Source organism: Phocoena sinus, chromosome 1 (genome assembly GCF_008692025.1).
Source record: "Phocoena sinus isolate mPhoSin1 chromosome 1, mPhoSin1.pri, whole genome shotgun sequence".
Lineage (NCBI taxonomy): Eukaryota > Metazoa > Chordata > Mammalia > Artiodactyla > Phocoenidae > Phocoena > Phocoena sinus.
Genome location: NC_045763.1, coordinates 22,216,783 through 22,341,003, shown reverse-complemented (window position 1 = coordinate 22,341,003; position 124,221 = coordinate 22,216,783). Strand labels below are relative to the sequence as shown.

At 43.9% G+C, this 124,221-nt stretch overlaps 4 protein-coding genes, 1 non-coding gene and 1 pseudogene across 5 annotated transcripts; 2 read left to right on the top strand and 4 right to left on the bottom strand.

Moving 5' to 3' along the window:
• Window positions 1-18,869: 18,869 nt before the first annotated feature.
• Window positions 18,870-20,611, bottom strand: LOC116754907 (annotated as a pseudogene).
• A 4,178-nt stretch (window positions 20,612-24,789) lies between these two features.
• On the top strand, window positions 24,790-24,915 carry LOC116745553. Its single transcript, XR_004347466.1, has one exon. It is a non-coding gene; the product is annotated as a small nucleolar RNA SNORA40 (small nucleolar RNA).
• Window positions 24,916-29,306: 4,391 nt separating this feature from the next.
• Window positions 29,307-36,499, bottom strand: MED18 (mediator complex subunit 18). The gene is made up of 3 exons (XM_032613672.1): window positions 36,303-36,499; window positions 35,000-35,141; window positions 29,307-30,224 (listed from the first exon to the last, which is right to left on the bottom strand). The coding sequence occupies exons 2-3, from the start codon at window positions 35,070-35,072 to the stop codon at window positions 29,671-29,673; spliced, it is 627 nt and encodes a 208-aa protein (XP_032469563.1). The 5' UTR covers window positions 35,073-35,141; window positions 36,303-36,499; the 3' UTR covers window positions 29,307-29,670.
• A 27,968-nt stretch (window positions 36,500-64,467) lies between these two features.
• Window positions 64,468-81,973, bottom strand: SESN2 (sestrin 2). Its single transcript, XM_032645402.1, has 10 exons — window positions 81,527-81,973; window positions 74,758-74,823; window positions 72,708-72,905; window positions 72,139-72,321; window positions 71,815-72,027; window positions 71,081-71,231; window positions 70,664-70,782; window positions 70,120-70,310; window positions 67,071-67,215; window positions 64,468-66,289 (listed from the first exon to the last, which is right to left on the bottom strand). Exons 1-10 carry the CDS (start codon window positions 81,587-81,589, stop codon window positions 66,203-66,205), a joined length of 1,416 nt encoding a protein of 471 aa, XP_032501293.1. The 5' UTR covers window positions 81,590-81,973; the 3' UTR covers window positions 64,468-66,202.
• A 13,159-nt stretch (window positions 81,974-95,132) lies between these two features.
• ATP5IF1 (ATP synthase inhibitory factor subunit 1) lies at window positions 95,133-97,213 on the bottom strand. Its single transcript, XM_032650498.1, has 3 exons — window positions 97,052-97,213; window positions 96,866-96,957; window positions 95,133-95,400 (listed from the first exon to the last, which is right to left on the bottom strand). The coding sequence occupies exons 1-3, from the start codon at window positions 97,136-97,138 to the stop codon at window positions 95,256-95,258; spliced, it is 324 nt and encodes a 107-aa protein (XP_032506389.1). The 5' UTR covers window positions 97,139-97,213; the 3' UTR covers window positions 95,133-95,255.
• A 2,000-nt stretch (window positions 97,214-99,213) lies between these two features.
• Window positions 99,214-121,728, top strand: DNAJC8 (DnaJ heat shock protein family (Hsp40) member C8). Its single transcript, XM_032650482.1, has 9 exons — window positions 99,214-99,328; window positions 101,648-101,749; window positions 111,182-111,238; window positions 113,805-113,871; window positions 114,390-114,484; window positions 116,055-116,126; window positions 118,820-118,911; window positions 119,784-119,859; window positions 120,908-121,728. Exons 1-9 carry the CDS (start codon window positions 99,251-99,253, stop codon window positions 121,028-121,030), a joined length of 762 nt encoding a protein of 253 aa, XP_032506373.1. The 5' UTR covers window positions 99,214-99,250; the 3' UTR covers window positions 121,031-121,728.
• The last annotated feature ends 2,493 nt before the right edge of the window (window positions 121,729-124,221 follow it).

Here is a 124,221-nt window from a genome sequence, read left to right as displayed (position 1 = left end):
CTTTAAAACACGGTTATGAAAATGAAAAGACAAGCTGCAGACCTGGATGAAAGAGCAGCAAAACCTATAGCCAACAAAGGACTAGCATCTAGAACACACAAAGAACTCTTTCAACTCAAGACAAACAACCTAGTTAAAAAAAAAAAAAATGAACAGAGACACTTTACCAAAGACGATAAATGTACGGCAAATAAACACATAAAAGATGTTAAGGAGGGCTTCCCTGGTGGCGCAGTGGTTAAGAATCCGCCTGCCAATGCAGGGGACATGGGTTCGAGCCCTGGCCCTGGAAGATCCCACGTGCCACGGAGCAGCTAGGCCCATGCACCACAACTACTGAGCCTGCGCTCTAGAGCCCACGAGCCACAACTACTGAAGCCTGTGCACCTAGAGCCTGTGCTCCACGACAAGAGAAGCCACCGCAATGAGAAGCCCACGCACTGCAACGAAGAGTAGCCCCCGTTCGCCCCAACTAGAGAAAGCCCGCGTGCAGCAACAAAGACCCAACGCAGCCAAAAATAAAATAAATGAATTTATTAAAAAAAAAAGATGTTAAGGAAATACAAATTAAAACCACAGCAAGATAACATTACACACCCACTGGATTGGCTAACATAAAATAGACTGGCAGTATCAAGTGTTAGTGAGAATATAGAGCAATGGGAATTCTTACTCACTGCTGGCTGGATTGTTAAGACGCTACAAGCACTCTGGGAAAGTTTGTCAGTTTCTTTAAAAATTAAATATATACCTACCATATGGCCCAACCATTTACTGACTATAGGTATTTACCCAAGACAAATGAAAGCATACATCTGCACAAAGACTTGAACATGAATGTTCATAGCAGCTTTGTTACTAGCCAAAGACTGGAAACAACTCAAATGTTCTTCACAATGCAAATGGATATTTCCACAATGGAATACTCTTCGGTAATAAAAAGGAATGAGCTACTAATACATGTAACATCATGATGAATCTTAAAATAATTATACCGAGTGAAAGAAGTCAGACAGGGACCTCCCTGGTGGCACGGTGGTTAAGAATGAGCTTGCCGATGCAGGGGACATGGGTTCGAGCCCTGGTCCGGGAAGATCCAACATGCCGTGGAGCAACTAAGCCCATGTGCCACAACTACTGAGCCTGCGCTCTAGAGCCCGCGTGTCACAACTACTAAAGCCCGTACACCACCACAGTGAGAAGCCCGAGCACCAGGACAAAGAGTAGCCCCTGCTCGCTGCAACTAGAGAAAACCCGTGCGCAGCAACGTAGACCCAATGCAGCCAAAAATAAATAAATAAATAGATATTAAAAAAAAAAGAAAGAAAGAAGTCAGACATAAAAGAGTATATTCTCTATGATTGCACTTACATAAATTCTAGGAATTATCATGACAAAAGCAGATCGAGTGGTTGCCTGGGGACCAACGAGGCAGAAGCATGACAGGGAGGGATAATAAAGGGGATGAGGAGGAACTTCCCTGGCGGTCCAGTGGTTAAGACTCTGCGCTTCCACTACAGGGGGTGTGGGTTCCATTCCCAGCTGGGGAACTAAGATCCCCCAAAGTAAAAATAATAATAATAAATAAAAGGGATGAGGAAACTTTTGGGGTGACAGATGTCAACTGAAAAAAGAAATACACAACCTAAAAGTTGAGAGTTATGTTTTATTTGGTGTACAAAACTGAGGACTTAAGCCCGGGACACAACATCTCAGATAACTCTGAGAGGCTGCTCTGAAGAGGTAAGGGGAGACCCAGGATATATAGGAGTTTTTGCAACAAAGACCAGGTAGTAGGAACATCAAAAGATTATGGTTAATTAAAGAAAACCAGATGTCTCAAGTTAAGGAATTTAGCATTTTTCTATATATGGGGAGATGAAAGAGTCTGGGCTCACTGAAATCATTCCTTTGGTATGCACCTCAGGTATCTGGGGCCAGCACCCTGTGCTTTCTCATCCTGAGTTTCCTCAGCATGCTAGATGGTGGGCATCCTGTTTCTATCCTGAGTTCCCTTGGGGCTCACCATCCAGGAGGCTGTAATGTGATGGTTTGATGGCTGCAACATCCTTTGTTTACTGATATGGCAAGTAATATTTTTAATTCACACAATAACACAGTAATTAATTGTGTTAATTATCTTGATTGTGCTTATGGTTTCAAGGTTTGTGCTTATGGTTTTTGCCACAGCACGGCAAAAACAAAAAAAAATCAAAACTCATCAAACTACACACTTTAAATATATGCTGTTTATTGTTTGCCATTTATACTCCACTAAACCTGAAAAATAATATAGTCAAAAAATTGTCTAGTGATTAAGACTCCGAGCTCCCAATGCAAGGGGCCTGGGTTCCATCCCTGGTCAGGGAACTAGATCCTGCATGCCACAACTAAGAGTTCGCCTGCTGCAGCTAAAAGATCCCGCATGCTGCAACAAAGATCCAGTGTGCTGAAACTAAGACCTGGTGCAGCCAAAATAAATATTTTTTAAAATTTGTTTTAAAAAAAGAAAGAGGGCTTCCCTGGTGGCGCAGTGGTTGAGAGTCCGCCTGCCGATGCAGGGGACGCGGGTTCGTGCCCCGGTCCGGGAGGATCCCACATGCCGCGGAGCGGCTGGGCCCGTGAGCCATGGCCGCTGAGCCTGCACGTCCGGAGCCTGTGCTCCGCAACGGGAGAGGCCACAACAGTGAGAGGCCCGCGTACAGCATAAAAAAAGAAAAAAATAAATAAATAAAAAAAAAAAGAAAGAAAATTCTTCAATGGCTTCCTAGTACCCTAGGAAAAAAGCAAAACTCACTGCATAGAAGCTCTAACTGTGAAGCTTCAGTATCATCCATGAGGAAGGGGACTAATAGGGATGGCAATTGTGAAATTCCAGGTAACTAATAATGGTGGTAACAGTAGTAGTAGCAGTAAAGTAGTAATAATAAAACTGCTGGGACTTCCCCGGTGGTCCAGTGGTTAAGAGTCCGCCTTCCAATGCAGGGGAAGCGGGTTCGAGCTCTGGTCTGGGAACTAAGATCTCACATACCATGGGGCAACTAAGCCCGTGCTGTGCAACTACTGAGCCCTTGCACTCTGGAGACTGCCTGCCACAACTAGTGAGAAGCCCACATGCTGCAATGAAAGATCCCACGTGCCGCAGTTAAGACCCAATGCATCCCAAAAAACCCCAAACAAACAAACAAAAAACAAACAACTGCTACTTTTTCTTGAACATCTGCCATGAACCAGGTATTTTACATATGTCTTAATTAGGACTCCCGCCAGAAAACAGAACCAAGACAACTACTAGTTGCAGGTAATTTACTTGGAATGTGATCCCAGGGATTTAATGTGAAAGTACAGGGTAAAATAGGGAAGGAAGAAAGGCCAACACAAAAGATGCATTACCAAGGTGTTCGCTGCTGTGGGTACCTGGGGCTAGATCCTACCAAAGCCATCTGAGGATTTCCTAGAATGCTTCTCAGCATGGTCCACCTAAGGACTGCCATGAAGAAGCATTTATCCATTGACTCCCATCCCCCATTGTTTAGGATGGCCCAGGGGCATCAACTCCCCTCCCACTTCTGGGTAGGCTCCCACTGTACTGTTTTCTGCAGCTTCATCTAGAATCTAAGGTAAGGCTGAGATGACAGAAGGCAAAAGAGGTCCCACACCATCCCTTGCAAGACTCAGATTTGCCCATGCTCTACATTCGATCCAGTCTATCACCTAGTCTTCAGTAATGGCTGGCTACAATCTCAGTGGTGCTCATAATTCTTTGCAAAATGTACATTGTGCCATATGCCTTTTGTGCCCTATAAACACTATACTCAACCATATGGATGATTCTCACAAATAATATTAAGTGAAAGAAGCCAGACCAAGTAGTGTATACTGTATGATTTCACATAAATAAAACACAAAGCAGGCAAAAATAGTCTGTTGAAAGTTGGGACAGCAGCTACCCTTCCAAGTGGAAGAACAGTGTCTGGAAGAGGGTGAAAGGACATTTTTTTTTTTTTTTTTTTTTTTTTGTTTTTGGGGTACGCGGGCCTCTCACCGCTGTGGCCTCTCCCGTTGCGGAGCACAGGCTCCGGACGCGCAGGCTCAGCGGCCATGGCTCATAGGCGCAGCCGCTCTGTGGCACGTGGGATCTTCCCGGACCGGGGCACGAACCCGTATCCCCTGCATCGGCAGGCGGACTCTCAACCACTGAGCCACCAGGGAAGCCCAAGGACATTTTTTAAATGCTGGTAATACTCTGGTTTTTGATCTGGGTGCTGGTTACATGAATATATTCAGTTTGTAAAAATTAATCAGTGGGGTATGTATAATTTTCTGCATATGTATGATACTCCTGATATAATTTTTAGCTGGAAGGTGGCCTCTCTTGTCTTCTGAGAGACCAATTAACCATAAAGACTATTTCTAACTACTAATATTTCTGGATTTGGGGCTTTGGGGCACTACTGGAACATAATGTTAATTTAACAGCACAGGCTTTGGCAATAGAGAGTTGTTCTGTCCCTTTCTGTGTGCAATTGGCTAAGTTATTTACACTTGTTAAGATTCAGCCTCCACACTCCTGTTTCTCTTCAGATCGAATAAATTTTTCACCTTTTACTAAAAAAAAAAAAAAAAAATTCAGTTTTCTCGTTGTACCATAGGAAACATAATAGTACCTAATATATAGGTTGGTGTGAGAATTAAAGTAACCCATAAAGTACCCAGCATTGTACCTGGTTTAATGCTCAAAAAATATTAATAATAACTGTTATGGTAGGCAATATTAGTTTTCATCTTTCTATTTTTTTTAAGCTTCCAAATTTTCAACAATGAACATTGACACAGGCTGCAGGTGCAGGAATGTTCATTGTAGCACTGTTTGAAATGGAAAAAAAAATGGAGACAATCTAAATATCCATCTACTGGATAATGGGCAAATTAATTGTGATACATTCATAATACAGAATAATTCAAAACAGTTAAAATGAATAAACTCAAGCTACTGGTTATCAACATGGATAAAACAAAATGTTGAGGGGAGAAGAAAGCTGTAGATAGATACAGCTTGATACCATGTATATAAAATTTTACAACGTGCCAAGCAACAATATGTACTGTTTAAAGGTTCATATATACATTGTAAAAATATAAAATCACGTGTGGAAATAAAATATTCAGGTAGGTGATTACTTCTTGAGGAGGAAGGAAAAGATTGGGTGAAAGAGAGGATACATTGGGGCTTAACACATCTCTCTTATTTTTTTTCTTAAAAAAAACTAAGGAAATAAGGTAAAAGGTTAAGATTTGACAAAGTTGATGAAAGGTACTTGGATGTTACATAAACCTCTTTTTATCTGCTTCTTGAAATAGTTCTCTATTTAAAAAAAAAGCAAGCATGGAGCAGAGCAGTGCGCAAAATACTCTTTTTTTTTTTGTAAGGAAAAACTATATCAACAACTGCTATTATGCCAACCTGAAATCAATGGCTTTGGTGGGGAAGTGAAGTATTGGGTTTTGTTTGCGGGGTTTTTGGGGGGCGCCATGCGGCTTATGGGATCTTAGTACCCCAACCAGGGATTGGACCCTGTAAATTTCATTCTTTTTGGTGTTCAGCTCTATGAGAGAAATGCATATACCTGTGTAACCACCACCATAATCATTTAGGTAAGAACTGTTCCATCATCCCGGAATATCCCCTTGTGCTATCTTTTGTAGTCAGCCTCTCCTCCTCACCCAACCCATGGCACCTACTGATCTGTTTTCTGTTCCTATAATTTGGGTTTTTCCAGAAAGTCATATAAATGGAATGAAAAACAAATAACTTTCTGAGTCTGGGTACTTTCACTTAGAATAACGCATGTGCGATTCATCCATGTTGTCTCATGTCTCAGTATTTTGTTCCTTTCTACTGCTGAACAGTATTCCATTGCAGTGATGTACCATGGTTTGTTTTTCCATTTACCAGTTTTAGGGCATTGGGATGGTTTTCAGTTTTTGTTGACTGTGAATAAAGCTCCTATAAACATCTGTATACAGATTTTTGTGTAAACATAGGTTTTTATTTCTTTCAGGTAAAGAACTAGGCATGGGATTGCTGAGTTGTATGGTAAATGTATGTCCAACATTATTAAAAAAACAACCAAACTCTTTAACAAAATGTTCACACCATTTTGCATTTCCACCAGCAAGAATTGAGAGCGCCTCTTGCTCTGCATGCTTATCAGCATTTGGAATTGTCAGTTTTTTTGAAAATAATTAGTATTTGTTTTCAGCCATTCCAACATGTGTGTAGTGGTATCTCAGCAAAATATGCATTTCCCTAATGTATAACAATATTCAGCCTCTTTTTTTTTTTTTTTGGCCTTGCAGCATGCCAGGCAGGATCACCAGGGAAATCCCTATCTGTACATCTTCTTTAGTGAAGTATTTTTATTAGTCTTGTGCCTTTTTTATTAAAATTTATTTACTTGGCTGCACTAGGTCTTAGTTGCGGCATGCGGGATCTTTGTTGCAGTGCGCAGACTTCTCTCTGGTTGCGGCGCAATGGCTCTAGAGCACACGGGCTTAGTTGCCCTGAGGCACGTGGGAATCTTAGTTCCCTGACCAGGGCTCAAACCCACGTCCCCTGCATTGGAAGGTGGATTCTTAACCACTGGACCACCAGGGAAGTCCCGTGCCCATTCTTTTACTGGGTTATTTTCGTATTATTGAGTTGTGAGAGTTCTTCATACATTCTAGGTACAAGACCTTTATCAGATATGCAATTTGCAAATGTTTTCTCCCAGTCTGTGGTTTGTCTTTTCATTCTCTTAACAATATCTTTCACAGAGCAGAATTTAAAAATTTTGATAAAGTCTAATTTGTCCTTTCCCCCCCACCTTGTGAATCATGTCATATCTGAGAAATCTTTGCCTAACCTGAGATCACAAAATGTTCCCCCTAAGTTTTCTTCTGGAACTTTATAGTTTTAGGTTATCATTTATTTTTTTCAAAGGATAGATGCATATTCTCTTATATCCATATTCTATACCTGGAAGAATACACAAGCTTTTCTCTGGGGTGGGAAAATCATGTGATTTGAACGTGATAGAGAAACTGACTCTAAACTGTATACCCTTTTGCGCTATTGAATTTTTCCTTAAATGTACACATTACTGTACCTTAAAAACAAAAACAAAATAGGGACTTTTTTTAAAAGGCTAAGATCTCAGGACTTCCCTGGTGGTGCAGTGGCTAAGACTCTGCACTCCCAATGCAGGGGGCCTGGGTTCAATCCCTGGTTAGGGAACTAGATCCCACATGCCTAATGAAAGATCCTGAGTGCCTCAACTAAGACCTGATGCAGCTAAATAAATAGATAAATAAATATTAAGAAAAAAAAAAGCTAAGATCTCAATATGTGTTGGGGACTACTGAAACCCAGTCCCACCTAACACAGTTTAAAATCACCACGATGGTTGCTGGACTGAATGACTTCACCATAGTTTCAAATCCTGAGATCTTTTCTTTCACAAACTGTGAAGGGCTCCCAAATCCTGGCAGTCCTTACTGGGCTGAGAACCAAGTCCAATTAACTGGCAAAGAATTAACTGGGCCAATCACTCAGTAAAATGCAAATGAGTGAGTCTGACTATATAAAGCTTCCTTAACCTTTCTTTGAACATTGCAGAATTGAGGCTGTGGATGTTGCTGCCACCTGCAGGCCACATCTGTCAACAGCAGGTTCAGGGAAATAACCCACGCGGATCCCTCTCTCAAATGAGTCCTCTGTGGGACTCTGGATTGGAGAAACAGGGACTTACACATTTTTCTTTTTGCCCGTCAGACCACTACTCTGCTACAAACACAAACTGGTGATAGGAGTTCCTAAGTGTGGGGACTGTGGTCTCAGATTGTCTGGGTTTGAATTCTGACTCTTGGGTAAATCAGAGACCAGTCTATACCTCAGGTTCCTCATCTATGAAGTGGAGATAATAGTAGCTCCTTTGAATAGATGTGAGGATTGAATCAGATCATTTAAAGTGTGTAGCTGGGGCTTCCCTGGTGGCGCAGTGGTTAAGAATCCGCCTGCCAATTCAGGGGACACGGGTTCGAGCCCTGGTCCGGGAAGATCCCACATGCTGTGGAGTAACTAAGCCTGTGTGCCACAACTACTGAGCCTGTGCTCTAAAGCCTGTGTGCCACAACTACTGAAGCCTGCGTGCCTAAAACCCGTGCTCCACAACAAGAGGAGCCACCACAATGAGAAGCCTGTGCACCGCAACGAAGAGTAGTCCCCGCTACTATAAAATAAATTTATAAAGTGTGTAGCACACTGCCTGGCACTTAGTGAGCACACAACCAATATTAAGAGTTGTTGTTAGGCAAACCTGCAGAAGCCTCTCCCATTCTAAACTCACAAATTGGGTTTTTTTTAAATAATTACTTTTTAAAAATAAATTTATTTACTTGTTTATTTTTGGCTGCATTGGGTCTTCGTTGCTGCACACGGGCTTTCTCTAGTTGCAGCGAGCAGGGGTTATTCTTCATTGCGGTGCACGGGCTTCTCATTGCGGTGGCTTCTCTTGTTGCGGAGCACGGGCTTTAGGCACACATGCTTCAGTAGTTGTGGCACGCGGGCTCAGTAGTTGTGGCACACGGGCTCTAGAGCGCAGGCTCAGTAGTTGTGGCGCATGGGCTTAGTTGCTCCCAGGCATGTGGGATCTTCCCGGACCAGGGCTCGAACCCGTGTCCTCTGCAATGGCAGGCAGATTCTTAACCACTGCACCACCAGGGAAGTCCCTGACAAATTGTTTCTCGACACACGGTAGTGCAAGAAACTACTGTGTGTCAAGAAAAGACCTTTAATACCTGGCTGCACCACTTACAAACTGTGACCTTGGGCAAGTGTCTTAACCTCTCTGAACTCTATTGGCCTCACAGGTGGTTTTGGATATTACATGAACTCATCTATGTAAAGCACCAACCACAGTGCCTGGCATGGAGTGGACAGTTAATAAATAGAGTGATGATTAACACAGGAATAGTTACCAAGTATAGCCAAAGGTTGAACAGGTCAGGTTGCAAACAGGCAGGCCACAGGCGGTCACTAACCTACAGATATTTTGGCTGGCCCTCAGTGTGTTACAATTTTTAAATTACTTGCCAGCATTAAAAACAGAAATTTCACATGTAAGTCGATTCTTAACTTCTGTTTTTATAATGTGAAGCTCTGACTATATATCACACCAGATCTACAAGGAAGATGGCATATAACAGGGAAATCTAATTTCTTTCAAGGGAGCCACTTAATGCTCCCTGAAGAAGTGATATTGAAGCTGAAACATGAAGGTTGAGTAGGGGTTAGCCTAATAGAGTGGGGACGATGCTCCCAGCAGAGGAACTGGCAGGTCTGAAAGCCTGATTCAGGGAGATTAGTGCCTCCAGGGCACTTCAGGAAAGTCTGGTGGCTGGAGGACAGTGAAGGGAAAGGTGGGAAGAAGATGAAGCTCCAGTTAGCACCTTAAGGATTTTGGACTTTATCGTGAGGATGAATGTAGTTCAAGGCTGGAAGCTGGGAGGTAGCCAACAGGTAGCTGGTAGCCAACAAACTGAGGGGCTAGACAGGGTCAGATGGATTAGGGTCACGGGTCAACAGTGAGCAGTTGAGAAAGCAGAGGAGTACTAGGGCATTATAGGATCCCTATCTAGAAACTCTGGGCATACATAGGATAGCCTGTCAGGTGTGGTCTGGCAAAGGGCAGACTTTACAAAGACCAAGCTAAGCAGGACGCCAGGGTGAATTTCCTTTTTTTTTTTTCTGTTGCCGTACGCAGGCCTCTCACTGCTGTGGCCTCTCCCGTTGCGGAGCACAGGCCCCGGACGCGCAGGCTCAGCGACCATGGCTCACGGGCCCAGCCGCTACGCAGCATGTGGGATCTTCCCGGACCGGGGCACAAACCCGTGTCCCCTGCATCAGCAGGCGGACTCTCAACCACTGCGCCACCAGGGAAGCCCGCCAGGGTGAATTTCTTATGTTTATTTTAATAGTGGAAAAATGAGAAGAATTAAGATTTGGCCAAGGACATATGTCAAACGAGATACAGAACTAGATTCACAACACCTATCTCTAATTTGCTGCTTGTCTCACTATATTAGTTTTCTCAAGGTGAATAAACTCAGCACCAATACTGTGTTGTTGATAATTATATAGGCCATTTATTGAGAGCTTGCTAAATGTCAGGCTCTGTGTGTATGTGTATTATTATCTCATTATTTCATTCAGTTAACAAATATAGTCCACCCAAAATATTATGTATCAAGGGACTGTTAGGCACTGGAGACACAGGAATGAATGAGACAGACACCATCCCTATCCTGTGGAAGCTCACAACCCGGAAAGGAATTGAGTAGCTGAAGAAGTAATTACAAAGGGTAATTGGCAGACACTGGAGTGAGAGTACAACAGTGAACCCAACCTATCATGGGTGGCAGAGAAGGCTTTCTGGAAAAAGTGACAGTCAAGCCGAAAAGGCAGGAGTGAAACTCAGGGGAACACTGTTCCAGGAAAGAGAACAGCACATGGAAGGCACTAGTCTCACCATAACCTGATGAAACAGGCGCTATGATTATCCCCTTTTCACAGATGAGAAAACTGAGGTTCTAAGAGAGATGAAGTAACTGACCCACTAGACCCTGCGCCACCAGGGAAGTCCCTCCTTTAATTCTTGTTTTACATCTGTGTGCGAAAGAAAAGAAACAATTTCATAAAAGTCAGTGTCAAGCAAATAAGTGACCCCCATTAAGTATGGGGGTACAAGCTGTGCTGTGCTTTGTAAACTGGGAGAAAAGAATCCCTTGCAGCAGGCAGCCATCAGCTGTGGGACATATGAACATCCTGTCTCCGTGATTATTTGTGGCTGTGGGCAGGGAGGTATGCGCCTCATTCCAGACGTTCAGATATAGCCAGAAGTGAAATCTATGTAGCTAAGGAAGTGCCCAGAATTGGCTCTGTGACACATGGACTGGGAAGATCGTTGCTGTGTTCAAACATATGGATGTTTGCGTTTCCATCTGCTTATTTACCCTTTGTCCCAACATAAAAGGCAAAAAATGAAACTAATATTTACCTAGTGCCACTTTTGTTTGTTTGGTTTTTTGGCTGCACCCCGCGGCATGTGGGATCTTAGTTCCCTGGCCAAGGATAGAACTCAAGCCCCCTGCATTGGAAGCATGGAGTCTTAACCACTGGATCGCCAGGGAAGTCTCTACTTAGTGCCACTTTGAATATGCTATGTTACTGTCTCTTAACAATTCATTTAATACTGTAGAAGTGAGTTCAAAGAGGTAGAACACAAAGCAGCTTCTATCACAGCAACTATAACAAATTATTTATTACAATTATCATTACTAAAACAATAATGATAGCTTCCATTTATTGAGTGCGCACTCTGTGCCAGGAACCGTACAGGGCACTCATACATTATTTCATGTAATCTTCACAAAAACCCTATGGTATAAGGACTATCACCCATTTTACAGAAAAAGAAACAGACATTCAGGAGGTTAAGCAACTTCCCAAGGTCACACAGAGAGCAAGTGGCATCTGTTTCTTTGTCCATCTTCCCACCGATTACTGTAAATTTCTTGAGGGCAAGGACTGTGTCTTACTCATCCCTGTATTCCTAGTCTCTAACACTGCGTCTGGCACAGAGCAGGCAGAATTCAGTACATAGTTTTGAATAAATGAAAGAACAAACAATATTTCCCCAGATAAGCGGTAGAGCTACCATTGGGATTTAGGTCTTTTGTCTTTAAGTCTCGTGTGCTTTCCACAATTACAGATGCCTACCTAAATCAGGATCCTGATTAATCACTCACATGCCTCTTTTACTCTGGAAATTCCTATTAGACACCTTCCATATGAGTGTGATAGAGTGATTCCACTTCTAGGTCTTTATCATACAGAAATACTAACACATGTCTATAAGGATATATTACTAGAGTGCTTACTATTGGTATTTCAGGAAAAAATTTGAAAAAAAATGTCCATCCATGGAAGAGTGATTAAATGGAACATCGATTCTATGGAATACCATACAACTTCAAAGAGAGTAAGGTAGATCTCTTTCTACTAAGGCAGAAGAATGGACACAAGATTGTATTAAGTAGGACAAGCAGGTTTTGGAATATTAAGTACGGTTTAGTGGGCATAATAATAATCCTGTCTTCCACATTTATTGCACACCTTGTTTCAGGCCCTCTGTGAAGTGTGTTACATGTATTACCATATTTCACTGAACCTAAGATAATTGTTTACTGAATGTTTACAAGACACTTGGACCTGTGTTAACATTCTGACTTCAGAGATATAAAAATCTGGAAAGAATTTGTTTCTTAAAAACAATTAAGTATGGTATTTTGCTTAATCTTCACAAGAGTGTATAAAGTAGATGCCATCATTTCTCCCATTTTGCTGAAGAAGCACAGAGAAATCCAAGTAGATTGCCTGTGTGTAAATAGTAGAATGTGGTATAATTCCATAAAAACAAAAACAAAACAAAAAAATTAAAGAGTTCTGGATAAAGACAGTGAATATAATTTCTCATGCATGTAATTTTCCTTTCCACTTCCTCCCCTCCCAGTCCCATCGCACTAAAACTTCAGTAAAGGATTATTTTAAAGAATAAGGAAAGGGAGAGGGGGTAATAAATACAACAGAATTTTGCAGGTGAGAAAGCAAATGAATGAGTGTTAAAAGGCCCGCAGACCCAAGAATGTGGAATCCTGGACCAGAAACTGGAGAAAGCTGAGAAGCAGCCTGGATATGTTCAAGAATTAACCAGCGGTATCCCTGGAGGTGGGGGTGAAGAACAGCTAAACTAAGAGGGACTAGTTGAAGGTCAGTCGGCTTCCCTCACCGTACCCTCCAGGTGACTGCCCCTCCTCCACCTCAGCAGAAGTATGGAGGGTATTCTCTTGAGAGAGTAAAACAATCTCTGGAGTAATACAGGTCACCAGGAACAGTTAAGAGCATCATACCGAAAAAGAGGCAATCAGTAGACTTTTTCCACACTCTGCTCCCGGAATTCTGGTAGCCAACCTTTACCTCCTGGGAAGATGTATCTTATTCTTTGGGGAAAATGAAGCCCAATATGAAAGATGTAAAGATAATGACACTGAGGTCTTCCAGCTAATGGTCCCTCATGGTCATTGGTTCATGGACAAATGACCTCATGGTCAATGATTCTCTCCTTCATGCACAGAGTTTCCAATCAGCTTTTAGTCCCCCACTTTTATTCATGAGCAGAAAGCCAAGGATTATGGGACACGAGGATTTCCTCTAACAGGAAAGAGATGAAAACAAAGAGAAAAAAGAAACTTGGAAGAAACTGAGACAATGCAGAGAAAATTAATTTTTTTTTTTTTTTTTTTTGCAGTACACGGGCCTCTCACTGTTGGGGCCTCTCCCGCTGCGGAGCACAGGCTCCAGACGCGCAGGCTCAGCGGCCACGGCCCACGGGCTCAGCCACTCCGCGGCATGCGGGATCCTCCCGGAGCGGGGCACGAACCCGCGTTCCCCGCATCGGCTGGCGGACTCCCAACCACTGCGCTACCAGGGAAGCCCGAGAAAATAAAAATTTTTAAACTACCATGCATAGCCTCAACTAGAAGAAAAGATATCTGAATATATGAAAAAAATAGCAATAAACAATAATAAAGAATATTCAGAAGGGAAAAAAGGTTCTTTGAAATGAAAAAAACATGAAAGCAGAAGCAAGAGCCCAATAGAAACAATGGAAAATAAAGTTGAGGAAATCCCCTAGAAGTATAGCAAAAAGACACAGATACGGAAACTAGGAGGAAAAAAGATATGAAAATTAGAGAACCAGTCAAGGAAGTGCAACAGTTGAATAAAAGTTTCATAAAAAGAGAATATATAAAAAAGAGTTGAGGAAATCATAAAATAAGGAGTACCCAGGACAATAAATGAGAATAGACCCACATTAAGACCCACACACTGTGAAATATCAGAACACTGTTGACAAAGACAAGATTCTATAATCTTCTAAGAAGATAAGAAACTGGTCCCAGATAGAGGCTCAGGGATCAGAGTGGCTTCAGACCTTCAGACCTAGAAGTAGAAGAGAAGGGAAGAATACTTTCAAAATCTCTGAAAGATGATGATTTTCAACATAGGATCCTATACCCTGTTAAACTATCAATACCATCATTAAAACATATGGATAAGACAAAATCAGATATACAAGGTGTTGGGAATTCCCTAGTGGTTCGATGGTTAGGACTTGGCGCTTTCACTGCTGTGGGCCTTGGTTCAATCCCTGGTCGGGGAACTAAGATCCTGCAAGCTGCACGGCCTGGCCAAAAAAAAAAAAAAAAAAAAAAAAAGATATACAAAGTGTTAAAAAACCTTACTTCGGACTTCTCTGGTGGCATAGTGGTTGAGAATCTGCCTGCCAATGCAGGGGACATGGGTTCGAGCCCTGGTCCGGGAAGATCCCACATGCCGCGGAGCAACTAAGCCCGTGTGCCACAACTACTGAGGCTGCGTGCCACAACTACTGAAGCCCACATGCCTAGAGCCCGTGCTCTGCAACAAGAGAAGACCTTACTTCTAGTGCATTCTTTCATAAGACATGGCCACCAAAACTAGAGGGCAAAAAAAGATAAAGTTATGGAGTAGATGATAAAAGTTCTCATCACAAGGGAAAAAAATTGTGCAGTGATGGATGTTAACTAGACTTACTGTGATCATTTTGAATGTATACATATATTGAATCATTAGGTTATACACCTGAATTAATACAATGTTATATGTCAGTTAAATCTACGTTATTTTTTTTAGAAAAGAGAAAGAAAGTTATGGGATTCAGGAAACAGGAGAGTCAACACAGGAGAGAAGCATAGAGAATTCCCAAGTGGCTGTAAGGAACATTCTAGGATGATAACTGTGCTCCAGACAGAGACACACTGAAGACTGTTGCATTCAAGAACTCTGCTGCTCTTGTATCCTCTTTTGTGTCTGCCTCAAAGTAAGAGAACAATCCCTCAAAATCTAAGTTGTAACAAAGTGGAGTGTATTTCAAAGAGTAGAAGATGATGTGATATATATATATATATATATATATATATATATATATATATATGAATATTACTCAGCCATAAAAAGAATGAAATAATGCCATTTGCAGCAACATGGATGGACCTAGAGATTATCATACTAAGTGAAGTAAGCCAGACAGAGGAAGACAAATATCATATGATATCACTTATATGTGGAATCTAACAACAAAAAATGATACAAATGAGCTTATATACAAAACAGAAATAGACCCAGAGACATAGAAAACAAATTTATAGTTACTAAAGGGGAAAGGGGGGGGGAATAAGGAGACTGGGATTAATATATACATACTACTATATATAAAATAGGTAACCAATGAGGACCTACTGTACAGCACAGAGAAATATACTCAATATTTTGTAATAACCTATAACGGAAAAGAATCTGAAAAAGAATATATATGTATATATGACTGAATCTCTTTGCCATATACAGGGAAAAGAATCTGAAAAAGAATACATACATACATATACATATATATATATATATATAAAATGACTGAATCTTTGCTGTACACCTGAAACTAACACAATATTGTAAATCAACTATACTGAAAAAAAAGAGTAGAAGAGACCCTGCTCTACTTTGTCACATATTTGTCCCCTGGACCCCAGAGTAGCTCTGCATGAGAACTGGAATGGAACAGGAAAAAGCTTTAACCTACAACCCCTTTCTCTACATGAATCTGATACAGACATGTCCTCAAGGCTCACGTTGGGACTAATGTCATACACAGACATCAGGCTGTCTTCTCTATGCAAGCTTTTCTCTTCTTCCTCATCACTATAGCCCTCCATCCCCACCCCAATAAACTAATGCAAGTAATAAGAGCAGGACTGCATAGCAAGTGAGCCTTGAGTCAGACAACCTAGGTTAAAATCTAGTTCTACCTCTCACAGCTGTGACCTTGGCCATGTTTCTCCATGAGTCTCAGCTTCCTTACCAGTAAAATGAAGATAATAATGTCTGTCTCAAAAGACTGTTGAAAGAGTTTAAGATGAGACAGTTTTTGCGTTTTTTTAGCACAGTGCCCAGAACACAGTAAGTGCTTAATAAATGGTTAACATTGATTATTACCTGTAGGCCACCTATCTTATCAGGTACATCTAATAAGGACTGAATTTCAGGAGTGGTCCCAGTTTAAGGTCAGTCTGGGGCCCACAACAGTATTATGCCTGGTTCTTTAAAAACAGGACACACCTTATACGTACAAATGAATGTTGTTTACTTCAAGTTGTCATTACCTTGGAGGCAGTGCACTTATTCCAAGGATGCTTCCACTCTCCAGAACATTTTTGGGGTACTCAATTTAGAAATTTCTTCAGGGTCTATGACACATTCTTCTAAATATCCTCATCAGTAGGAAATCTTCATCTTCTGTAAAGATAAATTCAATGTTTGAAATAATCAGGAGTTGATGAATAAATAGGGTACAGGGGAAGATGAAGTAAGACTAACTTTCTTATATAGCTTTTACATGGATTTTATCCTTTTATTTTATTTTTGGCAGTGCGGCTTGCGGGATCTTAGCTCCCCCACCAGGTACTGAACCCGTGCCCTCAGCAGTGAAAGTGTGGAGTCCTAACCACTGGACTGCCAGGGAATTCCCAAGGATTTTATCCATTTAAAATAAACTAATTTTTAAAAGATAAAAGCAATAAAGTCCAATTAGGGCTTCCCCGGTGGCACAGTGGTTAAGAATCTGCCTGCCAATGCAGGGGACACGGGTTCGAGCCCCGGTCCGGGAAGATCCCACATGCCACGGAGCAACTAAGCCTGTGCACCACAACTACTGAGCCTATGCTCTAGAGCCCATGAGCCACAACCACTGAGCCCATGAGTCGCAACTACTGAAGCCCGCACGCCTAGAGCCTGTGCTCCGCAACAAGAGAAGCCACCACAATGAGGAGCCCGCACACTGCAACGAAGACCCAACGCAGCCAAAAATAAAATAAAATAATTAATTGAATAAATAATTTTTTAAAAAGTCCAATTAGACTACTAAAACAAAAAAGAAAATTACCCATAGCTTACAGTACAACTGCTATCATTTTGGTGCATTTTCCTTATCTTTCCTTAATATACATTTTTAAAAATAGTAGTAATAGTGTACATATCATTTGTAACATGCTAACCTAATTTAAATTATGTCATAAGCATATTTTCATGTTGCTGTAGAGTCCTCATGATAATATTTTTAATGGCTGCATAATATTTCATCAAATGGATATGGCAGAATTTACTTAACCACTTCTCTTTTGCTGAACATTTAGGTTGTTTTAAGTGTTTTATTATGAAATATATGTACTTTTCCTCAAATTTTTGCTTGTTTCCTCAGCCTGGATTACCAGAAGTGGGAATGTTGGATCAAAGGGTATGAGGATTTGATGGTTCTTGATAGTTACTTCCAAATTGTTTTCCGGTAGGTTTTCACTAATTTATAATGCTAAGGAAACAGTAGAATACCCATTTCACTGCATCTAAAACAAGAACTTGGTATCACAATTTTAATAACTTAGGAGCTAGAAAAATATTTCATATGAACCAATTTTAAAGTCAAGTGGTTTGGGGCTTCCCTGGTGGTGCAGTGGTTAAGAATCCATCTGCCAATGCAGGGGACATGGGTTCAAGCCCTGGTCCCGGAAGATCCCACATACTGTGGAGCAATTAAGCCCGTGCACCACAACCACTGAGCTTGCGAGCCACAACTACTGAGCCTGAGTGCCACAACTACTGAGCCCGCATGCTTAGAGCTAGTGCTCCACAAGGGAAGCCACTGCAATGAGAAGCCCGCGCACCGCGAGGAAGAGTAGACCCCCTGCTGGCCGCAACCAGAGAAAAGCCCACGCAGCAACAAAGACCCAATGCAGCCACAAATAAAAAAAAAAAAAAGCAGAGCACAGACAGGGTAGAAAATTCCAGATACCCATTACTCCCCTATGAAAGCAATCATCTCTTACTGTTTTTTTAAACTATTATTACTTTTCAGTTACATAAGAAATATACATTCATCATTAAAAAAAAAAAACGACAGGCAGAAACAATAAAAACTACAGCTTATTTCCAACACCAAACAAAGACCATTAACATTTTGAAGTATTTACCCTCACACCATTTTCTCTATAGAACATGTTTTATAAAAAATAGCACACCAGGGAATTCCCTGGTGGTCCAGTGGTTAGGACTCCATGCTTCCACTGCAGGGGACACAGTTTCTTTCTTTTCTTTTTTTTTTTCAGGGTATTAAGGCAAACAGGGCCACCTAGAATCTATTCAAAGGGGAATCAGCACTTGGACAGAAATCACAGTTCAACAGCAAAAACTTTCTCTTGCAAGGGCTAAGCCACGGCCCCTCCCCATTGCCATCTGCCCATAGCAATTATCCCTGTCTGCTCTCCAGCTTCACAGCCCCTGCCCTGCCTGCCCTGGCTGAGCCAGAACTCCTGACCCATCACAAGAGGGGGCGGGAGGGCCACAGGAGCTCAGCTTCTGCACACCCAGGTGGACCATGGCCTCCTGGCTAAGCAGGCACCACATCTTCCCTGGCGCCCTCTGAGGTCTCAGCCTCTGGCAGCATCAGATCTGAGCCAAGCTGAGCCTCCTGAGGACGGTAGGGATGGGGGCTTCTGGGGGAGTTGAGGGAAGGAGGGTCAGGGCTGGGGAAAGGTGCCTTCCAGCTCCTGGCCCCCACCCAGTGCAGAGGCCCAGAGGCCTGACTGTCCTGATCTTGCCCCAGCATCCCCTCTGCAGAAGGTCAGTATATCTTCTGCCGACTGGGTAGAATGGCCCCTTTGATGAAGGAGAAGACAACCAGGATCTCTGAGCGTTTGCCCCGCTTGCCTTTGGTGAAGTGATTGGAGACCACATCATCTCCAGGCTAAATGGTGGCAGGCAGGACGTTCTCCCCAGCCGACGGTGACACAAAGAACGCAAACGGGATTATCCACAGATAGAAAGTGAAATAGGCCAGGACCTCTGAGAAAGGATAACATTCCTCTGCAAAAAACTGAAACGCTGGGTAATGATTCACCACCACTAGCCCACAGGACAGGATGAAGTTAGGCGAGGTGAGCATGATGAAGGGGTAGGTCTGGAGGAGGCCAAAGTAGAACAGGTAGACCAGGAAGAGGCCCACGCCAATCATGTAGGTGGGCAAGGGCTCAAAAACGTAGAGGCCAGTCAGCACAGCTGTGGAGAACCAGACCCTATATTCTATGATCCTGCTGGTGGCCACCGCGTATTCTTCTAGCAATTCTGCCAGGTAATAGAGTCCGGCTGCGATGGCCAGCGTGATGAAGGCACCTGGATGAAGAGCGACAGCCAGCTCAGCACATACATGAACCACGTGGTGCCATCGCCCCGGCTGCCCGCCCCCGACAGCCAGGACGGGCCTGCGCGCTCGGGCTCCGGCGACACGGAGCCGCCGCGTTCCCGCCCCCGGGACACAGTTTCGATACCCGGTTGGGGAACTAAGATCCTGCAAGGTGTGGGGAAAAAAAATAAATTAAAAAAAAAATATATATGTATATATATATATATCACACCATACACGTTGTTTTTAAACTTTTTTTCCCCCCACATAATAATTATAGCTCATATCTACATAATGTTTACTATGGGTCAGGGTCAGGTACAATTCCAAGTAGTTTTTTTTTTTTTTTTTTTTTTTTTTTGCGGTACGCAGGCCTTTCACTGTTGTGGCCTCTCCCGTTGCGGAGCATAGGCTCCGGAAGCACAGGCTTAGCGGCCATGGCTCACGGGCTCAGCCGTTCCGCAGCATGTGGGATCCTCCCAGACCGGGGCACGAACCTGCGTCCCCTGCATCGGCAGGCGGACTCTCAACCACTGTGCCACGAGGGAAGCCCCCAAGTAGTTTTGCATGTCATAATTCATTTAGTCCTCATGATAATTCTATAAGGAAGGCAATATTAGTACTCCCATTTAATGATGAGACTGAAGCAGAGAAGTAATTTGCCTAAGGTCACAAAGTCAATAAGTTAACGAACTGGCACATTTTTCCATGTTGCTAAATTCATTTTCCACACATTTTCTTTTTTTTTAAATGGCTGCACGATATCCATGCAGCCATTTTGTGGATGAAGTATCATTTAATTATTCCACTTCCCTATATGAGACATCTAGATTATTTCCATTTTTTGATTTATACACATCACTAAGATGGTGATGTAGTATAAGATGCCTTATACTATACCTTTGTGCACAATCCTTAATTATTTCCTTAGGCTAACTGCCCTCAAGAACAGTTGCATTGATTTTTATTTCCTCCAAAGAGGTGTTCCTTTCTCTATGTTCTCCATGACCTTAAATGTAAATTTTATCACTTTTGCCTACAGCAACATTTTATAATTCATTTTACCAGTTCTGAGAAATAAATCCAAGCACAAAAGGATGAGTGATTTCTCTAGAGTAAAAGAGTCAGTCTAAAATCTACCCCCTTTCCATGCTCTGCTGCTTTTTACAGATGCTGAACCTCATGGCTTATACACTAACTCATCGCAGAGGAATGAGGAGTGTTAACCTGGGACAAACCGGCTAATGCAGGCAAGATTCTTATGGTCTACAAGTCAGCATTCACTAATTCACTCACTCATTCATTCAATAAATATTTGAAAGGTTAGTACATGAGTAGTACTAAGCAGGGGTTACGGGGTTCACAGAAAAAAATATTTAGAACAAGGCTAAATAAAACATTTAGCACATAACCTGGCACACAATAATTGCTCAATAAATCAGTATTTATGTCAGGCACTCTGCTAAATGCCAAGTAAGTGTATTATCTCCTTTAATCTCTACAACAACCTCCAGGAACTGTTGTGTGTTTTTTTTTTAATCATCCCCATTTTGCAGATAAGAAGACTGAGGCCTAGAGAGATTTACGCAGCTTGAGCAACATACCTGTAGTGTTCAGATTTGAACTGAAGACTCCAGAGTCTGTGCTCTTAGCCATTATGCTATATTACAAAACACAATTTCTCCCCTTAAGAAGCATATAGCCTTATTAATAATACTAAAATTGAAAACAGCTATCAAGTGTTAAGCACTTATGTGCCAAGCACTGTGCTAGGCCTTTATGCATATTGATCATTTAATTCATATGACAACTCTATGAAATACTCTTGTAATTATGCTTGTTTTATAGATGAGAAAATAGATATTCTGAGAGTTTAAATAACTTGCCCAATATACAAATAGCTCTTAAATAGTAGCACTAGAAGCCAAGATATACAAAGAATTACTGTATAGGGAACATGATGAAATGTAAAACAAGTGATGCTACTTAGCTACCATCAAATTTCAGAAGTCACAGGAAAGAGACTTCGTGACCTTCTTGTGTTCCAGGAATGATCACAGAAGGATAGAAAGGGAAAATCCTGGCGGTTTGTCAGGCCCTGTGTTGAAAGCCTTCACAAAGGTCTGTTCATTATCCTCTTTGTGAATGTATTATTATTATTCTAAATTTGACAGACGAGGAAATGGAGTCTCTGGAAGCTGCTGCGTATGTCCAAGGTCACATAGCTAGTAAATGGCATAGCTAGAACTGGAACCTATTTGTCTCTCAAATCTGAGCCCTTAAGCACTGTGTTACATGCTTTCCATTATTTGATCTTGCTTTTTGGTTGTGTAGGTGTCACACAGCCAGAGATGAGTGGAAAAGGCAAAAGTGAAAGGGTATTAAGGAAGATAATACATAAGCAAGAGTATTGAGTTACATCCAAGAAAAAGGAAGCAGACCTTCTTGTTCAGTGCTAAAGATTCATTTGTTTTGGGAAGGAGCCCTTTGTTTGCATACCTTTGGTGACTACACAAACTGTATAAATGTCTGTTTCTGCCATTATAATGGGAGTTATTAAAGACAGGGACTGTATCTTAGCCTGTGCTGTAACCCAGTGTCTAGCATAATGCTTAGCTTGTAGTTCCAGCAGAGAGGTTGGAAAAATAGGGAGTAGTCACATTGCATAGATCTCTGGATGGCAATCAAGGTAGTCCACAGAGCAAAAACCCTAAACAAAATAATAGGTACTCAAATCCAACAGGGCATTTAAAGGATAAAATCATGATGCATAGGAGTTATCCCAGGAGTACTAGGGTAGCCCAACAGCAGAAAATCTCTCAATATAATTCACCACATTGATGGACCAAAGGGTAAAAATTATGATTTTTTTCATACGTAGAGAAACTTGATGCAGTAGCATTAAGGTCAGGACTCAGTCGTGGATGCTTATTATTAGTGTTATCTAGAGTCTCGGAGAGTCTGGCCAATTCTTTTAGATGAGAGAAAGTGAAAGATGTATGTACTCTTTTGCTTGCCATTCTTGCCAATGATATGACAGTCTATATGGAAAACACAATATAATCAACAGGCAAACTATCAGAACTATAAAAGAGTTACTGTCAAGTTTGCAAGAATAGAAATCATCTTACAAAATTCAATAGTGTTCTTCTCTATTAGGAATAACCACCTTAAAAATGTAATTAAAAATATAACACAATCTACAGTAGCAACTAAAGTCTATAGCAAATATCTGCAAACTCTTTCTGTAAAGAGCAAACAGTAAATAGTGTCTGTTTGGCAGGTCATGTGGTCTCTGTCGCAGCCATTCAACTCTGTCACTGTTGAACGAAAGCAGCCATAGACAGTATTAAATGAATGAATGTGGATGATCCAATAAAATTTTATTTACAAAACCAGAGCACAGGCTGACATGCCCAGGTGTAGTTTGCCAACTCCTGGTCTATAGTAATTGGCCTAAAAACTGTGGACTGAAGAAAAACTCACGACCTAAAAGTTGCAAGTTAAGTTTTATTCGGGACCTGAGGATTAGAGCCTGGGAGACAGCCTCTCAGATAGCTCTGAGGAACTACTCCGAAGAGGTAAGGGAGGAGCCAGGGTATATAGGAGAGTTTTTGCTGAAAAACCATGTAGATGAACATCAAAAGATTACTGCTAATCACAAAAGACAAACATCTCAAGTTAGTGATTTTAGAGCTTTTCTACATATGGGAAGATGCGAGATTCTGGGCTCACTGAAATTTTTCCTTAGATATGCAGCTTAACTCTCTAGGGCCAGTATCCAGAGCACAGAATATTTCCTATTTTCCTCTATGCTGAATTCTCCTCAGGGTGCACTGTTGTGGGTGTGGGGAGGTGGCTGTAGTGCCTGATGCCTTGATGGCAGGCAACATTTGTTGTTTACTGGAATGGCAGGCAAACTTCCCTTACCACAAAGCAATGCCTAAGAAGTTTATCAAGGAAAAAAAACTAAACTCCATTCAGGGACATTAGAAGGCCTGAATAAATGTCATAATTCAGATAACTTCAGGAGTGTAAAGATTTTATTCATTTGTTTAACAAATATTCAGAGTGGCCACCATACGCCAGGCATTGTTCTGGGTGCTAGGGGTGCAGCAGAGAACAAAACAGGGCACCTATCCTCACGAATCTTACATCTTTAGCAGAGAAGCAGTGATTAAATAATCTTAAGTTGGACAGTAATAAATGCTATGAAAAAGATTAAATAAGAGAAAGAAAGAGTGATGAGGAGTGAGGGTGCTACTTAATTTAGGATGGTCAGGGAAGGCTTTCCTGATGTTTCAGCAAAGACCTGTAAGAGGTGAAGGAAGCCTACCCCATTGAATTCTGGTGAGGGAGTGTTCCATGCAAAGATGTCAGTTCTCCCCCAAATTAATCTATATGTGTTCAATGAAATTCCAATAAAAATTCCAGTAGTAATGTTGAGAAACTAAAACCCACTCTAAAATGAATATGAAAGAATAAAGTTTATGAAAGCTAAGTCTATTTTCAGAGGGAAATAAAAGTAGGGAGACCTGCCCTACTGGTAGAACTGGCTCTACCACGAAGCCACAGTAATAAAAATATTGTGTTGCTGGCACTGAAACAAATAAAAGGATCAATGGAATAGAATGGAGAGCTTATAAATAAAGTATATACATGGGAACTTAATATGTGATAAAGGTGGCATCACAAAACACTGGAAAGATTGTTTTTCTCACAGTTATAGAAAAACAAATTCACTCTATAGAGAAAAAAGCTGAATTTTTACTTGAAACTATGTTAAAAGTGGACTCCAGATGGATTAAAGACATAAATGTGAAAGTTAAAACTATAAAGCTAATATTAGAAAATGCAGGAAAATCTGTTACCCAGGTGTAAATAAAGACTTCCTAAACAAGACTCCAAATTCTAAGGTCAAAATTTAGGACATCTGCTTAATTAATGACATCACAGAGTTAACACGAAGGTTGCAGACTGGGAGAAGGTATTTGCAATGTTTAAAACAAACACGGAATAATGTCTAGAATATACACACAATTCCTACAAACTAAGAAGACAGGAAATCAAATTTTAAAAAAGTAGGCAAAGGATGTAAATAGGCACTGGGAGAAAGTATTTGCAGTGTTTAAAACAAATAAAAGAAGGTCTAGAATATACAAAGAATTCCTACAAATCAACAAGACAGGAAATCAAATAGGAAAATAAGCAAAGGATATATAAATACCTTAGTTTCACATACTAAGCATACAAAAAAAACAAAAAAGAAAAAAAAGGCTCAAATTTAATTATAATCAGAGAAATGCAAATCAAGACAGCCAAGAGCTGCCACTTTACTTCCACCAGACTGGCAAAAATTAATAGTACTTATGTTTGTTTTTGTTAATCTGTAGACAAAGACTTATAGATGGGTGCAAAAATAAATCCTCTTTTGCAACATAGAACTCATTGTTCAGTATGAATTTTGATAGAGATAAGAAGGAACATGGTACCTGAAACAGATTCAAGCGGTGGGGGTATTGATAAACACAAAGGTTGCTTCCAGGACTATAGAATTGATAATTTAGAAGCTTAAGATATGTGGGAAATTATCAGCTACGCTGATTTAGTACTCTAATGTTGACATGAAACAAAGATGACTTCCTTTTTTAGGTTTTTATCTTGAGAACACAGTGTCTGGACTTTAAAAAGGTATTGGCATATCCCAACGACCTGTACTGTTCTAAGCTATGATAGCTTAGGAGTGAATACGATTTGAACTTAATGCATGTTTAGAGGGTGTCTAAAATTCAGAAGCAAGCAGATCCATTTCCTCTGACCCTAAACATGGTCCAAAAGTAAATTGCTTGAGGAAATTGGATCCCAAAGATCACAGGTGGGGAATTTTGAAGTATGTCCATATTCCATTGGAGATCAAAGAAGCCCAACTAAAAGAATGGGAGACTGACTGACTGACATGACAACTGTGGACTGAGGAAAAATTCTTTTTGAAAGGGCTATCTTGAAGAGTATGACTCAGACACTGGAGGAACTAAGGTGATCGGCAGTGGAAGGAATCAGAACATGTGAAATTCCTTAAAAATTTATTGACTTAAATAATTTGCCATATATAAAAACATAAAAAAAGAAAAAGAAAACTGGAAAAAATGAGAAAGATGCTAACACTGAAGATTGGTGGTTATGAGTTCCTGTGTAGTGGTGATAGGAATTAGCACAGCCATTCTGAAAAGTAACCTGGCCATTTCTGGCAAATTGAGCATGCCCAATTGCATAGTTCAGAGGAATATTCACGTCAGTATACAAACTTGCTTATTTTTGCTTTTTTTTTTTGCCGCTGTGCAGCATGGCATGCGGGATCCTTAGTTCTCGGACCAGGGATCGAACCCATGCCCCCTGCAGTGGAAGCGTGGAGTCTTAAACACTGGACCGCCAAGGAAGTCCCTATTTTTGAATTTTTAATAGTAATCGAGAGTTGAAGGCAATCTAGAGTTCTATCATCAAAAGAGTGAATGAGTAAAACATGGTGGATGAACAGTGGTTATGTACCTGGAGCTAGGCCGCTGGAGTTGAAGTTCAGGCTCCACCACTTACAATAGAAGTAAAAATTTGAGTAATCTGCGCATTCCTTTTTTTCTTTTTTTGAGATACGCGGGCCTCTCACTGTCGTGGCCTCTCCCGTTGCGGAGCACAGGCTCCGGACGCGCAGGCTCAGCGGCCATGGCTCACGGGCCCAGCCGCTCCGCGGCATGTGGGATCCTCCCAGACTGGGGCACGAACCCGTGTCCTCTGCATCGGCAGGCGGACTCTCAACCACTGCGCCACCAGGGAAGCCCCAAGGCTTCATTCTTATCTACAAAATGGGAGTAATAATATCTACCTCATAGGGTTGTTGGGAGAAGTATGAGTTAAAACATTTAAACCATCTGAAACAGAGTTAAGCACTATTTAAGTACTAATATTACTGTTAACATGAAAGCATATGCAAGTTCAAAGTTGTAAGTTAGGTTTACATATAGCAATAAGAGAATATCACAAAAGCAATAATAATTTTAAAAAGTAAGAAAAACATTTATTTATTTATTTTTGGCTGCGTTGGGTCTTTGTTGCTGTGCGCGGGCTTTCTCTAGTTGCGGCGAGCAAGGGCTACTCTTTGTTGTGGTGCATGGGCTTCTCATTGCCGTGGCTTCTCTTGTTGTGGAGCATCAGCTCTAGGTGCGCGGGCTTCGGTAGTTGTGGCACACAGGCTCAGTAGTTGTGGCTTGCGGGCTTAGTTGCTCCACAGCATGTGGGATCTTCCCCGACCAGGGCTTGAACAAGTGTCCCGTGCATTGGCAGGCAGATTAACTGCTGAGCCAGCAGGGAAGTCCCAAAATGGAACATTTATGGCATAGTATCATTTATGTGGATTGAACATACTTACATAACTCTACATATTTTACAAGACAAGCATGACAGACATACATTGAACAGATCAGAATGGGTGCCTATAGGATAGAATGAGAGTAGAGTTTAGGAATAAAGTGGAAGACTACAAAATAAGAAAGGGGCCTTACTTGAATCATCCTGCTAATATGCTATGAAAGGAGGAACAAGACTTACTCATGAAATCTGCAACTGAAGGGGGTAAAAGCTATCTTGAAAATATGCAAGGGAAAGCCAAGAAAAGGATCCCAGAGCCAGAGAAATAACCAGCTAACCAACTTGGAAGCTACCCTATCTTTGAACTTACCCTTAAATGAGATAACACCATCCTTACCGTTTAAGGCAGCTTTGGATAGGTTTTCTGTTACTTGCCCAAAACCTCTTAACGGAGTATTCATATGATCTTTTGAGTGGCAAACCGAGGTCCAAAGAGAATTATGATCTATCCAATGTAATACCTCAACTGGGGTATTATCTCAGTGGAGGTTCCAGAAGAAAATGAAAATTTTGAGTGACCAACAATTTTTAAAAGGCCAAACCCTATAAGTGGGCTTCCCTGGTGGCACAGTGGTTTAGAATCCACCTGCCAATGCAGGGGACACGGGTTCAAGCCCTGGTCCGGGAAGATCCCAGTTGCTGCAGAGCAACTAAGCCCGTGGGCCACAACTACTGAGACTGTGCTCTAGAGCCCTCGAGTCACAACTACTGAGCCTGCGTGCCACAACTACTGAAGCCCGTGTGCCTAGAGCCCATGCACCGCAACGAAGAGTAGCCCCCACTCGCCGCAACTAGAGAAAGCCTGCATGCAGCAACGAAGACCCAACGCAGCCAAAAATTAAAAAAAAAACAAAACTCTATAAGTATTAAAATGATCAACATTTATCCCACTCAGAACTGTTATTTTAAAAAATCCATTAGAAGTCAAATGATAAATGGGAAATTATATAAAAGCTGTTTACAAATTAATAAAGACAAACAATGAAGAAAAGGGAATTCACATAAGAAAAAAATGTCCAATAAACATATAAAATTTTAAACCTAATTGATGAGTATTTTTAAAAGAAAATTAAAACCAGTCACCATTTATCATCAAATGGGAAAAATAAGTTTTCACCGTCACACCCACCTTTGGCAACTGTGTTGGAAAACTGGTAGGAGTGAAAACTGGGACATTTCTGGAAGGCATCTGGCAATGCATAGTGGAAGACTTAAAACAAGGCACACTCTTTGACTCAGCAGTTCCCTAGAATTTATCCTGAAGAATCATCATGGATGACAACAGAAATTTAATTAAAAACACTAGCATCACAGGACAGTTTATAAAAGCAAAAAATTGGGATCAAACTAAAATTCCCAAAGTAGGGGAATCAATTAAGTTACGGAAAATCCAAATGATAGGATACAAATAGCAGTTACAATTATCAGTATTTAAATACAAGCTCTGCTAATTTGTAGCTGTATAGCTCAGGGAAAGCTAATTACTCTCTCTGTACCTCAGTTTCCCTGTAAAAAATGGGTCTGTTGCGAGGATTAAATTAGTAAACATACCTAAAGCACTTAGGATAGCGCTGACACATAAGAATAAGAAAAAAAAGTTTTTTTTAACAGAAGAGGGACTTCCCCGGTGGCACAGCAGATAAAACTCCATGTTCCCAATGCAAGGGGCCCAGGTTCAATCCCTGGTCAGGGAACTAGATCCCACATGCATGCCGCAACTAAGAGTTCACATGCCACAACTAAGGAGCCCGCCTGCTGCAACTAAGGAGCCCACGTGCCTCAACTAAGGAGCCCTGGAACTGCGACTAAGTAACACGCCTGCTGAAATTAAGACCAGGAGCAACCAAATAATTAATTAATTAATTTTTAAAAACCCCAGAAAAACATTGTCCCAGATGCCTAATGTCCCGGAAAGATGTTAATGATAAATTAAACAAAAAAAGGAGATTACAAACCAGTATATATACAATATTTTTCTAAAATAAATATATCTCATATACATAAATTTCCAAAAATAAAGACTAGAAGGATATAAAACAAAATAGTATACCTCTTTGAATAACAGGATTACAGGTTATTTTTCTTATTTTTGTCAGAATTAAAATTTTTTTCAATAACAAATATGTGCTACTTTTTTTTTTTTTTCTTTTGCGGTACGCGGGCCTTTCCCGTTGCGGAGCACAGGCTCCGGACGCACAGGCTCAGCGGCCATGGCTCACGGGCCCAGCCGCTCCATGGTATGTGGGATCTTCCTGGACCGGGGCACGAACCCGTGTCCCCTGCATCGGCAGGCGGACTCTCAACCACTGCGCCACCAGGGAAGCCCATGTGCTACTTTTATGAAAGGTAAACTATCACCTCTATCAAAATTAAAACAAAAAACTGTCATATTTTTGCTCCAGTTGATGAGTCTATCCCAAATTAGCAGGGTAATGGGGTAAAGAATCAGAATGATAGACATTTCTCTTTATAGCCTTTATTACTGCACAATACAAACTCAGTCTCTGTTTTACAAACCTTACACACAAATGGCAAAACAATTAAAAGATTTTTATTCCCCAAAGCTATTTTATTCCAGTTTCCCCTCTTTATGCAGAGGGATTATCTAGATTCTCCATGTCATCCTTAGCCTTTAATTTAGAAAGGCTGTCACAAAAGTGAACTGGCCACATGAGGAAAACAGTGCAAAGAACCAACTAAGTTCTCATTGTCCTCCTTCCTGAGGGAAGAATGCCTGGCTAGCAGTGGTGAAATAGGGCAATTATAACATCTTCTTTTTTTGTAACAGCTGAGGACAAGCCCCAGTGGTGGACAGACTGCCTTGTCACATGAGCCTTTTGGGGTCTATTTTCTCTAGGTGAACCAGAGGTTTCAGCTGCTCTGCAAAGTTCCTCATGTCATCAGACACCACGTCCTGCCCAGCTGGTGCAACAACACTTAGTTCCACAAGGTAGGAGAGTGACAAGGCCTCAGTATTGTCTGTGTTCCCTGGTGTCAAGATGCGGAAGATCTTGTACACCACGATCTTCATGATGCCCTTACGGAACAGGTGTCCCCTGGCAACAAACTCATGGTCCATGCGGAAGCCCATTTCCATCAGGAAGTCAGTAAGGTTCTCAGATGTTGCAATGTCCACGCAGTTACGCACCAGGGCATGGCGGTTCTTGTCTCCCATTTCTGGCTGTCCCAGGTAGCGCAGGTGCCAGGGTGCCCCTGCCCTATCCATAGAGCGTCGAGCCCTTAGAACAAACGGACTGGCCTGCTGGCCCTTAAGGAGGAATACCATCTCATGGTCAAGGAAAGTCTCAGGTTCCATGTTGTCACACAAACCACGAAGGCGGTGGATGAGGCTTTCCAAGCTGTGATCTAAAACACTTCCTGAAGAAGGAAAAAAGTACCATTGAGTCCCATCTTTCATTCTGGGTAATGGAAATAGCAAAAGATTGAAAAAACTTAAATGAAAAATCAGAACAGTTTAGTGCAGTGTTTTGTAAAGCACAGGCCCAATATATGAGATTTTAGAGGGGTTATACTGCCAAGATATTATATAACAAGTTAATCCCTTTTTAATTTTTTGCATTGTCTTATTTGGTACTAGAATAGTTAGGCCTTCTCTAACAATGCTAACCTCCAGCGGGCTTTGGGCCTTAACAGGCAACAGTATCTACCTAGAAAAATAATACTGTTTTGTCATTTATTTTAAAAATTATCTTCTAGTCTCAGAAAACAAAAGTTTTCCATTGATAGAAAAAATATAACATTTCCTTTTTATGTAATATATTTAAGTAAAAGAGAATGAACTGCTTCAGAGAAATACACTGTCCTTTGTTCTCATCTTATTCTTCCTCCTGGCAGCATTTCACATGGTTGTTATACTATACCCATTTTGAAATCTATTCTTCCCTTGGCCTCTGGGACACAAATCTCTCTTGGTTCTTCACCTAATTCACTGACCATTCCTTTTAAGTCATCTCTGCTGGGTCTTCATCTTCCCAAAATATTGGAGGATCCTAGGACTCAATCCTGGTCTTTGTCTCTATCAAAAATCTCTTCCTCCCTCAGTGACCTAAATCAGCCCTATGGGGTTTTTTTGTTCATTTTTTTTTTTGGGTTTTTTTGCGATACGCGGGCCTCTCACTGTCGTGGCCTCTCCCGTTGCGGAGCACAGGCTCCGGACGCGCAGGCTCAGCGGCCATGGCTCACGGGCGCAGCTGCTCCGCGGCATGTGAGATCTTCCCGGACTGGGGCACGAACCCGTGTCCCCTGCATCGGCAGGCGGACTCTCAACCACTGCGCCACCAGGAAAGCCCAGCCCTATGGTTTTAAGTATCATTTATGCTCTGAGGACTACCAAATTTATATCTCATGAACTACAGACTCATACATCCAACTGTCTACCTAACTTCTCCACTCGGATGCCTAAGACATCTTCATCTTAACATGTTCAGTATCAACCTGTTGATTTTTTCCTCCACAATCTTACTCCTCCTGCAGTTTTCCCCATCATAGTAAATGGCAACTCTCTGCTTCCAGCTGCCCAACCAAAAACCACATAATCAGCTTCGACTCCTTTCTTTCTCTCACATCCTACATCCGCTCTGCATTTTTAAAATATATGCAGAATCCGGTTTACTCAATCATTTCCACCTAGTCCAAGTCTCCATCATTTCTTGCTTGGTCTTTGCAGTACCCCGCTTCTATCCTTGCTTTTTTCTTCTCTCCTCCATACAACAGCCAGCTGGTTTTTAGGACATAAGGCAGATAATGACACTTCTCTGCTCAGAACCCTCCAATGGCTTCCCATGTCACTCAGAATAAATCCCAAATTCTTTACCACGGTCTACAAGGCCCTATAAATTGTGGTCTCTGCTACCTGATGTTGATTATTTCCTTCTACTATCTCCCAGATCACTCTCTCCAACCACAGTGATTTTCCTGCTGTTTCCTAAAAATGCCAAGTGTTTGACAATGTATTTCTCTTCAGAGACCCTTCCCTTAGTCCCTACGTTTAGAACGTTCTTCTCTCAGACACCTGCATATCTCACCCCATCACTTTGTTCAGATCTTTGCTCAAATGTCACTTTATCAGAGATCTCTTTTCTCATTGCTCTAAATAAAATAGCATTATCTCCTTCCAATCTCTTTCCACTTCCCTGCTTTACTTTTTAGCATTAGCACCTCAATTTTTTAGTCATATTTCAATATATCAATTATGTATTGACTTTTTAACACCTTTCTTCCTCTACTGCTGATACTTACTCCAATGCTAGGAACATATTCATTAATTGACTAAATCTGTTAAAGTAAATAAAAATATACTACTGTAACTATGGTAAATATTGACAGTGGGACTCAAATGACTCCGTTTTTGGAAATGGGTAGTGTTGGAGGGAAAGCAACAGATCAGGTCCCTGTGGTCATAGGACAGATGACGATGGGAGCAAGTAATGGGTCCTACATTGGATACGTTGTGTCCTACATTCAGGACAGTGTCAGACATGTGTTTTTTCATACTTCAAACATTTAAGGAGCTTTGTAAGTGCTGGTTCCTTCAACACATACTTACTGAATACTGTGCCAGGCATCACGCTAGGAAGTAGGGAGTCCAGCCCTCACAGAGATTACAGTTTAGTGGGGGAAACAAAAAATAAATAAGTAAACAATTAAACAGAAATACAGGGAAATAAAAGGGAGATGGGAAAGAGGAACTGATGGGGGTGGAGAAGAGGAGACCTCTCTGAGGGCTTGGAGTAGTCAGAGAAGGTCTCTCAAACGGAAGAACAACTGAGCTGAGGACTAAGGGATAAAGATAAAATGGCTATTTGAAGGGCTGGAACAAAGTATAAGGGCAGAGGAAACAATGCAAAGGCCCAGGAAAGGGCCTGGGGAATTCAGAGAAATGAAGGGATATCAGTGTGGCTGAAGTGCGGTAAGCAAGATGGAAGATGATAATGAACTGAGGATTTGGGATGGGCCAAAGCACACAGGTCTTATGTACAGCTCATGCTAAAGGCTGTATTCTATTCTAAGGCCATTGGGAAGCTATTAGCTCCACATTTTATTCTCCATACAACAGGGAAAGAGATGACTGGATTTACATTTTAAAAAGATCATTCCAGGAAAACTGGTATAGACTCTTCAACAAGACGTGGTCATGGGAAAAAAAGTGGGAATGAGGGGAGACTGGTCCAAGTTAAAAGAGGCTTAAGAGACACAGTTATCAAATGTAATGCATGAAACATGATTATATCCTGGATACAAAACACATTTTGCGGGCAAGATAGGGGGAAACTTTTGAATATGGACTAGATATTAGATGATATTAAAAATACATTATTAATTTTTTAGATAATAATGATGGTATTGGGGTTATGAAGGAAAATATCCTTGTTTTTTATTTTTTAGAGATGCATTCTGAAAATGTTTTGGGGTAAAATGTTATATCTGAAACTGTTGTTTTTTCAAAAAAATTTTTTGGCTGCAAGGCATGTGGGAGCTTAGTTCCCCAACCAGGGGTCAAACCCGCACCCCCTGAAGTAGAAGCGCGGAGTTTTAACCACTGGACCGCCAGGGAAGTCCCTGAAACTGTCTTTAAAAACAGCAAAAGAAAAAAGAGAAAGCAAATATGGCAAAATGACAGAAACTGAAATCTGGATGACAGAAAGGGAGTGTTCATTATATTAGTCTCCACTTTCTTTATGTGTTTTTTTTTTTTTTTTTTTTTTTGCGGTATGCGGGCCTCCCACTGTATGGCCCCTCCCATTGCGGTGCACAGGCTCCGGTCGCGCAGGCTCAGAGGCCGTGGCTCACAGGCCCAGCCACTCCGTGGCACGTGGGATCTTCCCGGACCGGGGCACGAACCCGTGTCCCCTGCATCGTCAGGCGGACTCTCAACCACTGCGCCACCAGGGAAGCCCCCACTTTCTTTATGTTTGAATATTTTTAATACTAAAACAATTTTTTAAAAAAGACTACTAGCTGTTGTGTGAGAAGAGAAAGACGATCAAAAGTGGAAGCAATGAAAAAAAAAGTGGAAGCAATGTAATAAGTACAGGGTTACTAAAATAGTTCAGGCAAAGGATGATAAACCAGGGTGTGGTACTGCAGGTTGAGAAAAGACTTATTTAATACATATTTTGGAAGTAAAATGAATAGGATTAGAAATGGACTGCACGTGGGGGTAAAGTAAAAGATGGACATTGACTCCTGAATGCATGGCTCAAGCAACTGGTGAATGACAGTGGCACTTACTGAGATGGGAAAGCCTGAAGGAGGTGCAGCCTGAGGAGTGAAAATTAACAACCCTATTTTGTTCACAGTAAGTTACTAAATGGATGATCTGCATTAAAGTCTAAACTCTTGCACTAAACATTGTATGACGTCCTGAAAATCATTATCCCCTCTGGGTCTTGAGTTTTCTCATCTGGGAAAGTTACTTCACTTCTATTTCCTGATCTATAAAATGGAGCTAGTTTAACAGTATCATAGAATTACCATATGATCCATTAATCTCACTTCTGGGTATTTATCTGAGAGAATTCGAAGCAGGATCTTGAAGAGATATTTGCACACCCATGTTCACTGAGCATTATCCACGATAACCAAGAGGTGGAAGCAACCCAAATGTCTGACAGATGAATGGATAAAGAAAATGTGGTACATATATACAATGGAACATTATTCAGCTTTAAAAAGGAGATCCTGTCACATGCTACAATATGGGTTAACATGGAGGGCATTATACTAAGTGAACTCAGCCAGTGATAAAACGACAAATACTGTAATGATTCCACTCATATGAGGTTATCTAAAGTAGTCAAAATTAGAAACAGAAAGTAGAAAGGCTGTTGCCAAGGGCTGCAGGGAGGGGAAAGGAGGAGTTAGTGTTTAACGGGAATAGAATTTCAATTCTGCAAGATGAAAAAGTTCTAGAGATCGGCTATACAACAATGTGAAATACTTAACACTACTGAACTGTATGCTTAAAAATGTTTAATATGGTAAATTTAATGTTATGTATTTGTGACCATAATTGAGGGTTAATTGAAAAAAAAAAGGTGCCAGAAATTATGCAGGCTGCCTTTGTAGAACAGCTTCTCATCTCCGCGGAAGCCGAACAGAAAAGAGGAAAACAAGCTCCCTGGTTCACTCACCCTGCAGCAGGTACTCCATCATGTTAATGGTGCCCCCGGTGACAGGCATCATGGTGACTGGAGGTGCCTCCATGTTACCTGTTTAAGTTGAAAACGACAGAACTGGACTCGGAGTCCCCCGTCAAGTAAACACAGGATACACCTGGAGAAGAGTTATACTTGTTAATACATCAGAGAGGTGGAGAGACACCAGATCTGCTTGGGTCATTGGCCTTAACATGAAAAGATTCATTCATCCATCCATTCAAAACTTTTTGAGTAACTGCTATAGGCCAGTTTCAGGAACTGATGATACAGAAATACACAAAGGAGGCCTGATCATGGAGTTACAGCATAACCTTTTAGTCTCAAGGTCTAAAATCTCTAACCGTTTTCTGTGCAATAACTAAGTCTCTCACTCTGGAACTCAATGTCTTCCTTCTAAAACGGGGCCAACGATATTTAACCCCCAAGGCTTTGTTGCTCAGACGACAAAATGGACCTGCAATAATAGACGGATTGAGGGCTTCCCTGGTGGCGCAGTGGTTGAGAGTCCGCCTGCCGATGCAGGGGACGCGGGTTCGTGTCCCGGTCCGGGAAGATCCCACATGCCGCGGAGCGGCTGGGCCCGTGAGCCATGGCCGCTGAGCCTGCGCGTCCGGAGCCTGTGCTCCGCAACGGGAGAGGCCACAACAGCGAGAGGCCCGCGTACCGCAAAAAAAAAAAAAAAAAAAGACGGATTGAAAGGTGACTTAAAGAATCTTGTCTACCCCTCAATTTATAGATGAGGATATTGAGACTTGGGGAGGAGCCCAAGGACACACAGTAGGTCGGTGGCAGAACCTAGACCAGACTAAAATCTATGCGTTCCACCTCTCTGAATCAAACGCCTTTTAAAGCTAGCCAAGCGGAAGTTCTTTTAATTGATGGTTTAGGTCCTCTTAAGCCAGCATCAACGCGTGCCCACTTACACCAAAAACACACCTCAGGGCTTCCCTGGTGGCGCAGTGGTTGGGGGTCCGCCTGCCAATGCGGGGGACGCGGGTTCGACCCCTGGTCCGGGTGGGTCCCGCATGCCGCGGAGCAACTGGGCCCGTTTGCCGCGGCTGCTAAGCCTGCGCTCTGGAGCCCACAAGCCACGGCTGCTGAGCCCGTGTGCCACAACTGCTGGGGCCCGAGCGCTTGGAGCCCGTGCTCTGCAAGGAGGGGCCACCGCAGTTAGAAGCCTGCTCACTGCAACGGAGAGAAGCCCATGCGCAGCAATGAGGACTCAGCGCAGCCAAAAATAAATAAATTAAATTAAAAAACAAAAAAACACACACACCTCAGCGCGCGTTCTAGCCTCTTCTCGCAAAGCGAGGAATTGTATCCACCAGAGCACCTCTGAGCTTTTTAGTGACAACTAGCCCACAGCCCTAAACTTGAAGACCCTGGGAGAGGGCGAAACTTCCCTCTCTTCTTCCCACTTCCGGCAAAAAAGGTTTCGCCGCTCAAACCTCTAACACCACCACTCCGCGACGTAAGGGTGCCGAGAGGGCACAAAAATCCCCTCTGCTGGCCGGCAAGCAGAAGCGCATGCGCAAACTGCGATGCTTCGGAAAAGCTGCCGGCTTGCTTTCGAACGTTCGTCTGGGAGTTACAGGGAACCTTGACGTCATAGGCCGTCCTCCAGGAAAATATTTATTTTTTTCTGGTGTGACGACCTGGAGATGTCCAGGAAATCTCTTGAACTGACAGGGGGAAAAGAGAGCTTGGGGATGAGAGCTGCAGAAAAAGAGAAGAGATTGTTGTAAAACAAAACTTCTTTTGGTTGGCTACGTGAAGATAAAAAGGAAAGACACCTTTTACTGCTTAGCAAACTGTTCTGAACAATTGGGGAGCTCAGTAATACATTTAGTATTTGTTCACTGTTCTGTGTTTATTTTACCTCAATTTAAAAATATTTGGAGGTAAGTAAATTCAATGAATATTTATTGAACCCTGCTTATGTTCAAGCATATAAAATGCATACAAAGAGTGAGCTAGAGTGAGGTGATTGAGGCACTCTCCTGGAGCGAAAAAATTTAAGGGGGCACCAAAAAACTCAGTAACAAATAAAAAAATTTTAATGCAATATTTTACAAATTTAATGCAAAAAAAATCCTTTATGAACAAAGTGTCAGAAATTTAAAGTTGATATTCATAGCAGCCCTATGACCCGAGTATAATTACGGTAATTTTATAGATGGCGAAACTTAGGCAACAAAATGTAAAATAACACCAGAGGGAGTTGAGAGGCTGGGATACAAATTTAAGCCGCTGACTTCAGAACCCATGCTCTTAATTTCTACACTATACAGCCCCTTCTCACTCCAGTTCCCTTGCTGTAACCCACACTATCTCCCACTCATTCACATTTTTGAAAACATTCCTATAACATTTGCCCAAATTATAGCTGGCATTTGAAAAGTAGCATTAAATTAAATTTAAAAAATAATAATGGGTAAGAAATGGGCAAACAATATGGTAAAACTTGGACAAGGCTTAGGAGTTATAGGGATGGGTTTCTGTGATAAGGATGTGAGGCCTGGAGCTTAGGATGGAACTCACTTCCGTCTTTTGCCAGTACCCAGCTGTGCAACCTTGGGCAATGCACTTCCCCTCTCTGAGCCTCAGCTTCCTTTTTTATAAAATAGAGTTAAAAATAGTACTTTCTAAGAGGGAGGTTGCAAAAATAAAATGAGATATTTATGAAACACTTAGCATAGTTCCCGGCTTATTGTAGGCAATCAATAAATGGTAGCTATTATTATTCCACTTTATATTTCTCATTTGAGCAAGCACATTCTATCTTATTGAATATATTTTGTGCATGTCTCATCTCCCTAGATAGATTATAAACATCTTGAAGGGAGGAATCATGTATTTTCTTTATATATATGTGTATCTTAGCTTAGGCTGCTATAACAAAATATCATAAACAAGGTGGCTTATAAACAACAGAAATTTATTTTTCACAGTTCTGGAGGCTGGAAGTCTGAGATTGGGGTGCCAACATGGTTGGGTTCTGGTGAGAGCCCCTTTTTGGGTTGCAGGTTGCCAACTTCTTGTATCCTCACATGGTGAAAACCAGAGCAAAGCAAACTCCCTCGGGACTCTTATAAGAGCGCTAATCCCATTTACGAGGGCACTTCCCTCTTGACCTCATCTAACCCTAACCACTCCCAAAGGCCCTACCTCCTAATACTGTCACACTGGGGAGTAGGGTTTCAACGTAAGGATTTGGCAGGGGGACAAAAACATTCTATAACAATGTGTTTTACATGTAGTGGGTGTTCAGAAATTTTGTTGAACACATCACAATAACTACCAATTATTGAACAGTTAATATACCCAACTTTATATGTGTGTAAATATGTCAAATACTGCTAAAAGGTAGATATTACCATCTCCACTTTACAGAGGAGGAAAAAGAGGTTCAGAGAGGTGAAGAGACTTGCCCAAAGCCAAATCGCCAGCAAATGGCAGAACGCAGATTCAAATTCAGTTCTTTCATTCAGAAACCTACCTCTTTACCATGCTACCTTCTGAATTCATGGGCTCTTTCTCCACAGTTAAGTTCCCCAATTATTACAATTAGTGGCAACAAAGGAGGAGAGAAGTCCATACATTGTTTCCTAACCCATCGCTAGGCTGGGCTCAAAGGATTAAGACTAGCTCTTGGCCAGTCTTCATCAGAACTGCAGACCATCAACATGGTTTGTAGCACACACTCAGCTTTCTAGAATGGCCTGATAGAAATTAAATAGATCTACCCCTGTGTTATCTGCAATGCTAGGATATCAACCTTAGTGTTACAAACTAGTGTTTCCCCAGGAATGGCTGCTTCCTATATGCATAGCCCTTTGGGAAACGTATAACTCTTTCTTTTCAACCTAATGGTCTCCAGCATCCTCATAAGTTCATGCTATTCCTCCAGTCAGAGTAAAAGCCAAAGCCCTCATTATGGCTACACGATCCACCCTCATCACCTGTTACCTCTCTGACCATCTCCATCTGTGCCTGCCCCCGTCCCATCTACTCTGCTCTTACTAGAATATGTCAAGGATGCTCCCATCTTAATTGTTGTGCAGTCTGCCTGGAGCTCTCCTTTCCACTGAACTGCAGGATTCACTCCCTTGTTTCCTTTTGGTCTCTGCTCAAATCTTTACTAGGGGGGCCTTCCGTGATCACATATTTCAAATTGTAATCCACTATCTGCCCTGTCTTCCCCCATACCCTGCTGTATTTTTCTTCACAACACATTTGACTAGGTGACACACTGCCTGCTTACCAGTTTACAGCCACGAGAACTTGAAATGTGGCTTGTTCAAACTGAGATAAGCTATCAGTGTAAGATACACACTGGATTTTGAAGACTTACTATGAAAAAAATGTGAAATATCTTGATAATTTTATATATTGATTAGAGGTTGAAATGATATTTTGATAGCTAGGGTTTAATAAAACATTATTAAGTTATTATTAAATTTAATTTCACCTGTTTCTCATTATTTTTTAAAATGGGGCTAGTATATGTAAAATTCATATGTGGCTCAATTTACATTCTATTGAACAGCACTGCTATGGGATCTAGATTTGAAGGTATGGCTTTAGAGCCAGACAGATCTAGGTTTGAATCCTGGCTACTGCTTATGAGGCCCTAGGCAAGTTATTTAAACTCTTAGGCCTTCGGCAGTTCCTGGCACATGCTGTATGTTGTTGGTAAGCAATGAATCAGAGTTATCATGAGGAGAATGGTTTAGGAACTGGGAAATATTTAATTTGGAAAAGACTTGGAAGTGTGGAACATAACATCTATCTTAAAGTATATAAAATTATAACAAAGCCAGGGGAAGAGGAGGGAAGAGGAATAGTTTACATTTATTGAGAATCAGGTGCCGGATACTTTGTACATATTTATCTCATTTAAACCTCACAACAATGGTGCTTGAGGGAACAGAAACTAAGTTACTTGCTAATAACTGGTAGAGTCAGGATTAAAACCCAGATTGTCTGCCTCCAGAGATTTTGCTTACAGTCCTAAGCCACTCTGCATCCTAAGAAAAATTTAACTCATTTTGTGTAGTTCCAGAGGACAGGACTAGAACTGCTGGGTAGAAGTCATAGGGAGACAGATTTCGGCTCCATGTAAGGAACAATTGGTCATTGTGATGATGTCTAGTAATGAAAAGGACTGCTTGGATGAGAAGTAAACTCCTTTCCAGTGGAAATATTGAAGCAGAGATTATGGTAGAAAGAATTCTTGCCTGGAGTGGGAGATTGAACTGTTATATCGCCTCGATTCTTGAACACTAGCCACTCTTAAGCCACAGCATTTACTTAAAAACAGAGTTCCAGGCAGTTGAGAAACACCTCCATATACATGTACATATGTATTATAAGACAAAGCCTGATAAACATGGACACAAAGTGCATCTTAGAGTTGAAAAAATATGGTAGTTGAAACTTACAATTTCATAGTTCATAGAGACACCTAGCCTTAGTAATTCTTCACCTTTGGATTCTCTTCCTATTATGAAAACCCCAACACCATTATTAATAGTAACCATCATGAGCAAACACCCAATGACAAATAATAAATAATACAATCCTGGCTCTTACGGAGTTTGGTTTGCAGAGAGACATGTAAAACACCCCAGGTTATTCTGTGCCTAGTATTCTTCACTGGCTGCTGACTCAAGGGTTCACCTTCCTACCCCACCCTCATACGACAGGCAGCATCAGCCATTTCATCCTCTTAATCTCAAGGCGGAGACCTAAGAAAGTCTGTTGCGAAAGGGTAATTGTCCTATTTACTTGCTCCTTTCCACTTAGCCCAGCCAACCCAACCCCAGCCTCTCTGGTTGACCAGGTGTCGAGGTGCCTCAAGGGGATAGGTTATAATAGTTAATGTATTACACATATCCATAAAAGATTAAAGATTAGCTCTATTTTAGCTGAACTGTAACTGTCTGTTTGGGTTTCTCCCCTCTCAGGTCTGTCTGGGGAAGTCAGTGTTGTTTTCTATCTGAGGATAATTAACCCACTGGGTCTCGAATTTCCTAGACAGAGGCCCTTGAAGAGCTCACCTTTAGTGTGGGCTTACTGGGTACCGTACCCGGCTCTGGGGTAAGCACTTTCTGTGGATCTGGATCACTCATTTACTCCTCACACCTGCCTTCTAAAGAAGGTGGTGTCCTTCCAGTCTCACAGCTGCGAGAATTGTGAGTCTGCCACGTGATATCTTTGGAAGTAAAAGGTTTTGTTTCTGGTTCCCTAAGATTCATCATCATTAACCCCTTCTTTAGGTCAGAGGATCATATGCCATCATATACACTATCAACTCAAACCTTTCCTGGGGGAACACTCTGTGTACAGCCCGGAGGAGATAAAGAAGCTCAAGGGAGTTCCATGGAGAAGCAAAAGGGCCTGGGTTAACGCACTAGTGCTTAGCATTTAAGATGGGCCTTGGCATCAGGCTACTCGGGTTAAAATCCTATCACTGTCTAGCCACGTAAGCTTGGGCAACGTACTTTGCCTCCGTGAGGCTCATGTTCTCATTTCTCCAATGGGGAGAAACTAGTACTTCCCTTTAAGGTTGTCATGAGAATGGACTGATACACTTGGCAAATAGCAAGTATCAATAATAATTTTAACTATTCCAATTATGATTGTGGGATTCGGACTCTATTAAACATGGGTTAAAAACAAATAAATATGGGTCACATCTGGACTCAGCTGCATACTGGTGTGTGGCCTTGAGCCAGTCACTTAATTTCTCTGAGTTTGTTTCTTAATCTGTAAAACAGGGAGATGATCCACTTGACAGGATTGCTGTGAAGAGTACGGATGGCACATACAATGTGCTGAGCGTGTAATAAATATTTTCAGACAGTGCCTTCAAATAGTTTGGTTGAGGAGGCAGGGCATAAACATTAAAAATGGGACAAATGAAAATTTTAAGGAGAATTGGCATGTCTCTATGGACATAACAAGGCAAGCTGTGGCATACAGTTTAGTCAATACTTATTACGGGTGTAGCGCGAGCCGGGTGGGCATTGTACTGGGCTCTTAGAATATGAGTATGTGCAAGACAAGCTAAATCCATACCCCGACAGAGCCTACATTTTAGTGATAAAACATTACATACCGTGAAAAATGGTTACAAAAGAAATAATGTGAAAAATACTTATGTTGTCAACTAAAAAAAAGGCAGCTACAAAATCCTACATGTGATATGTTTTTAACTATATAGTCTCCAAAGCATCCATGCACAGAGGAAAAAAACCCAAACACTCTAATGCTAAGAATAATTGGTTTTGGTTAATGAGACCAGAGATTATTTTTCCCTCCATTTGTCCCTGTTTTCCCAATTTTTGATGAGCGTGTGTTACTTAAAAAGAAAAAAAAGCTTTAAACAAACCAAACGTCCATCAATAGGTAAATGGATAAACAAATTGGGATATATTCATAAAACACAATAGTATTCAGCAATTAAAAAAGAAAGAACAGGGCTTCCCTGGTGGCGCAGTGGTTGAGAGTCTGCCTGCCGATGCAGGGGACACAGGTTTGTGCCCCGGTCCGGGAAGATTCCACATGCCGCGGAGCGGCTTGGCCCATGAGCCATGGCTGCTGAGCCTGCGAGTCCAGAACCTGTGCTCCACAACGAGAGAGGCCACAACAGTGAGAGGCCCGCATACCGCAAAAAAAAAAAAAAAAAAAAAGAACAAAGTACTGATAGACAAATCTAAAGACATTCTGAGTGAAAGAAACCAGACACAAAAGAATATATAATTTGTGATTCCATTTATAAGATATTCTGAAACAGACAAAACTAATCTATAGTGAAATAAATGAGATCCCTACTTGCCTGGATTAAGGAACGGGAAGGATTGATTGCAAAGAGTTACAAGGGAACTTTTTTGGAATATAGAAATATTCTATATTTTAACTGTGGTGGCGGTTACTGAGGTGTGTATATTTGTCAAAACGCATCAGGCTGTACATTTAAATGGGTGCATTCGAATTGTACGTATATCTATCACAATAAAATTGATTAAAGTAATGAACAAAATTTCATTTTTTTTCTGGTTACAAGAGCATTTCCTGCTTATTGTGAGAAGTTCTAATATTTTAGAAAAAAGTTCAAATATTTAGGAAAAAGTTACTTTCTCCATTTTGAGAAATTGGAAAGTCAAAGCAACTCTAACCACAGGGTTTGTACACAGTGAATATTGGTAAATCAAAAAACAGAGTAGGAGAGAGAATTAACCCCATGAGGAAGCAAAGAAGAGTGAATAGAACGTTGCACCCAGTAAGAACAACAGAAATCCAGGAGAAGCCCTGCTGGAGGATGAGGCCATCAGGGGTGACAAGACAGGTGTGTGACCCCTAATGACACGCTCCCACAGGTGGGAAGGAAGGGAGAATGGAGGTCGGAATAGGTGAACTGATAAGGAATTGTGTGTCACTGGCTTTTCTACTTACTCTTAGGGTTCTGTCTTCCCATTCCCTTGGGGGAAAGAGTGAGACTGTGGCAATGACAAAAATCATGATGGCAGAGAAAAGCTGAGAATAAATGAAGGAGGAAGTGGGCACAGGGTCCTTGATAATGACCAAGTCAACCAGGGAGCTAATTCCCAAGGACATTGTTGTCCTTCCTGCTTGGCCAGTATTGTTGATTGATTCCCCCATTTGTCCTTCGTGGATGGGACTTGTATTAGTCAGCAATTACGCACCAAGAACCCATAGAAAGTCCCATCTTGGCATTCTTTGTGGATGCAAAAATGGTGGAAGACTCAGGTCCCAGTCCCCACTACAGTGGGAAAAAGAAAACTAGTAATGACTCCTAATAGTTCACATGTGCACAGCAATGTAAAGTTCACCAAGTATTTTTCATTCATTTCAGTCCAGTCTCCCACCATCAGGCGTCAGAGGTAAGAGGAGGGGCAGTGCGGCAAAGGAGAAAGAGGCAGACATACCCCACCTAGGCTGAGATGCCAACTCCAACTCCTATGAGCCGATGAACTCAAGCAGTGACATCCTCTCCTATGGCCACTATGAAGATAAAGAGACATGTATATGACACACCAAGATAAAGAGACATGTATATGACACACCTAGCACAGTGGTATGTACTGTGACTGGATTGCTGGTACTATGGTCATCCCAATTTTACGGATGTGGACATGGCTCAGTGGAAGCCATGAAAAAATTGTAAGCAAGAGCTGAGACTTTCTGAGAAGTCTCCAAGTTGGAAGACTCCTTCACCACTGTTGTCTGCTCTTCCCCCAGAATGGGCTATTCAGGAAAGAGACCATGCCCAAGGGGTGATTTAGGGAAAGCCCTGCTGACATGAAAGCATAGGATCATAGACTTAAAAGTGATCAACTCCAGAAATTCCCAGTGGTTAGGACTCAGTGCTTTCACTGCCAGGGCCCAGGTTCGATCCCTGGTCAGGGAACTAAGATCCTGCAAGCCGAGTGGTGCAGCCAAAACAGAAAAAGGGATCAGCTCCCTCTCCCCGACCCCACAGAATGGATGGGGAAACCAAGGCCCAGCAAGCAGAAGGGACTTGCCTAAACGAGTCAGCATAGAATGTCAATCCCTGAACAGTGGCCAGACTTTACTCTTGCTATTTCCTTCTGAACCCAAACTCTCTAGTCATACAGATTTGGGGTCGATTCTTTATTTTTATTTTGAATATATATATATTTTTATGTATGTATGTCTTTTTTAAAGTCTTTATTGAATTTGTTACAGTATTGCTTCTGTTTTATGTTTTTTTTGGTTTCGAGGCATGTGGGATCTTAGCTCCTTGACCAGGGATGGAACCCGCACCCCCTGCATTGGAAGGCAAATCTCATCAACTCGGACCACCAGGGAAGTCCCTGGGGTCTATTCTTGACCCTACACTAACTAGCTGTGGGTTGTAACATCTCTGATGCTCAGTACCTGCATTTGTAAAATGAAATAATAGCATCTCACTGGTTTGCTATAAATATTAAATTATATGGTGCATGTCGAGTGTACAATAATTTAAACATGTGTACGTTTCCCATTTTACAGATGAGGAATCGAGGCTTGTCGAAACTTCCCTTGGTTCAGGATTGTACCTAAGGTCAGAGAGTGAGCCTAGAAGACACTGAAGAAATCTCTGGGTGAGGACTGGGGCTGCACAGGGTGAGCCAAGCTCTTCTTGCCCCTGTCAGTGGGAGCCATCCTTCTGTTCAGGAGCTCAAGAAGACACTAGCCACCCATGGTGACCTTCCCTGCCTCTGAGGCCTCGGTGCATAAACAGGTTGTGAAACAACCTGGGCAGTGACTCAGCCCGGGGCCTGTTCTGCTGGTCAGTGCAGACAGGCTGGGGCTGTTTGGTTGAGCCTTGAAAGGACATCATGTCTGACAAACATGTTGCTTGTCAAAGCCCTGATGACGGTGTCAAGCACAGACTGTGAACTCTGATCCCTGAGGCGTCACAGATGACTGAACTGGGGTGCCTGAGTTGTAGACAACATCTCCTGGTTGTTATTCTGGTCTAACAACCACCCAGGGCCAATGTCATGAAGAGGGGAATGTGTTAGAGGCTGGGGAGCCTCTATTTTTCAAGAGGCAGCTTGACATTTTGGCCAGGGTCTGAGCTTTTGGTGTCCACATTGTACAGACCTGAGTTCAGATTCTGACCCTGTTGCCTATTGTCCTTGTGACCTTGGACGGATGTCTTGCCCTCGCTAGGTTTCAATGTCCTTATTCTATGTAATGCCCACCTCACAAAATTGTCTTTTCAAGATAAAAGGTATAAATTTCCTGAAACATGGAAAACACTCCATAAGTTGTTATTAGGATCCTACCCTCAAATCTGCCTCTTTCTCCACTTCAAACTGAAATTGCCCCTCCGGAGCTAAGGGTTACACTATAGTGTCACTTTTCCACTCAGCCAGAAGTGGTGAAAAGCAATCAGTATCACTCTCACAGATACATGCCCAAGGGCAGTGTATCATTTCTATTCTATTGATTCCTGGATTTATTTCCTACTATTAGAAGAGAAAGAGACACTTTTAACCAAGGGGGGTGGTAGGTCAAAATTGGTCCCCAAAGACATGCAGATCCTAATCTCTGGAACCTGTGAATGTTACCATATATAGCCAAAGAGACTTTGTAGATGTGATTAAGTTAAGGATACTGAGATGGAGAGATTATCCAGGTATGCCTCAAATGTAATCACAAAGTATCCCTTATGAGAGGGAGATAGAGGAATATTTGATTGCAAAAGAGGAGTAGGCGGGCTTCCCTGGTGGCGCAGTGGTTGGAGAGTCCACCTGCCAATACAGGGGACACGGGTTCGTGCCCCAGTCCGGAAAGATCCCACATGCCGCAGAGCGGCTGGGCCCGTGAGCCATGGCCGCTGAGCCTGCACGTCCGGAGCCTGTGCTCCGCAGGGGGAGAGGCCACAACAGTGAGAGGCCCGCGTACCGCAGGAAAAAAAAAAAAAAAAAAAAAAAGAGGAGTAGGCAACGTGATGACAAAAGCAGAGATTGGAGTGATGTGACAGCAGGTCAAAGAATGCAAGCTGCCCCCAGAAGATGGAAGAGGCAAGGAATGGATTTTTCCCTGGAGCCTCCAAAAGAAATCAGCTCTGCCAAACCTTGATTTTAGCCCCATAAGACTCATCATTTCTGACTTCTGGCTCCCAGAACTGTAAAAGAGTACATTTCTGGTTTTTTTAAGTCACTAAATTTGTGGTCATTTGTTACAATTGCAATAGGAACCTACTCCAAGGCTGTGGTTGTCTTACTAATTATAAAAATGAATACTTGTGGTACATACCCACACAATGGAATACTATCTGACAATAAAAAGAAACAAAGTATTGACACGTGCTACAACATGGATGAACCTTGAAAACATTATGCTAAGTGAAAGAAGCTGATCACAAAGGACTACATATTGTATGGTTCCATTTATATGAAATAATCGGAATAGGCACATCTAGAGGGACAGAAATTATATCAGTGGTTGTTTAGGATTGGGAGGATGTGAGGCTTGGGGGGTGATGGCTAAGAGATGATGCAGGGTTTTCTTTGTGGGGGGAGTAGTGAAAATGTTCTAAAATTTATTGTGGTGACGATGGCACAACTCTGTGAACGTACTGAAAACCATTGAATTGTACGCTCGTATGGTATGTGAATTGTATCTCAGTAAAAATTGTTTCCAAAATAATACTAAGAGCTAACATTTATTGAAACTCTTGCCAGACACTGTGCTATTAGTTAAGAGCCTTCTCATTTAATACTGGAATAATAATAATATAATAACTAACCTTAGAACTGGCTACAGACCAGGCACTATTTTAGAGCATTTTTACAGAGATTAGCTCCTTAATCCCCATAGGCAACCCAATAATTTAGACACTATTATTACCCCAATTTAAGGTAAGAAGACTGAGGTACTGAGAGGTTACATAACTTGCCCCAAATCACACAGCTTCTAAGTGGTAGAATCAGGATTTCATCCCAAGTCAATGGACTCCTGAGCCGGAGATCTTAATGATTTTGTTTGCCTGCAGTCACGCTTGCACCATGGGACTGGCCCGTAGACTAGTTGATTGGATCTAAGGAACTTACTATTTCCTAGCAGTTCTTTGCACTGCTCAGCTGCACTTCCTGTATCTTCATAATTGACTCCCCTTTTTAGCCTAAAGCTTAGCAGATTTCTGTTACTTATACTCAAAAGGGCCCTGATTCAGAAAAGGGCAAATTTCAACCACACCAGGGCAGAGCAGGGCCTTCCAGTGTGGTGAGCCCAGAGCATGTTTTACTGACCCTGGCACCTGGGGGCCCCCAGAGACCACGTGCTGGAGAAAAGACTAAGCATTTCAGCCCCTCCCAGGCCAGCAGCTCAGCAGTCTTTGTTGCATGTGTTCCCATGTGTAAAGGCCCAGTGAATATTGTTTTTTAATTAAAAATAACTTGTGGGGTTTTTAAAAAAGGTACTATTACTAAAGCTCATTTGCAGGCAATAGAATATTGGAATTAAAATCCTGGCCTCTGAACTCTGGAAAAGAGTTTGGCAGTTTGTTAAAAACTAAGTTCACAACCACTATACAACCCAGCAATTGCAAACCTGTGCATTTATCCCAGAGAAATGAAAACTTCTAAGACAGAAACCTGTACATGAATGTTTAGAGCTGCTCTATTGGTAGTAGCTAAAAACTGGAAACAACCCAGATGTCCTTAAGTAGGTGAATAGTTAAACCATGGTGTATCTATGGAATACCACTCAGCTTGGAGTACTACTCAACAGTGAAAGGAAATAAAATATTGATACACACAATGACCTGGACGGACTTCCAGAGAATTATGCTAAGCAGAAAAAGCCGAACTCAAAAAGTTATATTTGGGACTTCCCTGGCAGTCCAGTGTTTAAGACTCCACGCTCCCAATGCAGGGGGCATGGGTTTGATCCCTGATTGGGGAACTAAGATCCCGCATGCCACGCGGCCAATAAAAAGGTTACACTTGGCACAATTCATTTGTATAACACTCTTGAAATGACAAAATTATAGAAATGGAGATCAGATTACTAATGCCAGGGGTTAAGGAGGGGATGGAGGCAGGAGGGAACTGTGTGTGGCTATAAAAAGGCAATGTGAGGAATCCTTGTGGTGATGGAATGTTCTGTGTCTTGACTGTATCAATGTTGTGATAGTGTTCCCATAGTTTTGCAAAATGTTACTATTGGGAGAAACCAGGTAAAGGGTACACAGGATCTCTTTGTACTGTATCTTAAAACCGCATGTGAGGGAATTCCCCAGTGGTCCTCTTGGCTAAGACTCCAAGCTCCCAATGCAGGGGGCCCGGGTTCAATCCCTGGTCAGGGAACTAGATCCTGCATGCATGCCACAACTAAGAAGTCCGCATGCCTGCAACTATGAGCCTGCATGCCACAACTAAAGACCCCACATGCCGCAACTAAGACCTGGCGCAACCTAAATAAATACTAAAAAAAAAAAAAAAATCCTGGGCCCTATATCCAAATCACACCTCCACCTTTTATCAGCTCTGTCTTAGAGTAGGTTACTCTTCCTCTCTGCCCTCAGTTTTTACTCATCTTACAGATATTTTTGTGAGAAACAAATGATATTATGCATATAAAATGTTAAGTACAGTACCTGCTACATTGTAAGAACTTAATAAATAATTCCACCACTCTCAACATTTAGATCAATTTCTGTTTTTAACTCCACAGTTCCAAGCACTGCATCCAGACATAATGTCTAGCTCCAAAAGATTGTAGTGGAACAAAGAAAGAATTCCTTTAAGTATCTCTTTCTCTCTTTTTAAAATAGCAGCAGCTTTATTGAGAGCTTTATTTTAAATTCACCCATTTAAAACAAACAAGTCAATGGTTTTTAGTATATTCACAGATTTTTGCAACCATCACCACAATCAATTTTAGAATATTTTATCACCCCAAAAGGAAATTTAGCACCTATTAGCCATCACTCACTATTCCCCCCCCCCCATATACTCCCCAGTCCCCACCCTAGGCAACAACAAATCTACTTTCTGTCCCTATAGATTTGCCTGTTCTGGATGTTTCATGTAAATGGAATCATAAAAAATGTGGTCTTTTGTGACTGACTTCTTTCACTTAGTGTAATGTTTTCAAGGTTCATTCATGTAAAATTTATCAGTACTTTATTCCTTTATATTGCTGAATCATCTTCCATTATATGGATTTTCTTTATTCTTTCATCAGTTGATGGACATTTGGGTTGTTTTGGCTATTATACATAATGCTGCTGTGAACATTTGTGTATAACTTTTTGTGTAAACGGATGTTTTCATCTCTCTTGGGTATATACCAAAAAGTAGAATTGCTGGGTCATATGGTAACTCTGTGTTTTACCTTTTGAGGAATTGCCTGACTCTTTTCCAAAGTGGCAGCATCATTTTACATTCCTAGCAGTTGTATATGAGGGTTCCAATTTTTCCACATTCTCCTCTTTTCTTTCTTTCTTTCTTTCTATCTTTCTTTCTTTCCTTCCTCCTCCCTCCTTTCTTTCTTTCTTTTTCTTTCTTTCTTTCCTTCCTTCCTTCCTCCTTTCTTTTCTTCCTTTCTTTCTCTTCCTTCCTTCCTTTCTTTCTTTCTTTTTTAATGGTAAGTTAACCGTTCCCAGAAGCCCTCCAGCAGACCCTCCTTCCTGTCTTATTGGCCAGAACAAGATCAGATGCATGGCTGCCCCTAAAACTATCACTAGCATTGTCTTGACTGGCTTAGAGTTAAATCTTCAGCTCAGTTCTGGATGGGGACACATTCCCTCGGAGGTGAATACCTGGACAAACTTGGAGTTCAATGAACAAAGAAGAAAGAGATCTGGGGTAAGTAACAATATTCTGTTACAATGTCTTTCAGGTCTATTTCTTACAAACTTATGAAAATATTTAAACAAAACAAAAAATGAGATCATATTGTACTATACATACTGTTTTTTAACTTGATTTATCACTTAATGAAACACTGAATATATCTTCTATGATCATACACATTCGTTCATAATATGATTTTAATGGCTGAATGACATTTTAAGTTCTGCAACATACCGAAGCCTTCTAGTTCGTCTTGGCACGCTTAAAATCGTAGTCATAGGGCTTCCCTGGTGGCGCAGTGGTTGAGAGTCCGCCTGCCGATGCGGGGGACACGGGTTCGTGCCCCGGTCCGGGAGGATCCCACATGCCGTGGAGCGGCTGGGCCCGTGAGCCATGGCCGCTGAGCCTGCGCGTCTGGAGCCTGTGCTCTGCAATGGGAGAGGCCGCAACAGTGAGAGGCCTGCGTACCGCAAAAAAAAAAAAAAAAAAAAAAAAAAAGAATTTCTCTCTCTCTCTAACTCTACCTCCGTGTCTGTGTGGCTCCCTCTTTCCTTTCCCTTCTCCTAGCCTCCCTAGTGAAACACAGCTTCTTTTTTCCCAAGAGTTCCAACAAATGTGCTGGGGAGGATTCTCACTGACCCAGCTTGGGTTATATGTCCATCTTTGTACCAGTCACTGTTGCACTCTAATTGGCTAGACCAGACTTCATTGTGTGTCCACGTCTGGAGATATAAATGTGGGGTTGGGCCTACCAGAACGATATAGAATCAGAGTAGGATAAGTGAATCTCTAAAGCATAATAGGAGTGTGCAGTTTCCAAAAAGTATAAAGGAGGCTGGGTAGGTAAATGCGGACATCCTTTCCAGGATATTTAGCATGGTATTCAGTTTGTCCCCAACAGTGTGGCCATGGGGGTTGTTTACAACTCAGTATCCATTCTGATCAGTTGATGCCATGCGCTTCCAGTTTTTAACTATTTTGAACATACCTCTGTCCATTTCCATCAAACAAGTAGTCTTGCCCCAATTTATTAATGTTCTCAGCCAGACCATCTGTTCCTGCTCCCAAAGGCACACATCCTGTGGCCCAACCCCGTAGTTATACATCTCAGGACCTCACTCTGAAGGAAGAGTCCGGCTGTCTACTTTTAAGCTTACTCATCTTCAAAGAACACCAACCCAGTTACCATTTTCTCCATGAAGCCTTCCTGATTGCCCCCACCTGGAATTGACCTCCGCCCTGCCCTGCCCCACCTGAATGCTCTTTATTAGTACTTCTCTTATCGTCTCTTTGCTTGGAACTAGGCTTTTACCTGTCTTTACCTCCCTATGAGACCCTAAGCTTCTTGAAGAAAAGGACTGCATCTTATTCATCTTTCTATTTCCTAAAAGTCTGTCACAGCAATCCCCTGCCACTTAATCAGTCCTGTGACATTAGGAAAAGCCCTTCCCCTCTTTGAGCTTTGATTTATTCTTTTGTAAAATAGGGATGATGGTGGTCCTTACCTCACAGCTTTTTGTGAGACCTGAAATACTCTTACATAATTTACTGAACATATACTATGTGTGTCATGATGTGCCTTATAAAGTGCAAATACCTAGTGCTAGCAGATCTGGGACTCAAATGTGCTTTTCTAAATCGGCTATGCTCCTAACCACTATTCCAAACAGCGTCCCATACTGGAGAAAGACACTGCCTGGCACACAGTAGGAATACAGTGAATGTTGCTAAATGCTTGGCTGTGTTGAATTGAATCAAATTCTGCTTTGGCCCCACTTTCCCCTGGACTGTGATTTGCCCCTCTTCAGTTTATCCTACCTGTGTAATCAGACACGTGACACCTCCCTGGTGGGGGGTGCCCCACTTAATTTCTGCTGATCTGGAATGTGTCTTCCCAGCACTCCTGCAAACTGGGAGGAGCCCATGGGCTGTAAATTCTGGATCTGGGACATCCCAGAGGTCTTTGCACCAACCCAGACAGCAGCTGGAACTCCAACCGAGGGAGATGCTGCCTGGTGGGGGAGGGGAAATGTGTGCACCATCTCTTCCTTCCCCCCAGCAGAGGAGTCCAATGTCCAAGGCCTCCGGTGTCCTGTCTTGGACGTATTCCTTACCTTTTGGTTTCTGGGGAATTTGTGGAGATAACACCACTTCATTGTGAACCTCCTCACTTCGTAGCAACTTTGTGGCGAGATGTTTGGGAAAAGGACCGTGGGGAATCTGGATCTGCCAAATTCATATTCCTGTTCCTGGAAACATATTTTCCCCAAATTTATTTGTTTTTCATTTACTGAGCAGTTGATATGTGCCAAGTGTTGAATTGAACACGTTATGTACATTATTTAATTTAGGATTTCTCAATCATAGGACTATTGATTTTTTGGATTGGATAATTCTTTGTTGTAAAGGACTGTCCTGTGCATTGTAGGGCAGCATCCCTGGCCTCTATCCACCAGATGCTAGTAGCACCTGTCCACTTGTGACAACTGAAACATGTCTCCAGACTTTGCCAGATGCCCAGGGGGTGGCGGGGGGAGCGGCAAAATCATTCCAGGGTGAGAACCACTGATTTAATGGAACAGACTCCACAATATACTGCGGAGGGGGGAAACAGATTGTAAAACAGACTGTTTACTATGTTGCCATTTTGTTAGCATATTTCGACATAGAAGGAAGAGCTAGAAGATAAATTCTACAAAAGAATAACAGTAGTACTCTCTAGGGATGGATTTTTTAAAAATAAATTTATTTATTTATTTATTATTTTTGGCTGAGTTGGGTCTCTGTTGCTGGGTGCGGGCTTTCTCTAGTTGTGGCGAGCAGGGGCTACTCTTCATTGTGGTGCGTGGGCTTCTCATTGCAGTGGCTTCCCTTGTTGCAGAGCACGGACTCTAGGCATGCGGGCTTCAATACTTGTGGCACGTGGGCTCAGTAGTTGTGGCACGTGGGCTCTAGAGCACAGGCTCAGTAGTTGTGGTGCACGGGCTTCGTTGCTCCGTGACATGTGAGATTTTCCCTAACCAGGGCTCGAACCTGTGTGCCCTGCATTGGCAGGCGGATTCTTAACCACTGCGCCACCAGGGAAGCCCCAGAAATTTATTATAAAATTAAATATACAGTGACTTCCCTGGTGGTGCAGTGGATAGGACTCCATGTTCCCAATTCAGGGGGCCCGGGTTCAATCCCTGGTCAGGGAAATAGGTCCCGCGTGCATGCAGCAACTAAGAATTTCGCATGCCACAACCTAGGAGCCCGCCTGCCGCAGCTAAGACATGGCGCAACCAAATAAATAAATATATATATATATTTTTTAAAAAGGCATTTCCATACTGTTCTCTATAGTGGCTATTACCATTAAAAATAAATGAATAAATAAATATACATTTACCACATGTCCCAACAATTTCATGCCTATGGTTTTACCTAAGAGAAATAAAAATCTATGCCCACACAAATAGTAGCTTTATTCCTAATAGCCAAAACTACAAACAAATCAAATATCCATTAACTGGTGAATAGGTAAACAAATTGTGATGTATTCATGCAATAATATTGTATTTGGCAATAAAAAGGAATAAACTACTGATACAAACAACAGCATGATGAATCTCAAAAGCATTATGCTAACTGAAAGAAGCCAGCCACAAAAGCTTACATCATGAATACTTCTTTTTATATGAAATTCTAGAAAAATCAAAAGTATAGTGGCAAAGCAAAACCAGTGGTTCTTAGGGGATGGGATTGGGGGAAGGGACTGATATTAAAAGAACTCAAGGGGGCTTCCCTGGTGGCGCAGTGGTTGAGGGTCCGCCTGCCGATGCAGGGGACACGGGTTCGTGCCCCGGTCCGGGAGGATCCCACATGCCGCGGAGCGGCTAAGCCCGTGTGCCACGGCTACTGAGCCTGCGCGCCTAGAGCCCGCGTGCCACAATTGCTGAGGCCCGTGAGCCTGGAGCCTGTGCTCGGGAACGAGAGAGGCCACAGCAGTGAGAGGCCCGCGCACCTCAACGAAGAGTAGCCCCCCCCGCTCGCTGCAACTGGAGAGGGCCCGTGCGCAGCATAGAGGACCCAGTGCAGCCAAAAATAAATAAATAAAATAAATAAATAAAAGAATTAAAAAAAAAAAAAAAGAACTCAAGGAACTTTTGAGGGGGGATTAAAATATTCCATATCATGATGTTGGTGATGGTTAGGTGACTGTATACCTTGGTCAAAACTCAATGAGCTGTACATTTAAAATGGGTAAATTTTATTGTATGCAAATTCTACCTCAGTATGGCTCACTGTAAAAGTTTTGATGCCATGACAGACCTATTAGAATGACTAAAATGAAAAAGACCAAATTATACCAAGTGTTAAAGAAGATGTGGAGCAACACGTGCTCTTGAACACTGTTGGTGAGAGTGTGAAACAGTACAGACTCTAGAAAACAGTTGGGCAGTTTTTTGTGAAGTTAAGCATACATTTGTCGTACAACCCAGCAATTCCACTTCTAGGTATTTACCCAAGAGGAATGCAAATTTATGTCCACAAAAGGACTTATAACTGAATATTCATAGCAGATTAATATAAGTACCTGCAAACTGAAAATAAGCCAAATGTTCGACTGATAAACAGAGGAACGGCCTGGGGTATATTCATACAATGAAATAGCACTCAGCTATAAAAAGGAATGACCTACCAATATAGAAAACTCATGAATAAACTTTAAAAACATTAGGCTGAACAAAAGAAACCATACACAAAAATATATATACTCTAATTCCACTTATATGAAATTATAGAACAGGCACAACTAATCTGTACTTGAATGCAAAACTTTTTAAAAGGAATGGCAAAATAGATCCGTCAAAGATGTTCAAGTAGGAGAATTACATATACAAGGCTATGTTTGAGGAGATGACTTAACACCTGTTTGATGTGATTAGAACAATGAGAAGACAATTTGGTTTTCTTTCTTATATAATTTGCTGATTCTTCACATTTTAAAAACTAAAAAAAAAGGTGGTGTGATGAATTGGGCGATTGGGATTGACATGTATACACTGATGTGTATAAAATTGAACCTGCTGTATAAAAAAATAAATAAAATTAAATTAAAAAATTTAAAAAGAGATGAAAAAAGAAAAAAAGAGTTGCTGTATTACTCAGCCATAAAAAACAATGAAATAATGCCATTATTCAGCAACATGGCTGGACCTAGAGATTATCATACTAAGTGAACACAGTCAGAGAAAGACAAATACCATATGATATCACTTATATGCAGAATCTAAAATATGATGCAAATGAACTTATCTACGAAACAGAAACAGACCCTCAGACATAGAGAACAGACTTGTGGTTGCCAAGGGGGAGGGGGGAGCGAGAGGGATGGACTGGGAGTTTGGGGTTAACAGATGCAAACTATTATATATAGAATGGATAAACAACAAGGTCCTGGGACTTCTTTGGTGGCGCAGTGGTTAAGAATCCGCCTGCCAGTGCAAGGCACAAGGGTTGGAGCCCTGGTCCGAGAAGATCCCACATGCCGCGGGGCAACTAAGCCCATGTGTCACAACTACTGAGCCCGCGTGCCACGACTACTGAAGCCCGCATGCCTAGAGCCCGTGCTCTGCAACAAGAGAAGCCACTACAATGAGAAGCCCACGTACCGCAAGGAAGAGTAGCCCCCTCTACAAGGAAGAGTAGGCCCTGCTCGCTGCAACTAGAGAAAGCCCGCGAGTAGCAACGAAGACCCAATGCAGCCATAAATAAATAAATAAATAAACTTATGGGGAAAAAAAGGGTCCTACTGTATAGCACAGGGAACTATATTCAATATCCTGTGATAAACCGTAAAGGAAAAGAATATGAAAAAGAATGTATACATACATATAGATATTTATGTATAACTGAATCACTTTGCTGTACAGCAGAAATTAACACAATGTTTTACATCAACTATACTTCAATAAAATAAATATACAAAAATAAAAAATAAAAAAAGAGTTGCTGCCAGTTATGTGGTCATCCCTCCTCTGAACCCCAATGTTCTGGGAACACCACTTTTTGCCTTTTGTCCTCCTAATTGAGAGGTTGTAACTTCTTTCTACAGTTTTTAGTCTCTGGGTTACCTCAGCATCTTTCTTTTTTCACCTTTATTCTCTTTTAGGATATAACTATGTATCTAATTCCCTGTACTAAATCTTATTTTATTTTATTTACTTATTTACCTATTTATTTATTTGGCTGTGCTGGGTGTCAGTTGCGGCATGTGGGGTCTTTAGTTGTGGCATGCAGGATCATTTAGTTGCGGCATGTGGGATCCAGTTCCCCGACCAGGGATAGAACCTGGACCCCCTGCATTGGGAGCACGGAGTCTTAGCCACTGGATCACCAGGGAAGTCCCTTAAATCTTTTTTTTTCCCTAACTGTGTGGCCTCTCCCATTGCGTAGCACAGGCTCCGGACGCGCAGGCCCAGCGGCCATGGCTCACGGGCCCAGCCACTCCGCGGCATGTGGGATCTTCCCAGACAGGGGCACGAACCCATGTCCCCTGCAACGGCAGGTAGACTCTCAACCACTGCGCCACCAGGGAAGCCCATTATTTTTTTAAAAAAAGAGTTGCTGTAATTTAGCCCAATAAAATGTGCCAGGTATTGTTTCATCATTAACTGTCTTAAACTTAGAGCAGACACTTCTCCTGATGATTTACTCTTTCTTTGATATAATGATTTTCTTCTTATTCAACAAGAAGAGACCCTGAAACAAAACTTTATCATTTCCCTCATTTCTTCCTTTTTAAAAAAATAAATTTATTTATTTTTATTTTTGGCTGTGTTGGGTCTTTGTTGCTCCACGTGGGCTTTCTCTAGTTGCAGTGAGTGGGGGCTACTCTTCGCTGTAGTGCGCGGGCTTCTCGTTGCGGTGGCTTCTTTTTTTGCAGAGCACGAGCTCCAGGCACGTGAGCTTCAGTAGTTGTGGCACCCGGGCTCAGTAGTTGTGGCTCATGGGCTTAGTTGCTCTGCAACATGTGGATCTTCCCGGACCACGGTTCAAACCCGTGTCCCCTGAATTGGCAGGCAGAGTCTTACCACTGCACAACCAGGGAAGTCCAATTCTTTTTTTAAAAATGTCTCTTCTTTAAAAATACTTAAACTAAATTTAAAATATTGCCTTACACGTAAGCCATCATCTCTCAAGAAGCAATCAAATTATCCACGTACCTCTTGTAACTTTGTAGGTATAGTTTATTTGTTTGTTTTTTGTTTTGCTGTACGCGGGCCTCTCACTGTTGTGGCCTCTCCCGTTGCAGAGCACAGGCTCCGGACACGCAGGCTCAGCGGCCATGGTTCACGGGCCCAGCCGCTCTGCAGCATGTGGGATCTTCCCAGACCGGGCCACGAACCCGTGTCCCCTGCATCGGCAGGCAGACTCTCAACCACTGCGCCACCAGGGAAGCCCTATTACTAACTCTTTTCTCCAGTTAGTTATTGTCAAATTATCTAATGACTACTATATTCATTAGCAAATGCCTAGAATGAAATATTGTCCTAAGCCTAGTGAAGTAATACATTTTGTTGCATTTATGTTTTTGTTCTAATTTTTGAATGCAAAACTTCGTGATTTACTAATAAAGAAATGAGTGATTAAGAACAACAACGACAAACTAACCTGTAGTGACAGAAAGCAGAGAGTAGGTGTCTGGGCGACACAAGATAGGGGATTGGGGGACTCACTGCAAAGCACCACAAGGGAATTTGATTTGGTTGGGTGGCAGTTACGTAGGTGTGTACTTTTGTCAAAACTCATGGAACTGTGTGCATTTAGAAAGTATGCATTTTATTGCATGCAACTTATACTTTAATGGGTTCTATTTGAAAGGAAAAATAAAACAGGGTAAAGAAATGCACATTAGAGGAGAATACCAACCTCGAAGGGAAGAAAGTAAAACCCAGAGAGCCTGGAGGGTCCTGCTTTTGTCGGTCTATGACTTTGGCTCTGAGCTTTGTTTCCCCCAAATCTTCCCCAAATCTTACCTATCTTTAAGACCTAGCTGAAATGCTGCCACTTCTAGGAAAGTTCCCTGGCTTCCCCAGCCCACAGTGATTTATCTTTGAAGTCAATATTGATTCTGCATATTAAAACAAAAATCCTCCATAAACGAGTATAGTGCTTTCAGCCCACTATTTCAGCTGATTCTCACCTTAACCACCAGTCAGGGCAAGGATTATTCTACCCATTTTAGAGTTGGGAAGACTAAGGCTTAAGAAGGGAAGTAACTCACCTAAATATTACAGCCTCCAATTCCTAGGCCTCCAATGCTCCTTCCCTATTGGAGGGGTGGGTAGAAAGAGCACGGGTCGAAGAATCTAGAACTCCTGCTAATTTGCTTGGCAGATTCCTGGGCAATATTAATATTGCTAGACCTCAGCTTCCACGGCTGTAAAATGGGTGAAATCCCTGCCTGCCTATGTCCTAGGGTTGTGGTTAGGATTGCCAAAAACAGTCCCTGGTTGGTGAATAAGTGATCAATAAGTATTTAATGCAATCAACACACACAAATTGAGCGCTTAACTCTAACACTATGGCAGACAGTGGGGGTACAACAGCTAACAAGGAGACAGGCAAGAAGCAATAAAGATTATGAAAGGTGCTGAAGAGAAAAGGGGTGGAATTAGGTTGAGAAACAGGGATCAGGTCAGAACTCTGACGAGATGATATGGAGGTTTAGAAAGAGCTAGCCCCCACACAGGCCTGGGAGAGGAGCAGTCTAGGTAGTGGGAATTCTATATTATCTTGCATTTCACAACTCCCATTTCACATATGAGGAAATTGAGGCTATTCATCTGAAATAATAACATTGACCCAATCCCTGTCTTCCGTTGAAGGGCGGAAGTAAATTAACTAAACAGGTACTCTATGAACATTTTCCCATTTGATCTTGACACTAATAACTTTTGATGGTAATGTTCCCATTTTATAGATGAGGAAATTAAAGAAAGTTATCAAAGGTCATATAGGTACTTGGTTCTGTTTACTTACGCTCTGCCTCATTCCAGATGGACTTGCACTCAGATTTGAGCCTTGTCTGACTCGTTCCAAAGTCCAAGCTCTCTCCCCGACACCACATTGACGCTGAGAGTCTGAGAGCTGGCTACGGAACAGACAACTAGCCAGAGCAGAGGCTGAGTCCAAAACATGGGGAGCCTGTTATTTCTGTAGCACCGTTGCCCATATCCAGCACTAGACCAGGCCTCCTGGTGGATACAAACATATATTTCACACCTATTTTATTTATTCAGCCCCTACCACATGCCAGGTCCTGCTCTGGGTTCTGGAGATAAAGCAGTGAACACGCTAGACAAAAATCCTCTGCCTTCTTGGGGCTTGCAGTCGAGTGGGGAGATGAGTGAGCCCCACAATGGTTATAATATTAGACATAAAAAACGCCTTCATAAAACAGAGGCGCTAGGTAAGCTTAGGTCAAAGGACGAAGATGCATACTCAGGGTGGAGTTGGGGAACCAGAGAAACATTTTTGGTTGAGGGGATTTTTTTCTTTTTTAATAAATTTCTTTCTTTCTTTCTTTTTGGCTGCATTGGGTCTTCATTGCTGCGTGCCGGCTTTCTCTAGTTGCGGAGAGTGGGAGCCACTCCCTGCCGCGGTGCGAGGGCCTCGCACCACGGTGGCCTCCCAGTGTGGGGTGGGGGCCTCAGCAGTTGTGGCACACGGGCTCGGTAGTTATGGCTCACGGGCTCAGTAGTTGTGGCTCGCGGGCTCTAGAGCGCAGGCTCAGTAGCCATGGCACACAGGCCCAGCCACCCCGTGGCACGTGGGATCCTCCCTGACCAGGGCTCCAACTGTGTTGCCTGCATTGGCAGGCAGATTCCCAACCACTACGCCACCAGGGAAGTCCGGTTGAGGGGATTTTTGAGTCTCCATTCCATCATGTCCATCTGTAAAAGGGAGACAATACTAGGCTCTATAGGGCTGTTGTGAGGATGAAATGATGTCATGCTTGTGAATTACTTAGCGGAGGACCTGGCATGTAGGCAGTCCTAAATTAGTCTTACTACTTTCTTCACTCCTTCTTCTAATAAATGCTATCTATTGCCTTAGTTTGGGCCGCTATAACAAAAATATCTTAGACTGAGTGGCATAAACAACATTTATTTCTCACAGCTCTGGAGGCTGGGAAGTCCAAGATCAAGGTACCAGCCAGTTGGGTTCCTGATGAGAGCCCTCATCCTCGTTGTGTCCTCACATAGTGGAGTGAAAGTGAGAGAGAAAACAAGCTCTCTCCTGTCTCTTCTTAAAAGGGCACTAATCCCATCATGAGGGGTACACACTCATTACCTAATTACCTCCCAAAGGCCCCATCTTCAAGTAACATCACACTGAGGATTAGGATTTCAACATATGAATTTGAGAAGGACATGAACATTCAGTCCACAACATCTGTTTTGTAATAAATAAAATCTCCTTTGAAGACTTCCCATTGCTAATAGGATAAAGTCCAGAATTCTTAATATGCCAGATCTGCCCTAGGCTTTCTTCTTACCTCACCCTTCCTCATATTCTCTCTGCTGCCTCTGCCCTGCCAGGCTGCCTTCCTGCTTCGAATTTTCTCCCATGCTGTTTCCTCTGCCAGAAATCTTTTTTGCTCTGCACGCCTTTCTCCCCTCCCATCCTTGCCCGGTTCTCTCTCATCCTTCACGTCCGAGATATTTCTCTGGGAACGGTTCCTCTGCCGCACGCTCTCATGGCTTCCTGTGCTGTTTTTTTCCCCCGTCCAGGACTCATCACAAGTATTTGTATGATGTTTGTCTTTAACACTGGATTTTAAAGTCCATGAGGGCCAGGACTGTATCTGTCTTATTCATTGCTGAACTGCCGGCATCCGGCAGTGTCTGTGACAAAGTAAACACTTGATAATGTTGGCATGAGCCAAGAAAAGGGGTTCCTCCCTGGAATGTGAGTTTAGAAACTCGGAATTGGGGCAGAAGCTCAAGGCTTCCCTGAAGAGGAACCAACATTGAGGTCAGAGGTGATTCAGACAGGAGGGGAAAGAAATTCTTCTGCTATAACCAGCTGAGACATGGTTTTTCTCAGAACCATGACACGGGCTGACTTAAGAGAAGGTAAAGCATTCAGGTAGTGAGTGTAGTTAACCTTCTCCCCAGAGATGGCAAGTGACTTGCCCAAGGTCTCCAGCCATGGGAGTGGTGATGGGAGTGAGGACCTTTTCTGGCCTTTTCAGCATTGCAGCTGTCGCCTCCAACCTCAGGAAGAGAAAGTTGTGACCGGAAGTTGTAGGCCTCCGACACAGGGTGGTGACAAACTATGACGAGGATCTGAAGGTTCAGGCTTGTGAGACCACAAGCAAGAAAGTTCTCCTCTCGGGTCTTTATTTTCACCATCTGTAATAAGAGTGTCTTAGGATCCTTGGTGAGCAGACTCAGATGGAAATTTGCATACGGGAGGTTTAGTGGGGATCAGTATCACAGGACAGTGAGAAGCAGGACTGGGCAGAAGTTGGGCTGCAATGCAGCTGCAACATTGGCCTCAGCTGATCATGAAGGGAGCAGTACAGCTGGGGCAATCCTTGAGTTGTTTTGAATGGAAGCAAAGGGGTCAGGTCTTTGCATACTCCTCTCCCATCAACCAGTCACTGGAGGCAGACCAGAGTGCCTGGAGGGGCATAACCGTGAGCTTGGCTGCTCCCTTCAACTGGGCAGTTCCCAGAGAGGCACTCAGCTGAGATCCTTCAGCAACCAGCTGAAGTGGAGTGGGGGTGTGGGAAGGAATGCGTGCTACAGTCTGGGTTGCACACGACAGAATCTGTTACAGAGGAATGTAGATTAGCAGTTTTCTAACTGTTCCACGGAGGCTTCAGGTTCCAAGAAGGTGCTTCAGTGGGTGGGAAACTGCTCTTCTTCGATGTGTTTTAGTTTCTGCAGAAGCCCAACGTATTTCTTTGGAAGAAAAGCCTCTGATGATGCTACATTGTAAATACTCTGACGGCACCTCACGTCTCTCCTTTGAGGTGCTGATCACAATTATAATTGAAATAATTAGTTGTATAATGATCTAATGTCTGACTCCTTTACTAGGTAATAAATCCCAAGAAGGCAGGAGCCATGCCTGTCATGTTCACTGTTCTGTATTCAGGGCATTTACATATTAGGAGCACAACATCTTGTGTTAAATGAAAGAATGACCTTGGCATCAGAACAGCAGGGAAGCTGTTAAAGTTGCACATTTCTGAGCTCTACCCCTAAACACTGGTCCTCTAGGAGATTCTAAAGCACAAAAAGTTTGTGAGCAACTTCTCCGTTCCACTTGTCCTAGGGCTCTGGTGAATGTTCGAAACCTGATGGAGGAGACTCACTCACCCAGCTCCTGTTTCTACCCACTCTCAGCAGCCCTCAATCCAAGCATGGCTTCAAATGTCAAACCAACCAAGAATCAAGTCACCAGAAACTTCTACTAACTCCAACCTGGGTAGACATGCCCAGGTCCTGGATTGCAGGTTGCAGAAGTCTAAAACAGATTCACTGGATCCAAACTGGAGCCAAGAGTTTTCAATTCCACATGCAAATCAGCTTGAACATGATTTTTAGAAATACAGACTGAGGGCATAGGGAGTTTGGGGATAAGAGTAATGCTCTGGATGGGACTTCCCTGGCAGTCCAGCAGTTAAGACTCTGTGCTTCCACTGCAGGGGGCATGGGTCCAATCCCTGGTTGGAGAACTAAGATCCCGCATCCCGTGCGGCATGTCCAAAAAAAAAAAAAAAGAGTAATGCTCTGGAGTCAGACTAACAAGGATTCAAATTCTATCTCACTTTCATGATGTTGGGCAGATGTCTGAATACTGAATGGCTCACTAGTTCAAGGTACCTGAACTGTGCTAGGTGCTTTTCATGCATTATTTAATCCACACAACTCTCCTGTGACCCTAAGTATTAATTCTGTTGCATAGATAAGGAAATTGAGGAAGGAGAATTGAAGTAACTTGCTTACGGTCAAACATTAAATGTCAAAGTTGGAATTTGAACCTGGGTCTGTGTTATGTTAGTGTTCCCTAGACTCTCGAGGTTCCTTTTCCACATCTGTAAAATGGGACCACCACGCTTTTCTCACAGGGTTGCTGTGAAGATGGAGAGATTACTTTTGAAAACATCTGGCAACAGTCACTCAATGATGCTACCTGGAAAAGAAAATGTTTTGCCCTCGTTTTTTTTTTTTTTTTGGCAAACTTGAGACACAGTGAAATTAATCAACCCTCCCCCTCCCAGGGATAATAAATTACTAAGTCAGGACCAGAATCTAAGGGAGAGGGTACAGGAGAGTCAATCAGGGGAGGCTTCCTGGAGGAGACCCAGTTTTCATTTTATGACGGCAGTACTTAGAGGAAGTGGGAAGCCAGCAGGAGAGGTTTTAGCTCTTAGTCATGATGTGGTTTCTCTGATAAGCTTGCTAGAGTTCCTAGTGCCCAGAGAAGCTAGACCAAGGTCACACAGCTACTAAATGGCACTGGCACAACTTGGAGTCACATCTAACTCCTTATGCCTGGATCTGTCTCCTTGGTGCTGGAGAGGGAAGGATGAGAAGCAAGTAAGAGTAATGTGATGAGGCAGGAGAAACAAAGGGTCCCCCAGAAATTCTCAAAAATCCTCCCTCTGCCACAGGCCAAGGCCTCAGGATCAAGTTGACCCCAGTTGCAATCCTGGTTCCACCACTGACCACTGATGTGGCCTCAGCAATGTCACTTGACCTCTGAGTCTCAATTCCCTTACAGGATTTTGCTGCAGATTCAGAGAAATGACTCCAAGTACCCAGCCCGGGGCCAGGCATAGCGAGAAAAATAAGATGGCCATTATTATTCCACAATGCCAGGCCAGACACAGATGAGTGGCAGGGCTGGACACCCAAGGGACAAGAGTAGACTTTTAGTGCCAACCACTCCCAACCCTACGGTCGTGGGCACAAGTGCTTAGCAGGGTAAGGGCTGGCAGGTCAGGTCCATGATGCAATCACAGCTCCCTGCTTATGCCAAGAGGTGAACCATGACCCTTAGGAAATGGAAAAACAGTCCATTAACAAGAAGTACAAAACAAAACCTCAGTGAACTTTTGTTTCTCATCATACAGAGCTGGTAGCAAAGGCAAAGATTTCTGCACTTGAACACTGAATACTCCTCCCCACCCACCCGGGGACACGTACAGTCATCTTGTCCCCTCTGGAATCCAAACCCCAATGCTGGGGCCTCTTCTCTCCTGCCCAGCTTCATTGCAGGGAGGGCTTTGAGGCCTGAAGGGGGTGCCAGTCGCTTGCCCATGCCTGCACGGGTATGAAATGTGGCACAATGACCAGGCTCCTCTCCTGCCCCACCCCAGAGGGGAGGGTCAGAAGCAGCAGCAGCTTGGCCCTTGCCTTTCTTCAGTCACCTCCCAACTGGTCAGAGGGGAGGCACATACTGCCGGAAGAAGGGCAAGGGAAGTCATAATTCACAGCTCATTTGCTACAGAAAGTGCCTGGGATCAGTCCTCGGCTGCTTCTGCCTTCAAGCAATCCACCTAGAACCGAGGAGAAGGGACAGAAATTGGGATGGGGGTGGGGAGGTCCTTGGTAGGTAGCCCGGAGAGACTGACTACAAGAGGGGGGGCTCCCCAGAAGCCCTCAAGATCCTGCAAGATTGCAGTTGGCTGCTGGCCTCAGAATCTGAGTGAAGGCTCAAATATCTCAGAAACTACCCCTCAGTCTGCAACTGTGGAAATGGAGGTCACCTGGCCAGTGCCAGGGCCCACACAAGAACTCTGGGGCCTCCTGCCTCTCCCCGGAGCCATGTGTCACCTAAACCACCTAGAAAGGCTTGCTTTTTTGGCAAATGTTTGTGGCAGAGCCATGGGAGATAGCAAAGTGGGGTGCCAGCTTCTGCAGGGCAGGTGCAGCTCTGGGGAGGACAGATTTTTCCCTGTCCTCTCAGACACTGACTATGGCTCTAGGGTTGAGGCCCTGAAGAACCTCACCCATAAAAAACCGAAATACAGAGAATGTATAATATAATACTCCCTCTTCTAAAGGCAAAGTGACCAACAGAGAGTCCAGACTCTCTAGAGATAATCTGCTTGTTTGATGTGCTTGGTCTCTCTCCTGGGGCCTCATACCACCAGGTGTGGGAGAAAAGGGTAAAAGGGCAAACAAAGGAGGTCAAAGGAACTGAACTAGGACTGGGGCAACCAGGGGACGAGAGGCCTGCAGGCTGCCTAACAGAACAGGCTTTTGGGGAGCCAGACACACAAACCAGCTGTGACCCTGACTTTCACATTGATGGATGAATGGCAGGTGGGAGGTAATGAAGTCTGAGAATGAGGAAGCAGGAGGAAAGGCAAAGCCGCTTGGAGTGTCAGTCCCTGGAGGTGTTTGCCCCTCTCCCTTGGGGACCAGCCAGGGACTTCCCAGGCCAGGAAGGCCAAAGTACTTGTGCTGCCCGGGCCCCTGCCTGCTGGCACACAAGTCTGAGCTCAGCCCATTTTCCTTCCTGTGCCCTTGGCCTCTGGGGGTAGGGGCAGGAAGAAGGGCCTTGGCGCCTGGAGATTTGCTAGTCCTCTTCCAGCTCCCAGGGGCAGAGCTGAGATCCCAGAGTCAGTGCAATGATCCTGTCCATTCCAGTGAGGAGGGTGTGGCTCAGGGGCTGCACATCACACACAGGCCCACCACCAGAATAGGGTGGGTGGGCGTGGGACAGGCAGGCTTAGGGTCTGTCTCCAGACAGAGAAGTCCTTGCAGGGAGAAGGATGCCCCCAGGGTCAGCTGCTCCAGGCCCAGGTCCTGCACACGAGTCAGGTCATGTAGCGGGTGATGGCACGGAGGGCATAGAGCAGGGCGGCTTGCATGCGGGCCTCCAGAAGCAGCAAGTTCACGTGGACCTGGGGCACAACACAAGGGCTTGTTGGCAACTGATGTCACTCCTCGCCATCCCCTTCCCTCCCAGACTGCCAGTATCCCTGACCACTCATCATTCCCCATTCGTTTTTTTTTTTTTTTTTTGGCCATGCTGTGTGGCATGCAGGATCTTGGTTCCCTGACCAGGGATTGAACCTGTGCCCCCTGCCTTGGGAGCACAGAGTCTTAACCACCTGACTGTCACGGAAGTCCCTCATCCTCCCCTTTCCTACAGAGATGCCTTGACCTTTCCTAAGGCTCTAAGCAACTTGGTGCAAGGACTGTGTTAGAATTTCAAGCACATTTATCTCTATCACGGCTAATCTCTTCATCCCCCGAAACTAAAAACAATAGCTACCCCTGACATCTATTTGGGATCAGAGGTTTACATTCATTTTCTTATTTCATCCTCCCAGCAACCTTGAAAGGCAGGCAGTTTTTATTCCTATTGTAAAGAAAACAAGCTCAGAGAGGCAAAATGACCTGCCCAAGGTCACATGACTACCAGGTAATAGGGTTATGATTTGAACCCAGGTCCTTCTGGCTGCCACTGAGGACCCTGGGAAGCGCACTCCTACTTTACAGGTGAGTAAATGGAGTCTGAAACCACACAGTGGAGTAGGACATGAACCCAGGACAATACACCCAGGTGCCCCATCTGGCAGAACAGACTTAGTCTGGGGCACCTCACTGGGTCCCGACCCCTTGCCTCCTCCACGGGCCAGGCTGTCTGCTTCCGTCCTGCTCCTACCCTGAGAGCCTCACCTTCTCTGAGTGGCGGAAGTGCCTCCAGAAGCGGTTGTACATTCTTCGGGTGGTCTTCTCTGGATAGCAGGCCACTGTCTTGATATAGACCTTGAGGTTCCGCTCCAGGAGCTGGTTCACCTCTCCGTAGTCATAGTCATCATATCTGCATGGAAAGGCCCCAGTAGCATCACTTACCCTCTGCTCCCACAAGTATCTGCTCTCCCCAATCCCACCCTGCAGAAGGAGGAACAGAGAGTGGCAAGAAAAGGCAGAAGGTAGGGAGCACTAGAAACTTCACTCCTCTTAGAAAAACAGCCGATGTCATATTATCACAGGCCACTGGACTCGTAGGGGAATGCACAGAGGGTAAGCATGCTGTACTGACCATGTGAACATGTATTCATGGCATCCTCAAAACTACTGTACACAAAACTATTGTATACAATTTACTGTATTTCATCAGCCTCAATTTTATAGATGAAACTGAGGTTCAGAGAAGTGAAGTCACCTGCCCTAGGTCACACATCTGGGAATGGGATTCAAACTCAGCTCTGCCTGACTCCAAGGTCATAGTCACTACTTTACAGCTGAGGCCATGCATGGAAGATGGGGCAGGAGTTCAATGCAAATATTTACCCTGGAGAAGGAAGAGGGAAAGAGAAAAAGGAGCCGGTAGTCATTTTACAGATGGGCAAACTAAAGCCTGGGGAAGGCAATTAGCTTGTTCAAAGTCAAAGAGCAAGTTGGTGACAAGTCTAGAAGCCACTTTGTCACTCCCTAGTCCAGTGAGCCAGTGAGTCATCACAGATCAGTGTGGATGAGGAAGACTGGTTTAATTTTTCTTTACTTTTTTTTAAATTAAAAAAAAAAATTTTTTTTTTTTGGCCACGCCACGCGGCACGTGGGCCCTTAGTTCCCCGACCAGGGATCGAACCCGTGCCCCCTGCAGTGGAAGCACAGTTTTAACTACTGGACCGCCAGGGAAGTCCCAGAAGACCAGTTTTAGACTAGGGGACAGATTTGGTAGACAAAGGTTTAGGAGTGAGGGCCGTGTTGGGGAGTGGAGGAGCCTGGACCTGGCAGCTGGGCAGGAACTAGCCTGTGCCACACACACCCTAAGATGCCCGTCCACCCTTGGCCTTCCCTGACTTAGAAACCTGCCAAGGAGGCGGGCCAGAAGGAGGCTGGCCAATTAAGCACAGCTCAACCCACTCAGTGAAATATGACTTACAGCTAGTAACGCACAGAAATGCACATTTTTCTACAAGGAATATGTACCTTTTTAAAACTTTGGGGATTTTTTTGTTTTGATGCTTGGAATAATAGCTAAACTAGAAAAGCAAGAAAAAAAAATCACGTGTTCTCTAAAATATGCTTTCATTTGATTAAACTGAGTAAAATAAATACAGTAGACAAGAAAGTCTTATTTTTGTAAAATTATATATGTTTTGGTCATTTGTGCATGGAAAAAAGACAGGAAAGAAATATTTGATTATAATAAGAGCAGGTGGGATTATGGATGATTTTTAGTTTCTTCTTTTTGTTATCTGTTTCCTAAATTTACTAAAAATCTGGCTCTTTACAAACATCAAGCATATCTTTTAAAAAACGAAATAACAATTATAATTTCAACTATATAAAAGCAACTACATAAGAAAGAAAAAAAGCAACGGAGGAAAACATCTCACAATGTGGATGTAGTTGTGGAGTAGTAGAATTTTGGGAAATTGTTTCTTTCTTTAATTCTTTAAATTTCCCACAACATTATCAGAGCGAGGTTTTTAAAAATAAAAAAATTGTTCTGTGTATATTTTTGACAAGTAATTTCACATCTAGGGTTTACCTACAAGGACTTAGGTATAGGGCTTCCCGGGTAGCACAGTGGTTAAGAATCCGCCTGCCAATGCAGGGGACATGGGTTCGAGCCCTGGTCCAGGAAGATGCCACATGCCGCGGAACAACTAAGCCCATGTGTCACAACTACTGGGCCTGAGCTCTAGAGCCCACGAGCCCCAACTACTTAGCCCACGTTCCGCAACAAGAGAAGCCACCACAGTGAGAAGCCAGCACATCGCAACGAAGAATAGCCCCCACTCGCTGGAACTAGAGAAAGCCGGCGTGCAGCAACGAAGACCCAACGCAGCCAAAATAAATAAAATAAATAAATAAACAAATTTTTTTTTTAAAAAAGGACTTAGGTATAAAACTAGTCATTGCACATGGTATTTGTAATAGTGAAAAACTGCAAACCACCTAAATATCCAACAATAGGGAAATGGTTGGATAGTTACACTTCATCCATAACAACACTATACAGTGGCTAAAAAGCATGCAAGATCTATTCACACCAACAAGGAAGGTGGTTCACAATAGATTATTAGGTAAAAAAAGCAAGTTGCAGAATATATCAAGTATGATTCCATCAACTAAAAAAAAAACCTACTCAAAAAAGATCAGAAAACACTTAGGTAACAGAATGAAAATGTAATTCATCATATACTATACAGAGACAGCCATTATCAAATAACATTTTACGGTACAGCCTTCCACACATTTTCCATGCATGTACACACTTTTAGTTTAAAGAAAAAAAAAAAAAGGAACAAAAAGAAGATTCTGGTTGGTAGCCAGCTTTCTTTTCTTTCAATACATTTTGACCATTTTCCCATGGCAATGTAAATAAACCATTCTTATAATTTTTAATAGCTGCATAATATTTCACTGAATGGATATGTCATTATTTAAAATTCCCTACTGTTGGCATTTCTGTTGTTTTATTTATTATGAGAAGAAATGCTACTTGGAATGAAAATACAAATAAAACTCTCTCTCTCAATATACACACACACACATATATAAAATCTCCCTAGTTATCTCTGGGGGTCGGATTAAAGAGTTTCAAAAGGTGAGCATGGCTATTATCTTTTATAATCAGCAAAGAAATATATTTGCTTTGAAAAACAATATAGGCAGGAAGAAAGGGAAAGAAAGACAAACAGAAAAAGGAAACAATTGTGAGCTCAGATTGAGGGCTTGCAATACACTCATGCCCTGGTCTTGCACTAACCTGATGCCAAAGACGCAGTGGATGTAATTCCAGATGGCCCTGCGGAGCATGGAGGTATCTACTCCGCTGTGCATGGCAATGGTATTGTAGGTGAGGCTATAGGCTGCCTGGAACTTCTCATCCAGCAGCTGCCCACCCTCGGGGTAGAGCCGCTGGATCAGTGAATAGCCATGGTCTTCCCAGGTATAATCCTGAGGAACGTGGGAAGGGGTCAGTGAGGAGAACGTTTGGGGCCCAAGGCTAGCCGGAGAGATGCCATCCTCTGGAGCACACCTTGGCTCTCCATGTGTCTCTCCACCCCACAGATCTAACCCGCTGCTTGGTCGGGACCTGAGAAACTGAGGAGGATGCAGCTTGGTGGTGACTTCCTCCTTGTGATCAGGATCCCCTGAGCTTAGGGCACAGGTGGGTCCCTTCACATCCAGGGTCTCCCACTTCCCTCGTGGAATCCTGAGGGAGAGAAGGTACCCAAATCTCTAACTACACAAACCACCCACCGCTGCTTGTTTGTAAAGCAATAGTAAGACCAGTGGGGAGAGCCTACCTGGGCACGGAAGGTGGGGGGCGCCTGAGTCCCCCGCCGGGTGAAGTCCTCGTATCCGAAAGTGGGGTCTTCCACAAAGCACAGCATGTCTGAGTTTGGAGAGGGCTCCAGGATGTCCGCTGAGGACGTCAGAAAGAGGTCATGGTGAGGCCAAGGCATGGAGCACAGTGGCCTCCACTCCTGATTAATCACCATTAGGGGGCTGGGGAATGCAGAGTAGGGGGCCAGAGAAAGCCCCTCACCACATCGAGTGGGACCAGAACTTCGGCAGGAGCCAGGCCTGGGAGAGGAGGTAAATCAGGCCTGTGGTGGCTGGGATGTGGCTGCAGAGGTGCAGTGCATGGAGGTACCTGCTTCCCAGCAGAGATGATGTAAGGAGGGGACGGCCCCTGAACGTGGACTCCTGTGACCCTGTACCTGAGGGGGTCACCAGCAGGCTCTCTGACTTCTCCAGCTCAAAGCGGCTCTCCATCTCCTCCTGGGAGGCCCCCTCATCCCGCAGCAGGCTCTCCTGCAGCTGCCTCATGCGCTCCATCAGAGCTTCCACGTCGCGGGCGGCCTCAAAGTCCTGCATGAGAGACCTGGTGGTGGCCATCTACTCTTCCTCCCTGGGCCCCAGAAACCCCACACGTCTTTCCCACACGCCAGGCCTTCCTGAACGATCGTAAAAGCCCCGTGCCTCCTCTGTGACAGCCACTGCACTGGACAGCTCACATGGCCTGTGCTTCCCAAAGTGATGTTTAAGAGCTAGAGAATAGACACGGCTTCTCTGAGCATCAACTTCCCTCACAGGAAAGGGCTTTTTAAAGTATCTGTATTTTAAAAATACAAACAAATAAGCCACTTTATAGAACGAGAGGCAAACTTTGTATTTTTAAAGTTCTAAAAGTCAGTGACTTTAAGCCCACGGGGCTCCATGCTGAGGCCAGTCACATGGTTATTTCATCTCATCCTCACAACCCTTTATGAAGTGCGAGTCTTTATCCTCATTTCCCAGATGAGGAAACTGGGTTTCAAAATCAAATAACTTTTCTAAGGCCTCTCAGTGTGTGATAGGGAAGCAGCTTCAGATAGGGAGGCGCTGTCTTCTACCCAAGGACCAGGGGCCATGCCAGCTTCCTCTCCCACCAAGACTGAAGCCCGTGACTTACCCCAGAGTGGTTCAGTGGGTCCCTGCTGGGGGGTGTGCTCTGCTCACTGGGGGGTGAAGGGGCCTGGGGGGCGGGGCTTCCCTCAGGGTCCCCCTCAGGGAGGATGCCACAGCCGAAGATGAAGGAGGCTAGCGAGTGGCAGTGGGTGAGAAGGACCAGGGCCTGGATGAGCTCGGCCAGGGACCAGCTGTGCTCGCCTGTCTTCAGCAAGGCCTGGAGAGAAAAGGAAAGGCCAGACCTGCTCAGTGCCTGCCCTGGGCTGCCTGCCATGCCCCAGCCCGGCCCCCGTGCTCCCTCGGGGACCCGCCTCCCTGCCCACTGCACCTGGATGTGCTCCTTGGTGATGAGCCACGGCCTATGAGCCAGCAGCTTGTTGATCTCGCTGAGCTTGCGCAGCTTCTCAGGGGCACGGTGGAGGCCAAGCAGCCACTCAGGGTCACCGCCAGTCTGCAGAAACTCAGCCATGTGGGAGCCCACCAGGTAGGAACACTGGTGGCGGGCGGCGGCCTGGAGGTGGTGGACAGAGCCCAGATCACCCTGTTCATTGTGTGCCCTGCTCGGGTGGGTACCCCATGCAGGGAACATCACAAGCCTCACTGTTGCCTGAGAGGCAGGAAACTTAGGTTCTAACCCCAGCTTTGCCACTGGCTTGTTGTCCTCCCTTGGGCAGGTCACCTGACTCCTGTGTGCCTCAGTTTCCCAATCTGCAAAGCAGGCATTAAATATGCCTCTCTTCAAAATCTAAAATCCGATGGATGGTCAGATAAAGCCAGGGCTTTGCTTTATGCTACCCCTCCTCCTTGTTTGTGGAATCAAGCCCCCAGCGAAGAGATCTGAGCACCGAATCCCCCAATGTGTCCACCCCTACAAAAGTCAGGCTCAGACAGGCTCACCATGATGGCGATGTAGTGGCGCCAGGAATTGGCCAAGGGCCCATCCGTGTGCAGAAGCAGGTAGTGCAGGCGCCAAAAGCTGGTAAAGTAGTCGGGGTGCAGGCCCATCACCACTGCCAGGTTGTCCACCCTCCCGGAGGACATCAGCGCCTCCAGCCCCAGGTGTTGCTCAAGGCTCTCGGCTCCCTCCCGAAGGACCTGCCAAGCAAAGGTGAGGAAGGGATGGCTTCCCCTCCTGCCCTCCCCACCAAAGAGACCAACATATTCATTGCATTCATTGGGATTTTAATAGCAAGGAACTGAAGACAACCACCATGTCCAAAAAAAGGAGAACAGGGGAGGAAAAGATATTTCATTAAATGATTAAACAAATACTTATTAGACACTTTATATAATACTGGTTGATACTTATATAATGCTCGCTAAGTGCCAAGCACTGTTCAAACACTTTACATATATTAACTCATTTACTGCTCACAACTATGAAATTAGAGACCTGTTTTCTCCAATTTTAGATAGGAGGCACAGAGATTAAAGTACAGCTTCTCCTGCTTTCATAGAGCTTCTATTCTTCTTTCTTTTTTTGGCTGTGCCAGGTGGCTTGCGGGCTCTTAGTTCCCCAGCCAGGGATTGAACCCAGGCCCTCGGCAATGAAAGCACAGGATCCTAACCACTGGACTGCCAGGGAATTCCCCACAGAGCTTCTATTCTAATAGTGCAAATCCATGCAGTCATTGGAGGTGGATGCAAAATAATTCACATTTCCTGAGTGATTTCTCTGTGCCAGGTCTGAGTTTGGAGCGTTCCCCGCCTGCATTATCTCACTGATTCTTCCCAGTTACCCTGTGAGGTGAATACTATTATTTTCCCCCGCTGACACATGAGGGAATCAAGACCCAGAGAGATTTCATTCATTCTGTGCTCAAGGTTACAGATCCGGTAAATGACAGAACCAGGATTCAATTCCTGATTAAGCCCAAAGCCTATTTCTTTCCTTTATTACAGAAGAGGAGTGGTTATTTATAAATGAAAAAATAAAAGATAAGAACAATATTTGAGCTTAAAATTCTGGGCTACGTAAATAATCAGCGGGTGGCTGTGTGCTTTCCACTTACAAAGGGTGGAAGGAACTGAAGGGTTTAGACGTCTGTTAACAGCTCATTAACTGCTTGGCCTACACATTTAGGAGAACAAGGAGGACAAGGAAACATTTGTCTTTGTTCACTGAAGGCCAAAGAAAAAGAAGGAAACTATTATTTTTTAATTTGTCTGTTCATGGGTTTTGAAGTTTCCCCCACCACCAGGCACACACTGGAGTGTCAGTTCCATGATGGCAAGGATTTTTGTCTGTCTTGTTCTCTGCTGTATCCCCAGCACCTAGAACGGTGCCTGACACACATTAATCATTCAATAGATATCTGTTAAATAAATGAATGGATGACCTGACTCAGTAGATGAAAGGTGTCTCTGTTGCGTTAAGTGAAAAAATAAAACATAACAACCAAAAAAAACCACACCAAAAACCCAAATAAACAACAACAACAGAACCATGTTATAAACTATGACCTTGGCTCCGTATGAAAAAAAGTCTGAAAAACAGTGGCAAATGGTTAACAGTGATTATCTCTGTGGGAGTGGGATTGTAAGAGACTAAAGCTTTCTGAAACGTTGGAAATTTAAAAATAATGAACACATATTACTTTTGAAGTCGAAAAAAACTTTAATACACGCACAGTCAAGGATGAGAAGATAAACATGCATAGTTCTATCTTCTTAAGGAAATGCAAGTCTTGTTCTGGGAATCACAAGTTTGCTCATTACCTGGCTGTGTTATTATCACTTTATCTCTTTGAGCATGTTTCTTCCCAGCAAGATGGGGTTGACAGGCTTGCCTCAAAGAGCTGTTTTGTGGATTAAATGGGTCAAGAACCTGAAGGGGTAGTTTCAAACCTGCAATTTCAAGAGACCAGCAAAGCCCCACACACACTCAATGCCCCATGTCCTTTCTTCCCAGGGACCCACAACAATTCCTAACCCCTTCCAAGCTTACCTCCTCCACTGGAATGAAGGCGCTGGGCCCTCGAGGGCCTCGCCGAACCCGGCTCTCCCTCTGCTCCTAGAAGGAAACACATCATGGTTAGATGGAGGTAAAAGCGAGGACTAAGAAGATAGTTCTCTCTCCAGTTTTCTCCTCCTATCCGAGGGGTCACACTAAGGTTTTTTTTTTTAGGCTGCACCATGCAAAATCCAGGATCTTAGCTCCTCAACCAGGGATCGAACCCGGGCCCCCTGCATTGGGGGCGCAGAGTCTTCACCACTGGACCACCAGAGAAGTCCCCCACACTGAGCTGTTAAAATCACCTTTCTGGCTCACCTTGCATGAAGCAGTCAGGTGGAAATATATACCAGTTTGGTGGGTGAAGAAAGGGTAAAGCGACCAAGAGAGCTTACCCCACAGGCTGAGTTCTTCAGGAACTGGGAAGGGACACAGGAGCCCACTATATAGCCCCAAGGGAAATATACAGCCACCGTGTTGCACATTTCCAGGAGGCCACCTTCTCGGCAGCCCTGGAGAACCTATAGAAGAAGCCCCCTTGTTCGTATCCTGAAGCCAGGTTACCAAGTCCCCTAGATCCCTATGATGCAGCTTCAGCCTCTCTCAAACCCACAGCCTCACCGATGGTCTCCCTGCCTCCACAGCCCCGCCCTCTCCTATCCATCCTCTACCAAGTTAACAGAACGAATGAATAAATAAAACATTCTCCCCCAACCCCACCTCTGGGACCAGGAGCAGATTTAGTGAGTACATGACCCTGGTGGTTTCTAAAGAGGGCAAACTTGCTGTAGCCAGAGTGAACTTCCTCAAGTGCAAATCTCATCACTGGCTTAAAACCCTGCCTCTGCCTCCGGTAGCCTCCCAGACCATTAGTGGCTCAGGCCCACCGTGCTCACACTGGTCACACCTTTTGCAGAGCTAACTCTGTCTTCCAGGGTCTAAGAACCTTTCTTCTGATCCTCATCTGTGACCCCCCAATTCCCAACACTTTTGCTTCTGAAAACGTTGCCTTCTAATTGTCTGAGATAGGTCTCCCTACTACCAGATCACATTCTGTGGAGAACGGTACCAGGTAATTCACACTAGTCTGTGAATGAAGAAAACAGAGAAAGCAGAGAGGCGTGGAGGGCAGGGCGGTACAACGCTGATGGTAGCAGCTATTCTGACGTGGCTGTATTGGAGCCTCTATGGAAACCACCAGTTTTATTTGTTTTGCTACCTGGGAGGGGGCTCTCTGCACTGGCCTTAGAAACAGTTTATCCAAACCAGAGTCATACCCTCACTGGACAGAGACGGTGTCCTCCTAACTCTCCCCTCCTCATTCAAATTTAGACTTACTGCTAATCCTCAAGTGTCCAGGGACTAAAGATTATAATTGAACCTTCCTTTTCACATAGCCAAAAACCCCCTGGGGGAGGCAGAGCTCTGGGGCTCTGAAAGACCACAAAGGAAAGAACAAGGGTACAAAAGTCCCAGGCATGAGTACCAATTCTGCTGCCACTAACTTGCTGTGTGACTCTGAGAAAGTAACCTAAACTCTCTGGGTCTTAATCTTGGACAAAGAAGGTAGCTGGGCTGACTGCTTAGGTCCCTTTCAGCCCATACTTCTGGGATCTACCAGGCCAGCCTGGTCCAAGTCCAGCATAGAAACCACCACAGTCCCCAAGCACTCCCGTTTCACCTTCCCTCCTCCCTCACCAAAGAGAAAAAAAAACCTAACAGCTCTGTCTGGGAGATAAGGATTGCTGACTCCACAAACTGGGCCTCCCCCTCAGGGGACCTAAGGACAGATAGAAAACCACAGCCAGGTGTGGTGGGGAAGGGCAGGAAGGAACTGGGGGAGTTGGGAGGGGGTGGGACAGGGAGGGCCCACCAGGGTACTAGCGAGGGACAGTGAACAGCTTTGGGAATCCCTTCCCACTCTAAAATCTGCCCCAGGAGCTGTCAAGGGAAGAAACTGATGCCTGTGGGTCTTTAAGTGATAGGTCTGGATCTACCAACATTATCAGCCCTGATGAAGGTGATGATGATGATAGAATACTGTTAAAAGATAGGGGCTCTTGACACAAGCTGCCTGGGCTCAGATGACAACTCCACCACCTATTATCTGCTAGCTATGCGAGCCTCAGTTTCCTCACCCCGATTACGGGGGGGGGGGGGGGGGGGCAATAGTACCTACTGTCACTGGGTAGTCATGAGGATGTAATGAGGTACTGCCTGTATAGGCCTTAGCTCAGTACATCTGTCACAGCAAGCACTTAACAAGTCAGAGATCATTAACCTCATTGTTATTTCAAACAAGGGCCTCTCAACCCAAGCTGCACATTTAGAATCCCTTTGAGAAGCTTTTTAAAAAATACCAATGCCAAGGCCCAGCAATTCTAATTTAATTGGGTGCGGCCCAGCATAATTTGCCGGGGAGGGAGGGCCATTGTTTCACACCATTTATTGATCACTTTCTCAATTATAAGGCACTGTGTTAAGTGCTTTCCAGGCGAAACCAGAATTAATCTGTTCACTCAACAAATATTTTTGATGACTACATGGCAGGTAGCAAGAGTACAGGAGTGAAAAGACAAAATCTTAGCTTTCCCAGAATTTACGATCTAAAGGAGAAAGACAAACAAATGATGAATAGGATGTCAAATCATAGATTATACGGATGGGTGGGGGAGTGTGTGCAATATTTCAGTCCTAGTAGACAGGGAAAGCCACTGAGGAGACAACCTTTAAGTTGATATCTAAATATCAAATATCTAAATGAGTTGATGGGCCTGTAAAGGGCCTATAAAGATCTAGGGAACCAGCATTCCAGTCAGATGTAACAGAAAGTGCAAAGCCCTGAAGGCAAGATCAAGTAGATTCTAATCCAGAGCTCCAGTACCCTGAATGCTTCCCCAACCTAGACACCCAAAACTTGAGAGGAAGCAGATGGGGCAGGGGCCCACCACCAAGAGATGACACCTCCAAATCAGCCCTCCCCTACTTCCTGGGGTAGGAAGGCAATAATAATAATGGTGGGTAACAACGCTGATTACCATTGGCGAAGCATTTATTTCATGTGCACTTTAAGGGAGTTCTACTACCAGAGCTCCCATTTTACAGATGGGGAATAAGGTTCAGAGAGGTCAAGTCACTTCCGGTCACTCAGCCAGGAAGGAGGTAGCAGAGTTAGGATACAAATCAGGTTTCCTCAACTGCAGAAACTTCCTATTCTCTAAACTTCTCAAGGTCTCAGAAGCCCCAAGGCTTTGCCTCTGAGGTTCACCGGGAATGAGAAGCTCCTTCTCTGTCTACATTCCCAGGGGATCCACTGCCCCAATCACAGCCCTTGTCATCCTGCCTTGTTTCTTACCTTGAGAGCACACGCTGGATCTAGTTCTCTGTTGTTATCCCAGAGTTTAGCACGGTGAGTCCAATAAAACTTTGTGCTATGATGAAATATTCTTTATCTGCGCTGTCCAATAAATACGGTAGCCCCTAGCCACAGTGGCTGAGCATTTGAAGTATGACTAGTGCAACTAAAAAAATGAATTTTTAGTTTTAAAAAATCTGATTTATCTACATTTCAATAGCCACATGTGGCTAAGGGCTACCATATAGGGCAGTGCAGGTTCAGCACACCTGATAAAGGCAAGATCCCCGCCCTGACTATGCGGATAAAGAAAGGAAAACCAGAGGGGGCGGGTGACCTACCCAAGGCAACACAGCTAGGATGGGGCAGAGGGAAAACCAATGAGTTCCAACTGAGGGGACCACACAGGGCAGCAGGAACACTGAGGTCAGACAGCCGTCTGGGTGGCCACTCAACTGCGAGGGCTTCAGGCAAGTTGTAAAGAGAGGATAATCACCTCAGAGCTCAGTGCCTGGCTCTTGATTTAAGCGCTCACTAAAAGTTGCCTTTCATATCAGCTTCCATATTACCTTTCACTAGCACACTGGTTGCATCTAATCTTCATCAGTTTGGGGGTGGGGGTGGGGGTCTCTTTTGCACACAAGGAAAGATTAAGGTTCCAAAGGTTAAGGACCAGCTGACAAGAGGCCAACCTGAGATTTGAATTCAGCTCAGTCTGGCTTGCAAGGGTCCTGTCCACCACCCAGATCAGCCTCTTGGAGTAGCCCCAGACTTTATTCTTGGTATCCTCTCCAGAGCCTGCAACCTCCAGGACTCAGCTACGGAGACCTTCGAAGTCACTCTGCCAGCTGGGAAGGGGCAGAGACTCCCCTCCCCGTGGGCTGCTGAACTCAAGATACTTGCCTGGGTTTACACCTGAGAGGGAGACAGAGCCCAAGCAACCTCTGATCCCCAGCCTTGCAGGGAGGGGTGTGTGAGTGGTGCATATAAACTCATATGCCCACCATGATCTGGCCGATTTCTCACAACCACCTGGAGGGAAATACGTCTTCTTATCCCTTCTTCAGACATAGCTCACTGAGGTTCTTTTGGAGCTCAGATCTGACTTCAAAGCTTGCACAGTTCACAAGGGTCAGCTAAGCCAACAAGGGGCAAATAGTTACGAGCACCTATTAGGTACTAAGTACAGTGCTGGGGATGGGACCTACAGAGTGTTTCTAGTCTAGCAAAGGAGACAGACAAGAAATTCCTGATTACACAACTGTTATACTGTAATTGGGATAATAGCTCCTGCAATGGAGAAGGGGAACAGGAAGCAGGTACGCAGAGGGGAATTATCTGGTGGGGAAGGAAAGACTTCCCTGAGGCAGTGATGTTTCAGGAAGTGATTCTAGAGCCCAAGAGGGCTCTAAGAACATACCACCAGTACTAGAGTGAAGCGTCTGAAGGCCTTGACCCAGTGAAAGCATGTGTGGCGAAGTGATGGGAGTTGAGGGGACTGTACATTCCTTGTTCATACTTGTCCAACTTCCCTTGGGCCTTAGGCACCCAGCTCTGTAAGTTCAGCACCCTACTGTCTTCTAAAGATCCTGCTTAAAACAGACATTTTCCCAAGGTCCTCTTTTCTTGAGAGAGAATCTGTAGAAAGGGGTCAGGTATCACCAGCTTCCCCCCACCCCCGCCTGCTGTTGACAGCTGGCTTCCATCTAAAGGCCACACCCTCAGAGCCTTCCCAGTCCACCAGGGGCACACTCTTCTCCCCAGGTCACTTCCCAGACACTGTCCCAAAGAGGGATGGACCAATTCTCACCTCAGGCAGGAGGGGTGGGCTCGGACACCCCCTTGTGAGACGCTCTGGGGAAAGGGAAATATGTGCTGTGGCCACAATCTAAAAATAGCTAGCGTGTTTGATACAGGACGTAGTTGCTATGCTCTAGGCACTGTGCGTTGGCCTTTGCATGTATTCTCAGTTAATTCTCCCAACAGTCCTTTGGAAATATGTCCAAATCTCCACAGGAGGAAGTTGCTGATCATAGAAGTGATCACTTGGCAAGTGATCACACAGCAAGTAAGTGGGAAGGCTGCCACATGAACCCGGAGCATGCCTGCTCTAGTGCCCAGGTGCTCCAATAAATAAAATTATTTCCATAAAGAAGGAAACAGACAGAATAAGGTAGCTTGGTCAAAGTCATGCAACTGAGAAGTGGCAGGAGCAGTATTCGTCCCTCCACTTTGGGCTCCTAAACCATGATAGGGAAAGGTGACAAGCTAACAGAAAACCGGGGACCCCTGGAAACCGTGCTGCTCAGAGAAGTGCAGCTGTTTTTCCCAGGGTCACAGTTCAGGACTAGCACTTGTCTGACTCCCAACCCCAGTAAGACACTTGCGCCAGGCTCCATGTCTGTAAACTCAAGAAACAAGCAAAACTCTCCGTTGTGTGAAGCACACTTGGAAATCCTAGAGACACCCGAGCCAAAGAATGAGCTATTCTGCTGGGTTAGTGAAGGAAGCCTCTCTGTAGCCCCTCCTGGGCGTCAATTTTCTCATCCCGTAGATTGGGGCTACTATTAATGGTATAGCTCGTATTTTGCTAGTTTAATCCTGAGGACTCAGCGAAAAGGCAAAGCCGGAGCCTGGCATCCAGTAGGTGCGTAATAAATAAGATGGCCATTGTCCGTGGCGGTGGTAATGGGGGAGGGGGTGTCAGATTGGGTCCAGCCGTATTCCCAGCCTCACTGCAAAGAGAGTCCCTCCAAAACAAACTTCTGGGACGTCAGACAACTTAGTAGGGCACAGCCAAATCGGCGCTTGGCTTCTGGTGTCGCGGCCCGGGTTTTCCCCCTCTCCCCCGTGCTTTGGCCGCGGCGTACCCGGCAGCCCGCCAAGGCCCCGAAGCGCCCACGCCCCCAATCCAAATCGGGGGTGCAGGTGGGGGCGGGGGACGAGGTCGACCTCCGTTGGCCAGCCCCAAGTGCTCCAATCCCCGAGCGGGGGCACTGCAGCGGGTACATATCCTACCTAGAAACAGTTCCTCTAGCCCCAGCCTAGAGGAAAGGATCTGCGGAAGGGGGCGGGGAGGAGGAGTGGTCGGGCCGCTGCGCCGGGATTTGCCTGGACTTGAAGACTCCCTCGACTAGGGCCCAAACCCAAGATAACGTCGAGAAGGCTCCCCTCTCGTTTACCAGGAGTCCAAAGGAGCCTTGGAGGGCTCTACAGCCCCGGGGGTAGGGGGAGGAGGCGGAGGGAGCCGAGGCTGCCAGTTGATGCAACCCCACTCCGGCTTGCGCGCTCCACTCCCCCTCCCCGAGCCGGGTGGGGGTTGGCTCACAGACTCAGCTCGCGACAGCCCAAAGCTCGGACGCGGCTCTGGGTTCAAGGGAAGAGTGGCGTCGCTCGACCGCTGCTTACCTCTCCGGCCCCGGGTAGGTAGCCCTTCAGCTCGGCGCGGCACTCGGAGTCCGCAACGATCATGGTGTGCGCCAGGACCCAGCCGCGGCTCGCCGACCGCCCGTGCACCCGAGGGGCTTTCGGACCGACGCGCGCAGGAAGCCGGGACTGCTGGCCGATGGGGAGGTTCTAGAGCCCCGGGGTATCTCTCGGGGTTCCAGAAGGCTCCGAAAGCCCAGGATCCGGGAACGGCCGCCGCTGCGCTGGACTCCCCGCTCGTCTGGCTTCTGGATGGTGAATGGCCTCGGGAGCCTGGGATTGGCCGCGGCGCAGGGGTTTTCACGGCCCGGAGCGCCTCGGAAGTCCGCAGTGGCCACGGCTGCTCGCAAACCCAGCGCTCCTCAGCATCCCCACCGCGGAACTGCCAGCGCTCTCCGGGCTCTGACACCAGCAGCTCCGCTCTGCCCGCCGCGGTCCCTGGGGAAGGGCGGGGACACAAAAGCCCCGCGCCGCAGCCAATCAGGTGCCTGTTTCCTGGGGAGGCGGGGCGACACCTCCCTCTGGAGCCTACGGCTCAGCCAATCGGCACCGGGAAGCGCCCGGGAACTCTGGGAGCTGTAGTCCGCCCCGGACGAATGCTGCAAACTTTTGCAAGAGGGTTTGGTCAGATTGCTGGCAATACCAGACGAGAGTGACATTCCGGAGAGTCATTAAAGCTGCATGACGAAACGGGACTTCACCGGGCTGGGCCAGAGAGCCGGGTGTGAAATCCCTCTCAAGTATGTTCTTCAGCTTTTCAGTTCCTGGAGGGACTGGTTCGGGTTAGGAGAGGTAGTGCTAATTACAGAGCTGACCGCCAGATCTTTGGAGATCAGAGCACATAGCCCGGTTCCTCTGGCCTCCGGGAAGGCTCCATCTTAAAATGTACCAGACACAGGGAATCCAGCTTATTTGTGGAGTCTCTGGAAAAGCCTTCATTCATTGAAAGGTCCATGGCAACCTCTGGTCTAACCTCAGTCCCTATTGCTGCAGTTTCCCCTCTTCTGCTCCCTTGGGGCCTCCCACCCTGTCTTCCATACCCCTCTTCTAAAAACTTTGTAACAAGGTATTCTACTGTTTTTTTTTTTTCTCACCTCTCTCTGGCCACTCCTTCTCTGACTCCTCTTTCTCCTCCCCACTCCTGGAACGTGGGTGTTCCCCTAGTTACTGTTTTCATCTTTCTTCTCTCTAGGCACACTCTCCCTCCCTGATCTCATCCATTTCCTGGCCTTCAACTCTCCATTTGGAAGTAAGTCGCTTCTACCAGCACCTCAAAGCTGAATTCGTCTTCTTCTTTTCCCTTCCCACAGCCTCTTCACAGGTTTTCTTCAGAGCTCCACTTTTTGTTTCAGTTTTAAAGTTACTGTTTACTTGGGACAGAGAATACCGACAGGAGCAAAAGTGGACTGGATGACCTCCGACATCGCCTCTGAGACTTCCTGGGTCTAGGCTTAGGATTCCAAAGACAACCCTCTGACTTGGTCTCCTGCCTCCAGTCTCTTGGGAGAAGTAAATTAATCTCACCCTCTGCTGAGCTCAGGCACTTGGGCTGGGGTTCTATTATAACACTTATCACAGTCTACCTTGGGTTGTATTTTTCTGTGTACGTGTCTTATCTGACCCTTTTGATTATAAGCTTCTTGAGGACAGGGTCCACATCTTAACATCTTTGTCTTCTGCCCTATGCCACCTAGCACAATGTCCTGCCAATAACATGTTCTTGTTGACTAAATCTTCCTTTGAATTGAATTCCCCTTGAAATCACCCCCCACCCCAATATGTCAGATTCAGCTTTTATTTTCAAAATCTACTCTGTAATGTCAATGTTTAGATCAGCTTTACTGGTATTTCATCAGCTACAGAATAAAGGTCAAACCTCTAGATTGACATTCAATATCTGCCAAGATCTGCCTCAATTTACCTTTCTAACCCTATCACGGCCACCTTCATGTTCCTTGTTTGATCCTCAAGCCTTTCTCTGCAAAGCTCTGGCCACTGAACTCCAACCCAGCAATCAATGCCTTTATTGGTAACTGTGGCCTGAATGAAGGCTTCAAAATTCTACTTCCTATAGACAGTATTGCTTCTTCAGCTCAGCTGAAAATAATCTCTCCCACTGTTCAACTCCTCAACACATTGTTTCTACCTTTTTGTACCACTGGGCTTCAAATTTGATGCAGCCTTGTTATGGTGTCTGAATGTCTTACCCCTTCTCTCCAACTAACAATGGAATATGTTATTGACCACTTTTGCAAAGTGAGGAAGCTCGAGTTCAGAAAAGTAAAACTTTGTGTCAGGGTCATACAATGTCTTCTTTTGACTGCATCAGACTGTGTCAGAACTCCTTTAAGGCAGGAACTGTGTCTCTCTATCCCCCACTAGCGTGTAGTAAGTCCTCAGGAAATACTTTTGAATTAATGAATATGAGTTGCTCTCCTTTGTAGAATGACCCTTTATAACCTTCAAGGAAGCGACTAAATCATTCCCAAGGCTTCACTTACAAAGTTAGTGAATTTGTGAAAAGCAAGAGATACTGATACTCTCAATTGGATGAGATTTTGTGACCCAAACTCCTTGGAAAGAAAGCTCAGAAGGGACACAGATACTACCATTTACTGAGCTCCAACAACAGCCCAGGATACATCTGTTATCTCATGTAACTCTCACCACAATCTCATGAAGTAGGCATTATGGCCCATTTGACAGATGAGGTTACTGAAGCTAAAGAGGTGTGTTGACAAAGTTCAGACGGCTTAGTAATATGTTGAGTAAGGATTCAAACCTAGTCAGGGATGACTCCAAAGCAGAAATTCCACTGTACCACTAATGAGAGAAAGACCTGAATATGTAAGAAGCAGGCTGGCACAGGGAACTGATGCATAAAGCAGAATTCCAATATATTAATTGGGAGTGAGAAACATAATTGTCAAGTGGCCTATAATTGATGGGGCAGTACATCCCTCTTTACAGGACAGCCTCCATGAAAAGCCAAATTATCATCTGAAGGTGGCTAGGGCAGTTGGAATCTGAGCAAAAGGAGCCAGTGAAAAGATGAATCCCTGAACTAACTCCACTCAGAGCAAAACTGCTGGTTAGGGCTCCGGCTTCTTCCCTCTCTCTTTCATTCACTAAACATTTATTGACCATCTAGTGTGTACCAGGCACTGTGTTGGGCTCTGGAAGTCCAGCGGTGAAACTTTCAGCCCAGGAGGACATGGCCAGGTGACACTGTGTGGGTTTGTTCCTCCCCTCCCCCATGCCTTGTATTTTTGGCTCGGAAAGATCCACCTCCTGTTGCCATACGCTCCACTCTTGCATCAGCTGTGTTGAGGCCACTGATTGGCCAAAGCTCTTTTTATTCCTCAATCCCATTCCAGTCCTGAAGATACATCTAGGTTGGATTTGAAATGTTTCTGAGGTTTCTTTAGCTTCAGACCTTCTCGCAGATTTTAACCCTAATGGGATTCTCATCTGTTCTGTATTTATTCTTCCTAAATTAATTTTCTAATCCCCAATTCTGGGATCACTTTACTAAAGTCGAATATTCTTGTACCCTGACCAGATCCGGGGCTTTGATTTATCAGTCCCGATGTAATTTTCTGAGTTCTTATTGTTTTGCCACGCGCTCCCCTCCCATCACAGAATTTAATTTCTGCCTTGGGGGAATTTCAGGAAAGAAACACAACTCCAGCTGGTTTATTTGATAAAACCAAAGCAGACTCAACCTCTGTGGCTCATTCATACATTCATTCATTTAATTACTCGTTAAGCAGGCATTTTGCTAGGTGCTGAGGGAGGTCCTTCTGGCTGACAGGTCCTGAGCTGTCAAGCTATACAACCAAAATTGAAACTGTACCCAGGAGTTGTGCATTAGGGGGCACAACAGCCACAGACTCTTGAAAACAGAGCCAACTCTCTCCTAAGAGCACTGCCCAGGAGTCAGGCAACTAGGGTGCTAGGTTTTAGCTATGTGACCCAAAGTGAATTTTTTTTCATCTCTAGGAATCTTTTTCCTCATTCGGAAAACAAAGGAATTGAAATTAGCTCCAGAGCCACTGTGGAAAGAACTGATGTTGGGCAATACATATAATTCAGGTTCATCGATTATATCCTGAGGACAGAAATCTTCAAAAAGATTTCAAAAATTCACCCCTCTTAATAAATAAAACAAAAAACCCGACGAGCTCCAGTTTGGTTTTGTCGGCTGTGAGCCCTCAGCGCACCCTGCAGGCAGGACTCTGCTATAGCTCAGAACGGGCTGGGGAAAAAGGTGGATTTTGCAGTTCACAGAATCGTCAGGTCCTGAAAAGAGGTCAGGAAACAGCTAGGTAAAGATTGTGTGGTTGCTGAGGGTTCCCCTGCTGCAACCAGGAACCAGACTCCCCAAAGACCCCCATCCCGAATACACATCCCCTTGTTTTGGCTTACTCTCATCTTACAGGCAGGAATCCTGGGGTCCAGAGAGAAGGCATTTGCCCAAGGTTCCCCAGGCAGTTGGCCACAGAGCAGTATTTACAACCTTGGGGTCCAGGCCCCCAGTCCAGGGCCACCTGCACCACAACAGACTGCGCCAGGAGTCTCACATTTCCAGAAAGAAGTGTTCTTGCTCTGGTGTTCTGCTCACCCTCTTTCCCCCTCTCCTCCAGGCCTAGAGGCTCCAGATATCCCATTCTCAGACAATCACCCTGAGGCCTGTCACTGGAGCAATGCCCCAGGACCTTGTCATCAACCTGTTCCACCTCTTCCTACCCTCAAAAGCCTTTCGTTACCCGCCACCCCCCCAAAAAAAAGTTGTACTTGGAAGCAGGATATCAGAGTTGAGGGTCCAATTCTTATACTTTATAGCTGTGTGAACCTAGGCAAGTCACTTCACCTTTCTGAACTTGCTTCCTGTTATGTAAAATGGGGCAATAACATTTACCTTCACAGGGACTATTGTGAGGATGAGAGTTGATACATACAAATCCCTTAACAAGGCTTGATGCAGGTTAAGTGTTCAGTAAACTGTAATTATCGTTTAAATTGTTACTGTTGTTCTTATTTTAAAGTACCTAGCTCAGTGACTGGTAGGTTGTTGGGTGTTCAAGAAAGGTGGTTATCACCATTAAATTAAAAAATTTGGATCAGGAAGCCTGGTATTTAGTGGGGACTGAATAAACGATGGTTAGTAATGTTGCTTTTTTGACCCAAGGGCGCCCAGTACGTTTGCAGCCTAAAAGCCTCCCCTTGGCAAAAGCAGCGGCACTTACTTCTTTTCGCTCAGCAACAGGCCCCTCTTATGAAAACCACGGCGGCCAATGAGCAGGAAGATGGGCGGGTTTATCTGGCAGCCAATAGCAGCCCGCAGCGGCACTCAGGCTAGGCCCAGGCTGGTTTCCAGGCTGGTTAGGGAAGCTAAACCCCCAGGCTGATTGCTGGGCGGGGGGTGTCTCCAAATTCTCCTCGCTCCGCTTATCAACCGGGCTCTGATTGGTAAGGACTGCGGCGGCCCGCCCCTCCCTCCGCCCGATACCGCCCCTCTGGGAGGGGGCGCGGACTACCCCATTCGCCTTCCATTTCTTTTTTCCCTCTTTCCTTTTCTTCTTTTAATGAACTTTTGGTTTTAGTTCATGTTTTTCCCTTCCAAATTATGTGACACACATTATTGCAGAAGATTGGAAAATACAGAAAAGTATAAAGAAACAAAAGAAATAACCCGAGAGCTTCCCTGGTGGCGCAGTGGTTGAGAGTCCGCCTGGCGATGCAGGGGATACCGGTTCGTGCCCCGGTCGGGGAAGGTCCCACATGCCGCGGAGCGGCTGGGCCCGTGGGCCATGACCGAACCTGCGCGTCCGGAGCCTGTGCTCCGCAACGAGAGAGGCTACGACAGTGAGAGGCCCGCGTATCGCAAACAAACAAACAAATAACCTGAAATGATATTCCTCCACCTCTCCTTTTCTTTCTTTTTTTTTTTTTTTGGTGGAACATAACGCAGCAAAGAAGCAGAAGGAGACAGCTCTACGTGCTCTGTTGTAGGTGCTCTACGTGTTCAATAGGTGCTCTACGTGAAATGAAAAGGTGTGCTGGATTTTATTATAAATATGCTTTAAAAATTTTTTTTTCTATTTCTTTAATTAATTATTTTTGGGGGCTGTGTTGGGTCTTCGTTGCTGCACGCGGGCTTTCTCTAGTTGCGGCGGGCGAGCGGGGGCTACTCTTCATTGCGATGCGCGGGCTTCTCATTGCGATGGCTTCTCTTGTTGTAGGGTCACGGGCTCTAGGGGCGCAGGCTTCAGTAGTTGCAGCACGCAGGCTCAGTAGTTGTGGCTTGTGGGCTCTAGAGCGCAGGCTCAGTAGTTGTGGCGCACGGGCTTAGTTGCTCTGCAGCATGTGAGATCTTCCTGGACCAGGGAACTAACCCGTGTCCCCTGCACTGGCAAGCGGATTCTTAACCAGTGTGCCAGCAGGGAAGCCCAGGTGTGCTGGATTTAATGTTAGGTTAAAACAAAGAAACAAAAAACCAAGTTGCACAGTGATACATTTAGAATGATGTCATAGATATGTTCGTGATTACACAGAGGCAACAAAAGTCTGGAAGGATGTGCAGTTTGCAACAAACTGTTAGGGTCCAGTTACCTCTGAGATAAAGGGATAATAGAGAGATTATAAGACTTCATACACTACACTTGTTTAATAATTGTTTAAAAGCCAAGATGTATTACGTTTGTAACTTAAAAAAAAAAGATCCTTTTGAAGAGCGGGGGGGTGGTGGGGGAAATCCCTTCGAAATTCTAATCCTACTACCAAGAGAGAATCAATGTTAACATGTTGGCTTTTATTTTTTGCGTATATTTATTTATTATATATAATATATTACTATTATATATTCTTTAACCTATGCTTATATTTACAGTATATAAATTATGTATGGTTGTGTAGCCTGCTTTTTCCACTTACTACATTTCGTGATAATTTTCAAAATATTAAATATTCCTTAATTTAAAAAAAATTCATAATAACGTGATTTTACTGATAGGTCATGTTGTTTTTAGTAATTTTTTAAAATAAATTTATTTATTTGCTTACTTATTTTTGGCTGTTGGGTCTTTATTGCTGCGCGCGGGCTTCCTTTAGTTGCGGCGAGCAGGGGCTACTTTTCGTTGCGGTGCACCGGCTTCTCATTGCGGTGGCTTCTCTTGTTGCAGAGCACCGGCTCTAGGCACGCGGGCTTCAGTAGTTGTGGCACGTGGGCTCAGTAGTTGTGGCTCACGGGCTCTAGAGTACAGGCTCAGTAGTTGTGGCGCACAGGCTTTGTTGCTCTGTGGCACGTGGGATCTTCCTGGACCAGGTCTCGAACCCGTGTCCCCTGCATTAGCAGGCGGATTCTCAACCACTGCACCACCAGGGAAGTCCCTCTGTTTTTTTTTAATTGAGGTAAAAGTGGTTTATAACATTATGTTTCATGCATACAACATTATAATTTGACTTCTGCATATACCATAGCATGCTCACCACCAAAAGTGTAGTTTCCATCTGCCACCATACAGTTGACCCCCTTTACCCATTTGTCCCTTCCCCCACCCTCCTTCCCCTCTGGTAACCACCAGTCTGTTCTCTATGTGTTTGTTTTGTTTGTTCATTTATTTCTGTTTTTTAATATTCCACATAGAAGTGAAATAATATGGTATTTGTCTTTCTCCATCTGACTTATTTCACTTAGCATAATGCCCTCAATGTCCACCCATGTTGTTGCAAGTAACAAGATTTCTCCTTTTTTTTTCTCCTTTTTTTATGGTATTCCATTGTATATTTATACAACATCTTTATCCATACATCCATTGACGGGCACTGAGGTTGTTTCCATATCTTGGCTATTGTAAACAATGCTGCAATAAACATAGAGGTGCATATATCTTTTCAAATAAGTGTCCTTAAACATTTCTTTCTTTCTTTCTTTCTTTCTTTTTTTTTGGACCACATTGCGGGGCTTGCGGGATCTGTTTCCTGACCAGGAGTTGAACCCGGGCCATGGCAGTGAGTGTGCGAAGCCCTAGCCACTGGACTGCCAAGGAATTCCCCTTAAACATAATTTTTAATGGTTGCAGAATGTTCATGTGTCATATAATTTGTTCATTAATACCTATTGCTGGACATTTTTCACTACTTTATATCAAAATGAGATAAAACTCTTACATACAAAATATTGCATTATATTCCTGATTAGTTCCCCAGGTTAAATTTCTAGAAGCAAATTCATGAGTCGAAGGCTATGAACAAATACATTTCTCTTGATGCTAATTCTAAAAACTTTTAGAAGTTTATTTCTGTGAATGTTATTGATGCCTTCCTTAGGCTGGGCTGCCATAACAAAATATCATAGACTGGGTAGCTTAAAAAACCGAAATTAATTTTGTCACAGTTCTGGAGCCTGGAAGTCCAAGATAAGGTGCCAGCATGTTCATGTACTGGGGAGAGCTCTCTTCCTGGCTTGCAAATGGCTGTCTTCTCCCTGTGTCCACAGATAGCAGAGACTGAGCAAGCAAGCTCTCTGGTGTCTCTTCTTATAAAGGCACTAATCCCATCCTGAGGGTCCCACTCTCAGGACCTCATCTAAAATCACAGAATGGGAGAAAAGTTTTGCGAATTATATATCTAGTATCCAGAGTATATAAGGAATTCTGGGGGCTACTCTGGTGGCGCAGTGGTTAAGAATCCGCCTGCCAATGCAGGGGACGTGGGTTCGAGCCTTGGTCCAGGAAGATCCCACATGCCACGGTTCAACTAAGCCTGTGTGCCACAACTACTGAGCCCGCGCTCTAGAGCCCGTGGGCCACAACTACTGAAGCCCGTGTGCCACAACTACTGAAGGCTGCGTGCCTAGAGCCTGTGCTCTGCAATAAGAGAAGCCACTGCAATGAGAAGCCCTCGCACCGCAACGAAGAGTAGCCCCCCTTCGCCGCAACTAGAGACAGCCCATGCACAGCAACGGAAGACCCAACACAGCCAATAAATAAATAAATAAGTAAAATTTATATAAAAAATAAATAAAGAATTCTGGAAACTGAACAACAAGAAGACAATCCAATTCAAAATAGGCAAAGGACTTGAATGGGTGTTTATTCAAAGAAGATATACAAACAGCCTATTGGCCAATATCATTAGTCATCAGGAAAATGCAAATCAAAACCACAATGAGCTACCACTTTTTTTTTTTTGCGGTACACGGGCCTCTCACTGTTGTGGCCTCTCCCGTTGCGGAGCACAGGCTCCTGACACGCAGGCTCAGCGGCCATGGCTCACAGGCCTAGCTGCTCTGCAGCATGTGGGATCTTCCCGGACCGGGGCACGAACCTGTGTCCCCTGCATCGGCAGGCGGACTCTCAATCACTGCACCACCAGGGAAGCCCAATGAGCTACCGCTTTACACACACTAGGATAGCTAGAGTCAAAAAGTCAGATATAACAAGCAGTAGTAGGGATGTGGACAAACTGGAACTCTGTACATTGCTGGTGGAGATGCAAAATACCACTGTGGATAAACAATTTGGCAGTTCCTCACTAAGTTAAACATAGAATTACCCTATGACCCAGCAATTTCACTCCTAGATATGTATCCAAAAGAATTGAAAACAAGTGTCCAAACAAATACTCATACAGGAATGTTTTTAGCAGCACTATTCATAACAGCCAAAAGGTGGAAACAAGCCAAATGTCTATCAATTGATGAATGGATAGTCAAAAGTGTGGTATATCCATACAATGGGATATTATTCTGCCATTTAAAAAATGGAGTGAAGGGGCTTCCCTGTGGCGCAGTGGTTGAGAGTCCGCCTGCCGATGCAGGGGACACGGGTTCGTGCCCCGGTCCGGGAGGATTCCACATGCCGCGGAGCGGCTGGGCCCGTGAGCCATGGCCGCTGAGCCTGCGCGTCCGGAGCCTGTGCTCCGCAACGGGAGAGGCCACAACAGTGAGAGGCCCGCGTACCGCAAAAAAATAAAAAAAAATAAAAGAAATAAAAAATGGAGTGAAGTACTAAAACATGCTACATGGATGAACCTTGAAAACCTTATTCTAAGTGAAAGAAGCTAGACACAAAATGTCACACATTGTATGATTCTATTTGCATGTGACATTCAGAACAGGCAAGTCAAGTCTATGGAAACAGAAATCAGACTAGCGGTTGCCAGGGGCTGGGTGGAGGGGTAAATGGAGAGTGACAGCTTAATGGGTATGGAATTTCCTTTTGGGGTGATGAAAGTGTCTCAAACTAAATAGAGGCAATGTTTGCACAACACTGTGAATATACTAAAGGCCACTGAATTTTACACTTTAAATGGATAATGATTCATTTTATGTTATGTGAATTTTACCTCAAGTTAATAAAAAGACTGATGAGCAAGGAGGTACCTGTGGCATCTGCTAATTGAGAGGTTGTGTCGGGTGGCACCAACATGTGAAGTGTTGGCGTACATCTCCTTGTACTTCTTTGTTCCTTTGCCTGCTCTGAAGCTTTTTGTTCCTTTCCAGTGTTTCCAATTCCTGCAAGTAGGATACAAGTGGTTTAGGAGTTTTCTGCTCTAATAAAGGACTGCACCTAGAAAGAAGAGGGAAAGGAGCAAAGGAGGGAGAGAGGCTGGAAAGAAGGAAGGAGGAAGGAAGGACTAAGAAATAGGAAACGGTGACTGATTCAGCTTACAAATGGCCAACTCAGCCCTGGGAAGATTCATAGAACTTACCACACTTCCTCCTCCTCCCTCATTGCTCCCTCCAGGCTCCAGATAGAAAGGCTGAAGTATTGTCAGTTCCCCAGCAACCAAGGGTCTCTCTCAATGCCAGGCTTCTTTGGATGCTGTCACTCAGTCTTTTTTTAAATTAATTTATTTTTGGCTGCATTGGGTCTCCGTTGCTGCGCGCAGGCTTTCTCTAGTTGCAGCGAACGGGGGCTACTCTTCCTTGCGGTGCGCAGGCTTCTCACTGCAGTGGCTTCTCTTGTTGCAGAGCACAGGCTCTAGGCACGCAGGCTTCAGTGGTTGTGGCATGCAGGCTCAGCAGTTGTGGCTCACGGGCTGCAGAGCTCAGGCTCAGTAGTTGTGGTGCACGGGCTTAGTTGCTGTGCGGCACGTGGGATCTTCCCAGACCAGGGATCGAACCCGTGTCCCCTGCATCGGCAGGTGGATTCTTAACCACTGAGCCACCAGGGAAGTCCCCTAAATATAGTTTTTTTTTTTTTTTTTTTTTTTTTTTTTGTGGTACTCAGGCCTCTCACTGTTGTGACCTCTCCCATTGCAGAGCACAGGCTCCAGACACACAGGCTCAGCGGCCATGGCTCACGGGCCCAGCCGCTCGGCGGCGGACTCTCAACCACTGCGCCACCAGGGAAGCCCTAAATATAGTTTTTAATGAATACGTTTCAGAAATCTGAAAATGGAATACATAGGACTCTCAACCACTGCGCCACCAGGGAAGCCCTAAATATAGTTTTTAATGAATACGTTTCAGAAATCTGAAAATGGAATACATAGGATATGCAGCAATGCATATTCAAGAATAGTGGAACAACCCAGGGTCGTCCCCAATTGTCCAGGCAAGCCCCACCACCCCCAACCTGTCCCACAGTGAGGAGGTAGCTAACAGGAAGCTGAACCGCTACACTGGAACTGCAACTCAAGACTGTGGGAGCAGGAGTTCTGAAGTAAAGTTCTTGCTCAGCACAAACCTGGTTGTGTGACCTTGAGAAAGTTATTCACTATTCCCTGCTTCTGTTACTTTGGTTATAAAATTAAGCTAATGGTATGAACCTATTTACCAGAAATATCATGAGATTTAATGAGCAAACAATTATAAAGTGCGTAGTTGTTGCTCATGGGCTCAGTAGTTGTGGTGCATGGGCTTAGTTGCTCCACGGCATGTGGGCTCTTCCCGGACCAGGGATTGAACCCATGTCCCCTGCATTGGCAGGCAGATTCTTAACCACTGCGCCACCAGGAAGTCTCAGTTTAAAAAAAAAAATTATTTAGGTTTCGCCGGGTCTTAGTTGCGGCATGCGGGATGTTCGCTGTGGCATGAGGACTCTTAGTTGCGGGATGCATATGGGATGTGTTCCCCGACCAAGGATTGAACCCAGGCCCCTGCACTGGGAGTGCAGAGTCTTACCCACTGGACCACCAGGAAGTCCCATAAAGCTCAGGTAGTCTTAAATTAGGCTGCTCCAAAAATTCATTTAACCTTTTTAAGAATTCAAACTCACGATTCCTCATTTTCACGTTAAAGTTCCAACTTTTTGCTTCAATCATCCTTAGACTGATTTTTATTTAAAATATAGGATAAGAGCAGATGGTACACTGCTATTGAGGAATCAACTCAGGAACATCATTCCCAATAAGCAAATTATTGATTGTAAGTCATGAAAACACTGTCATCTTCAAACTTAAGAGGTTGTTTTGTTTTGTTTTTGGCCACGTCGCTTGCGGGATCTTAGTTCCCCCATCAGGGATTGAACCTGGGCCCATGGCAGTGAAAGCAGGGAGTACTAACCACTAGACTGCCAGGGAATCGCCAAACTTAAGAGATTTTGTATGCCTTTCTTTGGTCACAAAAATGCAAAATGGAAGATATTACTTGTTCCTCAACCAATTTTTAAACTTTTCAAATTTTGTAGTGTTCTAAAATTTTAAAAAAGGTATATGACTTATTATAATCATTTCTTGCACTTCATCTTTGAGGTCATTTTGTTGCTGGCCACTAGAATCTCAGCACTCATACCTCAAGAGTACCATAAACTTTTCATCAGTAGCATCATGGACAAGTTTTGGAAACAGCCATTGTTTCTGGTCTGCAAGGGCAGGGTCAATGACTTATCCAAGCTGTTATCACTCAGTGGCCCTAAAGGCTTTTGTGTAATAGGGTCTTACAACAAAAGACTCATCACAATTCTGGGGCAAATGATCTACTGAACTGGAGAATTGAAAATGTCTTGCCAATGGCCCATAGGTCACTTGAAGTTTTGTTTTGTTTTTTGTCTGGACGAATTACACAAGTAGTTTGTATAATAATTTAGCTAAACAAGGCCTTAAAGTCTAATTTGAATCAAGAGCATACTCGGCAAAGCAAAATATAACCTAAGAAATAATTCTGATTCTGTGCTGTTAACAGATTTGATTAGGAGTCAAAACACCTGGATGCCAAGGCAACAAATGATTTCTAATTCCAGCCTTCTCAACCTGTGCAAGGATAATTAGAACAAGGATAACTAGTTCATATGAAGAGCAGTTTACTCCATTTTATAAATGCAAAATGGTGTGATTATTGATGGTGCCTTGAATTACACCTCTTTAAGCAATCACTCCTGTTTTCCAGGCTGCTCTTGACCTTACGCTTTGGATTGAGGTTTGCTCCTTAAGAAGCTTTCTCTGAACACCTCGACTAGTGTCCGACAGGGAAAGGGGCCTTTCCATGCTCCATGTCACATTGGTCCCCCCATGTTGCACAGCACTTATCACACTGTGCTTTGTCTCCAAGTTCCCTACTGCTGGTACCCTGTCTGATTCATTTTAGTGGTTCAGTAGTGTATCCCCCTACCCCTCTTCAGATAGAAGGCATTAGACACAGTTCACTGATGACAATTTATTATAATTTGTTGGAAGCACACAGATATTAATTAAACCAGAACTATGTCTGGTTTAAGAGAAGTGGGCAATAACAGGTAGCCATGCTATAGGGAACTGTGTGCACTTAATCATCATCATGTTTTAGTTTCTTGATTGACTGCTTGTGCCGCTCAATTTCTTTCTGCAGGTGCTCAATCTCCTTCATGTGATGAGAGATCTCGTTTTCATGGTGTTTCTTCAAGGCTGCCAGCTGTTCTTTAGCACGAGCTCTACAAGGACATAGTGGCTCTTGGTTTAATCCCAATCCTTCACCCCAAAGAGACCTCTAAGCATAATCTGAAATACCTAAGGCAAAGAACAGGAGTCCCAATCCCATGGGAGTCTGGCTGGTCATCCTCTTCTACCCTCTCAAGCCCCATATTAAGAATACTCCACCTTAAGGTGTATCATTTTTAGGAGATGACCAAAATGATTCCATCTTCCCGGTGCTAGTGCCTGAAATTCCACCGCTAATGATGGATTCCTTTCAGATTCAGTAGAAAACTCCAGAGAGGTATGACTTAAGTCCCTAACTGGGGGACTTTAATTAGAGGAACAACCCAGAGAACAGAATCCCTTTTGGGAGGAAAAAGAGCAAAAGGTGGGGGTGGGATATACGAAGGGGCATAGTTAAAGGACAAATATGTGTGTCCTATCCCAGTTAATCTAGGGCTTTCTTTACCTGAGAACTGCAAGACCCACTGTAAAGGCCAAAATGAAGTGGGGGGGGGGGAGAAAAGAAGCGGTCTCTTGCAGTACTTGGCAGTCCAAGTTTAGGCCTCAAGAAGGGATGATTCAAATGTTGGTTCGGCCACATATGGGCCTCTGTTTTCCATAACTGTACAATGCAGGAGGCCAATTAGATGATCTCTAAGGGCTGCACCTTGTCTCCCTGGTATGGCAGGTGCTATGGTGGTAATTCTTAAGAGTGAGCAAGAGAGGGTGGAAGAGAAAAGATAGGTCAAGGAGAAGCAGAAGCTAGATTAGTTCCATGCTGCTCCTGACTGTGGATAGAAGTCACTGTAAGATAACTCGAGGTTGGTAAACAGGATAGGTAGGCCCAGTCCACACCATACTCCTAAAAGCTGGGCTGGGTGGAGCAGGCCAAGTCTCCGAGGAGTGGGGGACAGGGTTCCAGCCATGAGCAGCTGCTACATGCTCTACGACCTACTCTCTCAGGCCAGTTGGAGAGGTGGGCGGGGGGGTGTCTAGAAATGGCTGAGAGGGTCTGAGGAGTCAGGGAATCCATCCACGCGGGGCTAGCAAAGCTGAGGCCTGGGGTGATGGGTGGGTGAGGGCCGAGGGAGTCAGGCTCAGGGTGTCTGCATGTATTGGAACCGTCGGATCTGGGAGGAATCTGGGGGGCGTTTGGCATGATGCGGGGTAAACTCCACGGGTGGGGATGGTAAATGATTCAGAAACAGATGAGCGGTGGTTGGCGAGTTCTGAAGACCCGCAGGTGGAAACGGCTTGGGTGTGGAGGCCTTGGGATTCGGCAGCGCACGGGAAGCGCCCTTACAGGTGGCGACAGTCGAGTCCTCAAGTGTTGGGTGTAACGGGTTCAGGGGCCGGGAGTTCTACTGGGGGATGGGGCGCCCCAGAACGCCAGGGAGGGATGGGTGGGGCGACTGACAGCTGAAGGACTGGAAGGCCGTGAGAGATATAGGGCTGGATTCGGGGTCCCGTGGGCCTCACCGAAAGTATCGCTCCTCTTCGGCCTGCTCTCTTTTTCCGAAGGCTCCACCGGCGTCCCGGACCGCGCCCGCACTGGAGCCGAGATTGTCTGCCTGCGGAAAGCGACGGGGGTATTGGTAAAGGTGAGGGCGGCAGAGAGGGGATCTGCGCTCAGGGCTGGGGCAACAGGCACCGCCGGCGGCGTACCGATTCCGAGCCGAAGCCCCGGCCCTGCATGGCCCAGACGCTCCACACGCCGAACCGCGTCCGCGCCGCCAATGCCGTGGCTGCCATTGCTGTCAGTGCAGCACCCCTCCAGTGACCGGAGGTGCAAGCTTCTTCGCAGGAGCTAACGGCGCTGCAGGCCAGGCCGCCAATCGTTTCGCTGGAGAGGCAGGATGAACCTGGGAGTAGCGAATCACGAGAGGGAGAGGCGGGGTTCCTGTAGTTTGCAGCGAATCCTGGCCTAGAGGCGGGCCTATTCTTAGCCAACCCCTAGCAAGGGCTCCAGGGTCAAAGGACTGGAGAAAAATAATGGAGGAGATAGAAAAGCTAGAACAGAGGGGCAGAAGTCAAGATTTCGGCTCTCGGGTCTATGAGAATTAGGCGTGACGTCCATCCCCACCTCACGATTCCAATCCTAAAGTTGTTTTTATTAAGCACCCAAAGGAAGCTTTCCCTTTCCTGGACTGTTAGCATCAATAAGATGGGTAATATGGGGGTGGGGGTGGGCGGCTATGTCCAGGATGCCCTGACTTAGTCATTTAGGGTTGGGAAAAAAAATTTTTTTAATGTATGTGTATATGGTCAATGTTCTTTTGTTGCACTGACATTTCACTCTCAAGTCTCAGCTTAAACGTCAGGTCAGAGAAAACTTCTCTGACCTCCTTCGTCATTCAATCATAGCCCCCTGTTTTGTTCTTGCACCTTTGAGCTTATGAAGTTATTAGGACCTTGATCAATCAAGTAGGCACTGAATTAATATTTGCAAAATGTATTGATATGTTATCAAATGGGCTTGATAACAGGACTTTTGGCAATGTGGTGCAATGAAGTGGAAAAGAGCATAGGCAGGAGTCTAGGGACGGCTTTGCCTTGACCTTCCTTAAGCCATCTAACAAACGTGAACAAGATAATAGTAGTTTATAGCCTTTGCCTAGGTCATTTTCTCCCTCTGGGCCCACTCTTTCTCCTTTAGTTGAGAGGGTTGGGCCAGATCTTATTCATGATTATAAAAATATCTTCTTTGCTTTCCATGAAATTGAACAGTTTTTATTGATCATCTTTTGGTTGGAAAAATACCAGCCCTGGTTTGTATGAGTTAAATGGGAGGAAATAGCTGGAGGGCATATTTTCAAGTGTTCATTTTAGAAAAGTTGGAAAAACACAAAAGCAGAAGGCTAGAAATAATAATCACCCATAAGCCCACTATCTAGTAATAATAATTTTTTGTGTTTCTAGATATTTAAGTGCCATTCCCATTTCAGAAACTGTTTCTAGTTCTCAGATACTATTGTTTCTTGATTATGTCCTGGCTGGACATCCAGTGGAGGGTCTTGCTGAGTTTGTGCAAAAGATCCATCTAGGTACTAGGATGGCTGTAATTTAAAAAAATGGAAAATAACAAGCACTGGTGAGGATGTGGAGAAATTGTAAACCTCCTACCTCGCTGGTAGGAGTGTAAAATTGTTCAGCCGCTGTGGAAAACAGCTTGGCAGTTGCTCAAAAGGTTAAATATAGAATTACCAAATTCCTTTCTAGGAAATTGTACCCCTCAAATAGAAAACTGGTACTCAACACATGTTCATAGCAGCACCAATTCACAGTAGCCAAAAGATGGAAACAACCCAAATGTCCATCAGCTGACGAATGAACAAAGAAATTGTGTTATACACATGTGATGGAATACTATTAAGCCATAAAAAATAATGAAGTAATGATGTATGCTATGCCTTGAATGAACCTGGAAAACATTATGTTAAGCGAATGAAGCCAGACACAAAAGGTCACATGTTGTATGACTGCATTTATATGAAATGTCCAGAGTAAATAAGTCCATAAGGACAATACACAGATTGGTTGTTGCCAGGGGTTGGGAAATATGCGTACGAAATGTTGATTAGGTGCCGGGTATCCTTTTGGGGCCATGCAACTGTTCTGTAACTAGATAGAGGTGATGGTTGCACAACACTGTGAATGTACTAAAGGCCACTGAATTGTTCACTTTAAAATGGTTAATTGTATGTCACGTGTATTTAACCTCAGTTTAAAGAAGAGTTTACTTAGATTGGAAGTGTCTGGCTGGGCTGCGAGCCCTTTAAGAGTCACAAGGGGGAGAGACGGACCTGTAAGAAGACGTGAGGTAGCGCTTGCGCAGAAGAGTCACATGGTGGCTGGGCCGGGGAAATGGCGGCTCCAGGAGAGAGCGGGGCTTCGGGTGGCGGCGGTAGCACGGAGGAGGCATTTATGACCTTCTACAGTGAGGTGAACACAGAGTGAGGGATGGCGGCAACGGGGCGACCCCGCTGGAGTTACGATCCCAGCCGGCGAAGGCAGTGGTCCTTCTGGCGTGGACCGTTGGGCAGCCCGTCCTCTCTGGCCTTTGGGGCGGTGGGGGCTTCGGGAGTGTGTGTGCATTTCTTCCTAATATTGCGGCGCAGAGATCCCCTGGACGACAGAAAGGGGCGGGGGTCCGGCGTCTGCGGGGAGGCGGCGATCGTGGCCAACCAAGTGCTTGGGCGCGCGCAGAGTTCCCCAGGTCCGCGTAGTCGGGGGCTGGCAGCGGCTGGGAGGCTGGGCCTTCCTGGGGGCGACTTAACCGGGTTGGCCCCCGTTTTTATTCTCAACGGAAGCACTCTCTACTCTTAGTTATCTGTAGTGAGTTTTCCTGGTAGTTATTTCTGCCATTAGCGAACGCTAGGCACTGCATTTTGCCGTGTAGGCGTTATCTCCCTTTTACAGATGACAAACCTGAGGTTTAGGGAGGTGAAATAATTTGTGCTGGGTCTTAGAGCAGATGACAGCTCGGTATCATGTTGGGAGGGAGTGAGTTTGGTGTGAGCCTCGTTTACTATCACATCTCCAGCGCGTAGAACGTAGTAGTTGCTTAATAAATATTTGTTGAGTAAACGAATGAATGAATAAATGAAGAAAAGAATGGCTTTTGGAGTCAGAGGACGTCGGATTGGATTCGTGCAAGGCAGTTAACGTGACTGTGACAGAATTCTTTCAAGCCATTGATTTTGCAATCCTCAATTTCCACGTTTGTAGAACGAAAGTTAATATTAAAACAAGAGTTTTAATGAGGGTTAAAGGGTTTAATGTATAAGAAAGTTTCATGAAATATAAAGCAGAAGCATCTTTGTAAGAGTTAAAATAAGGCTGAAAGTGGACCTCTTTAGGTTGGCATGGATTTGAGGAATGGAGTTGCTCCCCACCTGGCTGTGAGTTACTGAGAGTAAAGCACCATGTCACATTTCATCTTTTATCTCTGGTAGTTGTAACAGGGCTTGTTACATAGTGGTTTCTCCAAAATATTAAGTTTAAAAACAAATTAGTATGTCCATTTATAGTCTGTGCTTTCAGAATGTCTAATTCACTTGAAAGTGTTAATGCACTAGTACCAGTTTACTGGCTTCTCATGAGTACTCAGCAGTTATAGTGGAACTTGTTTTAATTACTCTTTCTTAGTTAAAAAAGAAAAGCAATCCTGTTTTGTTTAATTTAATGAGAGAAAGTGTCTAAAGGAGGACCCTTTAATCATCATTAACTAATATTTACTGAGCACCTGATATGGTCTAGTGTACTGTTTAGGTCCTGGAGAAATGGTAGTGAACAACAGAGAGAAAAATCCTGTCTTCATAGAGCTTTCATTCTATTGAGAAGGATAAATAATGAATAGATGTACAATATACTGTCAGGTAGTGATAAGTGCTATGAGGAAAAATGAGTGGGAAAAGGAGAGTGGGGGGAGGGGCGTGCTATTTTACAAAAGAGTGAAGAGGGAAGATGCTGAAATGGATTAGCTTTTTATGTTACTGAGATCCTTTCCAAATCCATTTTGGCCATAGAAATAAAGATGGTATATATAACATGCCAGAGGTTCGTTCCAACTAAAATTTCAGTTCTGACAGTGGCACCAAGGATGTTTTCCTGGGACTACCTGGTGCTTGTTCTCTTTAGCATTGTGTTCCGGTCAGGGATTTTTCTAGCTATCAGAGTTAGAAAGGCGGAGTTATTTGCTCCCTCCCACACACTTTTTTAGTGCTGCTTTGGGTGTATATTTCAGTGTAATTGTATTTTTCTTTTCTTAAAAAGTTGTAAATTAATGTGAACATTGACAAGTACATCGTTCATCATTAGAGGGGAAGCTCTTTGAAGGCAGTGGCTGTGACTTATTTATTTTTGAATCTTCTTGCTGCCTTGCTCTGGCGTCAAACTGTTGGGCTTAAAATTCTGGTTTATAAATTGGGTGATTGGGAAAAAATCTGGTTTACAGGTTGGCTGGTTACGAGTCAGTTGACCTAACTCTCAGTTTTCTTATCTGCGAAATGGGGATAATAGTGGTACTTACCATATAGGATTGTTGAGAGGAATAAACACCTGTAAAGTTTTTACATTATATTAAAATTCAGTAAATGGTAGCTGTTGTAATTATTTCTCAAAGTGTTTAGCAAAATACCTTGAACGTGTAGACACGCAAATAAATGTTTACTGAACATGTCTGTGAGTAACTTGTTAAGATGACAATTCAGAGTTCATTACTGAGCTTTACTAATGAGGTTTTTATCCCCTTTATTTTAGGTGAAACAAATAGAGAAGAGAGATTCAGTTCTAACCTCCAAAAATCAGATTGAAAGATTGACTCGTCCTGGTTCCTCCTACTTCAATTTGAACCCATTTGAGGTGAGGTATCTGATGTTGCTGTGGCCCTTGATAGGGAGCTTTACTGCAGGCAGACTTACCTCGGAACACACACCTAATTTGTACTATGCATAGTTGGAGTTGAACTTGGATGGTTTATTGTGAGCAGAGCTTGCTCTCATCTTTTAGTAACCCAAATATATATGGATTTATTTTCAAATGTGAAGGAACAGCTAGACTTGGTAAATTTAGGGTCTTTGATTTAATTTGTTAGTTAAAACTTTTCTGTTTCACCACAATAAAAAAAACCTAACAACCCAAAAGTGTTCACAAGATTATAAACAAGCAAATACAATTTTTAGCTTCCTTAGTTTTATAACTTTAAATATTTCTTGATTATAAAAGTAAATCATATTTCTAATAAAAATCAGAAATACAGAAAAAGCAAGAATAAAAATCATGTATAATCGTACCTAAGAAAACACCTGTTTATGCTCCAACTGTTTTTAGTTTTATTTAGAAACAAAGAGGGTCATGCAGTTCATGCTGTTTTATTTTATTTTATTTTTTAAAAGTTTTTTTAAATATATAAATTATTTATTTAAATTTTTGACTGTGTTGGGTCTTCGTTGCTGCACGTGGGCTTTCTCTAGTTGCAGTGAGTTGGGGCTACTCTTTTTTTTGGGTGGGGAGAGCTTCTCTTGTTGTGGTGCGCGGGCTCTAGATGTGCAGGCTCCAGTAGTTGTGGCTCACCGGCTCTAGAGTGCAGGCTCAGTAGTTGTGGCACACAGGCTTAGTTGCTTCGAGGCATGTGGGATCTTCCCAGACCAGGGCTCGAACTCCTGTTCCCTGAATTGGCAGGTGGATTCTAAACCACTGTGCCACCCAGGAAGCCCCATGCTATTTTATTTTATTTATTTATTTTTTTGAATTTTATTTTATTTATTTATTTTTATACAGCAGGTTCTTATTAGTTATCTATTCCCATGCTATTTTAAATGCTGTATTGTTACATAAACTATTTTTATACACTTTTTAAAGCCTCAATTATTTCAACAATTCCTTTATTGTACAATAAACTAGTTTCTAATTGTCACAATTATAAATAACTTTGAAACGAATATTGTTACATTTTATAAAAAACACTTATTGAGCAGTTATTAAAAAAACCCCTTTTCTCCATTTTATTGTGGTAAAGTATGCATAACGTAAAATTAACCATTTGAACCATTTTTAGGCATACAGTTAAGTGGCATTAAGTACATTCACAGTGTTGTGCAATCATCATCCCTCTCCATTTCTAGAAGTTTTTCATCATTCCAAACTGAAACTTCAAACCCATAAAATAATAACTCTCCAGCCCTCCTACCCCCAACCCCTGGTAAGCTCTATTCTGCTTTTTGTCTATGAATGCCTATTCCAGGTGCCTAATACAATGTTTGTTTATGTCTGGCTTATTTCACTTAGTATAGTATTTTCAAGATTCACCAATTGGGAGCTTCCCTGGTGGCGCAGTGGTTGAGAGTCCGCCTGCCGATGCAGGGGACACGGGTTCGTGCCCCGGTCTGGGAAGATCCCACATGCCGCGGAGCGACTGGGCCTGTGAGCCATGGCCGCTGAGCCTGCGCGTCTGGAGCCTGTGCTCTGCAACGGGAGAGGCCACAACAGTGAGAGGCCCGCGTACTGCAAAAAAAAAAAAAAAAAAAAAGGTTCACCAATTGTTTCTGTTTTTTTTAAGAACATTTTTCATTTTAAAACAATCCCAGATTTGCAGAAAGGTTACAAGTAAGTTGTCAATATGACACCCCATCTCCCTGAAATACTTTAGTGTATTTTCCAGCGAACAACATTCTCCTACTGAACCACAATATCACAATCAAAACCAGGAAATAAAGGTTTTTTTTTTTTTTTTTTTTTTTAGGAAATAAATGTTGATGCATTTATTTTACTATGTGATCCTCAGACCCCATTCAAACTAGCTAATTGTTTCAGTGATGTCCTTTATAGCAAAAGGATCCAGTCTGGAATCTCTGTTACGTTTAGTTGTCATGTCTCATTAGTCTCCCTCAGTCTGGAACAGTTCCTCAGTCTTTCCTTGACTTTCATGACCTTGGCATTTCTGAAGATTACAGGCCAGGTATTTTGTAGCATCTTTCTCAACTTGAGTTTGTTTGATGTTTCTTCACATTAGATTCAGTTTATGCAATGTTGACAGGAATAGCATAGAAGTGGTACTGCATTTTTCTCTTTGTAACCTGTAAAGTGGTACGTGATTTTGATTTATCCTGTTATTAATGATATTACTTGATCACTTAAAGAGGTGCCTACTAGGTTTCTTCATGAAGTTAACTTTTTTCCCCTTTGTAATTGGTAAGTATTTTATGAGGAGGTACTTTGAGAATGTGTGAATATACTGTCCTTATCAAAGTTTCAGTTTATTCATTTGTCTGTATAGACTTGGGGTTTCCTATTTTATTCAATGGGTTATAATTTGATATTACTTATTTCGATGCTCAAATGTCCCAGATTTGACCAGTAGGTTACTTTTAAGCCTTTCCTGTCTTTTTGATATGTCTTCATCATTCTTCGATTACTAGGCACTCTTGTACTTTTCCTGACCCAGCCTGGAATTAACCATTTCTTTGAGGAGTTCTGATTCCTTTTAATGAAGAATGATATTTAGAAATCAAGATTTGGATGCTAGGTATACCCATTGCCATTGGGATGTCACTACTCCCAGACCCTATTGGTAGACAGAGCTAGGGAGTGTGTGTGTGTGTGTGTGTGTGTGTGTGTGTGTGTGTGTGTGTGTGTGTGTGTGTACATACACATACACGTATTACATAAAAGTTCAATCCAACATCACAGGGTTTATTGTAGGGTTTTTTTTCTTTCCATGTTCATTGTTCCCTTCTCTGAGAAATCTGCCTCCCACTGTCTTTTTTTTTTTTTTTTTTTTTTCACTGTCTTTAATATATATATTTACTTAATTGATCCTCCTGTATGACTCTGATCTCGATCTCCCATTGCCATTCCTTCCCTCATGTGAATGACCTCCTCACCCTGCTTCACTCTGACACCAACACCAGGTTGCCTCACTATGCAAAAACCTTTCTCCCCACACCTGAACTCCAAACTCCAATGCCAGGTCACCCTTTGGTGTGGGTATGTTTCTCACCTGGCTCTGCCTCCCTGTGCCTGCCCTCCACCCCCGAGAGCTCTCTTCGTCCCTCTTGGGCTCCAGCATCCTCCGCACCAAGCAGGCATGCTTCCTTCCTACCCTGCTCTGGTTTTGACACCCTGTGTCAGGCTACCTTCCTCTGGGAACACCCTCCTCATCTTTATTGGGTTCTGACTCCACACTCCAGGTCCCCCCCTGCATGGAGGCCCTCTTCACTCTGCTCATGTTCAACTGTCTGTGCCAGTTGTACTTGGGCTCCTACACCTCAAGTTGAGCTGCCCTGTTAATATTGGATGCTCTCCTACATGGGCACCCACCTCACCAGGCACAGGCTTCCACACCCCATGCTAGGCTTGGGCTTTGTGGAGATGTCCTTGCTTGGGCTCCTGCACCCTGTGCCCTCCCATATTGACAGTCTCACTCTGCTTAGGTTCTAACACCCTATGGCAGGCCACCTGTCCATGGAGGTGCCCTCCTCAACCCACTTTGGCACTTTATGTCAAGTTACCCCTCTGTGGATGCTCTTCTCACCCTGTTGGGGCTCCAGCACCACATGACTAGCCAACACTCCTCGTGTGGTTACTGTCTTCTTTGTCCCAGATGGGCTCTGACACTGCTCTGGGCCATCTTGACTCCTCACGCAAAGTAGATGTCTACTTCGCCTGGCCCCACTTAACATATTTGAAAGGGAAGAGGAAGATGAAAAGCTTAAAGAGTATTTAGATATGATTTTGGGGAGAGCGTAGGGGGACATAATATGTTTGAAAGGTGATAAAGAATTTGATGGTATGTCCTTTCTGTTTAGTCATATATATATATATATTTTAATATTTATTTATTTGGTTGCACTGGGTCTGTAGTTGAGGCATGCGGGCTCCTTAGTTGTGGCATGCAAACTCTTAGTTGCAGCATGCATATGGGATCTAGTTCCCAGACCAGGGATCGAACCCTGGCCCCCTGCATTGGGAGCATGGAGTCTTATCCACTGCACCACCAGGGAAGTCCCTCGTCATATTTTTAAATTGAGATAGTGTGTACTGGGGAAAGGGGACACATGATCATATAACTTACCCGTTTATTTAAGACAATTAGTGTTTCCTGTGGAGATCTGTTGATGAGGAGTAACAGATTGTTGGGACCAGTATGAATGCTAGGATTTTACTGTCCTACCAGTTAATGTGGTCTGGAACTTACTGCCCCATAGCTCCTGTCCTGATTATAGGAAGTGTGTTTGTTTTTTAATTTTATTTATTTTTTTCACCTCGTGGCATGTGGGGTCTTAGTTCCCTGACCAGGCATTGAACCTGGGTGGTTGGCAGTGAGAGCTCGGAGTCCTAACCACTGGACCACCAGGGAATTCCCGGAAGTGTGTTTGAATGTGTAAAGAATATGGTAAGGTTGACAAACTTGGGGAGGTGCCACATTGTGTTTGAGTGAGGAGGACTCCATCCATGACTGTCCGTTAGAACTTTTGTCTTTTCTCTTTCATACAGATATGCTAGCCACTTTATAGGATGGGTGTCATTGTCTTTTTTTTAATTGAAGTATAGTTGGTATGCAATGTTGTGCTAGTTTCAGGTGTACAGCAAAGTGATTCAGTTATACTATATATACGTGTGTGTGTGTATTCTTTTTCAGATTCTTTTCCGTTATAGGTTATTACAAGATATTGAATATAGTTCCTTGTGCCATATAGTAGGTGCTTGTTGTTTATCTGTTTTATATATGGTAGTGTGTATCTGTTAATCCCAAACTCCTAATTTAGCCCCAAGCCCCTGCCAGTTGTCTTCTTACAAAGTTGGTTTTTGACCCTGAGTCAGGGTTAGGTGTTCCTAGCAATTTAGGAAATCAGTAACTTCTGTTTTTTCATGCAACAACTACTGAGACATCTAAATGAATCAGACTTTTCTCCAGAGGTAAGCAGACTGGTTTTTTCCTACTAAGGAGAAGTGATGCAGTAATAGCTGTCCTCTTGGCTATAAATTGAAATGCGAATAGTTGTCCTATATACTATCTTCCTGAGCAGCAGATAGAAAAGGGACTCTGATGGGTCTTATTACAGGAATCCTAATCCAGGGGGCATTTTCCCCCCTGCTTCCTGCCATCACTGCACTATTTGGATGCATTTCTAACCTTCAGCCATTTTCTAAACATCTTTCTTATGCATTCTACAATTGTTCTTAGGTTAAGGGCCTTCCCCTACTTCCTTCCATAAGCTTAGATGAACCTGTGCGCCTGCTCAGCCCTGCCTTTTTCGTGTTGCTTTTTTCTGTTTAACTTTATTTTTTATAAAGATTTTATTTATTATTTATTTATTTATTTTATTTATTTTTGCGGCAGGCGGGATGCGGCGCGAAGGCTTCTCTCTAGTTGTGGAGTGCAGGTTTTCTCTCTCTAGTTGTGGTGCGCAGCCTCCAGGGCACGTGGGCTCTGTAGTTTGCGGCACGCGGGCTCTAGTTGAGGTGCGCAAGCTCAGTAGTTGTGGCGCGTGGGCTTAGTTGCCCTGCAGCATGTGGGATCTTATTTCCCTGACCTGGGATCGAACCTGTGTCCCCTGCATTGTAAGGTGGATTCTTTACCACTGGACCACCAGGGAAGTCCCTCTATTTAACTTTAAAGCCCCAGAAGGCAGCACCACAGACTTCGTTTTCTGTTTATCTTGTTTAGCACGTTGGAAAGAAAGGTGTTTATCTCACAGGATTCTGGAACCTGCACGTTATTAACAGGTCAGAGAGTTCAGATGTGACCCAAGACTGGATTCCTCTTTCAAGCAGAAGATCCTAAAGGAGACTGTGGCGGTTTGTTTGAGTTCAGGAACTTATATAAATGCCACAGTCAAGCATTTTTGTTTCTGTGTGATGATTTATTAACTCTCTGAGGTCCAAGACTGTGGATTTTTCTTTGCAGTATCCCCAAAGCCTGAGACACAGTGAGAGTTCAGAAAAATCTTCCAAGAATCTGAACAGACCTGTGTGCTTCCTTAGAGCCATATTGGTTATATGGTATTTATCATTTTGGTAAGAATTATTTGTGACTTGTCTGTTCTTTCCCTTGTGGACCTTAAATTCTATGAGGACAGTAGTGAGCACAGGATTCTCTGAGAACAGTAGTGAGCACAGGATCTAGCAATCCCAGGTGCTCTATAAGTTTGTACTGAATGTATAAAACTGGCTTCAAAGGGGTTTGGGCTGCAGGTATAGGCCCATTGTCTTCACTGTGTTTCACGGCCACATATGGCACCTCCAACTCTTAACGGTAGAAGAGGAGTCGGATTAGCTAGCTTTGAAGGCACTCAGTGAATATATGTTGCTAGTGATCAGTACACATATGATATGACCCTTGGAAAAATAACTTTTGTTGTGTGTGTGTGTGTGTGTGTGTGTGTATATTTATACACACCCTCTTCATTTTTGCCACATCATCTGAAAGTAAGCTGCAGACATTGATGCTTTATGCCTAAGTGCTTTAGCATGCATCTCCTCAAAACAAGAACACATTTCCACACAACCACACGCCATTACCACACCTAGGAAAAACCACATTACTGCAGTTCAGCAACATCATCTGGCATGAAGTCCACACTCAAATGACTCCAATTGTCCTAAAAAAAATCTCAATTATAGCTATTTTATTTTTTAACCTGGGAACCAGTCAAGGTTTATGAATTACATTTGGCATGATTAGTTCTAGGCTGTAGCTTTATTGAGGCTTTTTTTTGTGTGTGAAGGTGGGATGATTTCCATCCTTTCACATTCATTTTGAATACCTTGTTGGGTTTGTTGGACTTTGGTTTGCTCTAGTACATTCCTTTTCCCCAGAACCAAGGAAAGGTAGGGTTCTCCTCTGAATATTTGTGTATGTACAGTTACCTCCCTTTGTCTGTAAATCGTAATGTGGCTGCATTTTTTCTTTTGAGTGACTTTTCCCTGCTTCCTTTCTTCCTTGGGAAGGTATGATGGGGCGCACTCACTCTTGAAAAGTCTTTGTTTTAAAGTTCTTCCTTTTCCCTCACCCCAGTTGTATGCCTGACATTTGAGAATGGGTATGCTCTTGTAGTAACCTTCAAAAGTCTGTTGAATGCAGGGGTGATTCAGCTTCATTGCCTACCAATAACTGCGGCTGTAGGTGGGCTGTTTGAATGTGTTGAAAGCTTGCTATAAATCTTGACATTACTTGTTGTCAAGTTTTTCTAAGACTCTAAACATCTGACTAAGCTTGGCAGATTACTTTTCAGTTTTAATTTCTCTGGTATGTAGTTTTCTTTTATAAATTTATTTTATTTTTGGCTGCGTTGGGTCTTTGTTGCTGCGCACAGGCTTTCCCTAGTTGTGGCAAGCAGGGGCTACTCTTTGTTGCAGTGCGCGGGTTTCTCATTGCGGTGGCTTCTCGTTGCGGAGCACAGGCTCTAGGGGCATGGGCTTCAGTAGTTGTGGCATGCAGCTCAGTAGTTCTGGCTTGCGGGTTTTAGAGCACAGGCTCAGTAGTTGTGGCGCATGGGCTTAGTTGCTCCGCGGCATGTGGGATCTTTCCCGGACCAGGGTTCGAACCCGTGTCCCCTGCACTGGCAGGCGTATTCTTAACCACTGCACCACCAGGGAAGCCCCTGGTATGTATTTTTCAAGATTTCTTACTTTTTTTTTTCCTCTTTGCCCCCTTTACTAACTGATCATCAGTTCTATTAACTTCAAGTGCACTTATTTCTGACCTCTGTCATCATTCCTTACCAGTGCATCTCAAACTGTAATATGATTGAGATCACCTGGGGATCTTGTTGAACTGTTGATTCTGATTCAGTCACACTGAAGTGGGGCCTGCTCTTCTGAATTTCTAACAGACCTTCTTACCCTCTGCCCTTCAGCACCTTCTTCACACCTTGAATACTAAGTACATAAATGTTATTAGGTGCTATGTTGAATCCATGGACTACACTATGAAATCCTCTGGTTTAATTGTATGTCTTATAATAAAGTCTTCTTTGAAAAACTCTTATTATATGGTAATTTAAAAAAATGTTTCCCCTGCTTATTTATCTTTGCATTTCTAGTGTATAGCAGCATGTTCAGCAGGTAGTAGCTGCTATGTAAATGTTTGAATGAATGTGTGTTTTTGTGGTGAGGGAATCAGAATCCTTGATGACAAATGTCAATGCCAGGATACCCAGGGTTGGAGAAGAATGATAAAACTTATCTTTAAAACAGTGTTGCTCAAAAAATACAGACTTTGCTGTCATTTGACCGTACCCAATTCTAATAAGTTCGACTGAGCTGGAATCAGACTTTCCTAGAGTGAACCCCTGGCATGGCTCTCAGATTTCCACTCTGGGTTGAGAACTGTTGAGCCATGTAAATTATAACGTCGAGCCAAGTGGACATTTCTCGATTGAGATGAAAATCAGCTGTGGGGGAGCTTTATTTGAAGATCTGCAGTTCTCCCTCATTAAAAAAAATCAGGTAGCCAGCCTAATTATTTCCATGTTGAGTTGCTGTACTTTCTCCACATTTGCAAAGGTAAGTAGAGGGTGGGTACTTTTCTTAATGAATGAAGGAGAAAGGCAACATTTTTCTCATGGTCTGTAAACATGTCCCTGGGTGTAGCGTAATTTATTATTTTTCTGATGGAGTGAAAGAAACCACTGAATTAATTTGAGAACCCTGAAACACTATAGCTATTATTCTATTATTGGTTTACTCATTTATATTTCTTGAACATTTTTTTTTTTTTTTTGCGGTACGCGTGCCTCTCACTGTTGTGGCCTCTCCCGTTGCAGAGCACAGGCTCCCGACGCGCAGGCTCAGCGGCCATGGCTCACGGGTCCAGCCGCTCTGCGGCACGTGGGATCTTCCCAGACCGGGGCGCGAACCCGTGTCCCCTGCATCGGCAGGCGGACTCTCAACCACAGCGCCACCAGGGAAGCCCCTCTTGAACATTTTTTAGAACTGTATGTCAGGTACTGTTATAGAATGCTGAGTACTGTTCTAGATGCTGATTATAAAATGTATAATTATTAGGCATCTCTTAAATCTATAAATTCTTTTAATCTCTTTTACAGTTTTGATTTTGTTGTTGTTGTTGTTCGTTTGTTTTGCGGTACGTGGGCCTCTCACTGTTGTGGCCTCTCCCGTTGCGGAGCACAGGCTCCGGACGCGCAGGCTCAGCGGCCATGGCTCACGGGCCCAGCCGCTCCGCGGCATGTGGGATCCTCCCGGACCGGCTGTGTCCCCTGCATCAGCAGGCAGACTCTCAACCGCTGCGCCACCAGGGAAGCCCTACAGTTTTGATTTTGATTCTTCCAGGTTCTTCAGATAGATCCTGAAGTGACAGATGAAGAAATAAAAAAGAGGTTTCGGCAGGTATGATTCTATATTCCTGTAATAGGTGGAGTTTGAACCTTTTAAAAATGTATTGAGTGCATGATTCTCTTAGGACTTGAGGGTTATTATCAGGGCATTCTATTATGACTTTTGGGCCAAAATTTAATCTTTTTTTTTTTTTTTTAAGGCTATGTAACTCTGAAAAAAACTTACAGTGACATACAAATCTTAAATAATTTAATGACCACAGCTTACCTGTGAATAGGATGAATTTTACGTCCAAACAGAATCTCTCCAGTTCCTTAATTAAGAGAGAGAAGTACAAGGTAGAGTAGTAGAGCTTACATGGAGTCATACTTATCAGATCCCCTGGCTTCCAGGAGATTCATAACAGTGTTTTATTTTTAAGTTCATTTAACAGTGTTGAATGATTTTATTTTTAAAGTTCTATTCCTCAATAATTTTATCTTTTGCAAACATGTGAATACTCAAGATACTTGGTTTAATATAGAGTGCTTTCAGGAAGTTCTCTGGGAAAGGAGATCCACAGCCTCTGATCCTTGCCCATTCTGATATTTAATAACTCAAGCTGCAGGGTTTTATAGTAGCCTTTTAAAACACCCTTCCAGTTTTGACAGCTGAGTAACCCCCCAGCCTTTTCTTCTATGAGTTGAATAATCATACTCCCTATAATGTCTTTGCAAATTGGATTTTCTGTATATTTCATCTTTTTTTTTTTAACTTTCCTCAACTTATATCTTTTATATACTTCATATTTTATTAGGGCCTGACCAGTGCTGAATATAATTCTCAGCTCCTGCATGACAGACTTGTTAATATCCAGTATAACACTTGTTAATATCCAGACTTGTTAATATCCAGTAAAAGCAAGCATAACGCTTGCTTTTTCAATACAGCCATTGCCTCCACATTGCTGACTCATAATCGTCTTCTGATCTACTATTAAGCCAAGGTGTTTTTATCTTTGCCTACTCAGTCATTTCCCATTATATAACTTCATAGCTTTTTTGCTTCCTGACTTCTTCTCTGCACTCATATTCAGCTTTTTCCCCTTCTTCTAAAATTTCAAGTTTTCTAATGTAATGCGTTAGAAATCTTTCCCAATTCAATAAGCAGTCATTCAAATTCATAGTCAAAACTTTTAGACTATTTATGTAGCTATATGAAGAAGTCAGTAAGAGTTCTTATTTAGTCATTAATAGAGCCTAATAGTTAAGAGTGTGGGTGCTGGAGCTGTATGACTTGAGTTTCTGTCTTGGCTGTACCTCTTACGAGCAGTGTGAGCTCTGGCAAGTTACTTTCAACCTTCCTGTGCCCTGTTACCTCATTTGTAAAATGCATGTAGTGATGGTGGCTGCCCCTGGGGTTTTTATAAGGATTTGAATGAGGCAACACACCTAAAGCACTTAGGGTAGGTCTTGGCCTATGGTATGTCCTCTTCATGTGCTAGCTGTTGCCATTGTGTGTTAGTATGCTAAGTTCTTTACTCATTATCTCATTTCATCCTTACAACAACCCAGTGAGATATAGGTATACAGTACTGTCCCACTTAGAGAGGAGGAAACAGGCGGAGATAGATCAAGTGAATTGCTCAAGGTCTCACAGCTAGCAGGTGATTGAAGTTGAAATTGGAACCCGGGATTTTGGCTCCAGTAATGCTGGATTTAGCAGTAGATCCCTACTTGATGTCATCCCCGAGCACAGTCCCTCTGTTCAAACTGTTTCTGTCTGTCGGTGATAGTAGGTCAGTGGTTCTTAACCCTGGCTGTCTGAAAGGATCACCTATGGAGGTTTTTGCTTTTTAACTTTTTGTTATAAGAAATTTTTGTTATATTTTAAAAAGAAAGAATAAAACAATGAAAGCCCATATATTCACCATCTATATGCAGCAGTTCCCTTCATTAACTGTATATGTATTTTTGGCAGAACTGTAAATTACAGACACTGTGATACTTCACCCCTAAGTACTTAAGCAGTTATCCCACCAAAGTAAAAAAAGGGCATATTCTTGCCAAACTGCTTGTCACACCTAACAAATTAACACTAATTCCTTACCATCATCTGATACCCAGTCTAGTAGAGGTTTGAAAAGTACAGATGCCAGAGACTGATTCAGAAGCTCTCAGGCTGGAAAGTAGACCTCTGTATTCCTAAAAATCTGCACAGGGTTGGAACGCAGGCAGAACTGAGAGTCACTGCTCGATATTAGAAGTTCTTTTAGGAAAGAGGTGATATCTCAGACCTGTTTAATCCTCTGGAGTGCTCCATATAAGAAACATAAAAGGAACTTGGTACTTTTTGTTCTTTCCTTCCCCCTCCCAAATTATCACAACATCTTCATAATGCTAGGCTTCCATTTGTTCTCAAATAAATGTTTTCCATCTGTGCAATTACCTGTTGGTACTTGAATTTTATTAAGGACTAACACTTCTGGGCATTTTATGATATTTATTAATTTTAAAAAATGCTTCTGGCTGGCAGTTTTTGCCCTAATGAGAGCTTTTGGTTGTAAAGAGGCACAGTGCAGGCGAAGAGTTACTAAACGTTCCTCTTATTGACAAAGCTATCTCTTCTCTTATTATAGTTATCCATATTGGTGCATCCTGACAAAAATCAAGATGATGCTGACAGAGCACAAAAGGCTTTTGAAGGTATTTGTATATTTACCTGCTTCTGAGTAACATATTGTCAGTGCTCCGGACTAACTGTTCCTAGTCCTGGATCAAGAAAAGAATGTTACAGTTTTGTCTTCTGGTCATGAAGAAGCTGTGGTTTTCAGTAGAACGGTTGTCATTCAAAGCAGAATGTTGCTGTTTAGAAATAGACCTTAACTTTGGTTTGTTAAAACTTTTATGTGCCAACAAAGATTGTTACTGCATAGGATCATTTTTTTTCCTTTGAACATAAAAAATAATTGGAAGAATTTGATCACTGAGTTAAATCTAGATGTGGTGTATTTAACCTTGAGCATATATTTACTTTTTTTCCAAGGCTCTCAAGGAAAATCATTGCTGTAGTTGTATGTTTTTAAATTAGTTTAACAACAGTAAATGATTTAACAAAGTAGGGAATGCTTTTAGACGGCACAAGTCCATTTACACTGCCTGAGTATAGTTCAGACTTTGAGAGGGTGTTTGCAGAAACAGTTAATTTCAATGTTTTGCATTAGCTGTGGACAAAGCTTACAAGTTGCTACTGGATCAGGAACAAAAGAAGAGGGCCCTGGATGTAATTCAGGCAGGAAAAGAATACGTGGAACACACCGTAAGTATTTATAGTGCTGCTGTGTTTACAGGAAGTATTAGTAAGCCTTGGGCGCCTTGCCTTGTAGGAGGGTAAATGTTAACATTAACGTAGCAATGCCTGACTGGCCTGACGGGCCTGACTGCTCCTGTGGTCTCCACCACTTTGCTGTGGTGGTCATGAACAGTGCGTGCCTTAATCTGGCATTCACTCCTAGAGCTCAGGATAAGTGGCCAGGACGCTGCTCCTACCTCTTTCCCTAGCAGTCCCTTGTTGTGGAAAGAGGGTTTTTCTTGCTCTCTCATCGCAGTACCCCATTCTGAAAGTGGAACAGTGGAGCAGCCGTGGTGCTGCTTGACCCTGGACTTTTATTCTTGTCTCTGTGAAAGGGTTGAAACAAGGGCTTGAGAAAGACTGGCAAGGGGATGTGAGTAAATATTAAAAAAAAAAAAAATAGGACGAGATACATGTCTGTATTAATAATAGGGTTGGGAAGGACTCAATTGAAATAAATTCAGTTTTAGCTGTCTTTATGTTTTTCCATTACCTAAATCTCCCGAGTGGTGGGAAATGTTAAGACAGCTTCCTTGAGGTAAGAAAGGTCTTTGTTTTATGTTTTTAACTTGCTAGGGCAAGAATCTTGAGGCTGTTTTATAAGAGCAGTTTCAATTGGGAGTGAATATGTATGTGACCTTTTCTTTGAAGAGCTTTGGAATCTGTAACAACTATATTACCAATAATAGTAACGAGGCCAATTTAGATGAGGGACGTGAGTAAAAAGAGGAGACAGACTGCCATAACTGTGTCTTGCTGGTCATGTGTTGGAATTTGAGGGCCAAATTCTGGTAGAAACCAGAAAAGAACCTGACAATTTGTCCCTGAATTATTGTGATAGTTACCCCTTCCTCTGTATTTTACCTGTAAAGGAGCCACCCTCAGGCTTTCTGACCACAGGGTGGCAGTAGGGCCTTTTTGAGCTTGGAAGGCACTTGGCTTTTTGCCAGACTGAATGGTAATTTAATGGAGTAATGTCATTCTTTTGTGAATGGATATATTTATTTTTGGGGGGAATCTCAATGGTGGCCAAAGTGATGAAAACGTCAGTTAATGTGTTGTGAAGATCGTTGGTTTAAGGAGGTTTCACTGAAAAGTATCCAGAATGCCGTTGCAGAGATGCCAGAAAACAATCATATTGGATGCTGCAAATTCTGTAGCTTCTTTAAAACTTGACAAATGTACTTTTTTTTTTTTTTTGCTATAAACACATAACCACAAGCCATGAAAGATAAATGCATAATCTGTTCAATGTATCAGAGGCTCTTTGGATCTGGCCTAGGATCTGATAAGTTGGGGACAACTCCCCAGCCGGTCCCCTTGTGTTGGATTTTAGATGAGGTTAGAGAAAGGACCCCTGGTTCCTAGTGTTCTTTGATTGCGTTGCTGTTTTGGAGGGGAGGGGAGTGGCTTATCTTTTTTCAATGCAAACTTTTTGTTATACCTGTAGAAAAATGCACATATTCTATGTGTGCAGCTTAATGGATATTCTCAAAGTATGAGCGCTCATTTTTTGATGGAAAAAAATTCTTTTTAGGTGAAAGAGCGAAAAAAGCAATTAAAGAAGGAAGGAAAGCCTACAAATGTGGAGGAGGATGATCCTGAGCTGGTAAGTTAAATACGGGAAAAACCACCTCATCTTGTGTGGATGGGTTCACTGATTGGTGGGTTAAAGAGAGGGAAGCTTAAGGAATGTTGCATACATGCTAGAAACATTTTCACTTAAAATATTAAAATGTATATTCATTCTCCTTTTTGAAAAATCCACCTTTTTTTGGACATAGGGCTATGGCCTTTCCTTTGAGGGTTTGTCTGCTCATTGGAGTTCGCAGTAGACTTTATTTTATAAAACACACAGAGCATTATCCATAGTTTCTGCTTTTAATTTCTTTTGAAGAACATTGAAAACTTAGGTACCTGTGAAGCAAAGCAAGAGCAGAATCCTAGATTGTTTCTTCAGTCTTTTCCAGATGTCTCACGGGTACCTAATTCAACAGCGGTTATTTTTAGGGACTTGTGTTTGACTCTTTCTAAAGCATTCCACTTAGTTTTAAAAGGACCAACAAGCATTTATTTTCATAACCACACTCATCAATTTCTGTGATGTTTAAATCACATAAGTACAGTAGTAATTGCAACTGGGATAGACAGCTTTGGGAGCAACCACAAATGACTCTTGGTAAACAGCTGTCTACAGCCACGGGTACCCATTGTGCTACAGGTAATAATGTGCTTCCAGGGAAATGGCAAGCATCTGGTTTTTTTTTTTGTTTGTTTGTTTTTTTAATTTTTATTTGGTTGGGCCAGGTCTTAGTTGCGGCTTGCGGCCCCCTTTGTTGTGGCATGCAAACTCTTAGTTGTGGCATGCATGTGGGATCTAGTTCCCTGACCAGGGATTGAACCTGGGCCCCCTGCATTGGGAGTGCAGATTTTAACCACTGCACCACCAGGGAAGTCCCCAAGCATCTGTTAATCCTGTGGGTTCTTCAGTGGGGATTGGTTAAGAGAGAGATTCTACTTATGTATTTGTGTCTGATTGCCTCACTGGCCTGAAAAATTTTAAGTCATCTTAATCTTGCCTCAAGTTAGGTCAGTAAATAACTTAATCCACATGCTTATTTTAAAAGATTTATAGAGGAGCAGCTGTCTTACTGCTGCTGGAAACTGCTTACTGGAAACTTCCTATCAACTTCTAACATCAGTGATTTTACTAACAGCAACTGGTCCCCTCTTCTGTTTGGTAACACTGCTTGAGAACTGTTAGGCCATCTTTTCCACTAGCCACTTGTTTGAGGTTTACTCCATTCCAGTATTTTAGTTTTTTTTCTCCTCAGCCTTACTTTCCCTTCCCTTTAATTATCCTTTTTAGTCTTTTCTGAAGGCCCTCTTATAAATATTCCTTGCTCCTCCTAAGTTGTTAAGAACCTTAACTTTTTTTAGTTGTCTTTTTTTCCTGCTTATAAAGGAACACATGCTAATGCTAGAAAATTTGGAAAAAGCAGAAAAATATAAAAAATTAAAATCACCAGAAACTGTTCATCCAGGAGCTTTTAAAAATATTGAAATATTCATTACAGATTCCTTCATCTCTTCGATGTTTGTCCTTACTAGGGGCTGGAGTTTGTCAGCATTGCTTTCATTGAGCAGTGCCTGGGAGGTAACAGTATTAAAGAGAAGTGACATTAATTTGGGGATTCCTTTACTTCCCCTTTTTTCATATGTCACTCTTGCTCCATTGTCTCTGATTTTCGGATATAAATCGTATGAAATCTGCATGATGGGTTAGTTTTTATATTTCTTTGTATATTTAAAATATATTTGGGGGAAAACGTTTTAAAGATAAGAGTTTTGTTTTCTATCTAATGCTGTGTTACCTGTTTCTGCCAACGTAAGAGTCAGAATATAAGCTCAGCTGCATACAACTGAGACCCCAAATGACAGTGGTTTGAACAAGTCAGTGACTTTTTTCTCTCCTGTGTAGTAAGTCTTTGGGAAGATGGCTGCTGGACTGCGTGTCACTCAAGGACTCAGTGTCCTCCTTTCTGTGGCTCTGCCAACAAGTGTGTTGCCTCCATTCTCACAGTTTAGGATGTGTCATCACCTCACCCATGTACAAAGAGCAGGATAGAGGAATAGGGCGGGAGGGATAAGTGTGCTCCCTCTAAGAACACTCCAGAAAGTTGCTACATCACTTTTCCTTATAGCTCATTAGCTAAAACAAGTTACATGGCCACGCCTAGCTACAGAGAAGCCTGAGAAATACAAGCTTTTGCGCTGGGTGGCCATGTGCTTTAAGATAAGGGAGTGTACAAGAAGGTAGAACACGTCATGGGGCGAGGATAGGGGACGACTAGTATCTCTGCCACAGTTGGGAGACTCCTGAGACTAGTCTGATAGCACCTGCATATCTCCAGTACCTCTCTTGGTGCCTAGCTCAGAGTAATTATAAAATATGTGTGAAAAGAAAGAATGAAAGTTATTTTTGGAAGTTCTTTGGAAGAAAGGGCCCTCCAAAATTTCAATGGTTGTGATAAGTGGGTAAAATTTTTTTTTCTCTTAATTGGTGCTTTTTACCAGAGCAAGGCTTCTCTGTATCATCTGAATGGTGAAAGTGGAAAGAGCTCATAGGAGGATGTGTTACTTATCTCCCAGGAGAGAGCCAGCATCCTGAAGTGGTTCTCTCTGGAGAGTCTTTTTTTCCTTGCTGGTCTAATCTGCTTTTGTCCTGGGCTCCATCTAAAAATATTTGATTCAGATTGCTGGTAAAATATTTACTTTGTTTTCTTCTTAATTTTTTTGTAGTTCAAACAAGCAGTATACAAACAGACCATGAAACTCTTTGCTGAGCTGGAAATTAAAAGGAAAGAGAGAGAAGCCAAAGAGATGCATGAAAGGTATATATTAGTATATTCGTTTAAGCCATGTCTGCATACCTAGATTAACCAAGATGGTCTTCGGAGATTTTCCTGGTGAAGGAATTGTTATAGTACATTGTTTAAGAGACTGTGTAAAATAGTTATCTGAAACAGCCAAACTTTTGAATCACTAGGGTAAGGAATTCTCTCTGACTTTTGGGAAATATTGGATAGGCCTGTCCTTAGGGAGTTTATAATCAAGAGTGCTGTGTGTTTTCTTCCTGATTTCCTGGAGTGAAGTAGGCAGTTATTCAGGCCAGAGCCTTTTGTGTGACTAGTGGCTGCAGCTTTGGTGAGTATGTAGTGTTGTACAGTGTAATCACTTACAGTATATTTGTTGCCGGGAAGTAGGATTTCCTTTGCTCATCAGAAATCTTGAGGTTAATTTAGTTTATGTACTTTGTATTGCTGATTGGTGTTTAGCAATAACTAGGTTTTGCTAGTTGGGGTTGTGTGAAATGGCCTTGTTTTAGGGTAGGGTTTTGTCCAGAGATCCTCTTGAACAAGAACCTCTGCTATTGTAATGGTCACTCTACTGAAGTAAGGTGGCCTGGGTTCTTGAGATGGCAGGGACTGGGCCTGGAACCTCCGATTAGTGCTGGCTGGGCTTTGACGACCTTGTCTGTCTCTCTCTGTGACAGGGCTATCTGTATCTTGCCCCACAGTCTCATCTGCATGTTTTAGAATGACATTTGTGCAGTGCTTTGAGCCCTTTCCAGACAGCCGTCTTTGGAGAACTCTAGGGAATTGGTTTACTTTATACGCTTGCTTTTGTGGGGAAATGCCTAACTTGTATGGTTAACACAGTCTCCAGGTATCATGTAAATCCTATGGCCTGGTTTTCCTCCTAGGAAGCGACAAAGGGAAGAAGAGATTGAAGCTCAAGAAAAAGCCAAACGAGAAAGGGAGTGGCAGAAAAATTTTGAGGTAAGTTTCCAAGGTGGCCAGGGACTCTTATTCCAGAGTAAGAAAACTTCCCAGCATAGAAGCTTGATTCCTGGGCATTGCCAGGACTGACTGGGGTGGACAGTCGGGGAAATGGCTTATGTGGGGAAGAGCGGGGGCTTTGGGGACTGAGTCCTGGCTCAGCCACCTCTGCGCTCTGTAGCTTGGCAAGGGCATGATAGGCACAGCTGCCAAGTAGGCTCAGGAGCAATGGTTGACACCTCTACTTTAGGGGGTAAGTGTGGAGTAGAGCCCTATTTAGCGGTCTGTTAGTAGAAACCGAGGTTCTTGTAACCCTGGTGTCCTGCCTGCAGAGAGACTTAAGGCTTGATTCCTCGTTGACATCCTGGTTATATCCTTCAGGGGGTCAGCCAGTTTCCTGAATTGAGCACCATTTGGTCTTATCTTCTGTAAGATTTAGGACTCAGGGTAAGGATTGGCTAACCAGCGATGATGGCTTTGTTTCCGTCCCACTGAGTGAATGCACAGAGAGAAAATGAGTAGGCCCCTCGGTAAGGGGGAGGGATCCCAGTGGCCCTCCCAGCACAACTGGCCAGGCATTGTGCTGGCTTCGCGCCTCCATCCAGGTTTTAAGGGGCAGAAGGAAGGGGCGGGGGAAAGAGCGGCTGTACTGCTGGCAAGCCAGATGGCTTTGATAAAAGGATGCCACCTCTGAGCCCTGGTGTCTTCGTTTGTGAAATACCAGTGGCGCGACACACCGCAGCTTTTTGTGAGGGTTGGGAATAGCGTGCGCGAAGTGTCTAGCCCAGGTTCCCAGCAAACGGTGGCTTTGTTGTGATGAGTATTATTTGTCTCATCCTCCTTTCCGGCCTGTGGCTTATCCTGCCTTCTGGGGGTGGTATGACCCTTTCCTGGGCCCATGGAAGGGGCAGAAGAGCTCTTGCTCTGTTCTACTCTTGGATTATTCCAGAGGACTGGGCTGGGCCGAGCTGGGCTACAAGGCGGACAGCAGAGCAGGCCCTTCCTTTCCCTAACTGGTTTCCTCACCTCAAACCTCTTCTGTGCTTAGGAAAGTCGAGATGGTCGTGTGGACAGCTGGCGAAACTTCCAAGCAAATACAAAAGGAAAGAAAGAGAAGAAGAACAGGACCTTCCTGAGACCACCCAAAGTAAAAATGGAGCAGCGTGAGTGACCGCCTGGGGTCACAGCCACAGAACCTTCCCTCACCTGTCTCCCCTCCTGCTTTGAAGGACTCATTCTTTCCTCCCATTTTCACCCCAACATAGAGTAGTATTTGCTTTTTAGTCCATTTTGTTTTCAATACAATTTAATATCGATCAGAGTAATTCTTTTGTACATTGAAATGAGGGGCTCGGTTTAAAAAGAAACCTACCCCTACCCCTAGACCAACCGGGATCTGGAAGGTGCCACCATTGGTGCTGCCTTCTCTTCCCACAGCCTGTAACTTAATGTTTTGTACTTCACTGAATTGTGATGGTTAGAAACTTCGTGTATAGTTTGTGGAAATCATCCAATTAAACATATTGCTTAAAATGGTGTTGCCATGACTTCAGAGACAAGCCTGGGCCACCTTAGGAAGCCCCTTTCCTTCAGTTGCTTGCTTCTGGGTGTGGCATCCTTCGAAGCCCCAGATCAGATAGGAAGGCATTGGACACACAGAGCAGTCGCTCGATGTCCTGACGTCCCGTGGTGTTTGGCATGTGCTTTCCCGTCTGACTGGCCAGTCCGTGTGGCCTGAGGCTCCAAGCCACCCAAACGTGTTCCCTTTCCGAAGAGCTAGCCGTCCTCCCTCCAGGGCCGCTGTGTCCTAGCCTGTCTGCGCTTGTTAGTGGTAATGTTCTGTATGTGTAATAAATTTTTATACCCGAACCACTGGTGTACTGTTGCTCAGGTAGTTTTCCACGGGTGAGTCTCTTGTCGGGCTTGGCCCATCTGCAGAATGCTTTCGAGTTGCGTGGACCTGGGTTCTGACCCCTTACTTGCCGAACCTTAATTTCTTCATCTGCAAGTGGGAATATAGATCACTGGCAGCTTTCAGGGAGGATTAGGTACGGCATATGTAAGGTAACTACCATAGTGCTCAGTGGGTGTTGCCAGGATTATTTCTGTGCAAAATGAAAATACTGATTATTTTGAGGATTAAATGAAATAACGTATGGAAGCATCCTGCTTACGGTATATACTCCAGTGTCGTGCTGGCTGTGAGAGACAGGACCAGCCCTTGGGAGGGACATAAGGTGAAAACTAGAAAGGTGACACCTAAAATGTGAAGACAGGAGAAGCTGGCTGACTTGAAGCCAGACTTTTGCATTGTTTTGTAGATGGGTAAAGATGTCCAGTAGTCACAGAGGTACGATGTCTTGTATCAAGAGATCCTGCAACTTTGACTTGCTTCTCTGTGGGAGGGGACAGAAGCTTGCGTGTCTTACTGTCCTTCCCAGTGCAGCTAAGCGAGTCCAAACTGCAGATGGTTAGACCGCAGGGGGCGGGTGGGAGGGGTTCTGGCTAAGACCTGACCGAGGCAGAGAGAGGGAACAGTTTAGTCACCGGCGGCGGAATGACACCTGTCAGTGAGGGAACGCTGAGGGAATGCTGATCGTCCTGGGCAGGGAGGTGCCGCCCACCTCACTCCAGGGTGTGTGTGTACACACCCACCCCTTTCTTAGAGCTCTGCAAGCTCATGAGGGCCAGGCCCTGTCTTTGTCCTCCAGGAGGTTGTACCAGTGATCAGCTACTGGTATGCTTAGGCACTCGACAAATACGCTGGCTTTGGGATAAAGTGGTGAACACCACGGGTCCCTGCTGCCGACCGCATCCTACTGGGGCGTGTGGATGGTGAACCGGTGCAAAGATCATGAAAGGCACGACGCGTCCACTGCTTCGAGGAGGGGGGCCTTTGATCCTGTTCTTAGCGGCCAGGGAGTGTTTCCGGGAGGAGGTGACCTTTTCAAAGTCGGATGTTTTCAGCTGCAGGGAATAACTAGCGTAAACGATTTGGGCCTGTTTTCTCACATAAGTATGGTGGCAGGCAGCTTCAGGAACCAGGCTCTTACTCAGCTTCTCCCTCCTCTCAGGAGGGCTTGTCATCTTCCAGGTGTAGTGCAGAGTCTCAGAAGGTGGTGACTGCACCACACCCCATATCAATTGCCAAGCGAAAGAAGTCATCCATGAAGCAAAACTTTCCCCCAAAGGTGTCATTGGCCCCAAAATGCGTGACGTGGCCACCTCTAACTGTAAATTTGGGAAAACAGCAAAGGATAATGGGCAGGCCCTAGACCAGGACTTGCCCCTTGGGACTGGACACCAACTGTTTCCAGTAAAGTCTTGTTGGCAAGGAAGGAAGAAAGGGAGATTGCCCAGCATAGGTGAGGTAGGACTTGAGGGGAAGATGTTTCCATCAGAGGGAACAGTGTGTGCAAAGACCTGGAAGTAAGAGCATAGCACATTCTTGGAACTGAACACACTTTGTCACGCCTGGAGCAGAGAAGTGGGGTGAGGTGAGACCAGGGAGATGAGAAAGTCATAATAAGGAATTTGGGTTTCAGCCGTGACATCCCCTTTTTCCAGACGGCCTAACGCCTTCCCGTTTCCTTTCTGGCACACGATAGCCACAGACCCACTTGGAAAGTCAGCAGTGGTCCCAGCCCATTCCCATAACCCTGCTCAGAGCCATCTTTTCAGCGATGACCTGGCCCGCGAGAGAGGTGTGCGTTGGGCAATGTACATTGGGCACTGAACCAGCTGCGTTGCTCAAGATGCCTCCAGGGTGTCTCCGTGGCAGCTGGTTCATCCCCTTCAAGGTTGAGGGGCTCCTTGGGCAGGGAAGGCTGGCTGGAGGAGCGCCAGGGCCCAGAAAGAGCGGAAGGCTGGATGAGACACTTCACTCCTCTTCCTGTGGTTTGCTGTGAATAATGGGGACGATCCCAGCACTCTCACACCTCCCAGAGGGCAGCTCATTGCTGCCTGTGGGCTACCGTGGGCTGAGCCAGATGGGTAGGGGTAGCAGCCGGGCATTTAGGCCTCAGCTTCCTCACGTGTCAAGTGGGAATTGTCCCTTTAAAACGAGGTGTAACCACCAAAAGCATCAGTCCAGACATCCCACCCCCGTGGCTGGCCTCTCAGTGTCAGTCTGGGGCCACCACAGCTGGGCCCCCCCTTCCAGCCCTTCTCACAGGCCCCAGTGGAGGTTGGAGTGTGTGTGTGTGTGTGTGTGTGTGTGTGTGTGTGTGTGTGTGTGGTGGCGGGGGTGTGGTTGAGTCTGGGCCTGCACTGGCTGGAACCTCAGGGAAGCAGGGTTCGCCCTCTCCATTTCCTTCTCCCTTTCTGCAGCCCCGCATTCATCCTAGCACATCTGTTTCATCT

Bases quoted from the DNA above. Each gene is read 5' to 3' on its own strand.
- DNAJC8 (XM_032650482.1), top strand. From the start codon at position 99,251: ATGGCGGCTCCAGGAGAGAGCGGGGCTTCGGGTGGCGGCGGTAGCACG. The intron at 111,239-113,804 runs GTATGATTCTAT...CTCTTATTATAG, and splicing joins TAAAAAAGAGGTTTCGGCAG to TTATCCATATTGGTGCATCC. The intron at 116,127-118,819 runs GTAAGTTAAATA...ATTTTTTTGTAG, and splicing joins AGGAGGATGATCCTGAGCTG to TTCAAACAAGCAGTATACAA.
- SESN2 (XM_032645402.1), bottom strand. From the start codon at position 81,589: ATGATCGTTGCGGACTCCGAGTGCCGCGCCGAGCTGAAGGGCTACCTA. The intron at 72,322-72,707 runs GTGAGCCTGTCT...CACCACCTCCAG, and splicing joins GCCACTACATCGCCATCATG to GCCGCCGCCCGCCACCAGTG. The intron at 67,216-70,119 runs GTTAGTGCAAGA...CTTTCCATGCAG, and splicing joins CACTGCGTCTTTGGCATCAG to ATATGATGACTATGACTACG.
- MED18 (XM_032613672.1), bottom strand. From the start codon at position 35,072: ATGGAGGCACCTCCAGTCACCATGATGCCTGTCACCGGGGGCACCATT. The intron at 30,225-34,999 runs GTGAGTGAACCA...TTCCTTCTTCAG, and splicing joins GATGGAGTACCTGCTGCAGG to GAAGTGTTTTAGATCACAGC.
- ATP5IF1 (XM_032650498.1), bottom strand. From the start codon at position 97,138: ATGGCAGCCACGGCATTGGCGGCGCGGACGCGGTTCGGCGTGTGGAGC. The intron at 96,958-97,051 runs GTACGCCGCCGG...CGCTTTCCGCAG, and splicing joins GGGGCTTCGGCTCGGAATCG to GCAGACAATCTCGGCTCCAG. The intron at 95,401-96,865 runs GTGAGGCCCACG...ATGTCCTTGTAG, and splicing joins GAAGAGGAGCGATACTTTCG to AGCTCGTGCTAAAGAACAGC.